The following is a 108,308-nucleotide window of genomic DNA, read 5'->3' as shown; positions in this document are numbered from 1 at the left end:
TGCAGCAGAAAGCACCAACCCTTGCAGCCCTCTCCATTCCTCACACATCCCTGCTCCCATGTGCCCTGCTGCGTTCCCTCTTTCTGCTGTTCATTTTGCACTTAGCAAAGAGAAGGTTTTCGTTTCACCAAACCTGCTATTTGTTCTCCAACTGATCATTTGAGGAGCACGAAGTCTGTGCGCAGAGTCTAAAGATAAGTTTATGGGTATGTGCCCAACACGTGCCCAGATCACACAGTGCAGCGAGAAATAACCATTGCGCTGCAATACCAGAGAGCTTACTGATGAATTGCAATTGTGAGCAATTCGTTGCACAACCATGTGTGCACAAGGGATGCACCAAACAGCTGCTCCCAGAGCTCAGCAATACCCAAATTCCCTTATGCTCATGCACAGAGCCTGCGCCAGCACGCTGGGAAACACGGAGGTGATGGCAGAGCCGCTGCAGCAACAACACAGCTCTGCAGAACAGCATTCAGCTCAAACTCAAACAGAGGTAATTGCATTTAGGCACACCGAGAGGAAAGGGAAGAGCAAAGCTCAGAAGCTGCTCGGTTCATTAGCAGGCACACGATGTTTTCAAACAGGCTGCAACTACAGCAGCTGGAATTCACTATCAGGATGGCATGTTTGGGTTTAATTCTATGGGAGGTGAACACTCAGGGGGACGAAACCGTTCTCTGCCTCATTCTTTCAGCTGGATCTGCACCCTCAGTGCTGCCTGGAGGTGCTCACAGCTCCCTTGCATGACAAGTGGCCAATTTGGCTCCTGCAAGAATTCCTGCCTTCAAACCCTAATTATCGCGCTGGCGCGGCGGAGCGGTTTCCTCCTTGTTTGTATTTACTCACAAAGTCCCTCCTGCATGGGGTGCTGTGATAAATATAATTCCACTCGTGGCTAATTTGGTGTTTTTGGGGAGAGAGGGGAGAAGGGAGGGTAATTTCATGGTAAACCATAATTACCAGTACAACGAGTCCCTTAATTACCAATCCAATCTGAGGGGGTTGCTGAGGCTCGAATCAGCCTAATTTGAATTCCGCTTGTTCGTAATAAATAAATAGTAATTGCTCTCTGGATCTAGCCTACATTGTTTTAAAATGGAAAACCATTGTGAAGTGGGAAGTTTTATGGCTGTTTGTGTTTCGTTTTGCCCACTTCCTAATCCTGTTACGCCGACAGCCCAGCACTGAACTGAGCTGAGCTGCCATCCACGTCCTGCATGGCTGCTGCTGCTCCTGGGGGCAGAGAGCTGGGCAGAATGGGGCACTCATGGGGAGCACCACCACCTTCTTTCACTCTAGAAACAGCAATAGTTGGCACTGGGAATATTAAGCTCTAACAGCCCTATATATCCCTTTCATGTTCTAATGCCCCTACATATCTCTACAATGCTCTAAGGCCACTAAATATCCTTATAAAGCTCTAACAGCCCTGTATATCTCTATTATGCTCTAACAGCCCTATATATCCTTATCGTGCTCTGAGAGCCCTATATATCCCTATTATGCTCCAACACCACTATATTTTCTTATCATGCTCTAACACTCCTAGAAATGCACTCTGGCTTCTAACCTGTACCTGTGTTCAGCTGACCTGACAGCTGCTTTATATTTTCAGTTCCCTAAAAACACTCAGGCAACATGGAAATTAGTGCAAACACCATTTTAGGGCAGCAGCTTGAAGTCTTGTAGCTCCTTCTAATGACTGAGAGCAATGCTGACTGCAAGAATGAGTGTGAAGAGACAAAAGCCGCTCCCCCAAATCCCATCCAGTAAGTCAGTCCTTCATATTGTCTGGAATCTTAATGTATGAACATATTTTCCCTTACAACAAAAGTGATTCCTCTGACTTCTAAGCATCCCAAATGTATGATAGGAGCAGGAAATCCTAGTGTTGGGGCACACAGCCCTGCTGGGAGCAGTGCACAGCCATAGTGCAGCTCGCGCACTTTGCAGTGCATGGATTGGTAGCTCCATTGAGCCCCATTTTTAGATTTTTTTTTTTTTTTTTTTTTTAGATAAGCTGTTCTCAGAGTTTCTGAGCAAATTCCTCCCCATTGCAAGAGGGCTCGGTGCCCTGGGAACCCAGCGAGGGGCATGCAGAGGAGCTGCTCATGCTCTTTCTTAGCGAGCTAAAAATCCCTCCTTCTATCAATCAAACCCTCCATGAGGCTCGCAGCCTCCTCACCTTCAGACATTATCCTGCTGCCACTGTCATGGCAACCACAGAGGCTGCTCCAGCAGAGAAATCCGCCTGGGAGTTTTAGGGGAGATTAGGGAAGAGCTCAGAGATGGGACAAAGCTGCACTAAGACTCAGCCCCCATCACCCAACCCAAGTGCTGCCCATGAGCCTCCAACCACTGCTGCTGGTGGTCCCTGCCATCATTCAGAGCATCCATCCATGACATTCAGAGCCCTGCACCACGTCCTCCCCACGCAGGTCCACAACCGTGTGGGGGATCAGGAACCACAGCCCTGGGAATCTCACACACCTCATCGGGCATTCAGCCAAAGCTCTGCTTCAGCCTGGGTTTTATCATGTTTATTATGATAGTTAAGGTGCTGATGGCTGGGCTTTGGTTCATTGGCCCCCAATACGTTTGCCATCTCTTGTGAAGCTCCTGAGAATCAAAGTTGGCCTTAGCCCATAGAAAATGGTTGGGGAGTTCTATGAGACAAACATCTGCAGGAGAAGAGAGAAATCCCACTTGGAGCACTACAGATGCCACCCGGCATTATTACTTCTGTCCTTGAGCCAAAAATAACTGCAAAGCAACTCATTAAGCAGCTCAGTTCCCCATAGAAAAAGCCTGTTGCATCTTCTGCAATGCATTCAGTGTATTTTCCTGTTCTTTGATTACAGAAAACAATTACGACAGCAGGCCAGCATCCACAACGTCTTATCATTTGCACTAGAGCTGATCAAAGAAAGCTTTATAATCCCAATGGAGAGCTACCTATTAGCAGGTCCTTTACATGAGATTTTTGTCCAAGCTGTACCATAACATCACATCCTACACACTTGGGCTCCTGCTGCCATCGCATCTCCATTTCCCTCACCTCATAATTCCCAAGGATGGGATTTGGAGGGCAGCTTCCCTCCTTTAGCCACTCACTCTTGCAATCGCTTCCCACTAAAAACAAACAAACAAAAAACCCTAAGGCAAACCCTGGGATCATTTGACAATTATTTGTTTCATAAGGGGAAGAGAAAAGAACAGGATGTCGTGCTGAAGAAAATGTGAAAATCGATTCTTTTTTTCCTGCATTAACCATAAGTGTTACATCCTGAATTACCGTGGTGCCGCGCTGTCTTCGAGCAATGAACCACAGCAGCGACCGTCGCGGTCACCTTCTAGCAAAGGATTTTTGTTCCTCAGACTTTTTTTTTTTTACTTTTTTTTTTTTTTTCCCACAATAGCAACAGCCCAGTGACAAGAAGGAAAATAGCTCCTTCGCTCGGTCCCAGACAGCAATCTGGCAAACACAGTTATAATTTGCTGCAGGGGCCTGAAGCGTCGACGCTATAAACGTAGAATAAAAACAAAGGAGGCTGCGGCCATGGGAAGAAGGATGGAGCTGGGGAGAGCAGAGCGTGAATTCAGCAGATCCAGACCCATGGCCATACAGGACACGGAGCTCAGAGCCCTCGTTTTCCTGTTGGGAAAACAAGCTGTGCCATTTTTCTTTGGAAAAGGCCATAAGGATGGTTTTGCCTCAAGCCGTGACTTCCCACTCCTTCCACATTGACCTGGAATGGTTGGCTTTACTCACTGAGCAAATTGGGGGGGTCATGAGCTGCTCCCCAGGCTCAGGGCTGTGCTTCACAGAATCACAGAATCACAGGGGTTGGACAGGACTTCAGGAGATCAGTGAGCCCACTCCCTTTGCTAAGCAGGTTCCCCTCAACAGGCTGCCAGGTGGGCATCCAGATGGCTCTTTACCTCCATAGAAGGAGACTCCACCACCCCTCTGGGCAATCTGTGCCAATGCTCTGTCATCCTTACTGTGATGAAGTTTTGTATGTCAGTATGGAACTTCCTACGTACAAGTTTTAGGCCATTGCCCCTTGTCTTATCCCTGTGCACCACCGAGAAAAGCAAGAGAAGAGCAAGTATTTCTTTCTTGCACGGCATTCTTCATCCCTTCCCTTTGCCCATTCCACCCCCAGGGCTGTGCTGTGGACTCAGGGGAACCCCTAGAAGTGCTCCTACCTTCACCATGAGTAGAGATTTGTCACACTGCAGACCCAAAGGGAACTCAGCCCCTGACCCAAGCTTGAGCAGCATCGTGCTGCGTGCTGGGCGTGGGGTGAAACCAAGGGATGGAGATGCAGCGTGTGATGCAAAGCTCAGCTGCAGCCTCACCGTTGTAATTGAGTGGCACCGAAGTGGACCTGCAGGCGGACACCTCCACCTCGTGGTGAGAAATCGAAGTATCTTAGGGAAAGAAAAGAAAAAAAAAAAAGAGAGAAAAAAGAGAAAGAAAAGAAAAAGGAAGGAAGGAAGGAAGGAAGGAAGGAAGGAAGGAAGGAAGGAAGGAAGGAAGGAAGGAAGGAAGGAAGGAAGGAAGGAAGGAAGGAAGGAAGGAAGGAAGGAAGGAAGGAAGGAAGGAAGGAAGGAAGGAAGGAAGGAAGGAAGGAAGGAAGGAAGGAAGGAAGGAAGGAAGGAAGGAAGGAAGGAAGGAAGGAAGGAAGGAAGGAAGGAAGGAAGGAAGGAAGGAAGGAAGGAAGGAAGGAAGGAAGGAAGGAAGGAAACCACACTCACTGGAATGCTCTTTTCTCCACCTTAAATTGACCTTTCTAATTGATTTTCCAAAGCAAACGGTGCTCGTTAGCATCGTTGTGAAAGATTAACCTCATCGATGTACAACAGTGCATCGTATGGCATTAAGATGCCACGCTGATCCCCCCTCCACGTGCAGAGATCTGCATCCTGCACAGCACAAATTGCTTTCTGATATCAGTTTTAAAGCATTTTCCTGTTTGTCCATTGAATTTATTTAACACTGAAGTGTTAACAAGCTAAGTACAACCTATAGAACCCCATTAAATGCAGTTTTGGAAGGCATATGGGTTTCTTGCAGTTGCAGACAACTCTCAGCATCCTATAATTAACTCAAGCCTGTCCATCAGCACCACAGATAGCATGGCCATCATTTTAATCAGAAAATTATACACACATATATATTTATTTAAGAGCCTTTAGAGAAAAGGATGGTTTGTATCTCCTCTTCTTCCAAACCTCCATTGACACAAAGTGTTTCTGTGCTGTCTGCTGTTTGTTTGCATCACTTCTGCTCGTTGCCTATGGGAAGGAGCTGGGAGGCTCTGCAGAGTGGAGGGGGATTTATCCAAACTGCTTTCATTCATTCTGGTGTCCTGGAATCCAATTCCTTCAGCCCAGAGCTCAGTCCTGCAGGGAAGGTGCTGCCCCACAGGCGGGCATTGCATGCTGCCATGGCAGACATCAAGTTCCACGACTGCATCTTTATTTAGCCCCAGTTTTCAGACTTCCAGATGATTTATCCCTCAGTCTGCAGGAAGCTATAAATCACTCCCTTATGAGCTAAAAAAGAAAAGAGAACCCTAAAAAAGTCAATTGCCATTTGACATTATACCTTACTATTACTGACTTCTTTCAACTGCAATAAAGCATCCATCTGCTTTTTAATTTACAGGCGATTAATAAGTCACCTTTTAAACAGTTCTTCTCATTTTCTGCTCCATAATTAAAAGGGGAAAAAAAAAAAAGAAAAGAGCCACTTTGTGGCACGGAGTTGACTGAAGGGATTTACCCATCGCTTTCCAGAAGCCATCAGGTGATGGACTCCATCAGCCTGCCTGTATTGCCCCCAATGTTCCAGTTCACACACAGACAGATGCACTGCTTCTCCTTTTTTGTTGTTGTTTTTGTTGGAAATGTGACATGAAAATCCTCCCGCAGTTACCGGAGCTTTTCACCCACATTTACAGTCGGGAAATTAAAAGGCAGATTTTCAACCCAACCCAATCATTGTCTTGGATCTGTCAGGTTCTCCCAATGTCCAAAAGATCTGAAAAGCCATTGACCCACAGAGAAGTGATTTTCAGAGCATCTCAGTGCACTCAGCATGGCAAACGCAGTAACAGTGCTGGGGTGAAGCAGCTTAAGGCAACGCAGGGCCGTCCTGATCCCTTCTTGTTCCATTTGCTACTTTTCATCGGAATAAAGCATGAAAGCATTTGCAATATTAATTGAAAAATTAGCTGGCTGAGGTTTTCACAGGAGCCACTTCTTAGTCATATTTAATTCTGTAGTAAAAAGCCTCCTGCTTTGCTCTGTGTGGTCTTGGCTTTGCACGCAAAAGGAATTCTTCCCCCAGCCGGACTCAGACTTATTTCACACCCCACGCATTAACACTTCTATTTCCACGTTTTCAGCCTCTGTCCCTTCCCTCACCTCCGTGCACCCACAGCGCCTTATTTTCTGTCCTGTACTTTGCCACCACGACCACCAAACCCATCGCGCTGCATTGACGCACGCAGCCAGCGGAGGGAGGTGCGGTGCCGCCAACGATTAATTAAGGAGGGAAAGGAGCATCAATTAGCAGCGCGGCTTGCCTCCCCTCCTCCCCAAGGTGTAAAACCCCAAAGGCAGCGGCTGCCATGTGCAAAGGCTGGGCTTTAATTGCTGTGCGGGATCCCATTGGACCCCTTTCACACAGAGCTCTGTTGCTCTCTTCCAAACTACGATCCCCACTCTGTGCCAACGTCCCAAAGAGCAAAAATTTAAACACACACACACATATATATACTTCTCCCTCCCCCAATTTTTTATTGTCTCATTTCAGTGCCATTTCAACATAGGGATGAATTTTGGTCCTTCCAGAAATCTTTTCCATAATTTGCCATTTAACTGCACAAATGGTTCTATAGAATGGAATCACAGAGCACAGCAGCAAAGCGCAGTCACAAGGAAAGCGGTGCCCAACTGCAGCACTGAAGAAAGAAATGTAAAAGCTCATCAGCTAGCAAACAACCCTCTGATATGGATTTACTGTTTGGATCTCCAGAAAGAGGATTCTTCCTACGAATGGAACGCTATTTGGATCTCCAGATTCTTCCTGTAGATGACAACGTTGCATTCTGTCCCACCTCAAAACACATGAACTGAAGAAGGAGGATAGAAAGAAGAAAGATAGATCTGTTGATCCGTGACCTCCCCCAAAAAATGCCTCCAAAAGGTTCAACGTCGTGCTCCTCTCAGCTCCTTGGGGATGCCATGGTTCCTGTTTCGTTAACGTGGTCTGATGAAAACAACAGATGAGCTTTGCGATCTGCCAAAAGCTGAGCTAATTTTTGTGTTTTTCAAAGAAAAAGAAAGAAATTCGGCTGTCAAAATCTTTAACTCTTCCTTCGCTGGCCTGAAACGTTGTTTGTGATTTCATAGAAAGCTTCTGGTGCTTTGGATGCCATTCAGAACAGTTGGCTCTTCTTGAAACAGCCACATGGTGGAAGGGCAAGGCTCTTTGGTAAAAAAAAGAATAGAAGGTGATTTATTCAAGTTCTTTTGGCAAATGGCCTTAAGAATTAAATGCTGGAGCTGAGACTCTGCTTGGTTTTATAGCTTTTCAGGGAAAGGAGATTCCTCATCTCTTCACAGGGTATCAAATCCAGAAGATTAATAAAAATGGAAGGGGAAAGGGGGAGGGGGAGGGGAAGGGGAAGGGGAAGGGGAAGGGGAAGGGGAAGGGGAAGGGGAAGAGGGAGAAGAGGGAAGGGAAGGGAAGGGAAGGGAAGGGAAGGGAAGGGAAGGGAAGGGAAGGGAAGGGAAGGGAAGGGAAGGGAAGGGAAGGGAAGGGAAGGGAAGGGAAGGGAAGGGAAGGGAAGGGAAGGGAAGGGAAGGGAAGGGAAGGGAAGGGAAGGGAAGGGAAGGGAAGGGAAGGGAAGGGAAGGGAAGGGAAGGGAAGGGAAGGGAAGGGAAGGGAAGGGAAGGGAAGGGAAGGGAAGGGAAGGGAAGGGAAGGGAAGGGAAGGGAAGGGAAGGGAAGGGAAGGGAAGGGAAGGGAAGGAATCCAGGAGCTGCAGTCTGCTCCCTTAGCACACTGCTTTGAAATCATGGAACACATTTTGCTCTGTGTTGTCGCCAAGTCTCAAGACAGAGATATGTATATTTGTATATGTGTATATGTACCCATTTTCATTCACACATTCCTGCAAATCTTATGAGTTTTTCTGCTCCCTCAATCCCATTGCCCGTAGCTCCCGTCACATTTCTAAAACCCAAACCTCCACACTGGAGCCATAAAAGTAGCAAACAAAATAGTGAGCTTTCAAACAGAAAGGTTACAAGCATCAGGCTATGTGCTGTGCAGTGTTATCAAGCAGTTTACAGACAGAATTTTTCCCCTCTAATATTATCCCAGCCCTGGAGTTGGCCACCTCTCTTCTGCTTTTTGTTTCTGCTGCTCTTTCTCCTCAAATAAATTATCACATAAATGTCTCTGAGCACATCTTGAGCTTCCTGTACCTGAAACAGGTTTTTTTTTTTCTTCTTTTTTTGCTCCTGTGAAGCCAGCAGGTTTAATTAATACCGGAAATATTGACTTAGTGCTAAGAGAAACATTATCATTAAATTAGAATCCTGGGGGTAGCGGTGCCAGCTGTGGGGTGAGAAAGACAGAGTGGGGAAGGGGAAAGGAAGGAGAATGGCAGGGAAAAGTCTTTGGGGTGAGCAACCAGGGCTGCAGCCCACGGAGCCACTGGGAATCCGTGTGCAGGGGGCAAAAACAGGGGCAAATTCAGGAAAAGCTGAAGAGAAAAAATGAAAAGGCAACGGTAGGATAGAAGGTGAAGATTGAAGGAAAGAGAGAAAAAGAGGGAAAGAAAGGAAGAGGAAAAAAAGAAGAGAAAAAAGGAAGAGGGGAAAAGAAGAGGAATAAAAAGAAGAGGAAAGAAGAAGAGGGAAAAAGATGAAGGAGAGAAAAGGAGAGACAAAAGAAGAGGAAAAAGGAAGGAGAGAAAAAAAGAAGATATAAAAGAAGAACTGGGGGAAAAAAAAGAAGGAAAAGAAGAAGGAGAAAAGAATAAGAAGAAAAGAAGATGGGGAAAAAGAAGCAGGGGGAAAAAAAGAAAGAGAAAAAAAAAAGAGAAAAGAAGGAGGAAAAAAAGGAGGAAAAAAAGGTGGGGGAAAATAAGGGGGAAGAAAGAAGAAATGGAAAATAATGAGAAAAAAGGAGGAAAAAAGAAGGAGAAAAAATAAGATGAAAAAAAGAGAAAAAAAAAGGAGAAAAGAAAGAGAAAGAGAAAAAAAAGAGAGAGAAAAGAGAGAGAAAAAAGAGAAGAAAAGAAAGAGAAGAGGAAAAAGGCATTTTAAGATACCAGACTTTGCATTGCCAGGTTCTTCATCATTTGAAGAGGTGAAAATTACGAGCTCTTCTGAAAAGTGCTTTATTCAGACTGAGCTTTTTATCACCTGTACTTCTTGTGTTTGTAGGAAATTGCATGGACTGAGAAGTGAGAAGTGTGCAAGTGCTTTGGAAGAAAGGAAAGGGCAAATGCAACAGATAGAAGATCTGCCAATCTCTTTAGAGGTATGAAAATGATGACTGCATGTAGTCAGATGCAGCTTGCGAATGGCTCAGCACAACTGAGGCCAAATAGGTAACAAATGTGATGCTGCTCTCACTGTTTCCATTGCTGGAGTCCCAAGGAAAGCAGTAGGAAGGAAGAGGAGACAGCAAAGTTTCCAAATGAACACAGTAACTGAGCTCCATCCTTTCTCCCTTCATTATTTTTTTTTAAGTCAACTGTTTGGAACAGACCAGCTGAAATAGGAGGTGGAGGATAAAAGCTTGAGTCATTAAATCAGTTGAAATATTGTCATAAGATTGCCCCTGAAATCACGCTTTTGAGAGCACCACAGCAGAGAGACAATCCAGATTAATTAATGTATCAATCATGAGATCACCCAGACTCAATGCTCCCTGCCATTGCACAGCCTGCGTTGGGCAGAAATGCAGCTCCAGCATCAATCTCTGGGATGGAAAGCTTCACAAATCCTAAGCTCATGCTTTGCTTAACAAAACACTGCTTGGATGTGTATGGCTCTCACTGCTCACTGTTCTCACCCTTGTGCTGGGTGAGGAAATGCTCATTCCACTGCTGCTCCCCTCCAGTCGCCTTTGTGTGCAGAAGCAACTGGGGGTGTTTGCCTCAAACCTCAGGGGATGCAATAGGAACCTGCTTTAACCTGCTTGCTGATATTGCAGCTGAAGCATGAGAATGATGTTAGGATGAAAATGAACAACAGATGATAGGATTGAGTATATACATATATATAATTTAAACTTCTTTTACTGTGCCTTTTGGACAAAATTCTTCCAGGCTTAAAGCATGAATGGCCATGTAACCCAGGGTAGGTATTTGACTTCAGCCTGAGAAGATGTTTGGGGCCTTTTCTCCAGCACAATTTCCCTAAAATCACATCATTGCTGCATGAGCTCTCCCTACAAACAGACAGCAATCCCATTCCTAGAAGTTTGGAGAGACAAATCTACCAAGCAGCTGATACCGCAGTGACAAACCGCTGCTTTTTTTGAGGTAACACAGCCTTTCTCTCTCCATTACCTCCCCCAAAACCATAAAAACCCTCACACTGGTTTCCTGCAAATCCAGGCCTTTTAAACCAGACTAATTTGCCATAGGGGATTACAGCAAAACGCAAGTTAATGTTTCCTGACGTTTTGTCCAATACCTAATGTCTTTTAATACAGCTCTTTAACCACACAGCTCTTTAGCTTTCATTTCAAGGAGATCATCTTTCCCTCCCAGGTTCACTGCCTCGATTAGCCCAAGCTTTACACTTTTTTCTGTTCTTTTATTCCTTCAGGATGCTGAGAAAACTATTAAATTGACAGATGGACCCAGAGAGCCCATCTCTGGGCTTGGCATTTCCTCTCCAGCTCAGCCCCAGCCCCTTGCAGGTGGAGTGCAGCCCTCCAGGACCCAGTTCCCCCTCCTTCCTGCTCATGCTCCATCTCTCTATGTGTGTTTACTCCTCTGCTTACCACTCATGTGCCCACTCTGGCATTTCTCCAGCCACCATCTTTATGCATGGTGGAGCAGACAACTTCACCCTCAATACCTGCAAACCAACAGCTGCAATAAATCGGGACAGCAGCTCTCAGTACACACCGTGGTTACCGTTCCTACAGACATATGGGTCTGATACTGAACCCAGATCTTCTTATGTAGATATATCCTTATGTAGATCTCTTGCATAGATCCCAACTCATCCCACCATGCTCACTACTGCATCCCTCAGTGCCACATCCTCATGGCTCTTGAACACCTCCAAGGACAGTGACTCCACCACCCCCCTGGGCAGCCGTGCCAATGGCTCACACAACTCTCTATGAGAAGAAATTGTTCCTAATATCCAACCTGAGCCCCCCCTGGTGCAACACAAAGCCATCACCTCCCATCCTATCTCTGTTACGTTGGAGCAGAGGCAGACCCCCCTCTCAATTCAGTCCCCTTTCAGGGCACTGTAGAGAGCCATGAGGTCTCCCCCTGAGCCTTCTCTTCTCCCAGCTGAACCATCCCAGTTCCTTCAGCCTCTCCTCATAAGATTTGTGCTCCAGACCCTTCACGGCTTCAATGTCCTTCTCTGGACACACTCCAGCACCTCAAAGCTTATTTCTGCCAGGCAAGAATAAGAACTGTGACCCAATAGCTACAAAATGCCTCTGAAAATGCACTTCAGAGCTTCTGGGTGCTAGGACCCAGTTCTGTAATCCTTTGACCCACCAAAACCACCCAGATAATGAGGCAAGGCTCAGGATAGGCCCAGCCTCTTGTTGGGAGCCCTTCTTCTCCCCATTCCCTGCACGTGGTGTTGCAGTTTTGCAGACTCACAAAAGCAGACATAAGAGAGCAAAGAATCAACAACAATCTTTCCTTGGAGTGCGATGTCTTCCGCGTGGCAGAGGATGACTTCCTAATGGAATATTGAACTGTCTCCAGGAGCATCTGCCGTGCCAACAAGCACAACCTCACATCAGCACCAGTGTATTTATTGTGGGTCTTTGCTGATACAGAAGCCTCAGCTGGCCCAGGTTTGTTTTTCACCTCTATTTCTGAGCTTCTTGCTGCAGTGGGTTTGAAGCCTATCGCACCCATCCATCCTGTATTTCCCGCCCAGCCTGGGGTCTGGCAGAAGAGATGTTGATTCTGCGGAGGTTAAAGGTGGCTGCCTCGTCCAACAAATGGGCTCTGGCAAGAGGGGAGGGCTGTTGTTTTTGCTTCCTGAAGTGTCAGGAAGATGTAGAGGGCAAACAAGCCCCCGCTGGGCCACTGAGTGACAGCAGCAGCTGCAGGGAGTGCTGGGGCAGTGAGGGACCGGGGGGTTCCCACATTTGGGGAGGGTCTGCCGTCTCCTTTTCCCACATCTGAAGTCAGAGGAACAACAACAGAGAGAGCTCTGTGGGGAAAATGGGGTCCGAGTGGTTGAACTGGGGGTGCAAAGCGATGTGCGAGAACCAAACCGTGCGTCACGGTCAGAGCCCTGCTGGGGTCCCATGGGAACCTGAACCTTCCCCTGGATAAAAGGAGCAATACATCGACTGATAATCCTCCCTTGCCTTCTATTTCCCTTAATATACGTGCACGGACATAAATGAGAAGTAGGTAGTTGTTTAATTAGCTGGAACTGGGAGCAGGGCTGAAAAACACAGACCTAGGCTTGAGCTCATGCAAATCTCTACTACCCAGCATGACTTCGGTGGGTGAACACAAATGAAATATTCTGCATTGGCAAAACCACTCTGGGCTCTGGCCTGGATCCTGCTGGTGCCCAAAATATCCACACATCCTTTGCCACCTGGCCTTCCAGACAGTGCAATCTGTGCTCTTTCCTCCTGCCAGGCAGTGGGAAACGTGTTTGAATGTTTGCTCTCTGAACAGGTTGAAATATGCAGGAGAGCCCTTCCTGGAGGATGAATTGTGTTTGGCATTTTGCAAGAAAGTCACATTAATGTGAAGGTAAAAGGTGATGTTCTTGATCAGAAAGATCTGGGCTAAGCCCACCTGATTGCTTGGAAAAGCCCAAGCTATAACCCAGCAGGGATTGGGATGAGCACACCTCTCCTTCCATTTGATTCCTCTAAATGTCACAGCGCTGAATTATACAGAAGCCAAATAAAAGTAGCACTTAAAGCCATGGGAAAAAAAGAAAAAGAAAAAAATGGAGGCTCTGTGCCCATCTGGTGAATCCCTCTGTGATTATGAGAGCATAAACCCAGCCCAAACGGTGGGAGAAGGGGGAAGAGATGGACCTATAGAGAGGCATAGCAAAGCAACGGAGAAGGTCGCGAGCAGATTACAGAAACACAGCACACGTGGCTGTGTAAATCACCCCTAAAAACACACAAACCATTGCAGTAACCCCACTGCAGCTCTGCAGTGATATTCGGGGTGTTCCCAGGTGCCACCTCTCCGTGTCAAAGGGATGGAGAGCAGATTCCCTGCTAACACCCACCCAGCAGCAGCAGATCTGGGGTCTGCGGATCTGCTTTCTGTTAAAAAGAACCATAAAACTTTCAACAAAAGATGAAAAACACGTCTCACATTGGCACAAAGGCAGATTTCCTTGTAAGAAGGAGTGGCATACAGAGAACTCCCTGGAAAGCAGGATAGAGAAAGAATAACTGCCACCGGCAGTAACCATCAGCAAAGACAAGTGTTACAAAGCTAAAAGAACAAAAATCACTCAAAACTGTGCACGTGCACACAAGTCACCTAAAAAATATATTACAGCCTGGCCTTAAATCATAAATAATCAGTGAAGCACTTTCTTACTTTTATTTCCCACTTTGCTTCTTGGATTCTGGCATCTGTTGAATTCCGTATTAAGGCTTTTTCCAACCCCAAGACTCGGGGAATTTTGTTAACAGTGCAATAAAAATAACTTCATAGTGTCACAGGGAAACATTAAAGCCTTTTTTTGTGTGTGTGTGCATGTGTGCTGCTCTTTACCCCCCTCATCCCCCCCCCCCCCCCACCCCAACCACCTTTTTTGGGGGGGGAAAAGAAAAAAATACAGACATTGTTTCTTTAAAAGTCTCCATCTGCAAATCCCATTAGATGTGCATATAAGGTTTCGGATGATTAATAGGTGCTGCTTTGCTTTGGTTGGAGGGAGCGGGTGTGTGTACGTTAACCCCTCCCTCCCCTCTCTCACATTTCACTTCACAAAGTTGTCACTCTCTCCCCAACACAGTATTTAAAAAGTGTTTCCCTCATGTCCAGCACTTCACAAGGACTCCAGCATCAGCCTCGGGACCCCGTTTGGGGCGATCTCCTCCTCCGTCCATTTGGGACAATGAAGATCTCGAGAAGAGTTTTCCAACTAACAAACCTCCAACCGCACAAAGCCCCCAGCCAAAGTGTCGCTTAGGGAGGAAATCTGGGCTGTCAAATTTGGAAACATTTCCCCTCCTCTCTTCTCCTGCTTGAGGAACCCAAGTGACGAGCGCGGGACAAGGATGGACCCCACCGGCGGCAGCTGCATGCGCAGCCCCCAACCTCCAGCCCCACTCTGGGGTTGCCTGCGAGGTGCCGACGTCCCTACAGCCCCAGGGTTGGGTCACTGCCCTCCGACCCCTTTTTCCTTCCACCCCAAGGCGGATTTTGCTGCTTATTCCGAATTCTCAGCCTCCTGCTTGCTGAGCGCTGCCCACTGCGTCCCAACCGAGGAGCAGCCCCCAGTCTTCCGTCCCCACTCTGAGTGGCAGCAAGCAACGACAGAGGCCCGGAGACTGCTGAGCCCAGGGCTGACTTTGGCCTCTGGGGACTCAGAGAGTCCCAACCTCGTGAGCACAGCAGCGGGTGTAAGAGAAGATTACGAGGTGCCGGTAAACAGCGCGATGGAGACGGAGAGAAAGGCATCCAAAAGGAAAAAGGAACACTCAGGTAGGTGGGGTGGAAGTGGGGGTGTGGGATGGGATGGGGAGAGCACCTCTAGGAGCAGGAGTAAAGCTACTGAAGAAAAATGGATGGATGGATGGATGGATGGATGGATGGATGGATGGATGGATGGACGGACGGACGGACGGATGGATGGATGGATGGATGGATGGATGGGGAAAATATTTTGTAATTCTTGACTGAGGAAAACGGTTCAGTATCTCAATGCAAATGAAGTTGCTTGTCCTTTGATGACCTTTGGCGTTTGGGTTTTGTTCCTTATTAGCTGAACCCGTCCCTTTAGGCAGCAGCAGGGTGCCAACTCAGTGCCATGCTGTGTTCAGAGACCTAGGATGGTAGTTCCACTCCACTGCTGCTGTCCAAGGGTGACAGAATGGGGATCAAAGGGCTAAGATCCCACCAGCTGCCCCTGTTAGCTGGGAATGCCACCCTGAGGTTTGGAACTGCCCACCAGCACAATGCCCAGCAAGGTGGAAAACAATCACAGTTTTCATTGTGCCATCCTTGCCAACAATCCACCTTCTTCCTGCAGTACAGCGTTCAAGAATTTCAGACAGATGACATCTGGTTTGTTACTATTTCGATTCTCCAGATATGTGAAAAATGCATAACAGTGCATTCTCCTAGAGAAGCTGTTAAGATTCAGATGCTTACATGCATATATTTGCTACAGTATTCATTTGCAAACTGCAGAATGTTGAGAAGTAGGGGGTATTTTCCAGCATCCCCACTCTACGGTTTGAGAGCCAAGACATGGAAACGTTTCTCAGACGTAGAAAAGATCAGAATGCTCTTAAATCCTTAAAACTTTCTTTGAAAGCACTGATAGATTCAGAGCAGCTGCAGAAAGGCTTCGCTTTGGGATAGCAATGGGGGTATCTGCTGTAAGACCTCACGTGTGAGCACACGCATCCCTTTCTCTTCCTCTACCAGCATCCATTATTTAGATGCCATTTTCAGCCCTGGTGTCCCAGGCACAGCAGTGAGCTGGAGATGTCAGTTGATTCTGGGGGAGCCTTGGGGGCCACAGCCATCAGTATTCACCCCTCTATTCGATGCTGCACAGTTTAGCAAACCATTTATAGAAAGCTCTTTGTAATTACAGCATTAAAGAGGCTGGAAGGTGTTGTAATGACTTTGGGTTTAATACATCTTTCATTTACTACCAAGTGAAGACCTAGCAACACCGCTCAAGCAGTAAGGAAACTCCAACCCACAACCCTAAATCAAATCAGCCTTTAGAACCATAAGATAAGCACTGAAGGTTTTGGGATGCCCACTGGGTGGAGGTTAAGCCTCAAGAAACACCTCCCTCCGATTTTACATTGAATGTTGTTGAGAATGGCCAACTTGAGATGGGCAGTTTGGATACCCCAACTTCATCCATACATATAGCTGAAGAATAAGGCATGAGCTGAAGGATAAGGCAGCAAGAAATAGAATAGAAATATGTAATTATATATAATAAAATAGCGATTCGGACAATTTTGCTCAGTCATGACATTGGATAAAGAGGGTGCTCCATGCTTGCAAGTCCCATTAACAGCCACAATGGCATAAACAGCAGCACATAAAGGCAGGTAGCAACTGAAAACCTGAGCAAGAAAAGCATAGGGAAGCCCCTCAGCAATTTAAAGTGATCTGGGGGCAGAGCTCCATCTGTCACCACCCCAAGTGCTCCACTCCATGAGGTGCCCACTGAAGTTACTTCTGGTTATTACTTTGTCGTTGGCTGCCAAACGAATCAGCTCCCCATGAAGTCACTTCACTTGGCCAACGTTCCCCAGAGCTTTCAGGATTTTACGCCCCGTGTGACGGCAAAATCCATCTTACTACTTGATTTGCAATAAATCTGCCCTCAAACTCTTTGCTACTGGGAGAAAGCAACGGTATGCAGATACTTCAGATTTTTATTATGCCTTCTGCTGAGGGAAAAGCTGCACTGACAGTGGTTTGCAGAATAGCAAACACCAGGTGCCTCCACCAGGCCTGTGGATCACTGCAGTGACCAAACATCCTGCGTTACTATTGGTGACCCCCATGCTTGAGCTTAAGCTGCTCTGAGGGATAGCAGCCCCCCTCTGCAATGCCCAAATCCTGCACTGTGTGGTCCTTGCATCTTCATTAAGGCAGTTTGCCAGCTAACTGTAAGCCTGTGTGCCACGCATCCCCTAACAACACCAAGTGGGGCACTGCCTGCTCTGTTCCCAGAGCCTATTTCAGATGATTCACATTGTTTGGAGATGAAGAGCAGTGACACCCTCAGTGCCACTTGCCCAATGGTTTCTGCTCAGCTTAGAAGCAGCTGAACGCCTTCAGGACTGAGTGCTGAGTCAGGGAATGCCACTTCCCCAGCATTGCTCATTTTCCCATGCTCTCCCCCCTCCCAATGTACCCAGGCTAAATGCTAGCCTAGGGTGCTCACTCAGCAGCCTTCCTTTCCCCCTGCACCATGCACTCATACTGCATCACAAAATGTGCTCACAGCAAAATGCTCCCTTTGCCTTCAGTTTGCAGCCAAAATCAGAGGAGCAGCAATGTGCATGCGTGGAGTGAAAGGCACAGGGAAGGAAAATATCAAGAGTGCTGGGTGGATGCAGTGAGAGCTTCCTTCCTCCTGCTGCTCACTTCGGCCCTTCCTCCTGCAGTTCAAGTGATGCACCCCATCCCAAATTCACCCCTCGAAGCAAAGGCTGACAGTGCTGAGCCCAAGGGGACACAACACGCTTTGACATCTCTGTAGGGCACACACTCACACAGGTCAGTGTAACTGCAAATTGCATGCCTGCTTGCCTCTTAGAAAGCCAGCCCTCCAGCAGCAAGGCAGAAGGCAGCAGCAGGTCACGGAAGGAGAGGACAGCATTCACCAAGGAGCAGCTGAGAGAGCTGGAGGCAGAATTTGCCCATCACAATTACCTGACAAGGCTCAGGAGATACGAGATCGCCGTGAACTTGGACCTCACTGAGAGACAGGTACTTAAACCCCATCCCCTGCTGTTTCTCCCTAACACTGTAATACTCCAGGCTGTGCTTCTGCAATGGCACAGAGGTCTGTCACTCTGCAGGATATTGTTTTGTGGGCATAGCAGTGTTGGGTTGGTTGGAATCGATGATCTTAGTGGTCTTTTCCAACCTCTTGATTCTCTGATTTCAACATGAAACCTTCACACTCTTTTAAAAGACATTTGCTAAAAATCTCTGTAAGCAGTTAATATCTGGAATTCTGCTTCTCTAAACAAACAAAAAAAGCCATCTGGGACACCTCCTGAGCCATTTGTACAAAGCTTATAGATAGAATCTGGATGCCACCAGCCTCCAGTTATCACGAGGTTATTGGAATGACACATTTGATACACGTGCTACTCCTGGGCCAGGCAGCTTTGTGTGGTGATGAGGGAAGAAAAAAACACTTTTATGGAGTTTTATGGGGGCAAAAATTTGTCCTCTCACTGTGACCTCATTCAGAGTTTCCTTATCAAAGTTCAGTGGGTAGAGTAGGAATTGCTCAGTTAAGTGAAGCCAATTAAACATCCTGACGGATCAGACTGGATGGAGTGGTTGTCAGATGGCATTTGGGTGCACTGTGCCTGTTGGATTGCCATGTACACCTGATGGATTCCAGGCAAAGCACTGTGCTGGTCTCTGAAAATCTGCCTGGAGCACCTTCACTGGATAGGGAGCACTTAAACCTGGGAGCTTCCTTCTGTTTTTTTTTTTTTCTCTAGAATTCCACAAAATACATCTATTGACACACAGGTATCAGCCTGCTGGAGGCAATAACTCATTATGTCCTTTTCATCCTCCAGGTCAAAGTGTGGTTCCAGAACAGAAGGATGAAGTGGAAACGCGTTAAGGGTGGGCAACCGGTGTCTCCCCCTGAGCCTGATGCAGAGGATGCTGATTCCACCACATCCCCCAGCTCTGAGTAGTGCCATAAAGAGATGCTTGGAGAGGGTGTGACACTGCAGAAGGACACTGCAGCCCCGTATGGTGGCCCTGTGGGGCACAGACTGAGAGGTGTGCAGTGCTGGAGCTGGCGGAGGAAAATGGAAAGCACAAAATAAGGCAATGGAGAGCAGGACTTTGAGCTTTGTGTGAATGGAACTCTCTTACTGCCATAGGGCTACCTTCACAAAAAGGAGCCCAAAAAGAAAAAGATAAAAACCACTGTTTGTATACCAGGAATAATATTGTTCAGGCTCCCAAATGCTCAGAAAATGTGAGTTATCAGCTAGAAAGAGGCCAGAGGGTGATTACACAGCTCTGTTCACCTCCAGCCTTTCCCTGGTCGCTTTTGCTCATCCTTCACTTGGACTTGGGCTCTGAGAATCACTGAGGTTGGAATAGACCTCTCAGATCCCCAGGTCCAACCCCAACCCATCCCTCCGTGCCCACTGACCGTGTCCCCAAGTGCCACATCCCCATATGGGGAGGAGCACCTCCAGGGATGGGAGCACCTCACCCCCTGGGCAGCTGTGCCAATAGCCAACCTCTCTTCCTGAGAACAATTTTCTCCTCACATCCACACTCAAAGCAGCCCTTACCAAACAGCCCATGCCTCATCTTTATCCTTCCATTCTGGTTTGCTTCCATATGTCATCATCTCCATCTCTGGAAGGGTCTGACTGAATCCCAGGACACTTTAAAGCCAATTTCAAAGCTTAAGAAGTGCATAAAAGCAGCTTTCTAGCATAGGATGACCACAGCAGCCAGACCTGAACACTCCTTCCCTTGCACACTGGTCCTCTTTCAACCCAAACCTGTAATATAGCTAATGATTATGTTTTAGGAAAGCATAGTGTCTGTTCCCTTATCTTCTGTCCTTTTGTTTAATGTATTCTAATGCAACTTTACCATATTTCAAACAGAACTCTACACTGGCATCACATAGAATGGCTATTAAACACAAGTTTCAGTATTCTCAGATACTTGAAAGGTAACCATTATTTGCAGCTATGGCATGTTTGGAACATCTTCGTTCCACCTCACTGCAATGCATTCTTGTTAGGTTTTAACCTGGTCTGCAGATATGCTGGATGCAAAACTGCATATCTGCATGATGAAACAAATTATCAAAGAGCTGTTTTAGTGGATGACTCCAATATTATCCCAACACCTGATCCATTCTGTGGGCACACAGGGCTGGAATTGAGTTCCTCTTTTCCTTATGAGCTCTTAATCCAATTTCATGCAACACCCATTGGGATCTGGAAGTTTGTGAGCTGCTTATTTGGGGATGAAAACTTGGAGGCTCTTGGTGACCAACAAACCAACAGCAGCTCCTGGTCCAGAAAGAGTCATTACTCAATAATAATAAATCTTCCCTTTCATGGTAGCTGCTAACAGAAGTGTATAGCAACCTAATTCTCACAGGAGTGACCCAGTGGGGTCTCTCTGGGTACTGACCCATAACTACAACCCAGATCTTGTGCTGTGTTGGGCAGCTCTCACCCCGAACCATCTGCTCATCTGCAACCCAGCTGCTTTGCAATGGGGCATCAAAGCCTCTGACCACCAAATCCTTTCAGGTCAAAATAGTGTCAGACATTACAGTTTTCCCAAGGAAATGATGCAGTGCACCATTCAACCAGGTGTGTCAGGGAAGCTTTACAAGAGTCACTGTTGTCATTAAGTAGATTTGCAGCTAGTAGTAATTAGCAGTCAGCAGAGCCGATCCTGGCTGTGCCCTGCAATGAGGTGACTGTGCTATCAAATGATGGTCTTCATAGCAGCTTTCGTGCTGGCATCAGCTGGTAACCCTCCAAGGGCTCTCAGAACTGAGCAATAAAGGTCATCTTTAAACACTCCAAATGCTTTGGCATTTGAGGCAGACAGAATAAACTCTCGCACGTTATCACCAGAAGCAGCAAAGCAGCAGCCAGGGAGTGACAGCATTGGTTATTTTTGTTTTGAATTGGAAAGAAAAGAAAGAAAAAAAAAAAAACACACAAAAAAAACCCCATTTCTATTGGTCACTGATGGATTGAAACAATTGCATTTTAAACAACGCCCTCCAAGCATTTTGCACACCCACCCAACAGCCCTCCAGCAGGCAGGACCCTAAGCAAGCTCCCATCCTTCCCACACATCCCAAAATCACTGCTGTGAGCTGAGCAGCTGCCCAAGAGTTAGAACCTTGGTGGGGAAATTCCTCCTGGTTTATCACATCCCTGTGAAGCCCTGTAGGGCATTGCAGCTAGATGTGAACTTGGTTGCATCCAAAGAGCAGCCCAGCCTCGGTGGAAACTCGACCAAGTGAAATGCTCTCAGAGTGCAAACAGTGGCATCAGCCTTTGGAAATCACTGCAGTACATGGAGCAGCTCTCCCTGCCCCACACCTCCCACTGCTGCAAATCTGGCTGCCTGGAAGGAGCCCTCCTCTGTGGGATTACAAGCTGGTGAAAGGCTGGAGGAGCGCAGACTTGCTCACAACTGCACTTTTCACCGAGGCCAGTCATAAAAGGCGGCCAATAAAAACACGACACTTCCTTTTCCATAAGGTATTACTTAAGTGGAGATGGCTGTATTTCATCATGGAGGCAGCAAAGTGAAAAATTGGAAGCAACAGCTCCGTTTCCCTTCAAACACTTTTGCAAGGCTATGACATATCCTTGCTAATGTTTTCTTAAACCACCTGCTTGGACTTCTCCCTGACAGCACAAAAGGCAAAAGATGTGGGGAGAAGAGGCGTGCAGCACAGCAGCAAAGGTGTTTGAATTGGCTGTTTGTCATGCAAAAAAGCTGTGATGTCTTCTCCAACTCCTCCAAGGGGCTCCTTGCAGGGGGTTTATATGACTTTATGTATATAGATGTATGGATGTGTAGTTGTAGAGCCATGTGAGAGCATCGCCCTGCAGCTCTCATAGTTAGCATCTCCTTCTTACCAATCACAACAGCAATTGCGTGGATTCTTTTGGATTTAGAAGCTCTTTCCTCCCACCCCTTGAGGCCAAGTCTTGAGTTCAGCTTCTTGCATTCATTTCATGTTTTTCACTTCTCTTACCATTTAAATCCCATTACTTCCTGGGTGTGGAGGAGTCACACCATGGCATTAACCTCTGCTGAGATGCTGCTGCACTGTACGAGCAACAATCTCCATCAATGTAATGTAAAAAGCCTAGCTTGCCATTTCTCTTTCTTCACTGGATACACCTTATCATATGACCAGCAAAGCCTAATGTTTTGCTAAGGAGTGCAAAGGTTAACACACACCAGATGGCAGAGAACCACGTTTCTGGGGAGGCTGCAGAAACACTCAGCTGGAAACGTCAGCATCAGGCCGGAGAGCTGGGACAGAAGCATCAGAGGTCTGAGCATTTAACACAGAAATAACTGGTCTGAACGCAAGCCCTGCAAGATCAACTACTTCTTATACATCTCTAGAGCTGCCCAGTCTCATGCAGCACAACATTTCCACAGTATAGAGTTGTTAAGGTTGGGAAAAACCACTGACATCATCAAGGCCAACCATCAACTCATTGCCACCACCATGCACACTGACCCATGTCCCTGAGTGCCACTGAGCATCTGAATGCGTTGGGCTGGTGGCATCTAAAGCCCTCACTTAGGCTGCGGGCACTGTGCTCACCTTCATGGGAAGAGCAATGGAAACAAAGATCTCACATTCAACAGCAAAGTGTTTTAAGGAGAAAATCACCATTATCAGCATGAAAGCAGAGGTCTTTGGAGTGGCCAGAGCTCCACCCAACCCCCTTTGCCACACTGCTATTGGCACCCAAAGCACTCTGTCCCCTCTCCCCACTCCTGCACTCCCAACAGCTTCCAGCAGTCCTTCACATCCCTGCCAGACCCCAAAAAGTGACTGACTGCCTCCCACTTGGGACACAGAGACTTCATGCTGACCCCAAACACACGTGGGATGCCCAGCAGCCGTGCAAGAATGGGATTCTCCTCCAGTTCCCCCCATCAGAGATGATGAGCAGAGCCCTTAAACCTCACCTCACAGCCCCTATGTGACTAAAAAACCAAAGCCTTTGTTTGCACTGTCTGGAAAACTCACAAATCATAATAGTAATCACTTTACAGTCAGAGACATTGAGTGGGTCATAATGTACATGAGCAAAGCTTCCAGATTCTGCATCCAGCCCAATTCCCTATGCAGGGAGCCCAGCACACACAGTGGATCAGGGCAGCTTATGGAGCAGACACACCATTTTTTCTGTCGTTCTGCATTCTTCCCCTCCTCTAGCAGTGCTCCTATTGAGTTTCATCAGCCACTATCTTGTATTTTGGGTAATCCCCTTCCCCTGGGGATGGTGCACTGCCCCTTCAAGAAATACTATATGTCTGTGTTAGAGACCGGATTGAACACTGGATCCATGCAGCACTTGTAAGCAGATAGACAGGAAATCCATTTTCTTTCAGTGATTACAGTAGAAGGGCTTCTGTCTGAGTGGAGCTCGCCTGGCGTGGCTGTAAAACAATCCCAGCACTGAGCTATTACCTTTCAGCCCATATTTGTGAATTACAACAGGGCAGTTTCCATTGCAGCTCTGTTTGGGGCAGGTGTCTGCAGAGCCCTCCTATCCCCATCCTTCCCCTGCACAATGCTGCATTGTTTTAATTTCTGCACAAAGGAAGGGTGTTCATCCACCACCAGACTTCTACCCCGCTGCTCCCTCCCTCTATACTGCAATTTTTATTATTATTATTATTGTTTTAATAACTTTTACACAGGGGTCAGCAGCTGGTTGCCCGGAAGCCCCGTTGGGAACAGATTGCAAAGAGATAATGGGAGTGAATAACAGAGAGAGTGGTGACTTCATACCACGGAGCATTGAGTCATGTTTCAATCTTTCCTTTTTAAAGAAAAAAAAGAAGTTTTTCCAGCCTCCTTCTGCAGCTTTTGGGTTATTGTAAGAAACAGAGAACACCTGAATTGGCACCGAGGCTGCCTGGCAGCTTTTAGGGTTTGATTCATTGGAAGACACCAGTGCCCCACAGTTGTACTGCCACACACACAGCATTTCCTCCTCGTGGCAGTTTGTCAGCAGCTGAGCATCAGCCCAACAGTGCTATACTGAAGCTGTAGATGGAAGAGACATCAGGAAAGCACCATTTCCTCCTTTCAGCTCTCCAAGTTAGCATAGACTCTAAGTCACAGGCCTGCATCCGTTTCAGTATTTCCTGACACATTTGTACAAACCCTATGCTCTATCTTGCACCTTCCACCATGAAAAATGACAAAACTTGTAAAATAAGGCCTCTCATTTAACAGAACCAACAAAACAGACTCGTATCAAGCCACTCCAACAGCCCCAATTTAACTGGATTGAGTTAAAGCTATAAAGTTCTATAAAGTTTCACCTTAAGAAACATGTTTTCAGAAGAGAACGAAAGAGCAAGATGAGAAATTATCTGTCTCACAGGAGAACACTTTAAACACATCTCTCCTCCTGTTTATTTGCAGAAGAGAAGACAGACAACTGGGGTATGTTTTACATTACACGACGTAAGGGGTTGAGGCATTCCTGTCTGCACTGAAGACATGTTTATACTGTTGGGTTCCATTACGAATCTGTTTAATATCCTGTGAATGCTCAGAGTCCTTTGCACACTCCAGGCAGGAAGTCTTTAATGCACACACTGAGAAGACATTTCCAACTGTTCCAAGGCTAGACAAGGAAGCATGGAAAAAGTTATTCTACTGCAAGAAGCAAAATCTTCCTGCTCTTGTGCTTCTGTAAGGTTTGTTGGAAAAAGCTGCCTGGTCCAAGTAGAGTGTTCATTAAGACAGAGACAGCCATCATGGAAACAAAGAGCAGAAAGCGTCCTGGTGGCACCCATTGTGTTTGGTGTTGTGGGTTTGGTGTTACCACAAGGCTTCATAGAATCATAGAATCACCAAGGTTGGAAAAGACCTCCAAGCTCATCCAGTCCAACCGTTCACCTATTCCCAACAGCTCCCACTAAACCACGTCCCTCAACACAACATCCAGCCTTTCCTTGAACACCCCCAGGCTTGGTGACTCCACCACCTCCCTGGGCATCCGTTCCAGTGCCTGACCACCCTTTCTGACAAGTAATACTTCCTCATGTCCAGCCTGAATCTCCCCTGCCGTAGCTTAACACCATTCTCTCTGGTCCTATCACTGATGACACGGGAGAAGAGGCCGACCCCCAGGTCACTACAGCCTCCCTTCAGGAAGTTATAGAGAGCAGTGAGGTCTCCCCTGAGCCTCCTCTTCTCCAGGGTGAGCTCCAGGTCTGCTTGGAACAAGGCTCCAACTTAAATAGATAACTTCAAGAATAGAGCAGTCCCCAGGTGCCACCCTCCAAATATGAGATGCTGGAAGAGCACTGGGAATGGAACCAGGGCTTCTGGAGACCCAACATGGTAGATCAGCAGCAGCATCCTTGTTAATGTGATGGCAAGCACAAGGAGCGACTCTACTTGTATTTGAGGTCAGCCTAACCCACGGCATCTCACTACTGATGGTACACAACCATTCCTTTCTGTTATTAATTATTATTGTGATAGCTTCCCCACGGCACAAGCAACAAGCAGAGAGAGCAGCAGGGCAGAAAATTGCACCTGAAGCTGAGGATGAAGCTGCAGGTATGGGGCACGGATTGTAAGGCACAAACTCATCCTTTGGAGATCAGCACTGTGGCACTGAGAAAAACAGCCACCCTTCCTTCACTGCTTTTTACATATCTGAAGAATATAACTCACCATTTGGAAAACACAAGGGTAATAATGTTGCATTTGGAATCTGTACACAGCTTCAAATGTGAAACTTGGCTGGAATTTTCACTTTCCTTTAGTTTTTTAGGGCTAGCTTGACTAGCATTATTTTTAGGAGAAAAATGACCTCTCTGATTACTGTCTTCTCTGCTGAAATTTCATTCTGTCTGTGCCAGAATCGAGATGAGGTGATGCCAAGAAATAGGATGAGCTCATCGCATTGAACGCTTCGAGTCTTCACAGATAAAAAATGATGTTACACCGTCCAGAAGTAGACAGTGGTACACAACAAGGCTAAATGGCAGGTCGTTCCCAATGGCAATTTCGAGCATCTCTTCCTCTTATCACACAAGCCTTTTAAGGAGAAGGCTTCTGAGGTTTCAAGGCAATTGTTCTTGCTGGTGGGCCATCAAGAAGGGAACCAATTGCCCTTCTGCAGGGATGGAATTTCCAACTGCTCGCCATCACTGCACCATTACTGGGCTTTTATGACAATAATAAACAAGCAAGATAAATGGCATTGATAAAAACAACAGTGAAAACACCGAGTTATAAGAAAATTCTCTGGAATTTCCTGCTGCACCATTGCTTGGGCACGTGCCACTGGATCATTCCATGCAAGATGGGTCACCTGGCTGCCTCGGATTCTCATTCAATCTGTTCCAAAATACAAATAAAACTTGGAGAAATGCTTTTCATCCATCCTCATTAAAGATATGTGTTATACATTTTAACTCTGTTGCCAGTCAGCCTGTGGCTCTTCTTTAGGAAGCAATGGGAGGAATATGGCCCGTTCCCTCTCACAACGGGATCGGGGTCCCCCATGACTTTGCCTGTGGTGTCGGCTGTGGTGTCTCACTGACACAATGACCTCATTTGTTATGACTACCAAGAGCTGAGAGCAATGAAATGCAGGGTCTGCAATTAATTGGGGTCAGGTGGAGATGATTTATGATCCGAGGAATGCGCTCACTCCTGACACTATCATACAAACAACAGTATCAACCGAGCTTCGGAATCAAATTCAAGTTGGGATTTCCAGAGAATGAGAAATAGCACAGAGAGACCTGAAAGAGGAGGCGGAACGGGGGCAGATGAGGCCAGATCTGGGCTGCAGAGCCTTCACCTTCTCTTCCCAGACTGTCAATCAGCCCACGGGTTCTGACTTATCACGATTCCGAGATGCTGCCAGCAGTGGGTCCACGCCAGGAAAATTTCATCTGTCTGGAATCCGACAGGAAAAAAGAGGTTTGGAAGTTTCAGAGGAAGGTGGGATTTGGGCTGGTTGCAGTGCCTCTGTTTGTGCTCCCCAGCTGGCTCCCGTTAGCAACAAGCTCCCAGAGCAGCCCTGTCAAATGTGTTTTCCATCACTCAGGAACCTTGAGCTTGATCCCAAGGTTGCTGTGCAGTGCAGCCCTCTCTTTAGGATCCTGCAGTGAGTTCCCCATGCTTCTGCTCCGCATCCTTAATCTACAGCCTTGTTTTCTCTGTGGGCCTGAGAGAAGGAGCACAGAAAAGCTGCCCTATTTTCAAACCCAAGGCACTCAGACTCCCTTCAGAGGTTAAACACGTATAACGAGATGATGAATTGATTCCACTTTATTCTGATTTCCCTTATATATATATATATATACATATATATATATAAATATATATGTATATATAGCACTGGTGTTTCCTTTCCAAGTTACACCTCTTTTCCATTCTTCCCTTCCTAACCCTGTGTTCCATTCTTCATTGCATGCAGTGCAGCCATTTGAGCCCAATGCAACCACTGACAAATGCAAACTGGGGACCTCCAATACCAAGAGATATCTCAACCAGCTTGGAAATCCCAGCTGGGAACTGGAGCCCCACAGCCAACCCTACAAGCACCTCATCTCAGCAAATACACCACACTGTCATTACAGCAGCTACCAATGGCAGTGATTTGACATTCTATGTGCAAGACTGCCAGCTACATGCATCCATTGTGCGGGTCTGTGCTCTCTATTGAGCATGAAACCATTGAGAACCACAGAGTTGGCCAGGGTTGGAAGGGACCTCAAGGATTATGAATCTCCAACTCCCTGCCACACGCAGGGCCACCAACCTCCCCATTTCACAGCAGCCCAGGCTGCCCAGGGCCCCATCCAACCTGGCCTTGAACACCTCCAGGGATGGACGGGGCATCACAGCCCTTCTGGGCAGCTGTTCCAGTACCAATCTGCTGGAGAGGAAGCCGTTGTCTCCTGATAGTGTGCTGCTCTGAGACCTAAGCACTATCACTACACACACCCTGAAGATTTGGGTTTGTTCCCTTTTCATTGCTTTGCTTTCCTTCTTCTTTATTTAATCTCCCTTTTTTTTTTCTTTCTGTTGTTGCTGGCATTCAGATGAAACAACACATGGGCAGTAAAAGCACTAACAGAGATTGAGACCAAACTTCCCTTCTGCTCCTTCCAGAGCACACATCTCATTCCTTTTGGCTGAGAGGTGTCACACAGACAGTCTTGTACTAATCTGGGGCAGTGGTGCTCTGTTAGGAAAAACCTAAAACCTTGTGGGATATGGAGCTGAGGTCTGGTGTTCCTTTAACCACCGTATTCATGGGGATACAGAAGAGCATCTGATTGAACCCAATCGTCCTCAGATATTGGCTAAGTGCAGAGTGTATTAACCCTTAACTCCCTCTGCCCTAATAGGGTTTTTTCTTACTGTCCCGTAGGATTATGAACTCAAAACCTGCAGAACTTCTTAGGCAAAATGGATTATCACTTCAGAGGGGTGCAAAACATTCTGGGTAAGAGCAAAAAATCACTGTAAGGGTCTGCACTGAGGGAGATACAGGGTGTGTTAGACCTTATCTAATCGCACTTGCTGGGAGAACAGAAGGGCATCCCATGCAGCCATCCCCCATCCCACACCCAGAGCACCCCAGCACAGGGAAGCTGGGAATGTCACTTCATCCCTATAAACCTTGCTGACCCTCTCTCATCTGTGGGATTGTTACTGGTTGCAGAGTGTGGCAATAAATACATTTGGCAGCGCTCTTGGCTACCTATAGTTTAACCCCCCAGCCAAGCAGCCCACAATAACATGGGGTATTTATTCAGCTGTGCCTCTCTGTGGATCCTGGGGAGGAAAGAGATGTTCTGATCCCATTAATCACTTCATTCTTTGCTGGAGTAAACAGGAGAAGCCACGGGGGGTTGTCTTTATGTAGGGGATCTGCAGTGCATGGGGTTTGCTGCACCTCCACAGAAAAGCATGAAGGTCTCTCTCTGTAATGAGGGGGAAATGAGTTGGGGTGACTCGTGCCTTACCATCTTAGAGATGGGAAATGGAGCACAGAACAGGAACGAGCAGCAGCCCAAGCAGTGCCTTTCTGTCCCTCCCAGCACAACATCTTTCCTGGTACACCACATGTTGTGCCCAGGGAGAAGGACTGGAAATGTTTCTTAGCACACAGGCATTGAAAAGAGCACAGTTCAGCTCCCTCTGCTCCTCCCTGGGGAGAGAGGGCACGTGTGGGCTGCTGGCACTCCTGGGATCCAGGGAATCACGCATGGATTTTGGAATTCCCTGCTCTAAAACTTCCACCTTCATCTACAAGACACCAAGACTGACTCTGAGATGAGGACATCACAGACACTTGGGTTTCACAGCCCACTCGTGCTTAAACACCACTTTTCAGACCATCACAGGTCCTGTAAGGCAGAAGAAAGCCAGAACAGCTCCAAGTCCTGGCTCTGCTGAGCTGAACATCTGAGATGTGCCCATGTTGGCATGCTCAAGGCCACTGCTGCTCCGTGAGAGGTGGCAGCATTTCTCAGGCACCACCAAACCCACACCCATCTTAAGTGAAATCCTCCTAAAGCCAAAAATATTGTTCCCCCCTCCTTTTCGTCTGAGCCTTCAAGAAGAATTTAACACCACTTACTGAATCAAAACAGCTTTGGAAAGGCAAATTTAAAACGAATTTCATATAAAGCACGTTGTATTTGTGTATATTTAGACTTGCAGTGCACCACATGCCAGTTTGGCTGGCAAAGAACAACGCAAGTCCCACAGGGCTCCATTCAGAAAACATGGAGTGCTGTAAGGGGATGACTCACTTCTTCCCCTCTCTGAGCACTGGAGTCTTGCTGGCAAGTAGGAAGCTTGGCCAAGCACCAGGACTAAACAGTTTATAAAGAAAACAAGGTAAAATCTGATAAAGTGGGAGCCTCTTTCAGAAAGTGGAGCTTTAATATCACTCTTACTGCAGGCAGACAGGAACCTCAGCTCCTGCAGCTCTACGACATCCCAGACCCAATGAAGCTGCTTTAGAAAATGTTTTCTCACATTGTAATTCTATGGATTTTCTTACCGCTTTGGAAAAGGTTTTCCACAGTCTCCTGGTGTGTAAAGGCCTTTATTTTGTATTAAACCCAAGCAGAAAGGAAGGAAAGTCAGAGGTACCAACTAAAGAGGCAACAAAAGGGCTGAGTGTGTGTGTGTGTGGGGGGGGGGGGGGGTTGGTAGATTTGCTATAGCACTTCCAATAGGTTTTAAATGAATCCATGGAAGCAGATCTGATACTTCTACTTCCACCTGGATGTGCTGGCTTCCTTACTGCTTATCATGGGCAAGAATCAAGTCTGAGAACTGATCACAGCCCTGGATAATGCATTTCCCCAACTTTGCATCACTGAATTTCTCATTTGTACATAGCAAATGGGGGTGGTGGATGATCTAAACCTTCCTGCAAAGTACTTTGCAGGTTCACTGAGCCAAATTAAGCTGAGCTGGAACTCAGTGCATGCCATAATCTGAATCATCAGGTTTTCAGGAGGTCTGTGTCTTTCAAGATGCGTTTCCCATTTTTGTTGTGATTTCACCATACCCTCACATCTGTTGGATCCCTGGTTACTTTCTGACATAAGAGTGCAGTTCCATGAGAAGGGGCAGTAGCAAGGTAGAGATTTTGCTTTCTGTCTTCCAGCCTTAACAAACAATCACTGCTGTCCACAGCCAGCCAAAGGAGAGAAGATTTTGGGACCAGAAGAAGACTTCAATGGGAAATCAAATATATACACATCTTTTTTTCGTGGGTCATGTTAAATTTAGGTGCAAAGGACCGTCTACTTTGTTATACTCTTTTAGCTCCACCACATTCATCCTCCTTACCCCCCCAGGCTGAGGATGCTGTGCTGATTGCTGGGCTGCCAACCAACGTCAGCACACAGAAACTGGCTGAGAGTTCCAGGTGTGCTGCAGATCACTGGGGAAAACGAGCTCAGAGCCCTGCAAGGAGAACCAAGCGTTGGGTCGGTGCTCACCAGCATCACTGCCCACACCGGTGGCCACTCTGCGGCATCTCACTGCAATCCGAATGGCTGACCCCACCGCCCGGTGCTTCCTCTGCATCCCTTCCATCATCCTACAGGCACTGCCCCACCAACGTGAGAGCATCTGGGAGCCGAGCTGTCTGTGTTGCCCTCTACTGGGCTGCAGCAGGACGGATGGCTCCTCTGCCACCGCAGGATCTGGAGGGTTAAAAGTCTGCTGCAAGTTTTGTGGCTTCTTTCCAAAAGGTTTCAGTTAACACCAAAGGTCTCCTGATAGCTCAGTCGCTTTAATAGATTTTTCCCATTGACTTCTCACTTTATAGACTATCATTTCCTTTTCTGCAGGGGAGCTATTTTCTGGGTCACTGATCCAACCAGCTTAAAAGGGATTTCATTGATTAGGTTTTATTGGTGGTTACTTCAGCTGTAATGGGGCGAGTTGCTGGTACCTGCTAACAGCTGTGTGTCTGCCGTGCTACCCCAGCTCTGTGCAGCCACCAGTGAAGTCTGTGCTCCTCTCCTGCCTTAATTGAGTGCTTGCTAATGACCAGCACCTCCTTTACCTCCTTACTAGCTCCATTGCTTTTGTCCTTACCCATTTCAGCTGCTGACAGTCTCCCACTTGCCACACATGGCTCTGTGCTCCAGCAGCTCCAGTCATCCCCCAGCAAACGAAACCAGCATCACCACCAGAGCTGCTAAAGCACCTTCTGTGCTTGCCTCATTTTGGGGGATTCAATTCTGAAGCATTTCTGCTTCCTGCATTGCTGTAAGAGGAGGGGCTGGTTTGCAGCACCTGGCCTTGGGAGCTGGAAAAGAGGACAAGGAAATCCTCTATTTCATTTCCCACAGGATACAAAGAGAAGGAATGGAGGGACACAGGCTGCTTGCTTCTCACTTTCCCCTTTCTCTACAGTCCTCCTCCATAGATCCTGAGCACAAGTTTCTCTATTTGCTGTCACAACTGCTCTGGTACATTATAGGGAGATGACAATCAATTAGCTGCCCACTCTATCACAATAAAGAAGCCACCCAACCTTATATAACTCTTTTTAATTGTTTTCTTACATTATAACATTTTGCTAAACTTATTCTGCCATAAGTTATATCATTTAATTTCTCAAAGTGCTAATAATTTAATTGCTTCCTTCCTGCAGACAAAGTGCCTGAGCTGTCTTCTCTCACTCTGAACATTATAAAAAGTAGCTGGCATGAATACTTAACAGGGACATTTTGTTCAGAAGACCTGATAGGAAAGTGCTGTCTCCAGCTTCTGAGCTGTGTGTGAAACCACCCCAAGACTGAAAGAAACCTGCCCAGATGCTTCCATGTGCATTGAGATGCTATAGAAGCCACCTAAATAAGTGAGGCATAGCGATGCTCCTAAGCAAAGCTCTACGACCAGTGGAATCCTCCTGCTGAAATGCTCCCATATAACACCATGAAATTGAGACCAGACGTTCAGATGAGCAAATAACTCTGCAGGTTGCAGGAAAACCAAACAAAGTCATCCTTGCGACTGAAACGTTTGTGCTGGAGAAAGAAAACTTCCCAGCAAGGAAGCACGCTGTGCACTTTGAACCTTGGTCAGTCACCTGTGTCTGCCAATCACCTCCACTCTTTTTCTAGGAATGCAGACCCGTTATGCCAGCTTTGCTTTTGGACTTCCTTCAGCACAGCCTTTATTTCATGTTCTGTCTCAGACTGAGTTATGATGGGGACGCTGCCAAGCATCCCTCTTGGAAATCAGGTGACATTATTCCTTGGATTCCTTCTAGCTCGTTTTTATGGTCCAGTTTGCAAAACAAAAGGACTCAGACTTCCATGACCAGAAGAGCAAAAGCAAAAGGCTGCAGGAACAGCAGCAATCCAGAGCTGGGAGCTTCATGAAGCTGATTTAGAATGACACAAAAACACTCAAAAGTGTTTCCTGGGTCAGGATCTGCATTCTCTCAGATATTGCATCAACTTAAGGCTAAAATCAACAGCTAAAGCATGGACTCAGCACCTTCCTCACAACCTCCCCACCCAGGGAACAACGTGGCACTGGAGAATGGCTGAACTCCATCCTGATGGTAGGAAACCTGAGCTCTTCACCCAGCTGTTTATTTTTATTAAACTGCAGGTCTGCTTATGCTGTGTTCTAAATGTGTCTCTGCACCTACAGATTTGACAGCAGTCAAGAAAGCTGGAAAGGTTATTTTTGTGTTATAGAGATGGGGAAGGGAGAAGACAACCATGCAGAGACACAAGGCCTCTGCCAGTTCTGTCACTGCCCGCTGGATGGGAAATTAGAAGATCATAAAGCAAACAAATCTAACAGTGGAAAATCCCATCCTGTTCAGAGCACAGCCATATGTTGAAATCAGATCTGAAATAACAAAGGTTCCATTATATCTTAACCAGGAAATGCAGCATTAATAACCAAGAGTCAAAAAGCTATTTTGCAGTGACCTGTATAGCAGAAAGTGCAAAGCAAAGCAGGGGTGTCTGGTGTCTCGTAGACTTTGCAGGACGCTTGAAGTATGAATTACTGAACAGCAATCTAACTGGGGGATGTATTCTCTTGCAGCTTTCCAACAGTTTAGATTGAGTTTAACTGCTTGAACAAACTGCTAAAGACACGCAAACAGAATCTAATTCAGCAAAACTGAAAAGTCAGAAGATGAACTCCTATGCTTCAGTGGCCTTCTCAAGCCAGAGGAAGTTAAATTCCTTGAGCTGCATTTAAGCACATATTTGTAATATCTGGGGATGTGGTAGAAGTTATCCTGTTCTTGTTTTGCTCCCATGAACAGGTTAAAACTACATTTTGGGGCTGTTTTCCTGACAGTGGGTTCCTGGTAACGCTGGAGCTGCCTTTTTTTTTTCCAGCAGAAAGATTAAAATACATTCAAACTAAATACTTTTCCATCATAAGCGTGTTGTGCTGATTGCATTGGCTGTAGAGAAAACAGGACAAAATGTACAGTTTCTATAGAGTGTTAACAGTAATCTGTGCTCTCGTCCCTTCCTGTGCAGCAAGGGTAAAACTGGTTTTGGTTGCTAAGGCTTTAATTATTCTAACTCCAGATGCACGAGTGAGATTTTTTTTTCCAAATCTTGTTGGAACTTGAAGAACTTCCCCGGAACGGGGCTGAAAATAACCTGAAGACTGTTAGAAAATGACTGCAGTGTGGGTGAGAACTGGCAGGCCCTGTCGTGTGCCGCTCTGGGTAGGAGGCTGAAAGTGCAGGCTGGACGTGCTCGGTCGGCGCGGTTCGAGCTCCTTTACAGCCTTTCATGAATGAACTTCCAGAGTTTTTTTTATGAATGGGCGCTCCGTCCTTGAATGAACACCAGAGCGCCGCGCTCTGATTGGTCCCGGCGGATAAAGCCACGCCTACTTTCCCCTCAACCAGCTGCGATTGGCGGACGCGCCCCAGCTCAGGGCTTCATTCACGAAGTCAATGAAACAAAGGAGCAGGGAGCTGAGCTCGTGAAGGCGGCGATGCGCCAATGGGAGGCCGCCCCCGGGCGCTCAACGGCCTGAACGGCCGCGCGGGCGGGGCTGCGCGGGGCTCCGCATGGGCCGGGAGCCGCCACCGGGTGAGACGCGGGGCCGGAGGGTCGGGGACTCGTCCTGGGACCAGGGGAGGCTCGTTCTTGGGCTCGGGGAGTTCTGTCCCGCTCGCTTACTTTAGTTCTAAAAGCGGCACGGAGCTTCCTTAGAGTCCTGGTTCTTCCAGCCCTCTCTCCGGTGGGGGGTGCCCCGCTTGTAGCCCCCGCCCTCGGTAGCTGTTGCCGGCCCGCTGGTAGCCCTCCTCTGTGCTTCCCCCAGGTGCGCTCCGAGAGCCGGCAGCTCCGCGGCCGCGGAGGTAGCGCCCGGGCGGCAGGATGAAGGGGTACGTGGACCAGCAGGTGCCGTTCACTTTCCCCCAGGTGAGTGGTGGCTCTACCGGGAGTGGGATGGGGCTCAGGGTCTGGGCGGCCCGCGCTGATCCGCTCCTCCCGCAGCCGCCGCCGGGCCATGCGGGCTCCGGGTGCCGGACTCCGACGAGCGCTGGGAAGAGCCCCATGGAGCCGGGCTTACTGCCGGCGCAGGATTCGGAAGGTAAGGGTGGGGGGGGCTGGCGGGGGAGGCTGGGGAAGGCTCTGGGCAGGGGCCGGGTCCTCCCCCTGTGCCTCCGCCCCCACCTCCCCGTCCCGCCCGGCGTCTCCCCGCTGGAGCATCCCGCTGTCCCTCCCCAGAGCTCCACTGAAGAAACCTCTCGCTTTTCGTGCAGACCTCTTCCAGGACTTGAGCCAGTTCCAGGAGACTTGGCTGACAGAAGGTAGGCTCCTTCCCCTCGCTCTGTTTTGGTTTCTTCGTCTTTCGCTTCTTTGTCTTTTTGGTGTTTGTACTGTTCCTTTGCTTTGTTTGCCCAGCTCCAAACATTGAGGATTTTTTTCAGGCTTGCCAACCTCTGCGCTGTGTAAATGAAGAAGCATGAATCACACCATTGTGCTGGGTATTTGCTTATGAATGGAACTTGGCTGCCAGCCCGTTTTCCTGGTTACAATTTTTGTTTCAGCCTCTACTTGTAACCGGTTTGATTTTATGCTAATTTGTCGCTGATCTTTGTTAGTTACCAAAACAATTCTATTTTCTTAAACAAACAATGAACTGTTATTTTAGTTTAGGAGCCGAGGTGCTTTTCCTAAGGCTTTTTCTTTTTGGAAGATAATTCTCTGCAAGTACCATCCTGGAGTTCATCTTTCTACATTAATATCTAAACTGTTTTCTCTCTTGGCTTCAAAGAAGAGAAAACCTCAAGTGCTGGGGAGTGCCGTTAATTCCGAGTGAAAATGGTTCTGAGCGATGTAGTGAATTTGTTCTAATTTCAGTGCTTCAAACGATCTGTTTTGTAGAGGAACTGAAAAGGTTTCCTTAAGGACCGACTCGTGGTCAATAGGAGAGCGCTCACTGTGATATCGGTTCTCAACAGTTAAACAGTAGTTAAGTAAAGGAACATCTTTGTGGTTCTTTTCAATTTGGAGTAGGCAGAATTCAGTGAGGATTTCAGGGTACAATAGGAATTAACTGAGGCTGTTCTGGGGTTGAAACACTGCTAATTTGGAGCAGGAATGTTGGTATTAATTACTGGCTGTATATTGGATCTATGGAGCTGCATGCTTGCTTGGGACTGATTTCTCCATTGAGATTTTTATATCAGTCAGACTGCAGCAGTCTTTCAATTTTGAGTTTTCTGATGCTTGATAACGTTCTCAAATATTAACCCAAAGAACTGGTGCCCATTTGTGTGAATTCATTCCCACTCTGCAGATGGTCAGCAGTCAGTGCCTCAGGTGGAAGGGAGGCTGCACTGAGGTCTCATAGCAGTGGATGGAAAAAGGGAACTGTCATTATGTTTCATTACCTATAATGCAAACCTTAGAGGAAAAGCAGCAGCACGATGTTATCATTGCTACTGAGTTCCTTCTGCTTGGAGGAAGAACTCTTTAATAGCTCTGAAGATGGAAGGAACTTTGGGTTGTGCTAACAGCTCCGCTCCTTGCGTCCTGCCAGATGAGATCCCCCCCTTCTCACTCTCTTTATAAGTCTGAATGCTCCACAGCTTTAAAATGCCCTTCGCTCCCATAACTTCAAACACTTTGCTGCTTTCTGTGAGTGATTCCTCACAATGCACTCAGCAATGATGTGCTGTGCTCTCCATCTTCTGGGTGCAGCTGAGTGGCAGAGCATCCCAACATCTTGTCAAGATCCCACAGCTGAGGATGGGGCTCTGGGTTTCCTATCCCTTAATTTTATGCTGCAGTCACAAGAAGTGCAGTGCCTGCAGCGCTCAGTGCCTCATAAAATGTAATGACTTTTATTTTTGATGGACACACAGACTATTCTTGAAATTACTAATGAATCTTCGGAGCTGAGAAGACAAGATTTTAACGGGGACAAAATGAAAGGAGAGGGTAGAGCCCAGAAATAAGAGCCATTAAAGGAAGGCTTTGGAGGTGGCTTTGTGCAGTGGATTATTTCTGAGAGGTGGCAGTAGAAGTGGAGAACAAAAATCTGTTGGAGGCTGTTTTGTTGCTGTCTGATAGCGAGCAGATCTTCCGTCCCCTTTATCCGTGTTATCAGATCAAACCTCCAGGCTGAACGCAAGAGAAACGCGTGTGAGAAAATGCCCTGTGATTACAAACTGCTGCATGCTTTCAGAAAAGAGGAAGGTTTTACACAGCTCATCTGCATCCAGAATCTGTCAGAATGTGCTGATGTGAGGCTGGCAGATGGTGACGGTGCAGATCTTGGAATGAAGCTGTCAGCAAAGCGACGCGCGCTGAGCTGAGAAACCCAACCTCAGCTCGGAGGGTGTGATGGCATTATTTCTTCTCAGTCACTTTCTGTAGGTGGTTCATGCCGGGAATTGGGCAGGTTTGATTCTGTTCCCCTCCTTTTGTGACTTATGGTCCCCATTAGCTGGCACATGGGTTATTTTAAGGAGCAGTGATTGCAGTGAGAAGAGCTCAGCTAGTTCCACTCTAATCTGCTGCCCGTTGTTAGCCTGGATTATTCCCTGAGGTTTATTTTTGGCATGTCTTGTCTATCTTGGCTTCACATGACCGAGATCAGTGGGCTTCCATTGCTCATCTCCCTTTACTCTCCCTGCATTGCTTTAGAGCTGAGTGCAGGCTTCTGTTCGTGCCGCAATATCCAGAGCAAGGTCTGCAGTGAACCAGCAGTATATTTTGTAAGTGGTTTTGTGACTTCAGCTGCAAACTTTCCTTTCCCTGCAGTTAAAGGGGCATAAAAGTAATAGCTGGAAGTTATAAAATATTATTGCCACAGGCGTCTGCTGTGGTGAAGGTTCTCCCCAAGATGATTCCTTGCTGTGCAGTGAGAGCTGTGGGATGTGGGCTGAGGGAAGCAGAGCAGACTCATCAGCAAGGATAGGACTCAGCAGTGTTTGTGCTTGGAACGTTGGAAGGAATTATTCCCTGTATGGATGCGCAAGGGTGAAGTTAGGAATGCTGCTCTTGGCAAATGGGAGATGCAGGAAGTGCAGGAGGACGTGTGGCTGACGGCTGTGAAATCACAAGAGCTGGTAACTACAACAAACAAAGCAGCACCACTTGGATATCCCAGCATTCTGGTGTCAAAACAGCCTACAGTAGCACTCTGGACTATGAAAGCATTTGGGTTTGTCTTTTTTTTAATGTTAATCTGCCAAAGGCCCGCTTGAGCACCTTGCAATCAAACTCCTTCCTCTATCATGCTGCTGACTTTTTGCCATGAGGCTCTTTGTTTCGGCTGAGGGAGACATTAAGTCTAGACTTTGTGCTGTTAGTGAGATGCTGGAGTTGTTCAGCAATATCTCCTTCCAGGTATTGTTGTTTTCCTCCTAAATGTTGTCTTCCTGCCCATCTACAAGTGATCTCCTATCCTGTTAGCAGCTATCCCCTGCTGCTGGAGCTGCTGAAAGGATCCTTCCTATACAAAGATGTAGGTGTTTCGTGCTCTCCTTGCTGCTTTGGCACAGCCTTTCCAAATCCACCAGCTGGTCAGAGCGTTTCCTTTGCTAAATGCTTTTTAAAAAGATCCCACGTTTGATGTTGGTTGGGAAAAGTGAATCTGGAGCTGGTAAACTTGCTGTCACCCTTTCTGCTCCCAAGGAAGGGGCAGGATGCTGAAGCATAGCTCTGTGGGCAGCAGAGCTGGATCCACGAATCCCAAAGGGAAGCAGCTCTGTGTGCACTGAAGTGCTCAGGTCTTTCCAGCATAGAATTATTTCTACCTTACTGTTAATTACACCATACAAAGTACCAAATCTAATTCTCCCCTCTCTTTCTCTCTCTTTCCCCCTCCCCCTGGCAGCTCAGGTTCCAGACAGCGATGAGCAATTTGTGCCTGACTTCCATTCAGAAAACCGTAAGTGGCGTGGGGTGGCTGTGCACCTCAAGGGAGAAGGGCTGGATGTGTTTCCATTTACCCCTCAAAGGACTCTGCAGATGTGACACAGATACGGAGGCTGAAGTGCTCTGCTCAGTCCTGCTCTGTTGTGACGGTGACAACGAAGCCCCAGTGTTCCCATTCACACCATGCAGGGATGTCCGTGTGCTCAGAGCTACCAAACCTTATGCTGAGCAGATTCAGTGGGTTTTGTTTTTAGGTGGTGCACGTGGGAACGATCAGGCATCCTGAAGAGCTTACAGAGGGCGTTAATATGATAATCAAAGGTAGAATTTGTGCTGTTGCTCATCCCAGATTGGAAGGAGTTAGGCTGTGTGTGGAATTCTGGGTGTTGCATGTCCTAGGGGGGAATGCTCTGGGGCTCTGCTCACCCACATGAGCTCATGCTGCCCTTAGGAACTGAAAACATGCTGAAAACAGCCCTGTTTGCACCAGAGTGTGCAGAGCACAGCATTTGCATCCATCCTGCAGAGCACCATGCAGGTCCCACATGGAGCTGGGAGCTTCTGCCCGTGGCTGTGCAGCAATTCCTGCTCCTCTCCTGCCCAAATGCCAATGGCACAGCAGTCACTCCACCCTCTGGGCAGTAAATGTTCATTGACAGCCAACTGCAGTCAGCTGTGCTGTTATCCCATCTCTGTTCCTCTCTGCTCAGGGCAAATCTCCCCATGAAAACCAAAACGAAACGCTCCTCTGAGCGGTTTTCTCCTCCTTCCTTCCCAGCTTGGCTCCAGGCGCGCTCTCTGAGTCATGCAGCTTGTTTCTTCCTTTCTTTGACCTAGAACTGAGAGGAGGGCTGATCCCATGTTCCTATCTCAATGAATGAGCCAGTTGTAATGCGATCTCCTGTTCCAACTAGCAGGGGCCAGAAGGAGTGGGCTGCTCCCAGCACATTTTACTGCTTGAGGTTTCGATGGAGCTCAGTGTACTGGGCAGAGTATTTCTATTTGTGTTGGTTTTTGTTGTTTGTTTTTTTTCCCTGCAGGCTCAGCCAACACATCAGTGTTTTTAGATGGGTTCTGCCTGTCCCTTTACATTGTGCATTGGGGCTCACGGGTGCCCACGGGAGCCAAAAGCAGTTTGAGGCTCTGCTCTCTGATGGATGTATTTATTTATTCTGATTCTGTCAGGCTGCTTGGATCCCTCTGGGAGCTGGCATGGTGCAGAGGGTGAAGACAGGCTTTCCTGGAGTGAGCTGAATCCCAAAGTGGGCAAACAGATCCAGACTAGTGGGCTATTTTTCCCCCTCCTCTTGCAGAGATCTAATTCTGGAGCAGGGTGGGGAAGTGCTAGCAGTAAGAAGTGGTCAGAATGTTGTGTACTGAGGGAAAGAAGCAGCAGCCCCTTCCCCAACCCTCTTGTTAGCAGCTTGCTGGGGTGCTTAGGAACTGCCAGGCTTGCAGTGAGGCACAGCTGGTGCTCCCATGGCACAGGTTAGTGCAGAAACAAACCCAGCAAAATGAGTTATTTGTGGCTCAGGATGTGATCTTCCACCCTTCAAACTGTAATCACAGCTCTGGACATCCCACTGCTCGCAAGCAGGGTTGTGTCACCTCAAAGAGGTGGGAGGAAACTGGCAAAGGGACTGCAGCAAGCCTTGGGAAGGGCTCAGCCCTCATTTGGGAGACTGATCTCTCCCTTGTATAAACAGAGCTTGGCATTTCTTTGGGGTTACTCTTCCTTCCCCTCTAAGTGCCATAGCCTCCTACCAGCAGCAGCAGCAGAGCCCATAGGCAGAAGATGCTCACCAACCCTGGTGAGATTTCCAGAGGAATGGGTGAAGGAAGTTGAGTTCCCTGCTGGATTTAATTAAGCACAAGAAGTAACGCTACCCACATCCTGACGCTGAGAACTGCAACCCACGTTTGTTATTCATGAAACCTTAACCAGCCCAGAAATATTCCTCCTATTACAGCCTAGGAGGGAGGCTGCAGAGAGGACCTGCAAGCTGCTCTTCCAGCTTGGAGGTGGGTTTGGTGAAAACAGGGACCTGAAGTCGGGTTCTGTGTGAGCACTGATGAGGCTCTTCTAGAACAGGACCTCCAGTTCTGAGTTGGTTGTGCTTCTGGAAATGCTTTTTGTGTGAGTTTGCCTGGTGACTGCCAGTAATAGGATGCAATGTATGTAATAGGATGCAATCTATAATAGTATTTTCCCAGGGAAAGCTCTCAGCTCATTGTCTACAGAAGCCTCACACTTATTTTCATGCAGGACAAACCATACAATCAGGAAATCCTCAGTGTGGCATCGTATGATTGCATTATAACTTAATGCAGTGTGACATGGTAATGCTACCCATAAGACATGTTTAACAAGTATGCCAACAGAAGAGAGTTTTGCCTGGTGATGCAAACCAGAGCTTTGCTTTCATGTGTTGAAAAATAGGATTCCTGCATGCAACCCTTCGGGACTTTCTCTGTAAATGAGAGAAGTTTCAGCTTGATTTTCCCACCTCTCCCCCTCAGTAGCTTTTCACAGCCCTCCTGCAAAGATTAAAAAGGAGCCACAAAGTCCCTCCTCGGACCCCACGCTGTCCTGCAACCACAAGCAGCCATTCCAATACCACAATGGAGAGCAGTGCCTTTACGCCAGGTAACACAGGGAGGGATGGGGGCTGTTGGGAAATGGGGTGCTGCAGTGTTATCTGATGAGCTCTTGTAGCCACGACCTGACCTGGGGGAGGGCAGCGTGGTATGGATCTGCAGCATGGATAACACAGGGGGTTGATATTTCCAATGCATGGCATAGCTCAGGGCCAGCATCTTTTTTCCTCCCTAGTGCTGATGAGTGCAATACTGAGTGCATCATAACCATAGGATTGTAATGCTCCAATATGTTTGACTCCCCCAGTGCCTATGATCAACCCAGACCAGTTGGGATCAAGTCCCCCGACCCAGGAACCCCAATCCAGTCACAGCTCCAGCAGTTCCCCAGACAGGACAGGAACTTCCTGACTCCTTCAGGGCCACCCCACCCCACGTCCAGCTGTGGATACCTCATTGAAAACAGGTGAACTGTGGCAGCCATTGGTTGGGTCTGTCTGTTTGGGTTTGGGAAGGAGAGATGGCTGCATCAGCAGGGCAGGGAGGGGACTGTGCCCCTCTGCTCTGCCCTTGTGAGACCCCCAGAGCAACAAAGATGTGGGGTGGGTCCAGAGGAGGCCACAAGGATGCTCAGAGCCTACAGCACCTCTGCTATGGAGAAAGGCTGAGGGAGAAGAGGGGGCTCTGGGGGAGACCTCATTGCGGCTACCTTGTACTTGAGAGGAGCTTATAAACAGGAGGAGAATGCCCTTAAACTAAAAAAAAAGGGGAGATGTGAGTGAGATGGGAGGAGAAAATTCTTTACCCAGAGGGTGGTGAGGTGCTGGAGGTGCCCTTCCCTGGAGGTGTCCGTGGCCATGGATGAGCCCTGGGCTGCCAGAGCTGCTGGGGGGTACCCAGCCCATGGCAGGAGGAGTGGAACCAGATACTTCCAGGATCCTTCCAGTACAACCAAATTCTATGATCCAACCCCAAGTGCTCACTTCCAGCAATCCCCCCCAGCCTAAAGCACCTCGAATCCACAGCTGCTGCCAGGGGTTTGAAGGGAAGTCTGACGTGAAGCTCACTGTTGCAAACGATGGGCTGTGTTGTTGTTGTTGTCATTGCAAATACCCACTGTAGGGTCGACTCCCTGCCCCACCTCTGTGTGCAGCTCCTCCAGCCCATGCAGCAAGCAGCACGAGGCCCTTTGTCCCCTTGAGCAGCCCAACACCAGCTCAAAAGGCCAGGAAATCATCCCATGCCCTCTCTTCTCTTGCAGCTCTGCCTACCAGCCACCTGTGGAGATGTGCCGCTCCTTCCCCTCCTCCCAGGGCATGGCCCGGGATGCTCCCATCACCTACCAGCGCCCCATATCTGAGCAATGCCTCCAGTTCCCCCCACAGGGCTTCAAGCAGGAGTTCCACGACCCTCGGTACGAGCAGGCAGGCAGCAGCTGTCAGTACCCAGCAGCCGTGGTCGTCAAGCAGGAGCAGGTGGACTACATGTATGACTCAGGTGGGCAAAGGGAGCTCCTTCTGACAGTGGCATTGGTTTGGGTGAGCCAAGTCCATGGGTGAACATCCATCGTTGTTGGATTCTGGCCTTTCCAATTGTGCTTGGTTGCATCTTCAGGAGCTGGGAAGGTGGCTGTGTACTGGGGAATGTAAGCAGTTCTGCTTGGGGTGCTAAAGGGGAGGTTGGGGCATTTGCTTTCTGTAAGGTGTTATAGGAAGGAATTTCTGGTAGGCTGAAAACTAGATATAGGAGCTCGAAGGTGAAGATAACCCCACTCAGACTAGATTTAAGGCATGCACCTTGTTGTTTTACAAGAGAATAAGCAGCCTTTGGAGGAGGCTTTGCAATTCCTTGATTAACCTAGAAAAGCTTGGCTTATTCCTAAGCCTGTTTTGGCAGCCCTGGAGGTCAAACGTTCTTCCTTGTCTCATGCTGAAGTTGAATGCCTTTGGACAACAGCTGATTTTTGACAGGATGAGAAACCCGTTCTGACTGGAAAAGTGTTTTCCTGCCCACTCCTTTCTGGTGAAGCTGCTCCAGAAACTGCAAGGTTGTGCTCATTGTTACATCCTGTGCTTTGTGGTGAGGTCTGAACCAGATTTCAATTCCCCCCCCCTCCCCGCAGCCTTTCCAGAGCAATGTGGGCATGTGGGATCGCATTCATCAAAACCTGAATCTGTAAAGCATGAGAAAGGAGCCCTGTGTTTGTAGGTAATTAAAAACCTGGGAAATGGTCATGCAATGCCATACCTCATTTCAGCCAGACTGGATCACTGCATTAATAAACACCACTGATTTCATTTGCATTAATGGAACCAAAACCGGCTTCTTGGCCACAGTCTCTGAAAACCATTTGGGTCGTTGCCCAGCCCAGTGCATTTAGGAGGTTTGGACAAGAATCTTGCATTCTTAGATATATTTTTATCTGGTCAGGTAATGCTGATCATTCTGGTTGGATTCCAAGGGCGAGTCCCTGAAGGCAGAAGCTTGGCTCTGCCAAAGGATTGGCAGAGAAACTGGAGTTGGAGCTTGTCTCCCTGCTTCATTTTCTGCTCTACAAGCTTCTCTTGTATCTTGGTAGCAATGCATTGCCACTGCCATAGAACAAGAAATGATGCAAATGGAAGCATACAGCCAAGGGACCTGTTTGCCCCAATGCCAAGGGAACATAGGAGCTGCTTCTCTGTGCCACCCAGGTCTGTGATCTGGGTTACACATCTGTGCAAAGGTGCAAACAGTTGCAACAACAGACACAAGCAGATAAACTTCCTTTTAGCTCCTTGCAGCTGGAGGATGATGTGCACTGTGTTAAAAGGACCTTTTTTCCTTCCCTGTAGCTCTTTGTCTTTGTCTATCTGCTTGGTAATAAGAGGCATCAGAAACAGGATCTTCTTCAAGACTTCTGCTATTCACTTCCTTCAGAAGGCATTTGGAGACCATAGCAGTGCCTACATAGAAGACCCTAACCAGATGAATTAATATGTTGGAGAGCCCTGTGCAGGGAACTCAACACTGGGTGCTGAAGTTTCCCATTGAAGGCATTAGAAATGGAGGAGAGGGAAAAGATGTTCCCAGCTTCAAGGGGAGTTTCCCTCTTGAGGGGGATGTGGAAGCTGGCAGGAAGCAGAGAGGGAGAGATATGAGATCAGCGTGGATGGAATTATACCAAAAACCTTCTACCATTAACAGCAGAAAGGAAGGCATCCAATATCTCAGAGCCAGTACAGAACATCCACGTCAGGTCTTTGCAGCAGAGGTGACCCTGAGCTGCTCGGGATGCAGGGTTTGCATTGTACTATAAGGTGATGCTATGGGGCAGTTGTTTGGGGTAGTGCTATGAGGTGACCCTATGGGATAGTGCTATGGGGTGGCATTATGGGGTCACACTCTGTGCCCTCCTGGCCCCGTTCCTCTGCTCTGAATGGAGGCAGAGGGATTTCATTCACAAAATGGAGGTGCTGGGATCACCTTTCACTTCTGCCTCGTACCCACAGCTGCTGCTGGAAACCTGAGTGCTGCTCCCTGCAGCAAAACCCTGTGCTGTGTGAGATAAACCTGTTGATGAGCAGAGCTAAAAGCTTGCCACTAAAGCAGGTTGGCTGCCCCCAAGCTGGCCTGTCCCATGGCCATAGCACAGAGCTCCAGTGCAGATCTCTCTGTCAGTGTCAGCCTCCACCTGCTTCTTCCCATAGGAGCAGGGCAAGGCAGAGCAAACAGCAGAGATCTCAGAGGGTCACCAACAGAAATCAAGTTCATGGTTCTGCAAATAGCTCTCTATGTGCCAGAGCAATTGGATAATTCTCATTTTCCACAAGGGGAAAATCTTATTTGTTTCTGTCTGAAGATGTGCTGCCCTGACAGTGCTCATCCCACATGCTGTTCTAGAGGGAATATTCCTTCTGCTTTCCTGTGTTTTAATGGAGGTTTTGAATTAATTCCTTTTTAGCAGACAAAAATCCATCACCCAAACTCATGTGGGAGCAGGGAATGCTGTGCCCCTGCTGATACCATGCCTTCACTGGGCCTTGCTGGGCAGATGGGGGAGAAAATGGGCAAACCCAGGAAACCTCTTCTTTGAGAGTGGTTTATGATTGTAATAATGCAGAGTCTGTCAGCTCAAACACCCTTCTGCCCTCAGCATCAGCAAAATATCTGTGGGCACTGATGGCTTTACATGGGAGTATGAAGGACATGGGCTGCGTTCACCCACAGCTCCCAATTACAGCTTCCCATCCAGAGGGTGTTTGATAGAGAAAATGCAAGAAACAAGATAGAGAGGATATAAATTATGGCACCAGGCAACAATATGTGCTGCACAGAGATCTGAAGGAGTCTTTCTGCTTGATTTTTGGGCTCTGATTGTTTTTTGCCTTCATGTTGGCTCTATTTCAATGGGAAGATGCTGTGTATCAGCACCTGAATGTTGGCTGCTCTCTGTTAAGATCTTCATAGTGCCCCTAAAACAAACCATAATGCCTCCTCACCTGTGAAAACAGCACCAGAGTGCATGGTTATCTTATACTAAGCTTCAGATAAGAGAGAGATGTGCAAACTGAGCCTGTTGCCCCAGACCTGATGGGAAGGGCTGTTCTGGAGGAAGCCAGGTAGCGCCATGGAGATCAACTGGTTCAATCCATGGTACAAAATGTGGTGAAGATAAAGTTGTAGTGGGGTGGCTGGGCTGTAGGAAAGGGTCTGTCTGTCACCTGAGAGCTGTGCTTGTGCTGCCCTGTCTGCTTCTGACTCCTTTGTGCCTTCCTTCCCCTTCCAGGCTGCAGCTATGACAAGCAGATGAGGCCCTTTGCTGATGATGTCTGCGTTGTTCCAGAGAAATTTGAAGGTTAGAGGAAGAGTAACTTCTTTTAAATGGGCTTATCCAGCCTCTGTGCTCATGGCTTGGCCACTGCCTGTGCTGCTCATAGTGCATTCACTGTGATTCATGAGCAGCTCTTTGGCACCCCATTTCCTGAGCATCTTTAGCAGCACGTTCTAACGATTGTATCTTAATTGGGAAGTGCATCAGAGCTTCTAGAAGAGCTGCTGGTGAATTTGCCACTTTGGCTAACATGAACTGAAATATTCTGGGTAAGCTTTTATGGGATGTGCTCTCTTTGCAGCTGTGTTTTACCCTCAGAAGCACTTTGTTTGTCCCTCTCAGCAGGTGACATCAAGCAGGAGGTTGGAGGGTACCGGGAGGGCCCCCCCTACCAGCGGAGGGGATCTCTCCAGCTTTGGCAGTTCCTTGTGGCTCTATTGGATGATCCCACCAACTCCCACTTCATTGCCTGGACTGGAAGAGGGATGGAGTTCAAGCTGATTGAGCCAGAAGAGGTGAAGCCCTCATGTTTCTCTGCATGCTCAGGGGGAGCAGCTGCTGACCTCCAAGACCCCCAGGTCCAACCTCAGCCCACCCCCACTGTGCCCACCAGCCATATCTCAGTGCCACATTTTCACTGTTCTTAATGTCCTGCAGGCAATTGGAACTGCTGAGCCTGTGCTACTGTTTGAGCCTCATCCTTAAGTGCTGTAAATGTTTCTATATGGACTGTGGTCCCCTTTATCCAAAGTTGATCAGCTGAATGATGTTCTCTGTTCACAGCTGCTCACGTGCTCTGTGGCTTCATCCTGCAGGTAGCCAGGCTGTGGGGCATCCAGAAGAACCGGCCAGCCATGAACTACGACAAGCTGAGCCGCTCTCTTCGCTACTATTATGAGAAAGGCATCATGCAGAAGGTGAGTTTCCAAAGAGAATCATAGAATGGCCTGGGTTGAAAAAGACCACAGTGCTCATCTGGTTTCAACCCCCTGCTATGTGCAGGGTCACCAACCAGCAGCCCAGGCTGCCCAGAGCCACATCCAGCCTGGCCTTGAATGCCTGCAGGCATGGGGCATCCACAGCCTCCTTGGGCAACCTGTTCCAGTGCCTCACCAGCCTCTGTGTGGAAAAGCTTCCTCCTCATATCCAACCTCAACCTCCCCTGTCTCAGTTTAAAACCATTCTCCCTTTTCCTGGTCACTATCCAACCCCATAAACAGAGCTGGAGCTTTTGTGCCACTTGTGATGGTCCTTTTGAGAGAGCCAGGAAGCCTTGCAGGTGCACCATCTCCTTGGGCTCGCTGATTTATTCACTCCTTATCTACTCTCTGCAGCAGCTAAATGAGGATGGTGCAAAGGAGCTGAAGCTGGGAACAAAGACATTATGGGACACAGAGAAATTATGGCTCCTCTTTGTATTATTTTCCTGCATACCAGTAGTAAGAAGAGCTTGAATTTAGGCAGCTGCAAAGGTGAATGATGAGAGAGCCACTGCCTGCGCCTTGGCCCCGCATGGTGGATGTTCTCTTCCAGATCCAGGACCCTGGAGGGGATAACTGTGTGTGTGACACCGTGCTGGGCAGTGAGGTGGTTGGCAGCATCCTCTGCTCTCTCTCTCCCTACAGGTGGCAGGGGAGCGCTATGTCTACAAGTTTGTGTGTGAGCCTGAGGCTCTGTTCTCTCTGGCCTTCCCTGACAACCAGAGGCCGGCCCTGAAGGCAGAGCTGGAGCGGCAGATCAGTGAGGAGGACACGGTGCCTCTGTCCCACCTGGATGAGAGCACTGCTTACCTGCCTGACCTTGGGAGCCTCCCCCCACAGCTCTACGGCAAAGGCTACACCTACTAGAGCTGCTGGAGCTGTGTGCCACCCTGTTTGTGTATATAAGGAGATGTCTGGTTAGTATCCAAGCTGTATAGGTGTTTTCCCAGGCCAGCCTGGGGCTGCATGGAACTATGATACCTGCTGTGGGCAGGAGAAGGGTTCAGGTTGATGTGTGGATGGATAACCAGCAGGAGGTTAATGGGGCTGCTGGGTGCTGGTGGTGCCAACCCCATATCTGGCAGGATGGGACCACTCCTCAGTGTGAAGTCATCACCTGAGCAGGGCAGTTGTGGCTTCCCAGCATCACAGGTGGTCGCTGCCTCCAGCAGGAGCCCACCTACAACATCCCTCCCCTTGGCAGAGGTGATGCCATCCTGTTCAGCTTCTTCTCACAGCTGGGGATGCCACAGCTGCTGCTGGCTGTGTTCCTCCAGTGCTGATTCCCTGGGTATTCCGCCCTCAGCCAGAAGCAGCCCAGACCTGTGCAGATTCACCTCCTCAGGGCCAACCTTCCCTTCTGCCCAGGAGAACTGTGCCATGTGGCTGCAGACCAAATGCCTCCTCCTGAACTGCTTTGTTGGCACTGAAAAGTACCCATCTTGTACGTGCATGCTCCTGCATTGCCACCTCCTTGCCTGCAGCACCTCATGCCAGGGTTGCTACGTATTTCTGAGCTGGGCAGCTGAAGATAAGAGGCCACACTCTCAATGTGCATGGCCCTGAAACCAGCACAGGGCAACCACAGAGCTGCCTGATGTGCTGTGCTGGGTGTGAATCAAATCAATGTTGTTGCCTCTGCCACCTGTGCAGCAGTGTAGTGTGGCTGTTTCAGCCTAGAAAGGGCTAGGACCATCTCTAGGATCTTTGGAGGCTCATGGGCTTGGCTAGAAAATCATCTGAGGTGTGAAAAGTACCTGAGAGGGAGGGGGAAGGGATTATGAAAATGCTCTGCGGAGTAACTTAAATCAGAGCTCTTATCATCTGAAGTTAGACCTAACCTCTGCATGCATTTACCTCTTTGAAGGAAAGTCTGAAGTGGTGGAAAGGCAGATGTAGCTGCAGCCCAAAGCAGCACTTTAACTGTTTTTCCACTAAATTCACAGTGAGCACCGCATCCCCAGGGAGAGGTGCTGCACTTCTTAATTAATAATTCCAATCCAGTGCCCATTTGGGTGAGGAGCAGCGTGGTGAATCTGTACCAAAAGAGACTGAAAGACCCATTCCCTCTGTGCTTCAGCCCTGCAGGGCTGACAGCAGCCCCTCCTGGGGGGGGGCATAGGAGCAGCCCCCTCTGCTGCTGCCTTCCTATGCTCAGCCCTGGGCTCCCAGCCCTGCTGCCTCATCCCACTCTACCAGTGCCTCCTCTGTCCCAAAGTGATGGCAAAGGGGGACCCTGCTGTTGGTATAATCTGCCTTTACTATTTATGAGTGTAAAAAAATACTATAATTAATAAATTGGTCTATGTCTTTGGTTGCTGCCCCTTCCTTTTAGCCCCTAGCTGTTCCACTTGCTTGCTTTGGCTCCATGCCTTAAAGCTGCAGGATGCCTGAAGCAATTTGTTTTCTGGAGTTCTTTGGGCTACCCTTGAGCCCATTCCCTTCCAGAAAGGAGGAGGGAGCTGATTATCAGTCGGGTGATATTGCAGCCCCATCTTTCACTCAGGGTTGTCAGTGCACGGATCAATGCTGCACGGAGCAGTTCTGGGAATCAGCAAGATCAGGTTCTCATAATTGAGGGGGGGGTGACCTCCAAAGGGCAGAGATTTATAATACCCACAGCAGAGAGTGGGAGCTAATGAATGCACTCTGCAGTCCCAGTTCAGCCAGGCCAAGGCTGCTGGGGTGCCAAGCACTCTTTGTGCTGCTCCTGGAGGTGCCAACTCCATCCCACCCTGCATGGGAGTTTCCAGCACTCAGAAACCCAAATGCCTGCAGTTGCAGCCAGCAGTGCTGCTTTTCTCCAAGCTGGATCCTTGTGGCACATCTATGGGTGCAAAGGGTTGTGCAGACACTGCTCCTGCACAACACTGTCCCTTCCCCCCCTACATTTCCAGACCAGCTCTTCTCCATGCTAAATGTAGAACAGGGAGGAAGGACACAGCTCACACCATTGCTCTTCATGGGAAAACCCCCAGGGGCAATTTCTGCTCATGACAACGCTCTGCCACCTGGATGCAAGTACACCTGATATTCTCACACTTTTTACTATTGTTTCCTCACCCTATTTAAGATTTAATCCCACTGGCTTATTCCTCAGGATACGATGGTGCTTTGGGAGCAGCAGGAAATAAACCCTCAGCACTCATTTCTTTCCAATTTTACCTTTTTTCTAGCATTCCTTTTGGGTTGCTCCTTTTGCCCCACAGCCTTACTGTCCCTCTGTCTCCAGTAACAGCCCAGAGCCCAGCAGGATGTGCTGTAAATCTCTCACACAGAACACAATGCAAAGTTCCTTTCTGGTCATAGTAAATAATTAACGTGCAACATTACAGCATGTCCCAGATGTACCCTTAAGTGTGTGCTGTCTGGGACAAAGGAATGAGCCCTAACAGGTTGCCAAGTGGAGCTGAACTCTCTTGAGCCCACATCTATAGGATTTTCTGAATGGAGGTCGGCGCAGGAAATATTCTACCCCTGGATTCCATAAGGCTGAATGGTGATAATGAAGAAAAGCAACAGCAAATCTCACCTGACCAGGAGGGGGATCAGTGACACAATGCAAACATCTCTCCCTGATCCAGCACAGAGTGCAGCAGGCACTGCTCCACTGCTTTGGTGCTGGTCTTGTCCCAGGAGCACCAGCCAGAATGCTGAGCAGTGCATGCCACACCATCACACACCATGGATGAGCACAACCCCATGGGCACTGACAGCAGGACAACCAAACCCCTGCAGTGTTTTATGGAGGACACAGGCATCGAGCTTGCAGATACGCTCAAGAGATTTGCTCTGCTAAATTCCTCAGCCCCATAATGCCACCTCTGCACATCTCCCCCTCCTCCTCGAATCACAGGAACAAATGTCATCCCCAATAGCAGCTCGTTAGCAGGAGCAGTTAATGGCACCTGAAGTGCCTCTCATCTTCTGGCTCAGCCCCATGGCACCTGTTTCCATTTCTCTGAGTGAGCTCCATGTGAGTTTGGGGTGCACTGCTGCCCTTTCTGCTTTCATTCTATCAGGCAGAGACAGACAGAGCCCCCAGGGTCAGGCAGGCACATCCCAGCAGCTGACAGCCCCAACCAAACTGATTTTTGCCTATCCAAAACCCTGGCGTAGTTCAAGGATCCCAGTACAAATGAATTAAAGGCGAGTTATTAAAGAGGGAACAACAACAACAAAAAGCAAAACCAAAAAGACCAACCACATAAACAGCCCAGCAGGCACAGCAGTTTTGAAGTATGTGCATTAATGCACAACAGGAACATAGAAATTACGAACATTATGAAAGAAAGCAGTGCAAGGATGCACAGCTGAGCACAGGTGAGCAGTGCCTGCATTCACCACTGGTGCTGCAGGGGCTCTGGATGCTCTCCCCAGCTCTGATCCTGGATTTGTAGTGGAGTTCACACCTCTGTGCTCACAGGCAGCTCACTGCAGGAGGATCCAGGGCTCCAGCAGACACCCAGAGGGCAGAGCTTGGCAGCTGTGGCCCTCAGCACTGCTCAGTATCACCTGAGTCACCCAGCAGCTCCTCCTCCCCTTGCTGGCTCTGCTCAGGTGCACCAGTCTGACAACGGATTTGCATCATCAGAGTTTTCAGGCACTGACAGATCTTGGTAGCAGAAATGAATGGCAACGCTTCCAAAATAGCCAGGAGCCACCAGGATCCAATTCATTTCCACCTCTTTGCTTCTATTCTGGCCAAAGGGAACTGTTTCAAAAAGAGAAACTTCTCTGCACTCAAGGATTCCCTCCTTTCCCTCCTGAACACAGACTGCTGGCCAAGCAGCTCCACGAGCAGCAGCACCATTTTCAGCCCAGACCAAGCAGCACAACCAATGCAGCTCCAGCACCTGCAGCACAGAGCCACCAGCCCAAGGATTTATGCAGGTGACAGAAAATGCACACGCAAAACACGTGGGCTGAAAATGGGGGCTCACTGTATTCCCAGCTGGCTTGAAGAGAACAATACATTCATAAATGAAAAATTCCACACAAGTGCTAATGGCTCGACATCACAGCCCTCTGCAATTGTCACAGAAAGCTCATGGAAACTGAATTACTACAAACAAAGCCCCTGTTGTATAAGGAGCACTTTGCTGTCACACTGGCTCTGGTAACAAGCCCATTAATGAGGCTAAAGTAGTTACTATAGCAGATGGAGCACGTGTGAGGGCGGCCGTAAAAATCACATTTATCTTTCTTGCATGAAGGGCAAAAGGTTGGGCTTTCAGGAAGAAATAAGACAGACAAAAATAAGATATAAAAACATACACATATATATATAAGCCAACCACAGCTTGATGCAGCTCACTAGCACAAGCTGGAGGCAAATAACAGTCTGCCTGCCAACCATTGGGGAATGGCACTCATTGCAACCCTTCAGTTTCATCATGCCCAGTTATTCACTCCCTGTCTCCTTTCCCCCTTTACTTGTAGCTAATTCACTGCTAAGCTTGTTCTCTGCCAGCAGGCAGAAGGGAAATGGCTCAGAAGAGGATTCAATAGGACAACTGTATCTGCACAGTGACACAAGGAAAATAAACAGCCTCCAAACGTACAAAGTTTCTAATTCTATTTAGCTCTGTAAAGACGTAACAGCAGGGAAGAGCTCAGGGTATTTATATAACACAATAAAACAGTATATACAACATCCCTGTCCACTTTTGTACATAAATACAGCGTATCTCCTTTGCAGATTGAAGCATATTTCTTGGTAGCTAGGTAGAGAACAACCAGCCAAGTTCTTTCTACTCACTTAAACAACTTCAGCAAACAAAAAAAGTTGGAGATCTCCATCTATGGCACCAAATAAGTTTCATCTGTTTGCAACAGAAAAAGAAAACCCAACAATTTCCAGATACCTCCAGCATGACACAGTGCACACAGGACAGTCAGATCTGCTCTCAAACAGGGAACTGTTACACTGTGTTTTACAGACGTTTCAGCTGTAAGAGAATATCCTCTTGAAAAACCAACGGTTGTGATGTCACCAAGCACTGGAAGTGGAAATAAAACACATGACACATTGTAGAGAAAGTCCAAACATCTGCAACCACTTATGCTCATAGACAGAGCCGTGCTACAGAGTGGATGTGGTTAATTACCATTTGATATACTAGCCTTCAGCACATAGGAGATGGTGAGGAAGGATAAGACTTGCAGTCTGACCTGTGCCATTATCCAAGTATAACAGACATTCTAGCTGAGTTTCAAGGGATCTCTCCTGCATTATTCCAAAGCCATAGATACTAAACAGCTCATTGCAGAAGGAATAGTTAAAGTGAACAGGAAAAATGCAGAATAAGCAGCTCCCTCAAAACAGCCACTGTCTGAGAGAGTAAGTTGAAATAAGCCCCTTAGCAGAGTAAAGAAATAAACCTGGTCATTCCAAACAGTCGGGTTGGTCAGCAGCTATTTCTTAACCACTGCCTTTTTATTGTTGTTGTCCTGCTCAGATTTCTGAGCCTCAAGGTTTCATCTCTAAAAAGAAAAAAGGGGAACGACTCAAAGTGTTTCAAGGGCCGTTTCTGAAGTGATGCAATACAGAGGACATTTGTCACACTGCTGTAGAAACGTGAAGAGCAGCTGACAAAAGCAAGCACCGCCCCCTTGTGCTTTTTCTCTGAAAACACCTCTTTTCTGTCAACTTTGTAAGTAAACTCCAATTGCAAGCGTCCTAAAAGAAGGGACACTTGCTTTTAGATTTGCTTTTGGACACAGCAGTCCAAAAGTCACCCAGAAAAGCAGTCTGTGGGAGGAGGGCAGGGTGCTTATCGGCGTCGGAACGCGCGTGATATTCTCCAGGCGTTGGGCTCCTCGTAGCGGTTGTACAGAGGTTCCAGCCTCTGCTGCTTCTTCTGTTTGCTCAGTTTGGTTGGATCCGAAACCTTGAAGAATGCTGGTGCAAATTCCACCAGCCAGCGGGGATCAATGGTTGTCACTTCACGCATGTATTCCTTGGTGGTCAGCACCAGTTCGTGATACACCACCCTGTGAAGAGAGGCAGCAAGGTGGGATATTGGCATCTCCAAGGAAAAAGAAATACAAAAGAGGCATGTCAAGGGCTGATTCTTCCCTCTGATTCACTCTGATTCTTCCCCTGTTCAGCAGAACACTCCAAAAGAACCCTCCAGAATCATAGAATCATAGAATCACCAAGGTTGGAAAAGACCTCAAAGCTCATCCAGTCCAACTGTTCACCTATTCCCAACAGCTCCCACTAAACCATGTCCCTCAACACAACATCCAGCCTTTCCTTGAACACCCCCAGGCTCGGTGACTCCACCACCTCCCTGTGCATCCATTCCAGTGCCTGACCACCCTTTCTGAACAGTAATACTTCCTCATGTCCAGCCTGAATCTCCCCTGCCGTAGCTTGAAGCCGTTCCCTCTGCTCCTATCACTGATGACACAAGAGAAGAGGCCGACCCCCAGCTCACTACAGCCTCCCTTCAGGAAGTTATAGAGAGCAGTGAGGTCTCCCCTGAGCCTCCTCTTCTCCAGGCTGAACATTCCCAGCTCCTTCAGCCTCTCCTCATATGGCCTGTGTTCCAGACCCCTCACCAGCTTTGTTGCCCTCCTTTGAACACGTTCCAGGGCCTCAATATCTTTCTTGCAGGAGAAAGAAGCAGCAAGTTGGGATATTGAGATCTCCAAAGAAAAAGAAATACAAAAGAGGCACGTCAAGGGCTGATTCTTCCCTCTGATTCTTCCCCTGTTCAGCAGAACACTCCAAAAGAATCCTCCAGAAGAACCACCTTCTCTTTCCTCTACCTCTTCAGCATAGAAAGTTCCGTTCAGCCCAAAACGACTCATTCTCTTACTCAACACTCCACAAATCTCAATCCCACAAAGCAGAAACACAGAACTGCCACGAATTCAGTCCCAGCTTTGGTTCTAAACGAAAGTCTCATGTCTGCAGAGGCACACATTCCAGCAGTAGAAAGAGCCAAAAGCAGATTTGAAACTTCTCTTACTCCACTCACTGCAGAAATCAGAAGCCTACACCTCGATCTGTGTACTACAAATAGTGCATATGACAGGCTTTTAAGTTGTGGAGTTTGAATTGAAATAGGAAATTACATGATATCCCTTTCCTTACATCAATTAGACAACAAAAAAACCATAAAACCATGACAGCTCACCATTCTGGCTGCCTGTTGAAGAGAGCACTGGATGGGTGAATATAGACAACTTGTTGATCGATGAGCGTTCGATAACCCTCCTGAGGATCCTTCTTTGCTGCATTTCGGAAGAAACCACTGCAAATGGCCTTCTGGACTCGAACTGTTGCTTTGCCACAGGACACCACATCCAGTTTGTGCCTGCCAGAAAAGAGCGAGGGAGAAAAAAGAAAAAAGAAATAAAGAAATCCGAGTTCTCCATAGCCAAGTGGAGCCACTCTCATCAGATTAATACGTTTTATTCAGTTCCTGTAGTATAAGAACAGCACAAAGTTCCTCTGGAGATGCTCACCTGTCCATAATGCCCAACATCTGCTTGCGGATGTCCTGCGCCCTGCGTAAGGAGCGGGCTTGGATAAAGTTTTCATAGCACCAAGGATTGGAAAACTTGTTGTTCTTCCAGGAATTGTACACAGCCAGCAGAGTGAGGTGGTCACCTTCTGTCTGATGGAACTTGGCTTTCTTCTGATCAGCAAGGGCTTGTTTATCCTAACACATAAAGTATGCATCCATCACTTACATCTAACCAGAGCTGCTGAAGCTTTGACCCTGCTGCTCTTCCAACCCCCTCCCCACTTATCCAATCTGCTCATAAGTCATTAATTAGACACTATTGCATAGTCTGTTAACTTCAATTTTGGTCTAAGTTGCAGCAGGCCATCCTAACAAAGGACCAATGGTTTCAAGAGCAGTCTGATGCAAAGGAATCCTACCACAGCACAGCCTGCTGCTTGCTGACTTAAAAGCAATCATCAGTGGTTTGTCCTGAAGAAATACATTCCATATACATGAAAATGACAAAGCCATTCTGACCTGCAGAGCTAAAGCTGACTTGGTTTAGGATTATACGTATTTACTGGGAAAAGAAAAAGACTTGTAACTTCCATCTTCCCACCTGCAAAGAAACTACTAGCATCCCCCCAGCTACAGAGTGTCCAAAAAAGGTGGCAGATATGCAATGCATGAACCAACAGGTTTGTTTTGGCAGATATGCTCACTCCCTAAGACCTAAGGCAGTCAACACAAAACACACTCATGCTGTAACAGTGCTTCCTCTCAGCAGCATTCCTTACCTTCGGCCTGTAGAACACATTCTGAACAGACAGCATGGAGACTATTGTCAGCATTTCCTCGCTGCATCCCAGATGTACAGACATGATCAACATTTTACACAACATGGGTTCCAAGGGGAATTCTGCCATCTGCAAAAGAATTGTTTCAGAGTACCTTGAAAAGCCTCAAAAAACCTTCAGTTCTCTCAGTGGAATAGAGAAAAGCTCTTTCTCCTATGCTTTCTCATCAAAACTGTGTGTATTATCCAGGATAATTATATTCAACATTAAATTATTTGTCTATACACACACTCACAAGGAAATCTCAACACTTAGAGGAGATTATTGCAGATATTCATATAAGTAACCTTACGAACAAGCAAAAATAACAGCTGATCCTTAAAAAGCAGAAAATACAAAACAACTGCTCCATGCCACCCTCTGAATGGCAATCCAGACAGCACCAAGAAGTGTTTTCTTTAGCCTACCCTGCGCCCAAGTCGAGTCAGTAATCCCTCATCATCCAGAGCTCCCAGAGTGTACAGCTGCTCCATGGCAGTGATGAGAGTTTCCATTGGGGGAGCATCCATAAAGTCGAAGGACAGCAGATCATTGATGCCCATTGCCTGAGCAGAGGGAGTGGAGAGGCAAGTTAAAACACAGAGGAGAAGGAAGACACCAAACTCCAGCCAGTGATACATAAGCATCAAAACAAATCATCAACTGACTGAACCTGCATGGAAAGGCTTGAAGCAGAGCCTAATTCACTGAGAAGTTTATGATCAGGCTGACTTGCTGAAAGCCAGAGAAATACCCACCTTCAGGGAGAGCACTGTGCTGGCTAAATTTGTTCTCTGGATTTCAGGCACGTTGGTTGTTAGCATTTCATCTCGATAAGCACGCTCTGTGTACAGCCTATAGCATTTCCCAGGTCCTGTTCTCCCAGCTCTTCCTGCTCGCTGCTTTGCTTGAGCCTAGAGGCAAAAAAAGGCATGGCAGTGAACAGGTGTAAACAGGTACCATTAAAAAACGTGACATAAAATAATCATTCACCATTTTATTTGTTGTGATAGAGAAAAAGGATTTCCAACACATCCCAGGAAAGTTACATTACATGGTTTAGTGGGAGCTATTGGGCATAGGTGAACGGTTGGACTGGATGATCTTTTAGGTCTTTTCCAACCTTGGTGATTCTATGATTCTATGATTTTCCTTAGCATGGCCACAAAAAAATCTCAAAGAGTTTTCACAAATGCAGTTTTATCATTGCTTTACTTTGTGCTTGGATCCCACACCATTTCAATGCATGTTAACAGCAGGAAATAAGAGCACTGAGTACAGAATGCCTACCTGTGAGATTGGTGTAACCACCAGCTGGTCAATCCCAGTCTTGGAGTTGTACACCTTCTGCTTCACAAAGCCAGGATCGACTACATAATATATTCCATCAATGGTAAGCGATGTCTCAGCAATGTTAGTGGCAATAACAACCTACAAACAACAGCTTGCTTCAGTCACCACTTTCTATAGGCATAGATGCAACCAAAAACATTCTCCATGCTATGGAAGAGCCACCTTTTCTCCAAAAGTACTTCCCTTTGTTTGAAATAGTAACTACAAGGATGGGAAACGCTAAAAGAAGTGTGATCAGCACTGTTAAATACCCAACTATTAAAGTATACCAGGAGAAAATGAAGTCACACTTAGCTGAAATTACCTTTCTGCTTCCTGGTGGGGCTGGGTCGAAGATCCTGGTTTGCATTTCACTGGGTAAGGCTGAATATACTGGGAGGATAATCAGCTCTGGAACATCAGGTCCCAGAGATTTCATCCTTTCATAAAGGATCTCACAGGCTGTGTCAATCTCCTCCTGGCCAGTCAGAAACACCAAAATATCACCTACAAAGGAAGTGAAATATGCATAGGATCAACTATGCTTAGTACAGCTCCTGTATTACCAGATTTCCATGTGACACCTTTCCATTTGAAGCAGAGAGCCCCACTTCTGTTGGCCCTTCAGCCAGAAGCAATTCACTTTGCCTTTCACCCAGCATCTTTAGCATTTTATTGACTGTATTTGCAAACAACAGACAGCAGTGCCAAGGGCTCTGTTCTGCTCCTGTTACCAACTACATTCCATGAGTCAGAAAGACACTGCTCATAGCTTACAGTCCCCCAGTTACCTATCACCCAGACTCACCACCCACAAATCATGACTCTCCACTCACCTGGAGGTTCAGTTAAGTGGATCTGCATTACTGTAATCAGACTAGCATCCAAATAGTCTGTCTCTGGCTCTTTTGTGTACAGAATTTCGACTGGGTACGTTCTGCCAGGAATTGTGAAGATTGGAGCCTCATAGAAATACTGAGAGAACTTGACAGCATCCAGTGTTGCCGACGTCACTATCAGCTTCATATCCTGCCTTTTCTGCACTGTCTGTGGCAGGAAAGAAAGTTCTCAGGTCATTTATTGTCTCTGGGACGACTAAAACATGGCAATTGACTTCAGTCAAAGAAATATTTAGTATTTAAGAAAGAAACGTGACCAGCTGTCTCAGGTCATTTGACAAATAATTGGGTGACTCAATCCAGCATTGGGAAGTTTAAATAATGAGCCACTGAGGTCACATTTCAAACCTTCCTTAGCAGCACCCATCACAGAAAGCTTTGGGCAGAGAAGGAAGAGCAACGCAACAGCATTCCTCTGCTCACCCAACATTAAAAGCACTTTGGAAAGCTAAAGCTTTTTGTTTCTGTTGAATTTTGCTTGCTTCATCTTCACACAGAGAAAAACATGGACATTATCAGGAAATAGCTTTGCTTCTTAAGAAACTCAGTACTGAAATGAACTTGACCTGTGTGGCCTTGCCTTTCCCAGTGGGCTCCTACCTGTGTACAGCACACAGGGGACATCAGAGCAACAGAAATCAGATATGACATTACCTTCTTCAGGAGTCCAAAGAGCACATCAGTGTGAATTGTCCTCTCGTGGGCTTCATCCAGCATAATAATGGCATACTGGGTCAGATCAGGGTCTATCAAGCATTCTCTCAGTAACATCCCATCTGTCATGTACTTGATGACAGTTTCAGGGCTAGTGCAGTCTTCAAATCGAATGGTGTAGCCAACCTAAAAGGAAGAGTTGAATAGAAAACACACCATTTGTACACTGAAACTGCATCTGCACCCAAAAGAGAGAATTAATCACAGAATCACAGAATTGTAGGGGTTGGAAGGGACCTCCAGAGATCATCGTGTCCAACCCCCTGCCGAAGCATGTGATAATTAACACCATTAATTCCTAGTTTGATTACTCTGCCAGCCAATTTTCCAGCTTACAAGGGAACACACACATGTACATTAGCAAAAAAAAAACCAACAGAACAGCTCCACTATTGATTTCCTCTGCTTTTCTTCACAATTATTCTGGTACATCATTCAACTCTGAAATTCACCTCTTGTCCCAAACAGCAACCGAATTCTTCTGACACTCTCTTGGCAACAGACATTGCAGCCACTCTGCGAGGCTGAGTGCATCCAATCTTTCCTCTTGATGTGTACCCTGCCTCAGCCAGGTACTGAGTAATCTGTGTCGTTTTCCCAGATCCTGTCTCTCCAATAACAATCAGAATCTGGTTGTCGTGCACAGCCTAGAAAAGATCATTAAAAATACATATATTCACAGTTTCAAAAATGAGAAGAAGCAAAAACAGATGTAGTATGGTTAGGTCTAACTGAAAACCTACTTCTCTTGCTGCAGCTGACCCAGACCAAAAGGGATGTACTCTTACTGAAAGAGTCTGCAAACTTCTCAACCACACTGCTGACAAATCTCTTTGGCCACGTGATTCTAGTTTTAATTTTGATTTACTAACATCTATATTTGTAAGTAAAAATAATTACTCTGAGCTATAGCTATGCTCTTATCAAGTGGTTATTCACCTGCTAACAAGCTAAAACAACATTTATATTAAATGACTGCTGGTTCAAACATAATTTCAAGAGTCTTACTTGTATCAGCTGCTCCTTCAGTCTGAAGATTGGGAGACTCTCTCTCTGCTCAATGATAGAAAGCTGTGTCTTCTTACCATAAGAGGCTTTGTTGCCACCAAATGCATGTTTCTTCCACTCTGGGATATCATTGGGCATCATCCCAATACCTCGCATATTTGCAGCTATTTGTCTTCCATCCACTAGAAAAGAATCAATTTCATCATCACATTTAAGTTCACGCAGCACAGATCCCAATAATCCTGCTCCTATCACTCCATCATCCACCCCTTCTATATTTTTCTTGTGCATTTATGCATTTTCAAAGTTCCTATATAAATACCCCCCCTCTATTACATTAATTTCCAGCCTAAAAGCAAAATAAAATTGTTTCACCTTCCATCTTGCTATTTAGTAATGCATCCTCAGCTGCCACAAAAAAATGCACAGTTCACATTTGGATGTGTGCAGGCATACCATCAGGGAGAGGATCCACCCAATGTGTGTTGAGCCCCATGGGGATAGAATCCATCTCTGCTTCTCTTTGGGCTTGTTTAAGTTCCCTTCTTTCTTTAGCTAAAGCACTCTGCATCATTGCAGCCTGGGACAACGAACCATCTGGATTCTGAAAAGCAAGAAAAAAAAACATTAAAATTTCAAGTGCTCCCAATTAAATCAATTAAATAAAGCATCCTGTCTTTAATCCTAAAAATCTCTTCTTACCTTTACTATTTTTATAGGACTCATATCCATGCTCTGTTTAGTATGACCTCGAAGGAATGGTGGCTCCTCTTCAACTAACTCAATCTCGAGATCTTCATCTAAATTCAACAAGTGGTAATTTTAATAGAGAGTTCCAAATGCTTAAGAAAACTGTGATAGGTTTCACATTCATTTCACAGCAGAAATGTGATTTCTCATGTCCAGAAACATAAGGAATTAAGAGCCATAGGAGTACTTAGAAACACTACCTTCTTCATCATCAACTTTAGGAAGAATCCCAGTCTCCTCATCAAAGTCAGGAAACTCCTCCTTAGAAAGCACATTGGCAGCAATCATCTGGTAAGAGAATGAATAAAACATGAATTTATCCCCATGAACAAACACAGCTTGCACCCATGAGGTCTCAGTTCTAATGATACCATCAGACTTGCAAGCCAGGAATAAAGGAATGTTCTGATTTCAAAACAAAGCACCATTCCTTCATTGAGGACATTCTGGACACATCTCCCCACATCATCCAGCCTCACAACAGTCTTTCTGTTATTCTGCATAACATAAGCATGAGACAGCTGGCCAAAAAGCCCCACAAGAAAGCAGCAGGCTCTATACTTAGAGTCAAAGCATAAATTAAACTACGCACTGTATTTTAGACCACAAAACTTAGCAGGTTTACTGAGTGACACCCTACTCCCCTCAAGACAAAACACACCTGCTTTATTTCCCATTTCTCTGGGTCTGAAATTCGGGTGAGCCGTTTCCGTTCCAAGGTATCATCCTCCACCTCTGGGGCATTCACCAGGGACAGGTGACTGGGTCTGTCTGGGTTTCTCATTGAAGTTTCTTCATTGGTTTCTCCAACCAAGTTTCTCCTCCGGTTTGGATTCAAGTCTTCCCCAGTGTCTTGATCAACATCCTACATCAGATAGATGAATTAGTCAGCTCTACTTACGCTGCATCTAGATAAGCACAGCAACAGCTTGAAGCTTCATTAGTCTCTCAGGTGAGCGTCAAATCAAAACAACTGTTCAGACCATTACATCAGAAACACACAGAACTACAGAAAATGAATAGGAGACAACAGGTCACTTAAAAAACGAGTTACAGTTGTATCTCTGACTTGAAGAATTACGTGTTAGCATTCACTAACGAGACAACAAAAAGAAATGCAATCTTTAAACATCTCAGCATCCCATAACTTCTACACTGAGCACCACAGAATGGATTCCACATCCAGGGGGATGGGACAGTTCCATACCTTCATGCTCAGGCTGGTTTTGGATCCAGTAAAGGATAACACTTTGACCTTCACTCTTTGACCTTTGCTCACAACATCAGCAACGTTGGCAACACGTCCTTCTCTTCGAAGCTCTGAGATGTGGACCAAGCCCTCCCAACGCTTCCTGTAGGTGAAACAGAACCACGTGAGACGTTGAACATGATTACTGAGACGGTCCTTCAGATCATGCAGAGTCTGGATTAAAACATTTTGTTGTCAACTAGTTGTCTGTGTATGTTCATAAACTGCTTTTTGGTAAAAACAGTTCACGTTCTCCTCTGTCTACCTTATTTTCTGAAACAGAACTTTATTTTAGCAACAAAACTCAGCGTACCGTTTTGTAGCACTGTAATCTCTTTAAGACACCAGCAGAAAAAAGCAGAGACAGAACAGTACCAGATTTGTTGTAATTATTCTAACATACCTCAGACCTTCCAGCTGCACAAAGCACCCAAACTGCATTATACTGGTGACTTTGCCATTGTAAATGTCTCCAATGGAAGGCTCCTCAGGCGGTGGACGGTCCACATGCTTGTCTCTCCATCTCTCACTGCTCTTCTCAACATACTTGTCTCGATCCCTACGGTCCCTACTTGGACTCCTGCTCCTTGAGTGGTATCTGGATTTACCCCTGTTCCTATCCCAAGTCCTGGAACGAGACCTAGAACGAGATCTGTGCCTTCGTTTCCTGTCCCTGCTCCGGCTTCGGCTCCTCCTCTTTTTCTTTGCCCTTAACAAACAAAAGGAAATATATTCACACTGAAATTCCACAGAGCAAGCAGACAATATTAACTGCCAATATCCATTCCCTTAAAGATGAATTAAAAACACACCGGTGCTCACTGTTCCTTTGTTTGCTTTGCCTGTCTGCACTAGGCATCAGAGCTTCAAGTTCTTTAAGTGCATCCGCTGCCACTTTCACATCATCTTCATCCAGCATGTTCTACAAGAACAGAGAATCATTCTATAAGCCAGCTGAGAAAAGAATCCATCACCAAAAATTCACCTACAGAAAAAATTATCTTGTGCATTTCTAGTCAGAAAGAATACAAGTTTAAAAAAAAAAAAAAGATGAGGCAGAATATATGATAAGAACAAATGAAAAGTGTAACAAAGCTACTTTATTTTGCCACAATAGTGAGCCAATCTGCTTCTATGTGAAAGACAGCTTCATCCCAAACCTCCAACCAAATTACCGAGTTACAAAATGTAAGTTTGTACAAGCAACTGTTTGTAACAGCTATTCTTGATGACTACATCCAATAATATCAGCCTTCGGGCTCTTATGTTTTATTTCTCAGTCTGCTTCTATTCATGCTTTGGCTGGAGATACAAATGCTAAGAAGAAAAACTTGAAGCAAACAGAGACATCAAAAAAGCCACAATCTGCATTTTTGCACACTCTTGAAAGAAAACTGAAATCATAACCTTACCCTAACGCTGGGATTGTCTGGCCTGCAAAGGGCTGGAAATAATTCCTTCAACCTTTCCTTTTCCGACTTGGGTTTGACAACAGCCTCTGATTAATAAAGATTAATAAAACAAACAAGAAAATTTTGAAGAGTCAAAATGATTTCTGCTCAACCTATCTGAAATTAAATACAAAGTTTCAGCCAAATACAAAGGTTAATACTGATCTCATAGGTTTTAGAATACTAACATATATTGCTCTGTATAAATACAAATATATATTGTCTCTATAAATACAAACAAAAACTGCAAAGGACGTGAGAGTACAGTTTTGTTATTTTTGTTTCTTTTTAGCTGAACTGATGAAAGGGCAAAGACTTCATTCACCTTTACTCGTAGATGGTTTTGATGGAGGCCGCATTGTCTGTATGAGACGCAGCAAGTTACTAATGAGGGAATCCTGAAAAGGAAATGGAAGGCTTAGATCTAAGAAGTGATAGCATCACTTTTGTTTATTATTACAAAGCACAACAGAGGGGTAAACAACAGGGCAAAGAAAACTGAAAAGCTGAATATTGCATAGCTGTGCAGCTGAAAAAAATCAGCAGCCAATCCCCACAACTCTCCTTGATAATTCAGGTCAAAGGAACACACAAAAAGCATTCAGATCTCACTCACAGTGAACTCAGCCCCATTCTTTTGGAGAACAGCTTTAAACGTGTCAAACGTGGTGTTTTTCTCGGCGAGATTGATCACAAATTCGGCTACAAAGAAAGAGCACAAAGTCAATCAAACGAGGGCAATGCCTAGCTAGATCCATCTACCTACAAGGCAGCGGCTTCCCTTTCTGGGAGCTCACATCAAATTTCGCCACAGTGTTTCTTCGGAAGGCTTTTTTTAATTTTCTCTGAGTTCCAAAAACCCTTCGTTAAAGGCTTTGCGGCCGCCAGGCCCGGCTACAACCGCCCTCCCCCCGCAGCTGCCGCCCCGCCTCGCTCACCCAGGTCCTTGTCGTTGATGCCCAGGTGGTTGTCGAGCTCGGTGCAGACCTTGGAAACCAGCGACAAATATTCAAGCTTGGCGAGCTCCTCTAAAGCTGCCAGGTCCGCCATAGCTTCCCCCCGCATACCCGGAGCCACTTCCGTATCCGAGAGGCACCGGAAGTCATTCTGATCATAGAGAGGATGTGGGTGTGCTAGAGCGGCTCGCTCCAGAGCCAATCAGCACAGGCGGTGGGCGCTCGGGGCGCAGGAAGTGCCCGTTGCTAGGCGACGCGTGCAGCCGCCATGTCGGCCTTCCACTGGGAGGCGAGGCGCAGACAGGCGGCGCTGGAGCGGCGCAGGGCCGCGTTTCTACGGGTGCGTGGAGGGCCGGGGCGGGGCCGGAGGCGCGGCGACGGGGTGGCTTTTATCGCCCCGTCCGCATTTTGCAGGCAACTGGTGGCTCCAGGATGGATGCCAGGCACGGCGCCGATAACGGTACGACGCAGGCCTTGCCGCCCGGTGAGCAGAAAGCGACCCCGCGGTCCCGGGGTGGAAGGAGGGGCTGAGAGCCGGCCCCAGCCCGACTCAGGGCTGCTTCGTTCCTGTCACAGAGCCTCAGCCCAGCCGCTGCTGCTGCCCGTGTCATCGTGTCTCAAACCCCAGTGCCAAACTGCCCAACCGCTTCTCGGTAAGGAGCTCCTGAAAAAGCTGGAACGCATGTGAGAGCCACGCAGGACACGTTTAGATTTGTGGCGTTCCTGTTTTGTTTTGTGCTTAGATCGTTGAGGAAGAGGTTGGTAATTTCCTGTAGGCTTAGTGTGAATCGTGCAAAATGACTCCTCGAGCATTTCACACGTATGGGAAACAAAGCAGAACATCATGCAGCACTGTGGGACAGAAGAGACAAAGTAATTTCCCTTTGCATCTTTAGGCTGTAGAGTACATGCAACAATGGTGAGGACCAAGAGACTCCCAGACCTCCACCAGCAGAACGAACCCAGCACCGCCTGTGTACAACGCAAAGGCCGTTTCACCAATGTCAGCAGCAAAAGCTAACAGCTAAATAAAACAGCATTGCGCCTCAAAGGGAAGAGTCTCTCTTAAGCAGTGAGCGCTCTCCCAAATCCTTATTCACTCTGCTTGTCATGCCCTATCCTCTCCCTGGGGCTGCCAGGCTTCAGGATTGTTGGCTGAGAGCTCCCCCAGGGAGGAAGCTTCACTATTTCTGCATGATCCCAACAGATGACACAGTGAGGGACAATGCTTCACACTCACAGCCCTGTGTTTGTTGCTGGTTCAGGAAGCGTGTTTTGAAGAAGGGTTCAGAGGTTTTCTTCAGCTGTTCTGATGCTTTGGTGCTCCCCTTAAATGGGACAGAGGTAAGAAAAAGCTCAGCTCCTGAGTAAAAATTTCTGCTATTTTACCATCTAGAATGCATCAGGCAGCATCTAAACTAGAACTCAAAGCATCCGTTTAATACACCTGTCACATAGGTGGTGTTACTGCAGTCAGACAGAAGGCTGACAGGAATGGTCCTCCTGTAAAAAAATTTTTCTCTCTCTTTAAAAAGACCACGAGAAATTAAATGTTGAGAGTCCTTGGTGCCTCTAGGGCACCCTGGAACACACTGAGGAGCTTAGGGAGGCTTCTGGTGTGCTCTTGGTTTCAGTGGGTTGCCCTTGAAGTCCTCTAGAACACCCTAGAGCACACTGAGGAACTCTAGGAAGCCTCGAGTGCATCAGAGCACGTCGGGTAGCCCTGGAGGCCTCGAGGGTCCCCCATCACTTTCAGCGGCCCCGCTCCCTCAGGCCGCAGTGCCTCATTTCTGTCAGCGAGCGGCAGTAGCGGGCAGCGGGAGAAACAGCCAATGACAAGCGGTCTTACTCAGCAAGCGGGCCGCCGCGGAGCACGCCGGGAATTGTGTCCCGCCCGACAGCTGAAAAGGCAAAGAAAAACTACAAGTCCCACAATGTCGCGAAGAAGCATGGACCAATGGGGAGCGGGCGTCTTGACGTAGCACGCAGGCGCGGTAGGGCGGGCGGCCGCGGATTCATGTGGAGGTCAGGGGCGCTGCGGAAGGAGAGCGGGGTGGGAGGTGGCGGAGGGTCTCGGGCCGCTGGGAGCTGCGCTGCGGTCTGCGGGTAGGAGCGGGACCTCCGCCCACCAGGCCTTTGTCCTGGGAGTCAGCGGCCTCGAGGAGCGTGGATGGGAGGAGGGCGGCGGGGAGAACGGGGACGTGAGAGGAGCTTAAAGTGGGTTCGGGGTGTGGGGGTCCTCGAGGGGGGTGGGGGAAGCTGGGGCAGGGAGAGCTGCGGGGCCTTGGGCTCAGAGCTCAGGGAGAAGCAGCGTGGTGGTTGCTGGGGGGTGGGGAGGGGGAAAGGAAGCCTGTGTGGCTGCTGAGGGGGAGAGAAAGAGCTGCTCTGTTAATGTTCCTACTGCAGGGCGGGTTCCTTGGAGGAGGGTTACTTCTTTACTTCCCAGGTCTGTAGGTGCACACGTGCAGGGCTGCCTGGCTTTCTCGTTTCGCATAGTTTTACAGAAGTCGTGGATTTTTGCAGGAGGTGTTTGTTAAAGGGGCTAGAACTCGTGTGAAATGGCTGCCAAGGTGTTTGAAAGCATTGGGAAGTTCGGCCTGGGGTTGGCTGTTGCAGGTGGAGTCGTCAATTCTGCTCTATACAATGGTGAGTGGGACAGGCTGAGTGCTTCCAGTTCTCTTTGTATCCTTTTTGCCAGGCTCTTGTTTGCTCTGTACTTTTGTTGCTAATGGCGTCTGGGGAAAACAGCCGTGAAGCCTTTCAGGGCTGTTTTGTACCTTGTGCATTGCGTAAGGAGGAGGACTGCAGACTTTTCTCAAGAAAACTGTCTCTTGTGAGCAAGCTGAGAGGTCAAGGGTTATGGATGAGTATGGATGAGATTCTCTTTTGATTTGTTGCTCCTAAGAATGTAAATATTTTCACCAGTTTCACAGTGCAAAAGGCCTTAACTAACTCCCAGACTGTTTCCGTGGAGGTTTTGGTGCTGTGCAGGTATAACTTGTGACAATACTGAAACAATGTTGTTTTATTTTCCAGTTGATGCAGGACACAGAGCTGTTATCTTTGATCGATTCCGTGGGGTCCAGGACACAGTGGTAGGAGAAGGCACTCACTTTCTCATCCCCTGGGTACAGAAACCAATCATTTTTGACTGCCGTTCTCGCCCACGTAACATACCTGTCATCACTGGCAGTAAAGGTGAGCTTTTGGACTGGGCAGCTCTACAAGATCTGGGCTCTCTGATGAGCCGTGTGTGTCTCTTTTGCTGCTTTGCAGCTGGGTGAACAGATGCATGAGAAAAAGCTTTCCCACAGTCAAGACCTTTATTATATATTAACCTGCTGAAGAGGACTACAGGCACGAGGGTTTTCTTTTCTGAACGTGGAGATTTTGTGTGTATAGAGTCCAGTTTAGCAGTCAGAAATAGTTTGATACTTGTCCCTTAAATAAAAAACTTCTATGTTTGCAGTAGGGTCAGTAATTCCCTGAGTTACAAACAAACTGAAGCTTAAATTTAATCTGTAAGGAGGATTTGGATCCCTAGATGAAAAGCAGTCCTTGGTAAAAGAAAAACTGAAAACCTTTCCTTTCTTAGAAATCTGAATGTTTATTTTGTCTTATTTTGCTTTCCTTTGGAGAGGACAACTTCGGGATATCTCCTCCCCTGCTGCTAAATCTGTGACTGTTTCTGCAGATCTACAGAATGTGAACATCACGCTGCGTATCCTGTTCAGACCCGTGACCGCGCAGTTACCCCGCATTTTCACAAGTATTGGAGAGGACTACGATGAGCGAGTGCTGCCCTCCATCACAACTGAAATCCTCAAGTCTGTTGTGGTAAGAACAGTGTGAATGCTGCTGGGTTCCACCCACCACCTTTTGTTTTAGCGCTTATGGGACCTGCTGGATTGTGGAAAATGTAAAGCTCCAAAGTGAGATTTCTCTTTCTACCCCTTGGCTCTAACGGGCAACCCAGAGGAGTTAAAACTGTAGCTGTGCTAATTGCTTCTCTGTCATTCTAACTCCTTGGCTTTACTTCCATCAAGTTGAGTGACAAGCAGAGCATTCCTCTCACTGTTGTCCATTCCGACTTCAGGCTCGCTTTGATGCTGGAGAATTGATCACCCAAAGAGAACTGGTCTCCAGGCAAGTGAGTGAAGACCTCACAGAAAGAGCAGCAACTTTTGGCCTCATTCTGGATGATGTATCCTTGGTAAGAGTTCTCTTTCAGTTCTTCTCTCTGCACAGACAAGAGCAGTAGGGAAGAAAATTGGTAGAGGATCAGAGAAGGGGTGTGAAAGTTTGTGTATGTGGACCATGTTTGTCTGCAGTTGCACATGATGCAGTGGCTACAGTTCAAAGCAGTTGGTTGTGTCATTGGCCTCCTATGTCCTTGAGCAAGTTCTTGCACTAGCTTATCAACAGAGTCCATAATTAAAGGGCTTGTGTAGTTAAAATGAGAAGCAAATGATTTTGTGGATGATGGATCAGTCTGCAGATTGCTATAGAGAAGCCTGCTGTTCCACAAATACCCTGAGACACAGCATTTTTTTTTTTGTGGTGTCTTTTAAAACTATTCAGGGAGTGAGCACTCCCCTCCTTCCTCCCTAGAAGCTTTGTAAATTAAATCTTTGGCAGACTGATCTATGCATGCATCTCCCTCTTCTGGGATTTCCTTCCAAAATCCTGCCTAGAGAAAAGGGAAACAAGCGTTTTCATCTGGCTTTGAACACACAGGAAGCGTTTGCAGGAATGTGGCTTTGTGATTGTTTTTTGAGTCTCTTTTTCTGAATACACTACTTAAGGAAACTCACACTTCCCTTGGAGCATCCCAGTAGTCTGTATGTGTACAGAACAGCTCAGGGAGGGCACAACAGTGCATAGTTGAGCATGAAGAGAAAAGAAATGGTAGGAGAGCATATTATGTCTCTCAAGATATTTGTGTTGACTGACCTGCTGGATTGAAATTGTGTTTATGGTGTCTTCCTTGACTTTTTTTTTTTTTTTTAAGGAAGGGGAAAGTTTGCTAGGCTTAGCTTCTGTTACATTGCATTCTTAATTTTTGTTTAGTGATACTGGCTTTCCATCTTCTCTGATAAAGGCAGGATGCCTCCTGCCTTAGAGGTGTGCTGTTGATAGCAGTGTCGCTGTAAATGCTGTTGTGAACTGTGATTTCTGCCCTGCAGACCCACCTGACCTTTGGCAAGGAATTCACTGAAGCAGTTGAAATGAAGCAAGTGGCCCAGCAAGAAGCAGAGCGAGCCAGGTTCATTGTGGAAAAGGTGCTTTATCCTTCTGAGAAACTTTGGCTTGAAAACAGTCTCTGGTATCTCTGTAATTCATTGTGAATGTTTCATTCACTTGGTTTCACTCAGAACCATAATGCTAATATAGTTCACAGTTCTCAAATCTTCTAAGACAGCTATCCACCAAGAGTGCCCTTAGGTGAGTTGCTCTTCCAGGAGGTTAAGATAAGACAATTTCAAGACTTTTAAACCTCTCCTCCATAATAGGCAAAAAAATGTGTGTGTATATACACAGTTTTAAGATACAACCACCTGTTCTAGCTCTCTTAAGTCTTCTGGAGGAAAGAACAGTAGGCTGGTGAAGGGGAAATTTGTACTTTAAACTTGACAGTAGCATCGTCCTTCTGTTTCCTGTTCTGCTCACTTTTCTTCTCATCTGTTCCTTTGCAGGCTGAGCAGCAGAAGAAAGCAGCTGTCATCTCAGCTGAGGGAGACTCCAAAGCAGCTGAGCTGATTGCCAACTCACTAGCCACTGCAGGTGATGGCTTAATTGAGCTACGCAAGCTGGAGGCAGCTGAAGATATTGCTTACCAGCTCTCAAGGTCTCGCAATATTACCTACTTGCCTTCTGGACAGTCTGTACTCCTCCAGTTGCCACAGTGAACCTGGCTCTGCAGCCACAGCTACCCTGATCACCTTTACCTGCCAGATCAGCTCTTTGCAGAAAAATCCTTGCATTTTCCTGATTGGGTAAAGCAGAGATAATGAAAATTCAACTGAGACAGGATTCTTAAATAAAACTGAACAAGCTTCAGAACAGACCTGTGTGCCTCCCATATATTGTCAGAGTAATGGCTTCATTGACCATTAATTAAGCTAGGTTTGAGAATGCCAACTTCTCAGGGAGCTTGAGTAAAGGAGTTTTCTTCTGTTCATTTCTGGGCACAATTAAGTGGCCCAGTGGCACTCAGAACACCACAGTGTTTGTATCAATGTGTTGCTGCAATGTTCAGTGCCTTTAGGCTGACTACACGTGGGCTGTTACAAAGTTGCAGGTCCTTGCACTGTGGAATAGAAGCTGAGAACTTGCTGGTCAGTAAAGCCAGTGTTTTCTCAGGTGTTAGCAAAGAGCAAGGGGACACCTGGGCTGTGTAGTGGCTTTGCTATTTGTGAATCATGCCAGTGAGAGCTGGAAAGACAGTGGATTGAGTCTGGGGGTGACAAAGCAGAGGTTCACTTAATGTGGTGGGTGGATTTCAGGCATGGAGGAAAAGATGATTCTGCAGGAAGAACTTTTTACATGCATGCTGGGCATTGCCTTTGCTGCATCCTGATTTATTCCCTGCCACTTCTCCTGTTGTGTAGCTTTAGTTCTTTCACAGGATCAGTGGATGTGACAGTCACACTCTAAAAAAGAGTGCTCAGAAGGGCACGTGAGCTTAACTTTTTCAGAAAGCAAAACGAATGCAAACTGAAGGCTTGGGGCGGCAGCTATGCTGCTCTCCCACCAGATGGTGGCAGCAGCTAATCTGCTATCTGCACGCGGAGGGTGGTGGGGACCAAGCTGTGCTTCGGCCTGCCCGGAGAGAAGGTTCCCCCTGGCCTGGGCAGAGGATGCATAGAGCAGAGCTGGACAAGGGCACACACAGTGGCACTCACAGTAGCACACTGCCCAAACAAACAAAAAAAAAGCTGGTATAAAAGCTGTCTGATGGGCAGTGCTGTTCTGGAAAGCAGGTAAAAGTATTCCCTGTGTCACGCTGTGCTAGTAAAACTGATGACCATACGACCATATGGAGCATCTCTGGTCCCATCTCCAGGTTTTATCCCCTTTAAACTACAGAAAATACTGAACAAATGCCTGTCATCTTGGTCCCAAGGTGGTTTTGCTTTGTTGTGTGTCTCCTTGCAGCCCTTCAACTGTTCCTCCTGTGCTCCTTTTGATCCTGAAGGCTCTCCCTAGCTTAGTACTAACAGGGTGGGCAGAAGTAACAAAGTCATCTAGGCATGACTTCAGGGTTGAAGTTGTATAGCTTGACATTAGGAAATAGAATTGAGATTCTGGATCCAGACAACTAGTATTTCCAATTCTTACTGGAAGTAAGAATTACCCAGTGTTGGTAAAAGATTGGCATTTTTTCAATCTAAAGCCCCATAGTTACTTGGCACCATAGCAATTACAGTAACGGCAGCACAGACTTATCACTGGCAATTATCTGAAAGCAGCCCAAAAACTAAGCTGTGGGGACTGATAGCTTTGGGTAAGGTCTGCTGTTTGTGAGCAACATGAGAGACCTGCTGGGGCTGCTGCAGGGCCCTGTATGCAACCTTCTGTGCTGGCAGAGGTGCCAGAACGCATCTCCTGCTTTAGACCAAAGAGCAGCATTTGGTTGCTACCTTCACACATCAAAGCCTTACAATCCACAGTGAAATCTCCCAGCCCACCCTGCTCTGCCTTGTCTGCAAAGTTCCAAAGAAGTGGGGGGGGGGAAGATTCTTCTCTCCCATCCCCTGGAGACTTGGCTTTACTACTTCCTTTCATGCTATGGAAGAGCTCAGCTTTGCACTAACCACAGCAGCTGGGCTAGCCCGCTAGCAACATACAGACCAGCCAAACAAGCTTTTGTTCATGATAAACAAACAGGAAACTGTTTGATTTCCTCTGTTCACCCCCTCTCTTCCTATTTAACAGATAACCAGCTTACCTGAGTTGAGAGGAGAGCAAAAGAAACCACACAGACAGGTGCTCTGGAGCAGCTGTACTTTGCAGAATGGTTGTTGCAGAGGAATGGGCATCTACTCTGATAGTTGCTAGTATACCAAAACTGCTGAAACCTCTCTAGGTAAGGGAGCTCCCTGAGTTTATGATAATTTGTACCCTGCAGCAAACTGGCAGCAGGTCTGAAGTGGTTAGAACAAGGAATAGGGAGGAGTTTCCTTATTGCTTCTTTTGTACTGCAGATCAAGCAGAAAAAGCCTATCCCAAAATGCAGAGAATGGGGGGAAGCTCTTGTGGAAGTAGGTAGGAAGTGAATAATTGCCTAATCCAAGCTGGAGCTCAGCTAGTTTAATTATTCTTTGCATGACAGTAGGCAGCACAGGGGGCAGAGGGTCCCCTCTGAGGCTTAGCTCTATTACTGCTGTGAAAACAGCATTTGAGATTCCTATGCTAAATCTGCATACAGTACTGATCTGGACTGCATCAGAAACTTGCAGTGAGTTACCCCTGATCTCTGACAGGCCATCACTGTGCCTAAGGCTGGGACAGTGCATCCCAGCTGCTGGAGGGCAGGGCAGAAAGTTAACAGTGTGAGATGCCAGCTGCAAGAGTGACATGCTCCTGTCCCCCAAGCTGGTAGACAAAGTGGGGCAGGAAGGGCAGGAGGAGGCTAGGGAAGAATGTGTGCAGGATGCTTCAGAAGCAGTAGGTTAAAAATACACAGCAGATGCAAGGACAGGAAGGAAGCAAAGGTTAAGCCTGAATAAGGTAAGCCCACCCCAGAGACATTAACGCAACATGACTTTCGTAGGGGTGAGTCTCACTGTGCCCCCTCTGCAAAGCCAGTAAATATTGCTCTATTGAGGCAATTGCTTCCTCTCAAACACAGCTTTTAGTGGGTGATTTTCAAACCCATAGAGGTGTTTTCACACATCAAGCTGGGCTATAATATTGGATGGGAGTGGAAAGGAGCAAGTTTAGCCACTTTTTTCCTCACTAGCCAACATATAATGGACCTGCACTCATATAACTCTGGTAGGAAGTTGATGCTGATCAGAGTAGAGGTGTTCTTAACAAAAGAACATGTCTCCACAGCCTGCTATGGTGATACTCACACTTAATTACTTCATCACAAGTCTTAAAGCTTACGTAACAGTCATAGCACCAAGTGTCTGGACAGCAAGCTTAGACATATGGTTTAATTTTCAGGTAGTGCTGTGTGGAGTCAGGAGTTTACTCGATCTCTGTATGGCCACTCCACCTGCATCCTGCTGCTCTCAAGGTCTAACCAAGGGTATGAAGAGAGATGCTGGTGGTGTTAACTCTGCATTATTTGGAGACAGATAATCTTTAACTGTGGCCTCACACTGAGCTAGCAAAAGAGAAGGGAGAGTGGGAACAGGAATTTCCTCTGTCTGATCTTCTCTGTGCTGATACAGTGTCAAAGCCCAACACTCAAGGGGGTAGTTCCCTTGGAGCATAGGGCTTCCTGTGACAAGAGCTGGCAGGAAAAGCCCTTTGTTTCCCTTTTGCTTCCTTTCCCATTGCTTGAGAGGATCCTGAATCCTGCAAGACGTAGCACAATACCTAAAGTATTAGTAGTCCAAAAAGCAAGTGGTTGGGTTACAGCAAGACATCAGTGCTCCTGTCCATGCTTAAGTTTCGCTTCTCCCTCAGGGCCCGTTCACTGCAGCATCCTTGAGCAACCCTGAAGGCGTTTCCCCTTTGGGGAAGGAAAAAGAATCCTACTTGCAACTGCATTCTCACCAGGCCCTCAATGCTGAGTTCAGGCTTTTCCCAAAGCAGAACTGTTATGACGTGAAGGCTTCAGTCAAACAGCACCTTGCTATGCTTGGTGCCAGCCCAGAAACAGCACAAGCCATGAAGATTCACCTGTGGGAACAGTGAGTAGGACAAAAGGAAGGCAGCCCACCTCCCTGATGGCTGTAGGAAGAAAGAACACTGGGAGGGCTGTTTCACTGGCTGCTGAGAGTTTCCCAAGAAATTATCATAGCACAAGTCCAGGTGATGCAGAGAGCTATTGCTGCTTGGGTAGAATAGAGAACCCTCACCAACGGAGCCACATCCCATAGCAGCACAGCTTAAATGGGACTGCAGGCCCTGGACCGGACAGACATCTCCTTTACCAGAGCACTCCAGCACTGGTTTACTACCTGGAAGACATAAAATAACCAGACCAATCAGCTCAGAGATTGCCCAAGAGCACCAAGCTGTGCAAACCCAACAAGCTGGCCAATGCCACAAGAAAATTAATTGCTGATAAAGGCAGGAACTAAGCTCTGTTTGATTTTTCTCCTTCCCACACTATTCTGCACCTGGCACCAGCAGTCATCTCCAAAGAGCTGCATCTCAACAACATTCTTATCCATTAGATTTGCTTTCTCAGCAATTCTAGAACACCCATTCCTATAGGAAAAAAAACACAGGTGTGTGATACTGTGTTCTGGTGCATCTAATTTGAATTCGCATAATATTTAGTCTTTTTAACTCCGAAAGATCCTAAGCTACTTAGCAATGAAGGATCTGGTTTCCACAAAGGAATTCACCTATAGTTGCATTGCTGCTACTTCTGGAGTGAGCTGCAAACAGCTGCTTGCTGAAACACTGCAGCAGTTGAAGGCAGGAAATGAAGATCTGTATCACCTGTTCCTGGCACTGCATGAAGTGAGGAGGATGTGTGAGGGCATTTCCCATACTAGCTGTACTATAGATAGAAGGGAAATACCAGAGAAAGTAGGCAAACGTGCCACAGCATCTTACTGAGCAGTGAACAAGATGCACATATATGCCTCTAGAAGTTAAACAACAGCATGAAGGGAAGACAGAGATGATAGCAAGGAAATCAGAGGGCTGATAAGGATCTGTGGCTGTAAGGCAGGCGTGTGCTAGGGAGCAGATCATGTGCAAGCAGAGATGTGGGACTGTTCCTGCATTTTGTTTGTTTCCCTTTACCTGGCTGACATGTCTTTTCATGTCAAAAGATAGATCAAAGAGAGGGATGTAAATAGCTGAAGGGAGCCCTTTGTGGGAAAAGGGCTGTGTTACAGCCAATGACTCAGACAGATCCCTCCCTGGGAGCCAGCATGAGGATGTCAACTTCCATTAATAAAACAGCCAGGGAAGAAAGTGTGCAACTGCAGGGTGCCCTGGGCATTCAGGAGCCAAATCACACAGCAAGGCTTAGAAGAGTCAGTCTCCTCTGCAGCAGCCTCTTCCCCAACACAGATGCAGAAGTGACAAAGCAGAGAGATAAGGACAAGTGCTTTGTTGTCATGTTGGAAATCTGACAGTCCAAGAATACTTGCACTCAGTACCTTATCTTTTTAAGTCCTTCCTCTGCAGAGTCCTAGGTGTCTGCTGAGAAAGAGGGACTTAACATTTCCTTTTAACCTCTGTACAACTTGTTTTTGGGGAGAGCAAAATCACTGTGTGAAACTGAAGTAGAAAAGCATCTTTTACAGGAAAGCCTCTGCAATCTTCCAGTACCTATTTTAAGGTAAGGGGACTTCATGCCATTGGTTCAGAGTAAAGAAGCCAGGCTAGAAAACCACAGACACAGCATCAGGGAAGGTGGGTACAGCAAAACAAATTGAGAGACTAGGTGTTCTCCCCACACATTGGAGAAAAAACTTATCAAGGCACTTGCCTGCTCTTGTCCCACAGTCAGACATTAGCAGTGGCTGTGCCTTTATACAGAAATGGAAATGGTGGCTTCACTCCTCACCTGCACTCCTTTGGACACAGGTATCCCTCTGACAGAATTTCACATTTGAAATAGCATCTCTACAACCCACTGCTTTCTTGTTCATCCATCTGACAAGAAAAAAAGTCTTCAGAGCCTTCTTCTTCCTGCTCTTTTCAAGGTTTGAAATTTAATTATTCAAGGTTTGAAATTTAATTACATGGCCTCTCTTTATGGAGAGCTGCATAGCACAGAGGTGTGGGGCTGAGCAGGGGCAACAACATGCTCTCAAAACCTGGGTCTCCCTTAGCTACCCTCTCCCCTGCCAGCTATACACAGTCCCTGCAGAGATGAGAACAGCCTGGGATCTGCTCTGAACTGAGTCTGCCAGTAATAGCTCCAACAGGGCTGGCCTGAGCAACGCATGTTGTGCTTTACTCCTTTCCCATGCCCACACAGCAGGAGTTGCTGGGGCAAAGAAGAAAGCTGGCAAGCAGTTGGAACTAGATGATCTTTAAGGTCCTTCCCAACCCAAGCCAATCTGCGCCTCTATAAACACCATTCTGATCTTACTGTGGTGCTTCCCAAGCATACGCTGTCCTTTTGTTTGATTGTGAACTTTGAGAGTCCCAATCCCTGCTCTCCACAGGGAGCTCAAATCTGGGTTTTATGTGCAGTAATAAAATATTCCAGCAGGTAGCATTTCAGTAGGCGAAAAGACTTTTTGTTCCCCCCAAAAAAACTCAAATTAGATTCCTACACCATTTGGGGACCGTTTACAGCAAACAAGGAAACAAACCACAGGTAGAGGAAGGAACTAAATGATTTTAGAAGGGGGCTATGGAAGGGATACAGGTCTGAAATCAGACAGGAGAGAGTCAAAGCTACACAGCACAAAATTCCTCAAGTCCTAGGATGCAGCTAACACCACCAAAAAGGCTGTGCCCTGCCCCTTTTTCCTGTTTCTGCTACTCTTGCCCGTCCTTTTGCTGCCGCCAAACCTAAACCACAGCAGCGCTCTCCCCTCCTACACTGCACTCAGAAGTGGTTTTTAGGGCTACGGAGGAGGCACTGCTGCTTCCTGGGAAAGGTGGGACTGCTGCTCAGCACTGTGGACCCCAACCCAGCCCCACGCTGGACCCCAACCCAGCCCCACGCTGGACCCCAACCCAGCCCCACGCTGGACCCCAACCCAGCCCCACGCTGGACCCCAGCCCCACGCTGGACCCCAGCCCCACAGAATCACAGAATCATAGAATGGCCAGGATTGGAAGGGACCTTGGATCATGAATCTCCAACCCCCCTGCCACACACAGGGCCACCAACTTCCACATTTAATACCAGACCAGGCTGCCCAGGGCCGCATCCAACCTGGCCTTGAACACCTCCAGGGACGGGGCAAACACGCTGGACCCCATCCCCACAGCCCTTCATGAGCCCCATACCTGCCCCAAGCTGCCGATTCCACCAGCAAAATCCATTTCTCATCACATCTCTCCCTCACACATCACACAGGCCCTGCAGGTGGGTGCAATCAAGAAACCACAGGCCAGAATTAAGTGGTTATTAACGTTTTAAAGCAAGAGAAGGTGTGGAACAAGAGGAAACCGGGCTTTGGTCTAACAGAATGACAGGATCCTCGGTCCGGTTGGTTTTCTCTCCACGAAGCTTTACCTGAGGGGCGGCCCTCAGAGACCCGCCCGGCCCCTTCCAGCCGCTCGGCGAAGTGTTACCTCCATCCCTCCCGTCTTCAGCAGAGCCACGGAGGTACCCGAGGGAAGGAGGCGTGGACCGGAGCGAAGCCGCAACTCGCCCAGCTCAGCTGACTGCAATTAGGGCGGCCTCTTTTATTACCTCAGCGGAGTAACGGTCGGTCCGGCCGGGGGCAGCCGCCGCCGCTCGGCCCCTCCTGCCGCCGCGCGCGCGCCTCACCTGAACCCCGCCGGGCGCCGCGCATGCGCACAGCTCCCCCCAACGTGCGCTCACCTGCGCTCCGCGTCCCCTCCGCCGCCTAAGCTGAATAGAGAGAAAAGGGGGGGGAAGAGAGGCAGCCGCGCATGCGCCGCCGCGCGCCTCGCGCCGCTCGCCCTCCCCTCAGCCTATGGGTGTCTCCCCCCCGCGCGCGCCCGCGGCAACCACCTCCTCGGCGCGTGCCCGCGCGTGCGCGCGGCGGAGTCGCGAGACTGGCTGCGGGCGGCCACGTAGCGCTGCGGCGGCGGCGGAGGAGAGGAACGCTGAGCCGCCGAGTCCGAGCGGGAATCGCGTCCGTTGGCGTGAACCCGAACCCTCGGCCCGAAGGCGGCGGTCGTTCGGAACGTCTCGGAGGCGGCTGAGGGGGCCGAGCGGAGGGAGGGAAGGAGGGAAGGAGGGGAGGGAGGGCCCCGGCCGCCCTGCCCTCCGCCCTCCCGCCTCGCCTCGCCTCGCCTCCTCCACCCGCCCTCCGCCGCCTCGCCCGTGCCCCCCCTCCTCCTCTCGCCGCCCGGCATGGAAGGCGGCGGGGGCGGCCCTGAGGGGATCGGCCTGGGTGAGTGAGTGTGTGTGTGAGTGAGTGAATGCGGGCCGCCCGACCGGCCCGGCTCCCCTTCCCCCCTCTCCCAGGCCTGGCGGTAGCGCTAGGCCCGATCGCGGGTGGGGGGCGGAGGGAGCGGGGCTGAACGGCCTGAGGGGCCGCTGAGGGGCGGGGGGGGGAGGGGGAAGGGGTAAAGAATTGGGGGGGGGGGGGTTGGGGGGCTGCCACCTGCTGGGAGCAGCGAGGGGGGGTGGGGTGGGGAGATGGCAGCCCCCAAAGCCGGCTTTGTGTGCCCCCCACCGCGGCCGAGGTGAGGGCTGTGATTCCAATCGCGATTAAACGCGCTCCTTCCTGGAGGTGTCAGGTGAGGAGGCGGCTCCTGCGGAAGCCCGCTGTCGTGTAGGTGCAGGTAGGGAGAAAACGGACGGTCTTCCTCTCCCTCAGCTCCTTGCTGCGGTGTTTTCCTCTCCCCGCTGCCCTCGGGATGTCGGTTGTAGGATGCATGTCGCCGCGTTTTCGGTTTGCTTTTTAGCTCGCAAGTGCAGAGAACGGATTCTTTGAGGCGCGTTTCTCTTTTAATGGTGTGTTCTGTGGTCGTCGCTGAGTTTTGTCACGCTGTGCTGTGGAAGTGATGGAAGGGAAAGAGGAGGAAGTGCTGTACACACAAAACATGTGAGGAACGTGAGATTTGTCTTTCCAGGGGAGCTGCATATTGTTCTGGGAATGGCAACTGGCACACGCTGTGTTGGCGGTGGTGGATGCGGTGTGAATCGAGAGAACGGTGGTGGGAATGAGTGTGGACTGAATGCAGGAGCTGTGGTGCCAGCAGCGATTTGTGGAGGTGCTCTGTCTCTGCGCTGGCTGCAGCTTCACCTGCAGAAGTTGTGCCCTCCTTCTGTTGGAATTGCTGGACAACGTGCATGCTATGGTTGCAGAACTCTGTGCAACTTATGTGGCTAAAAACACCAGTTTTAAAATCTCAGATAGAAAGGAACTATTGCATGTAATTTATTTCCTTTATGTGGATTTGCTGCTATCGTTGGTATCTCTTCTCTCTCTTTCCACCTGGATTTTTTTTGCTCAATAGAGATGAATCCAGCGCTTGCTGTATGGTTTGGGTGCTGTATGAACTCAGTCCTTGCCCCAGGCAGCCAACATTCAAACGTAGATACTGATAATAAAGCTGAGATATAAACTCACAGTGTAAATTTATAGTTGAAGGATAGAGATTTTGAAAGCGCTTTCAGTGCATTTGTGTTTGAAAGAGGAATGCCAAATCATGAAGGCTTTTTGTTTTTCTAACCAAGCAATTATATGTAATAATCTGAGACTGAAGGTTTTATTTATAACGCTATCCAGTGTTTGGTAAGTTTAGCATTCATGGGAACTTCAGCATCTAGTTGCAGTAATAGATCAGATACTTGGTAAGATAAAATATTTTGTGGCTTAGCATTCGTATTACTTTATGAAGAAACAAACTTCCACGTATTTACATGATCAAAGAGATTTTGTCATTAGAGATTTATTCATTTGTCTTAAAGGACATCGTTGATCATCTTATTTCTTAATGCTGTTCCAGAAAACCTTTGGCTGATATTTTTTGGAGCCTCATTTCTCTAGCAGTTTGGTATGAATATTTAGTTGTATACAGGAGCTAAATGTAAAGAGCTGCGAGGTTCTCCTGTGAGCGCAGGGTACCTGGGATGTTGTGGTTTTGCTCTCATTGCTAAAATAATACAACGTGAAGATTTCAGCCTGAGAGGTGCAATTTCATCTAAAGATAAGAAGTTGTTGTGTGCACAAAGATCTGTTTAGAGGTTGGAAGTTGTCTCATGCAGTCCCACCTAGAGCATAAGGTATCCCTGTAGGAACTACTTAGGAAGAGTCCTTTGAGTGTTGACAACTGCATTATATCCATATTTTCAGTAAACAAGATTGCATCTGCCAGTCTTGATACCATGGGCTGTATTTCTCAGTGCCTAATGGCAGAGTGGTGTACCAACAGCATATCTGAGATGCACATATGCATATTTACAGTGATTACAAAACTACGTGTCATCTGTGACCTATTTCTGTGGCACAGCATAACATGCCTTATCAAAGAATAAACTTCTTTCTAACTCCATAAACAAAAAGACAATTGGAAGAAAGTGCCAACCCACTGAGAAGATTGATGTGTTCTCCTCAGCCTGATGCTGTGGATTATTGTTGTATTAAGATGTTTTATAACCCTCTCTTTGTTGGTTAAATTCCTGCAGTATGTAACGGCTGATCTTTGAATGTATTCTGCAGTAAAACAGCCCCCTCAGCAAGATTTTGCCTTCTAAATGGAAGATTAAACAAATTTTAAGAGCACGCAGTTCCTTCAAGCATTCTTTCTGTATGTTTTGCTTTGTCTTTGCTATGTGTCTCTTCAGAATCTCATAGTACAGGGAAGGATGGGACCCCCGCAGCAAGCAGAAAAACCATGGATTCTTATGTGGAGGTCATTTTATTATCATCCACTTTCAGTATTAATGCAAATCAGCATAGCAGATGCTGTCTGCAGTTGACATTGCCCTATAATATTTTGAGCTTCTTCAAGCTGAGGAAGCGTGGCTGAATTATTTCAGTGTTTCCCATCAGGATTTGTAGATTTAACCTGTTGTTCATGTGGATTGAAAAGCCCAACTTCACTATCTCCACTGCAAATGCTAGGCTTACAAATTTAAAAACTGCAGCATTTCCTTTATTGTATCCAAGGAACTGTTATTGCCTGTTACCTTATAGGGGTGTTTTGGGTAGAAGTTACCATTTGATGCCTTTCAGAACATTTTAATGAAAGGTGTGATTTGGCCTTGGAGTTACAGACTGCTTGAACACCCTTAGAATAAAAAAACGTGTGAATAAAATCATATCCTCTCTCAGGTCTTTGAAGGATCTTCGTTTCAGAAAGTGGGTGCACTTTTCTTACAGCTCTGAATTAAAGCTGATGGAGGTCCAGTAACTATTAGAAGCACAAGGGACAGACCTTCCGAGTTCACTTGGAACATGCCTATAACCTAAACTTCCAGTACCTCATTTCCCAATTACTTTTGCAAATTCTTAGTTTGTGAGTGAATTTAAATTGATGATTTTTGTTTTTTTTTAATTGCTCCTCCCTCCTGCAAAACAATTGCATGGGGAGTGAAACTCTGGCAGTAGCTCTGGTGCCAGCAGCTTAAACTCATTAAGGCAAGCAGCTTGCATGAGTTTCCTTGACACTTTAAGACACCCTTCCCTGAGGAGGTTTCAGACTGGTAGTTTTCACTCAAGAGAAACATTTTGCTATGCTAAGCAGCTCCCAGCACTTATGTGCCCTCGCTTGTATACATCTAAAGTTTTGAAACCTGATTCTTTTCATGGATAAGTGATTTTAGAAATGCAATGTGGAAATAGAGAGCTGGCCTGCTGGCTGGTAGATCACTGCTGGGATCCATATCGAGACATTTGAGACAAAACCTGTTAAGCCAATCCCATCCTTTCTCAGGTACTAAATATTAGCAAGCAGAAAGCTTTTCAGCTGGAATTTTGGATATATATTGGTGGTGCCACTGCACAATCAGATGGCCTGGTAGGGTAGTGGAGAAGTAAATCTTGTGAAGCTTTCCTAATTTTATTTATTTTTACAAGCAGAAAGCTTTACAGTTTGGAATTTACAGACAAGCATCCATTGATCGATGTGCATTCTTTGATGGGAATTCGGTACACAGAAAGTTGCAAATATTTGAGTTGGAGCACAGCTGAATCTTGCAGGTGCAGAATGTGGACCAGAACTGCTTTTCCTGTGGCTGACCAGTCTGATGGAGGTCTGACAATCTGTTCTCAGCTTTACAGTTCTTTGGAAGTCATGACAACTTTGTTAGTCCTAATGGGATGGAAGGGGATTTATAGAATATTTCTTAACTCTGCTGTGTGTATACAAGTTACACGTGCTGATAAGTGTGTACTTTGGTGTAGAAGGCAGCTATTTCTAACTGAAGGCCTGGTTGCTGGTATCTGATGATCAGAGGGCTGGAGCACCTCTTCAGTGAGAAAAGGTTGAGGGAACTGGGCTTGTTCAGCTTGGAGAAGAGAAAGCTCCAGGGAGACCTCATGGTGGCCTTCAGTGCTTGAAGGGAGCGTATAAACAGGAGGGGAACGGCTGTTTGTGAGGGTGGATGGTGACAAGACAAGGGGGAATGGTTTTAAAGTGAGACAGGAGAGGTTGAGGTCAGATATTAGGAGAAAGTTTTTCAGCCAGAGGGTGGTGAGGCACTGGAACAGGTTGCCCAAGGAGGCTGTGGATGCCCCATCCCTGCAGGCATTCAAGGCCAGGCTGGATGTGGCTCTGGGCAGCCTGAGCTGCTGGTTGATGACCTGCACATAGCAGGGGTTGGAACCAGATGAGCACTGTGGTCCTTTTCAACCCAGGCCATTCTGTGATGGCAGGGATGAGGCTTCTCCTAATGTGTAGTAGGTATTGGCAGTAATGTTTTTGGACCCTGGCTGAGCAGTGTTTATGATTTCTGAGTGATGGAGATCTTGTTAGCTGTATATGTTTTAAAGAAGCAGCTCTCCTACTCACACTTGTGTAGGTTTTCTGGTTCTGTCCTTTCTACTGTACTGTTTCATACAGCGATGGAGCTCTTTTCTTCATTCTCATAATTTTTCATTATTTTTTTCCCTACAAGTTATGATACAGAGATGTGATTTCAGAAGGCTTCAGCAGGGACAGAAATGTGTCCTCATGCATCTTTATCACCCAGGTCATGTAGTAGTAAAAATGTTTGCTGGGGAGCTCTAGTTAGCTTTATTGTAATGTCTGTATCTTGAATCATTCATTTCACACTTCCTAACTGCAGGGTAAAATCTATTGGAGTGCCATGGCACTCTGCAGTTTGAAAGTCTGAGAAAACTTAAGCACTGAATGTAATGGCAGCTTTTCTCCTGGCAGTTTTAAGGCATACCTTGTTGCACTTTGCTTCTGGTTGTATCATTCTAAACTCGCTCTGTATCTTCTGTGCCCATGTTTGGTGTCTGCTCTCCTTGCTTTTTCTTTACTGTGGTGTTTTCTGCTGCCCCTTCTGACTGTTCTCACCCTGAAACTTGTTAGCTCCTGTAAAGGCAGCGTCTCTGCTGGTGAACATATCATCACTAGGCCTTGGAATTCATTTTTAAGTGGGAATTTGAGCTATGCAAGGGCTGAAGTCATTGGAAAGGAGAAATCCTGTTTGCCACAGGCTCTTGAAAAAGCATTATTTTCTCAGCTTAAATTATTAAGCATCATCCTCAGATTGTTGTGGTGCCTCTGGTTTTCTTACTTTGCTTTTTATGGGCACTGAAAGCCAGATCACACCTATAGAACAAACGGGTGGTTTCAGGAAGCAAAATCTTGCAGTGGATGGTAGCATTCACATGTGTGCAGAGTGAGCTGGTTCACTGGTCCAGCTGAAAACAAATCCCAAGGAATGATGATGTTTTGGACTCATTTCCCAAGACATCTCTGTGTGCAGCCATAAAAATGCCACTGCTGGCACAGAACTGCAAAAAGAGTGCGCTGCCTCCTCTGGCCGTCACACAGACTTAGATCAGATTAAAAGAACCAAGCAACTTTGACCTTAACTTGATTATTGTTTTCACTTCACCCAGAAGGAAATTTATCACAGAGTGCAGATAAGGTGTAGGTGGCTGAAGGAGGAACTAGAGGAAGAACTGGGAATCAACGCTGCTGTATCAGTGGAGGAGTACTTATGTTTGAGAGCTGCACCTGCCAAATGTGAAGCTTGAAATGGAGTGCTCCATGGTGCACCGTGTGTTTCCATCACACCTTCAGGTGAAAGTAGACTTGCTGAAGGCTTTCTATCTCCATGTCTAGCTCTGGTAATTTTAGCACTTAATGTCATTTCTGCTTGCAAAGGTAGAGCTTATGCAAGTAGGAATTTCTGTCCCTCAGTTAGCATTTGTTGAACGCTGATAAAACTGTGTGTTGCTAAATGTACTTGAAGTAACATAAATATTTTAAAAGCAAGACTGTATGTTTTTCCAAACATTTACATTGTGCATCTAAAACAGTGCACCATGTTTCGGAAGATTCAGTAGCCCAAAACAAGTCAGTAATTGGTAATATAAGATACAGTATCAAACAGTTATTCAGTGTTTAGAGGAACACTGTGACATTGTGCAAGGAGAAGCACATACAGTGGTATAGTTCTAACACTGACATATTTTTTTTGTCTACCCTAGCTTGTCTAAATGTCACAGCAATCATTCCAGGACGGCAGTTCTGGTCGTTGTGCTTGCATGAACACACTTTCTGCATGAAGCATGAGATCAAATAGAGTAAGTTCGAGTAGCGTTTGGCAATTCAGTAGTTAAAATGCTGCTGGAAGTTATAAAAAGGGAACACAGAGGATTTAAATCTTTCTTTTATGTTTTGTTGGTGTGAGAAGAACAACCTTTAGTTTAAACAAATTCACGCTTTCACAAAGCCAAAGGTTTTGCTGTTGAAACCTTGATTCCCCATCACGTAGCACTCAGCCAGAAATATTTAGCAGATTTTTGTTGGACTGCAAGTGACGCTTTTCTTCTTTTTCTTTTTTTCTTTTTTATTTCAATAAATGTAAATTAAACAGGGATTCTGTAAAGTGTGCGTTGTAACATCACGCTTTCAGCTGAGGTTGAATCATTTTAAACATTCCCCTGAAAGAGAAATGATGCAGGAGGACGTGATGTGCTGCGATGTGCAGCACGGACAGATGAACAGAAAACGTGTTGGCAAACAGCAGTGTTAGTGAACCTGTCTGTGAGCTTTCACGTGCTTCGTACAGAGCAGTTCCGTTCCAGGCGGATGGCCTTCTCCATTCTGCACACTGCAAATGTCTCCTGTAGGGCTCGCTGAGCTATGAGTTACAGCTGTTCTGGGTTTAATTCTGAGTGCAGGTATCCCTTAAGGTTTATTATTTCTCACCAAGTTATTGCTGTTAGTTTAAACTGAGGAAGAACACCTTTCCCCTGGAATAGATGTCCAGATGGAAGATATACTTATCAACTTTGCTTTGTGGACAGACTGTTTACTGTTATATTTTTTGAAGTTCACTCCACTGATCTCCATTGAAAGGCACAGCCGCACATCTACTGCCACTTCTGTCACTCCTCACCCTCTGGGAGGAAAAATGTTCACTTAGGGAAACAAAAGTACAGATCTTGAGGATTAGATTTTGTATGCCAGCCCGTGTAGCCTATATTGTTAGGGCAATTATTTGCAGTCTTGTCGGTGTTGTTTAATAAGTAATATCATCACTGGGCATCTATGAAAATAAATGAACAGTTTAAAACGTTCGTGGAGTTTTTATTAGGTTTCAAGATATGCAAACAGATAATGAGGAAGGGAGAGTTTCTGAAGCAGAAAGGAATCTTGCTACTGAACAAGAAGAAAACCAGGCCAAAAACCGAGTGGTTTGGAACAAAGGACAGACTAATGGCTGAAACAATTGCCTTTCAGTATCATGGCAGTTCTGGGGATTTGGGCACATACTTTGAGGAATATACACATTCAAAAGGACAGATAATCTTTCCATAATTACAGTTATTACGGAAAAGTGATTAGCATGAAAGCTAGGCATGTATATGTGAATGGCTATGGTTAAGTAACTACCTGGCTTTGTTTTTATCTCGCTGTTTTTTGCATTGAAAGAAATAAAACTGCTCAGAATAGATTTGAATACAAGGAAGTTCCTAACCAAAAGTGTTTAATTTTGATATATTAAAGACAGCAGGAAGTGTTAAGACTTTTAATTTTAACATAGGTTGTGCTTTACAGAACATCTTCCAGGATAACAACATTGAGATCCATGGTTATTTATTTCAAAGTAGTTCCTTCCCAGCAGAAAGCCTTCAGCTTGTGGCAAAATCTGGGGGATTATAATGCTGCTGAGTTCTGAAATGGCAAATTCTTCAACTATTTTCTGTGCAGATAATGCTTGAAAATCTTCTAGATTGTGAAAATTGCTGGTTTTGAAAGCTTTTGTCCTCCAGAGCAGATTTCTAGACACAGCCAAAGTATTTCATCTTCAGAAACAGAAAAATTCTGGAGGTTTTTTTATCCTCTCTGTTGTGTTTGAACTGTGGGATATTACAGAATTATAGGAGGCATTTCCCTCAGATTGGAAAGACGCTCTGCCTCTTTTTGTCCATTAGGTTGTTAAATATTGAGAGGCAAAAAGACAGCTCCACACAGTGAAAATACGCTGCCTGCTGAGTTAGCGAGGTACCTATCACAGATTATGTTAGAAACAGTTGGGGAAAAGGAAACAAAAAGTGGGAGATGAGACTGTTTGAATGTTGTATTTCATCTCAGCCTTTCATATACCATCCTGCCAAGCATACTTCTGCCCAACCTCTGCTTGGAGAGCTGGGCACTATTTACTCACTCTTCAGTCTTTTGTTTCCTTGCCAAGACTCCCTGCAATATTTCCAGTTACTGCCAGCACTGTTGTGTTTCATTGGATTCTTTTTTTTTTTTTTTTAATGGTGTCTGAACAGCTTTAATTTCACCAAAATGCAAACCACGGTGCTGCACATGTTTTGTATCTCAGCTTCCATATGAGTTGATGGGAAAATCTGCTTCAAGTGAAGAGAGTTATGATTTTTGTTTTCACAGCACAGCCTCAGCAGTTCCTTTTTGGACGCTGCTTCCTAACATCCTCTCTCCACGTTAACCCACAGATCCCAAAGTGCAAATTTCACATTCTGATTCAGCAGAAAGGATTGCTCATCTCTGCTTGCCTTTGTAGCTTTTCCTCCGAGTCGAACCTGCTGGCAGGTGCCACCTTTTAGGTGGGTATTACTGATGGTGCAACACACAGTTGCATTTCTTCTTTTATTCTGAATTCAGGTGGGCAAAGGCAGTGTGGAAACAGCAGCACTGTGCTGTCTTGAGAGAGGATTTACAAGTAAAGAACGTTTCCTTTTTTTTTTTGCATTTGAAGCAGCTGAGATGCACAAGAAAGGAGCGATTGTACGGCGATGTAAATAATTCCCTCTTGTCCTATAGTCCTGATTACCCTCTGCTGACACGATGTAACTTGTACCAGATGTGTTTTACCATTAACTGGGAATTGCTGTGCCTGTGCACTGCTCTGTTTCGTGCACCTGTTCTTCAAACTGTGTGGCTGTATTGCAGCTTTTTTCTCGTGTGCTCTGAGATATTGCTGATGTATTGAAATGTGCAAGGAGCATTTTACTCAAAGCTTTGACTTCAGCATTGCATCCGTAGTCATTTCTTGTTAATGTGCTACTCAGAATTCAGAGAGAAACTCATTTTGCTGATGCGTTCTCTTGCATCTCTGTCTTGCCATCTGATGAAATTTGTGACATTAAATTGATTAATGGGTAACACTGATTACTACAAATATTTACAGAAGCTGAGCAAAAAATCACCTTTGCTTTACTTCCACATTTACACTTACCTTTCAAACTGAACACAATTAATGCTGCCTTAGAACAATCCTCATACTTCTTCTACACCCAAATGAGGTCGTTAATAGGTGTGGAAGTGTTCTTACTTAAAATCGTGCTATTTTGAGAGGGTTGAGCTATCCTGCTGTATTCTGAATTCAGCTTTTAGCTGTCCTGGGCATTCCTACCTGTTGAATTAACACACAGCCATTAGAAGCAGAGAAGCAGATTCTCCAGCTTCAATTAGAAATTTGGGTGGTGGTCAGCCTGTGGCGCGTCCCCAGCATGGCATAATGTTGGGGCTGTGTTCATTTAACCCCCCCAACCTGCTATTGACTCCAAGAGCAGTTTCTTCAACAAATACTTGACTAGTTTGAAATTGGCACGTTATCTTGTATAATATAAGTGATTTATTTTATACACATGGTTGTTTCAGTGCTTGCAGACTGTGTGCAGCATTGGCTGCCCCAGGCTGCAGTGGAGCTGCTGGATTGTAGCTTCCAACCAAAAGACATCCAGGATCTTTAACGCCTTCAGACTGCTAATGCAGACACAGAATGGTGATGGTTTGTAAATTGAAGGATGGATTTTTATCTTTTGAAGTGATTTTTTGGCCCTTACAGCAATCTGGGAAGAGTGGGGAAACCTCCAGATGTTAACTAAGTAATAAATCAATGCAGTGCTATCTTCACATGTATATGCATCACTCCATGTGCCTGCATTACTTCTCCTAGACTTGCCAACCTACAGCAAAACAAATTAGACCAATGTCTGCCAGTTCTCAGATGTCATACTGATAACTTGGTGGCAGCTGTGAAACTGGTACTTAAAAGGAGGGTGGATTGTCGCTGGTTGTGGGGAGCTTTTCCATTCCCCTTCAGGGAGCCAGCAGAAACTGTGCAGGCAGAAAGAATGAGCAGTTCAGTGTACATCTGTGGAGCTGGCAGCCTATTTCTGACCTGAGGCAAACAGCTGTAGGCCACGCAGGGGTCAGGAGCTTCCAGGGAGCCTTGATATGCAAGACTGACTGTGCTACCACTTCATGTACTTAGAAAGGGTGGGTAAGCAGTATTTCTCTTTATATCAGTGTCTGCTTTTGGTGGATGCTTGCCAGCACACAAATCACACAACCTGAATGCGCGTCGGACTACAATCTGAGATAGCCAGACTTCAAACTGGCCGCTTTCAGAGGCCTCCCTCTGCCCTAAAGGACGTGTAATTTAAATTCATTAACCCCTCTGAATATTGGACTTGGTCTGTACTGATTTCGAGGCATCAGCTGAGTCAAAGTTGAGGCAGGCAGTGTTCTGTGTTAGAAACTGTTCTATTTTTAGTCCAGAAAGCACAAAGAAATGTGTTTTTCTTCAAGAAGCAGCAAAAGCGTTATGTGAAGTGTTGTTCCCACATATACAACGCTTCCTCCACCCGTGTATGTGTGTATATATATATGTGTGTGTGTGTGTGTGTGTGTGTGTGTGTACTTTCTTTCTGGGTGTGAGCTTTGATGTTGGTAGGCTTGCAATCATTTCTCATGCAATCTTCGATTACCAAACACTGCATGCGCCTCCTAAGTTCGTTCTGTGCTCATTAATGGTCATTCCTTGTTTGTTTTTGTATTGAATCTCCAAAAACCAACTTTGAAGCTTTAGATTGAGGGTGGTGAGGCACTGGAACAGGTTGCCCAAGGAGGCTGTGGATGCCCCATCCCTGCAGGCATTCAAGGCCAGGCTGGATGTGGCTCTGGGCAGCCTGGGCTGCTGGTTGGTGACCCTGCACACAGCAGGGAGTTGGAACCAGATGAGCACTGTGGTCCTTTTCGACCCAGGCCATTCTATGATTCTGTGATCCCATCTATGTTTTAATGAGAACGTTCGTTGCTCTCATTTGTAGTATGGCTGAAATTCGTTCTTTCATTTCAAAGCTGTTGAGCAGCTTTAAAAAAGAAATGGATTCCCCCTATAAGATTTCTTATGTCTGAGATTAGAGGAAAAACAAACAAGTTCTGTTGCAAGATTTTTTCACGGTGTTTGAACTCAGAACTGTCAGCCACCCAATCGTGCATTGTTTGTGTTTGATGTATGAGGAGGGCTTTGCTTTACCAGCTGTTTGGCTGCTAAATAGTTTTGTTCGAAAGTTGTGGGTCCCTCGAGGGTGGCAAGCAGTGCACTGAAAGCGAAAGTAGGTTACGGTGCCTGCAGGCTGAAGTGGTTTTCAGACCCAGAAGCTTTGATAGCTCGTAATCTGCCCTTCTTTAAAAACTGTTTTTTGAAGTGGTAACGTGTTCGTACAAAGTGGTGTGTTGTATTGGATGTGCCGTAAACGGGCACAGATGAAATGATGGCAGAAAGAATGTTTCAGCATTAATGGTTAAAAAGTTAAAGCTTCCTTCTCACAATGAGATTTTGCTTTTTCTGGCTGTGTAGCAGCAGAATTCTGGTAGCCTTCCTGAACTCCTCCTGCAGTTTGTGAGAAATGCTTAATGTGCCCAGGAAGTAATCAGGTGTGGTTTTCTATGCAACATAGTGATTTTTTGGGAGCAGCTGAATAATTTATGAAATGTTGTCAGAGAAAAACTGAACGGTGGATTGCATCGTGCCCATTGCTTTTAAGCTCCTTCCTGGGTATAGGATTGTTAATTCTGGCTTGCAATCACAGCCAGCTTATTTGGTTATTTACTAGCATTTCCATCCGAACGTTACTTGTGATCACAAGCCAATGTTAACAGCCCCATCTCCACGTATTTCCTGGCCCAGCTGGGCTTGGCTCTCCTCCTCCTCCTTCACCTCTGCAGCTGGGAAGCTGCAACTGGGAGCCTGCTGGGCTGGGGAGAGCAGGAGCAGCAGGAGCAGACCGTGCTGCTGGGGTGCTTGTGAGTCTGCCTGCAGGGTTCTTGTTGAGTGCATTTGGAAATTGCAAGAGCTGTTCAAGAGTCTTTTTAACTAACTGCAGGCTTGTAATCAAGCAACTGCTTGTTGGTAAGTCACTTTCCCCAGTGTGTTATTTCAGAAAGATTAGGGCAAGGTTCAATCGTTTTTATTATTCAAACAACTGAGACCATTGGTAGGTTTATTTCCTGTTCAGTTAAATTCATTTGGAAGGGGGAAATTTCTATTGGAACAGTAAGCTTGAAACTGCAATATATAAAACATTGTATGAAAACATGTTTGGAAGGAAGTTACTGCATTTGTTGTGTGGAAAGTAACTCAGAATGAAGTGGAAGGAAATTTCTGATAAAAAGCCCTGTCTGTGTTACTGCTTCAGATTGGTTGTTTTTCATTACTGCACCAAGAATAATAATAAAAATCAGAGTATGAGTCCACAAGTGTAAATGTTTTATTCCTGTCTGCTGCCTGAGGTTTCTAACATGAAACTCAATGAGATTTTCAGGCCCTGGTAACGGGACTTCTGTTTTCTTCATACTTAGAGAAGGTCCCTAAAAGCAAACATGAGTGATGATCTCCTCGTGGGATCTCTCCCAGTCTCTCCTTCATTAACCTCTGCATCCTGTAGTTTCAAGTGCTGTTTGCGTGAGCAGCTCTGATGTATTTCTGACTTGATCCACACAACCAACAATCTTGGCTTGGTATTGTTAATGCTGTGCTACTAAAATGTAATTGTCCTAGTAAAAAATAAATGAGAGGGCTTGATTACTTGTATTCATTAGGGATCACGTGATAATTTTTGCAAGAGGAAGTAATGGTGTCCTGGTCAAATTCCAACTTGGATAACATAACTGAAATTTAGATGGGCAAATGTAATATCACTTGGCTACTGCAGCGAGGAACTAATAGCTGGGGGAAGGGAGAGTGAGACAAAAGAATAAGGTATCTTAAATCAAGAGGCTCTGAGGGATTTCTGAGGTGGAAACAAGCAGGGGACACGCTGTTCTTAACCTGAGTCAGGGCTGCCAGTTGAAAATGTTTCCATTGAAATTCTTCATGCGTATCTACACTAATGGAATGTTGTTTGGTATAAAAACTTAACGTGCCCACTTTCTGGGTAAGAATGGGCTCTCCAGTGGAGGTTCTGATGGAGAAGAGCTGTTTCTATGTAGGCGTACACCTCTTTTGATGGAGAGGCATGTAGAGTCATTGTCTGGGGACCATCAGTCCTCCAGAGTGTCCAGCAGAAACACGGATCAGCACACTGACTCAGCTTTGAGGCAGTGATAGTTGGTCTTTGGCGGGTGGGGAGCATTCATCTGGAAATTAATACTGTGCTTTGATTTCAGATCCTCACAAGTCTACTTCTAGCTCACATAAAGGTGCATGAATTTGTGCCTGACTCCCACATTTGTTTGAGATAATGCTGTAGGGCAGTCCCCCCCTGCAGGAGATGCAGCTCATAGATGGTATACACTGGGCTTTACCTCAGTTGTACAAACTCAAAAGAATTTGGTGAATATTTTAGTGATTTTTTTTTTTTTTTTAATTGACCTTATGTTCTCTGTTGTCTTTTATAGATAAAATGTTCAACAGTTCGTTGGCAACTTTCTTCAGAAGAATAATTTCTACTGCTCTGCTCTTGCCATAATATCAGAGTTCTGTGACCTACACATCCGTGCTAAACATCAGCTGAGAATCCTGGTTTGTTCCTTCTGTGTAGATGGAACAGGCATCGGTCATGAGAACCCAACCTGATTTAAAGCTGCTTGCTTGGTTTTCTGGGATTAAAGGTGCTTAATGAATCAGGCCCCCCCAGATGAGTCAAACAGCCAATTCTTGCCAACAGTTGGTTGAAAACTGTGCTGTGCATGTAGCAGGTATGGCGCAAGAGGACAGTCGCCGTGGTCAAGTGCCACCCACATTTTATCATGGTGCCAGCCAGGAACTCGATCTGTCCACCAAAGTATACAAGAGAGAGTCAGGAAGTCCTTACCCAGTGTTGGTGGACAGCAAAATGAGCAAACCACATCTCCATGAAAGAGAGGAGCAGCCGTATTTCAGGGAGAACAGATCAGTAGGAGAAGTCCGGGCTGTGAAAGAAGATAGAGAAAACTCTGACGACTCTGAGGAGGAGGAAGAGGAGGAAGATGAAGTGACTTACAAAAGGGAGCAGATTATAGTAGAGGTAAACCTTAACAACCAAACATTAAATGTATCAAAAGGGGAGAAGGGTGTCCCCTCCCAGTCCAAAGAGACTGCTGTTCTTAAGACCAGCAGTGAGGAAGAGGAGGGTGACAGTGGGGAAGAGGCCACTGAAGACAGTAATGATTATGAGGAAAATGAGAGGCAGAAGAAAAAAGAGAAAAGAGTGGAAAAAGTTAGTGTTGCACAAAGGAGAACAAGGAGAGCTGCATCTGCTGCAGCAGCCACAACTTCCCCATCACCCAGAACTACAAGGGGTCGTAGAAAGAGTGTGGAGCCCCCCAAGCGTAAGAAGAAAGCTGCAAAGGAGCCCAAGGCACCTGTGCAGAAATCAAAGTGTGAAGAGAAGGAGACTTTAACCTGTGAGAAGTGCCCCAGGGTGTTTAACACACGCTGGTACCTGGAGAAGCACATGAACGTCACTCACAGGCGCATGCAGATCTGCGACAAATGTGGGAAGAAATTTGTTCTAGAAAGTGAGCTGTCCCTTCACCAGCAAACAGACTGTGAAAAAAATATCCAGGTAGGTTTGCTCACCTGCTTGCCAGATTTCCATACCTTCTGTCGTGCCCTGGATACAGCTAGCGGACACTTCAGAGGGGGAAATCTTTTGTGCAGACCAGGTTCTGACCAAGGCCTTGTCTCTGCTTATCAACACCTGGTGTCTTCCAAAAGAAGTAAATGGTAGGGAACAAAGTGTGCAAGCGTCGTCTGATTTAGCAGAGTTACTCTAGTATTTAACTGTATGTTGGGGAAAATGCAAAGCCACTTTAACAAATGTCAAACTCTAGAGTAACTGGCCTGGAAACAAGTGCATTTGGCAGAGTAGAGCCAAATTCTTCAGGTGCTGAGCACCTGCAGCTATCACTAGCTTTCAAGTTCAGAAGCTAAGGTTTCAGGGGAGAATGAAATTATATAAGTGGTATCATAAGCAGAAAACTTTACAGAACTGGAGAGGCAAGCAGGTGAGAAAGAAACTAGCCAAGTCAGGATTTGGAGTTGTGTTAAGATGTAACTTCTTTAAATCCTACTGAGATAATCATATATAAGTAACGCAGCATTGCATGTAGCTCATGTGTTCACAGGGAAACGCATGAATTCAGTGAGTAAGCCTGCTCATGAGCCTGCCCTGTTCTCAGTGCAAGTAAATCTTACTGATAATACAGAGATGTCTGGTCTCACTCACCAGAAGATTTCCAGTGTATAATTTTATACAACAATGGAAGCCTGTGTTGTAATAGAACCATTTTAAAGTTAAAGCTGTGGAAAGAGTTTTAGTTTCTTATTCATCTGTGGTTTGTACTTTGCTCATAGGCATCTGTGTTCTCATGTAACGGGGGGCAATGTTGTTTTATCTGGCGATTTGAACGTGCTTTTTTGCCTTGTTAAACTTGGCGTGGTGTTGCCTAGTTGAAATTCTTCCACTGCCAGGGTGAAGCAGCTCGGGTTCAGTTTCTTTGCAGCTGAAATGTCTGGAGTTTGTAGGGCAACAAGGTTTTGTTTGTCTGTCCAGTGAGTTTTACCAAAAACGTTTTTAGTTTGTTTATTTGCTGAAGTGCTGAACTGAATTGTTATTCAGTCCCCACTGTGTGGGAGACGGTTGAAATATTTGTTGCAATTTGCTACACGACTCAAATGCAGATCTGTATAACGCTATGCTGTTTTTCCTTATGTTTCAGCTCATAGGAGGAAGACTGAAGGAAGGAATGTATAATATGATGAGTCTTGAGCATAGCTTCTAAAATGCATAGATAACTCATAGATATTTCTTTGAATTTTTGAAATAAACTGTTGCACAGTTTTGTGGCAGAGGGCACTTAAGGTGCAGGAATACTCTTATCATCCAGGTGGCTCATTCACAGCATAAAATCTTTTGATTTTAAACAAGAATTCACAAGTAGTTTGTGTAGTATAGAACAGAGAAGCATCCCATAATCCATGCAACCATGGGCCTTTGAGGGGTTGCATTCCTTTGTCCAAAGGAATAGAAAAAGAAGTTGTAGAAATTGTTTTATATCCAGTGCCAGAAGAATCAGCTCCAGGAAGCTTCCCAGTTATTCCTAGTGGTGGAGGCACTGCTGCACATCTTCACATTTTTGCTATAAGTATATATTCAGCAGTTATTTTTGTTAGGCTTAACATTTGGAATGCATTTCACAGCTGCCTGCAAATTTGTTTTTATTACACTTGGCAAAAGGAGTAAAGGGATGTGAAAGTGTTACATTAATGTAGGGTTTAATGTGTCAAGGGAGACACAATTATCTAAACACAAATGGCTCCATTATGTAAGAGGTGATAAATATGACTGATCATTCTCTGCATTTTTCATCTAAGTGATGGAATATATCTTTTTTTTTTTCCAGATAATTTCTGGTTTTATCCTTTCAAAATGAGCACCTTCCCAGAATTGTCATTGTCATCTTAGAGTCTGTGTAGTAGATGTCAATGTTAGAGGTCTGAATTGCTTGCAGTGGTCATCAGCGAAATTGTAGATTGACAGCTTCAAGGACTCATTTAACCTTAAAGGACTTTTCATCATTTCTTAGCATTGCTTTGCTCTCTAGGGTCCCGTTCCATTCTGTGTTCTCCCCCCAGCTCCCCTGCACTGCAGTTTGTTCCTGACATGCCTCCAAGTAGATACTTTCTGAGGTAAAGGACCTCCTTGCAGTCAGCATGGTGAGTGTTGTACCAGATTCTCCAGGCCTGCAGAGATTCAAGTACTGTGGAAGCAGCATTACTTGCTTTATGCAGAGAAGAAACAACTCAAGCTGACAGAAGGCATGATATTTGTTAGTTCTTCAGTGCAGAGCATACAGCTGTTCCAGCTTTGGGGGAGCAGGGTAACTGATGTACTGGAAACCCCGAACACCCCAACAGCCATCAGAACCAACAACCTACAGTTCCTTCCCTCTTCACTTGAAAGATGAAATTGACTTGGTATCCTCATATGTATGGCTGCTGTCAAGTTTCAAAACTGAGATTATTATGGAATTTGCAGAATTGTGCAAGGATTTTTATGAAGTCTTTAGCAAGAACCGTTGGGAAGAAAACACATATAAAAGCCTGCTCATCCTGCTCATCACTGACTTAATGGATGTCTCACAGTAGTTGTGGGAAGAGATTTAAAATACTGTCTGCATGTAGTCATTTTAGACCTTCAGCACTACTGATGTGTCTAAGTGAAGAGTTAGAATGTAACACATGGCAATGACAACATGCTGTACCAACTGTGTGCCAGGTTCTTTGCATGATCAATAATTGCAAGATGGAAGCTGTCTTCTGTACAGAGCTAAAAGACTGAGAGTGCTTTGACTAGTTCAAGGGTTAGGAGACCTGCAATCTCAGGAGTCACAGTGCTCCCAAAGCCAGGTTAGGTGGACAGAAAGGCTTAACAGCTAGATGGTGGTAGGCCCCTTCACCTTTGTTGGCTTCTTCCCATGCTGGGCTTTAGATTACCAGCAGCATCAGAGCCTGTGAAGTTGTAGTCTCTGTTAGGGCTTGCAGCTTTGTTCCCTGGAGGCTGCATCCAGCTATGTATGTGTTTTGGAAATAAGCACAGAGGCTGTCATCCTCTTTGGCTAGCACCAAAATGCAGTGTGTTAACACCCTCTCTAATCCTGCTTAATTAAAATTGCAGCCTTTTCTTAGTGCATTTGTTTCAGCTGTGAAACAGTGAAAGTATTCTGAAGTGCAGTCTGAGACAGTACACAGCATTTTGCCCTCTTTGGGGTTTCCTTTTGCAACATGAGAGGAAGACACACGGTTTAACTCTGTGAGGTTGAATCTTTCTAATGTAAACTTCCTTGTATTTATCCTATTCATTCAGTGTGTTTCCTGTAATAAGTCTTTCAAGAAACTCTGGTCCCTCCATGAGCATATCAAGATTGTCCATGGATACGCAGAAAAGAAATTCTCTTGTGAGATATGTGAAAAGAAGTTCTACACCATGGCCCATGTGCGGAAACATATGGTTGGTGAGTTATTGATCAGTGTTTCTGTTGGTTCTACCCCAAAACGTCTTCGTTTTTTGTCACTCCGAATTGTTTGGGGGAGACAAAAAATAAGGCAGATTCAGTTGTCCAAGCATTATCCATAGCTAAAAGGTCAAGTCTGTAACATTAACAACAATCAAAAAATATATATGTGTGTACGTAGCATACGTATATGGACTTGTAAGCTGTGTAACACTGATCATCTTCCTGCTCAGTGCTGGAGAAGAAATTTGATTCAAGAACTGTTTGCATTTTAGTGACTGTCTGTAACATGCTGTTGTGTTGCAGCACACACAAAGGACATGCCTTTCACATGTGAAACCTGTGGGAAATCATTCAAACGCAGTATGTCTCTCAAGGTACATTCCCTACAGCATTCTGGAGAGAAGCCTTTCAGATGTGAGGTGAGCCTGTAAATATGAGTATTTTTAGATGTGGTAGCTTAAGACATAAGATTAATAACGCTGTCAGTAGGTGAAAGTAGAACTGACTGACTGTATACAAGGTGCAGTTTCACAAGAATCTGGGGAAAGTTATTCTCCATTTGGAGAGCAGGCAGAGCACATCTAACAGTAATTCAAACTGAGAGGCTTTTGGTTTGCTTTTAAGGTTGGCTGTCATGTTTTTCTCAACAAGAACGCTACAGAAATACTTCAGCAGGATTTGAACACCAGTTGGAAGTAGGGAGGATCTCAGTAATGCCTTCATGTGTATTTGTGATTTGTAGTTCCTTCCCTGACCCCACGAAGGAGGTCTGTATGGGATAGACTTAGCCAGTCATGTGTCTAGTGCAGATAATGTCTCGATCATGTGATGGGGATGCTTGTGGATATCACATGATGGAGGCAGGCCCTGGTGCAGAGCACTTCCTGCTTCCAGGTCAGTCCAGTGCCTCGCCTTGTCCACAAAGTGGAGAAAAACTCCAGCAGCCTGTGAAATAGTAATGGCAGTACTGCAGCCACACAGAGCTTGTAGGAAAACAAATTACTTCATGCCAATAAATAATGGCTGGGAAACGGATCTGTCTTTCTGAAATGCAAGCCTTGGTGTGCTGCTTTTGGTTTTGCTGTGTGAGCAGAGTCCTCTAGTGGAGGCATGCTGTAGTCCAACAGCTACAGCTGGCAAAGCTGCAGAATCTCCACCTGGCACATTAAGTGAACAGAAGTACTTTTCTGTTGCCATAACTGTGCCATAACTATGTCTCTCCCAGAGTTTTACCAACAGCTATGTCAAATAAAGGCTGCAAGCATTCTGTACTCCTTGCTAAGACTACTGTGGCAGCAGACCTTTTAGTACAGGCCAGTTTCTTCTGTCATTAAGTAACTTAAGTCCTGCAATGTAGGACATGAGGGTATGTATTTGTGCTAATCGATGAATTCTTTCCTCCTTCACTTAATATGTTTGAGTGCTATCCTATGATTGCCTTGCTTCCTGGTGTGTGATGCCTGAATATCACGGTTGCTGTCCTTCTGTTGCAGAACTGTGATGAGAGGTTTCAGTACAAGTATCAGCTGCGTTCCCACATGAGCATCCACATCGGGCACAAGCAGTTCATGTGCCAGTGGTGTGGCAAAGACTTCAATATGAAACAGTACTTTGATGAGCACATGAAGACACACACTGGTAAGAACTTAGCAGAGAAAAGTACAGGTACCTACAGCACAGAGACATTCCTACTCTTTTGCCTGTATTCCCTCCCTTGGAACTTGGGATCAAAGCTGTTACCCAACAGAAAATCAGAAAGGAGAACGTAATAGGATAACTTCCTGTTAAATGAAAAGAAGTTTATAGACCTGTGATTCATTCACTGCCCGGGGAACTGAGAGGTTAGAACTTATGGAAGATTTTCTTGGGCCATCATAATCCTAAGGTGAGAGAGGATATCATAAAGACTGGGGGCTTCTGTGAAACAGATGAATCTGTTTGCTGAAGGTAGCAGCCAGAATAGCTTTTGTAGTCTACAATTTGTATATGCATGCTGAAGTAAGTGTTAGCAAACGTTCAGTGTCTAACCAACTGCCATATCCATATTTATCAGGAGAGAAGCCCTTTATCTGTGAAATCTGTGGGAAAAGCTTCACCAGCCGCCCAAACATGAAGAGACATCGCCGAACTCACACAGGGGAGAAGCCCTACCCATGTGATGTTTGTGGCCAGCGATTTCGCTTCTCCAACATGCTCAAGGCACACAAAGAGAAGTGCTTCCGTGTTACCAGCCCTGTTAACGTGTCATCTGCTGTCCAGATCCCACTGTCCACAACTTCTGCCTCCACAGTTCCTGCTGTAGTGAACGCACCCACCGCCCCAACCCCACCAATCAACCTGAACCCAGTGAGCACGCTTCCTCCACGCCCCATTCCCCATCCGTATTCACATCTTCACCTACATCCTCATCCTCACCATCCACATCATCTTCCAGTTCCCCCCGTTCCCCATTTACCCCCTCCTCCTGCTCTTTTTAAGAGTGAGCCTTTAAATCACAGGGGTCAGAGTGAGGACAGCTTTTTGCGACACCTGGCAGAAAAAAACAGTTCAGCACAGCACCACTAACATCTTTGCTTCCTGCCAGCTATTTTCCCACTTTATGCACATGGAAACATGCCCTCATGGAAGTGCAGAGGGTTAGTTGATGAGGACTTTCGTCTCTCTCGTAGCCCCAGCAGATGGTCCCGATTTTTCCTTTGAATCATTTAGCAAACAAGGAAATCCTGTTTTGGATCAGCAGTGCTCATTTGAACCTGGGAACCAACAGGACTTAACCCCGATTTGCTTGTGTTTTCCTGGTGACTTTTATAAATTTCGGATACTGAGACTTGTGGAATTTTATAATTTCATATCAGCTGATGAGGTATGCTTGCTTTTATATCCTGGACTTCTCCTCAAAGAGGAGAGAGGCCTGGTTTTCTTTGTACTAATCGGAAAGGCTGTGAGATTAATACAGAGCATTAATTGTATCACTGTGTATCGTAATGGATTCTTTTCAGCTTTTGGTGCCGGCTATGGAGTGAGCCAGCCACGTATCACGGTATATTTGAGCATTATAAAGAAAGACAAAAAAATTTCTTGTTTGTGTAGCTCTCCTAACACACTCTTTATTTTACTACAGAAATTATTTTAGAGTTTTTTGTATAGACCTATTTAGTAGTCAGTTTCTAAAATGAAATGTATTTCAATAAGCGGTGTAATTTTTTCAGTGTAGCTGGACCTATGTTGTATAATAGATAAATTTTTATAATCATCAAAATGTGATTCTTAAAAGATGCATATAGCTTCTATAGTTAAAGTTATTCTTACAACCGTACAACTTAAAACAACAAAAGGTGCTTCAGAGAAGAAAGGAATCCAAGAGGTCTCTGGAAAGGTTGCCTCAAAAGTGATGTTGATTTCAGAACTTTATGTAATTTATTTTAGTAGGTTGGTGGGGTTGTTTTGTTTTGTTTTGTTTTTCTACCTTTTCCCTTTCCACAGTTTCTGTTAAGAGTTTATGGAGAAGGATGTTGAGATACTGTATTCTCCCTCCTCAAATTTCATCAAATTCAACTGGAGTCAGCTGTGAAATGGGCTGGAAAGGGAGTATTTCAAGTCAACCAAGCATCTTCATGTAGGAGAGCCTGTTTTAATGGCTTTTCATGGTATGATTTTAAGCTGGGGATCCTCTCAAATGCTGCTCTTCAGATTGCTTTTTGGAATTCCTGGAGTTAGGAGAGGGTAATTAAGTGAAATCATAAATGCAGTGTTTCTGACTGGTTGATTGTAAGAGTGAGCAGTTTGGATGAGACAACGGTGTTTCAGTTGCATTGTTAAGAAAACACTGACAGCAGTGTATGTGCCATGGGAAGCTCCATCCCATAAATATACTGTGCATGAAATTATGGGATGATTTCTAGGAGTTGTAGTCATATGTTTGGCAAATCTAAGTTCTACAGTTGTAGGATAGGAAGCTTTGAATTGTAGGCATGTCACTGTTCCGTAATCCTGGGAGGCAATGAGGAGGAAATTGACAAGTAGTGCAGGGATGGTGGGCTGGAATGCCAAAAGTGTATGTTTTAACCATCAAGTAGCTATTAATTTTTTCAGGTTTGTATTTCTCTTCAACTAAAACTAAGTATAGCAGCATTATGCAATCTAGCAGATTGTTGCCACCTTCAATGAAGACAGATGCTCAAGGCAATGCACTGCAAGTTCTCATTTCTTTCAAATTTGTACTCTTCTGAGCTGCTTTTTAAATTAAATCCCACCAAACTGTAGATCCAGAGATCCTCTAGACAGATGTCTACCATACATACCTTTCTGCTTACTAACAAACTGGGGTTTTGTGGCTGATGGGAGTAAATTTTTTCAGTCTCCAAGATAGCAGAAATGGTGGGAGTTCCTCTTCCTGTTACTTCCTCAAAGTTAACGCTTTTAAGCACTGTGTTTTGGAACACTATGTCCTCTGTCTGTCAAGAATTAGTTCCTTAGTTGATGTTTCTCACGATTTCCTACCATCTAATCATTAATATTTTTTTCATAACATGCATAGCAAACTGTAGGAACCAGGAAGGGCAGTTTTGGCCCAACAAACCTATGCGTTTTTGACTGAGCTGAAACCCCTTCCAGCATTTCTGAAAAATAAAACAAGGTGTTTTTTCAATGTTTTCTCTACAGTATTTATATACACTCTCTTATCTTCTAGGCCAAAAAAAAAAGCCAACAAAAGTGAATTTACACTCGTGATGACAACTGTTGTATTTACTGTGGCTGGTCCGCCCCAGAGGTTCTATGCATTCCATGTCACGTTTGCACCCTCCATTTCTGTTGTGCCACTATTTTACGGTCAGGCCCATTATTAAATGATTTTTAAATGCTAAAAATCAGTTGTATTCCGTTTTTGCAAAATGACCTTCTCAATAAATTTACCACATTAGGCTGCTATTCAGAATTCTGAAATTTGGAACACAGTTTTTTCTTGTTTAGTTCATAGCAATGATCCCTTCTGTTTCTCTTCCAAGACTTAACAAACTTAGGAATCCCTTCCTGTGGAAGAAGATTAAACTTTCTAACCAGTTTCACAGTCTGTCATGTCAACAGATTCTCCTCATTGTCTGGGACAGACGTAGTGAAAGCTGACAGACTGGTCTAGGAGTGTTGCAATGTGGGATGTTATGAAGTACATCTTTTACCGAAAAAGGAAAGTGGGTGTTACAAAAGTCTGGAAATTAAAGGGTAAGGTTTGCTGAGGCTTTTCACTCCTGCTTTGATTTGCATAAGTATGCACACCTACAGAATTTGTGCAACACTAAGGAATGTATTCAAGTGCGTTTACTACTTTTTGCATGTTAACAAGCTAGGAATAATATTTTGTATGAGCTTTATTACATTTGGTTAGCACATAAGCTTGGTTTGTGTTACTGAAGTGCTTTCTTCGAGAAGAGCAAGGACAAGTAACCCCAACTTCAGGTTTGATTTGAATGTTTATGGAAGGTGAGACTGGCTTCTCCATTAGTTTTCCAAAGCATCCTACAGCCTAAGGGGAACTTTTACTTCATTTTTGAAATGACATTTTTAAGGGGAAGAATTCAACAGAACTAATATTGCAATCTGGACATGGGGCTGTTTAAAGGACTGTCTTTTCTAAAAGCTGCTAGTCCTGCAGACAGTGCCTTTTCCTTACTAAGGGCACTGGCTGTGTGGGCTTGTTTATTCAGTGTGCTATCTCAGGCTCATTTACCTTCCTAGGTGAAGGTGTGGTGATTATCAGTTTTGTATTGACTTGCCTGTCTGAGTTATTGGCTCTCCTACGTACACAGCGTGGATGCTTGGTAGATGATCTAATTTGTATTGCTGTGCACATCAAAAGTTACTGTCACCCACCTTGTGTTCCCAACCACATCTCAAAGTATGGGCTTTTAAAAGAGTGCTTTGAGCTGAATGTGGGCTCTTATCACTGGGAGATTAGTTGTATCTCAGCACTGCAATCCCTTTGGATATTTTTGCCTTTGCCCCTTACATCTCTTGAGCATGTAATAGCAATTTTCAGTGTATTGGAGAGAAGGCAAAACTCACAAGTATGCAGTTTAAAGACAGTGCTTCCCTTTGATACTTTCAGTCTGTTTTAAACAGGTTAACTGAAAGATTTCTCCCTGAGCTGAAAAGACTGCTATTTTTGTAATTTATTTACTGACTGCCTGTTTCTTTGCACTATAGTGGCCTACGGTGTGACCATTATGGGGCTGAGTACCATTTTGTTAGGAGGTGGAGAGTCTCTTGTGCAGAGCTGTTTCTATTCTTGCAAAGGTAGTGTTGCATTGACACATTCTGGTTTGATTATGAATTGCAGAGTACATAGGCCTTTGAGAAAACAATAAAAGAAGAAGCAATGTGCAAATACAGCGCTGGAAAACACTAAATAATGTCAAACTTCTTTTTTCTTTTCTCTTGGGACTTGACCTCAGGGTTGTAAAATGTTTCAGTCATTGTTTTATGCTTTCGTATTTCTATTAACTAGCAGTATTAAAAAGGAAAACCCACCACCATGATGTGTGACTCAAGAGGATTTTTTTTACCTGCTACCGAGGAACATCTCACTTGTAAATAACCATCGTTAGCTACAAGCTCATCAGTCCAAAACAGATAAATCCCATTCCTCTCTACACCACATAGTAAATCTTCAGTATTTCCAAAGTAGAAAAAAAGTACTGTGAAAATTAATGACTTTTAAGTGGTGTCATTCTTCTTCAGTTCAGCTTTGAAAGCAGAAGTGTCACCGTGCGACTTTTGACGTGCATGGTAAGGTTTAAGCAGCCCTCTGTGGCTCGTCACTTTCCAGCTTCCATCAGATAAATCTGCCTTGTACCATAATGGCTGTTCTGCTTGTACCTGAAACAGTTTTGTACCTTTGTGACCATTTGGTTTTTGTTTTGTTTGAACAAGTGCTCTTTGCTATCAACTCAAAGGATCTGTTCTTTAAATGGCGCAGGTAGGGAAGAAGGATCATTTGTTTTCAGAGTTTGTGTCAACGTGGATGAAATGCGATCATTTTGGGTGGAAATTTTGGATTTTCATAACTGGAATTTAAATCAACTTTAGTAACAGATAGAGAGGGAAACTTGAAGTAACCTGGCACTAATCAGTACCGCCTTGCTGACCAAAGAAGGGATAAATTAGTTAATGTTTGGATTTAAGCTGAGAACAAACACTGCTGTATACTGTAGGTGTATTGGAGGCATGGCAGAAAAATTAAAACCCACTGCTAAAGGAAAGAGACATTCAATGGGAAGGCAAGCACTTGCAGTTTGTGTAGATACCAAAGTCTACCTTAGCATTCACGTGTTGGCAATAAAAGCTGGTTATCCTAGCAGCAGCAGGAGAATGGTGCAGCTTTTCAGCTTCTAATATAAATCTGAGTGAGGGATGAGAGTTGGGTTAGTGGTGCCATGATTCTAATTTCACTTTCACTCAGCAGCTCTCCACGATAATTTCAGCCTGAGTTGACGTGCTCCCATTAACTGCAGTGCAGAAGTTCCCTGTGGATCACAGAGGGCGCCCTCTGCCCTCAGAAATTCAGGCAAAGCTGTGCCTTTTTCAAACGAGGATAAAGATTTGAAGGCTTTCTTTTCCTTTCTCCATTCTAAAAATTGCCCTGTCCTCCTTTTTTCTTGCAAATCAATCCTCCTGCTGCCTTCATCCGTTGCTGCTTTTGCAGATTGGAGCCAACAAATGCATCTTCTGATGAAATTTCTCTGGATATTGGGAATTGCCTTTGTGCTCAGTCATGGCCCATGTGTGTACAAAGTGCATTCTTTCAGTGCAGGCCTCTGTGTACTGAGAATTTACGTACACAAACACTGTAGTCAAATGGAGCTCAGCAGTGGGTGTTGGTGTTCACTGTCTGTTTCGTCATCTTGCTAAACAGTTCTTTCATCCTTTTCATTTGGCATAAGGCAGATCTGGGTGGTACATGCTTGAACTCCCATTTTTCACACTGTTCCCCTACTCCAGCAGAACAGCCTTATGGTATGAACTTCAAACACACCTGAAATGGAGAAACGATAGAATATTTTGCATCAGAAAGGAAATGCTGCTTTGGTTTGGATTCTGTTTGAATTCCCTGCCTTGAAAAACCTGCCCAGGTGGAGGCAGAGCAGAAATCCCTCGCTGAAGTTGATCTGTTAACGTTAATTATTATCTTTTGCTTGGAGAACTCTGCACACTGTTGTTACTTTTTCTTTTTAATCAACCCATATGACAACAGCATGGCTCTGATATTTTTTATCTCGATTCTGCACAAAGGTGACGTTTGTAACCACGCTGGCAGTAATCAGTAGAGGATGTCTTTTCAATAAACTGCACATCTACATTTTCCTGAGCTAGGTGTCTGGTTTCCTACAGGGTCATTGAAGCCTTTCAAGCTCCATTGACCGGCTACAGAACCCAGACATAAAGGCTGGTGGGAAAACACCCCTCCAGTTCTCATGGACTGGTGAGGTCGGTTGATTTTCTGATATGCTGCTGAATTAATGCCTTAGGAGAGGCATCAAGGGCAAGAGCTGAAGTCTAATGTGCAGTTTAAAGACACACACGTGCATCGTCTCTTCAGATTTAACTTTGTTTGGATGATTACCTCTAAAGACAATCTTGCTGGACACACTGAGTTCATTAGAAGTACTGGGATAAATTGTGTCATTGAGTAATGCAGCTGGTTTCTCACTTTGGGGGAGACTTTTCCATTCTTGTTATAAATTGCAGGAGCATCATGATTTGACAGGAATTGTTGGTAAGAAAGCAGAAGGTTCTTTGGGTAAGCAGCAGGTGAACTGCATTTTCTCATGTCTTAGATTGGAAGGTATAGAAAGGAATCCACTGTAAGAACAAAGGTTTTGTGTCCCCTTGAGGTTTGCCATAGCTCAGCTGGACCAAACAGCAGGCAGTGTTTCCAAAGGCATTTGAGCTTTTCCGAACAGAAGCAGCCTGTCTCAGTTTTTCTCTCCCCTAAAACAATTGAAGCTTGAAAAATGAAACTTAATTTGTGACTGTATTTTTGCAAAAAGTCTGATTTAATTTTTTTCAGCTGCCATTGGTAACGTATTATTTGATGCTCTCAGTAGGCACAGCAGCTGGTTTGGTGCTGATGTCAGTTGAGGTTGCAGCCCATGTGGCAAGAGGGGCTTAGTGATGTAGCACCTTTCATTCTTCAACCTTCAGTTCCAGGTTCAGTTGTCAGATGATGTTGGAGAGCTTGGTGTGTGTTTGAAAGCAGCAATGGTACAATGTCTTGATGGGAGGGTTATGAAGAAGGGTTGTTGCTCTGCTCCAAAGCTGCAGCTGTAGAAAAGCACAGTAATGAGTTTTCCCCACCTGAAAAGTTATTTAACATATTAAAAGAAGAGAGATGAGCATGTATGAACCTAAAGTGTTCTGACTCTGCTTCTCCTGAACCCCTGTTACAGTTCCTGCATTGAGATTTCAAGTGATAGCTGATGCTAGCAAAAGGAGTGTAAGAGGCCCACAGAGTGAAGTCAGGAGAATGCTGCAGCATGGCCACCAAACGACTGACAGCCCTGCAGTGACCTTGACCTGACAAACAGTAAGGATAATTGTTGGTTACACCACACTTCTTGCTTATGCAGCCCGAACGTAACTGAGTGTGCTGTGACTAAGTGCTGCTTATGTTTACCATCTTAATTTTGCAATTTCGTCTTCAGATTGCCTTAGCTCTGTTTTGCCTGCTGTCTGACAGTAACGATCAAGGGGCAGCTGGCAGTGACCTCAGTGTGATGGGCATTCTTTCACATGTGCTGCACATTGGAGTGGGATCCGGGAGTTAAAATTCAAGGATGCTGTGTTCTCGTCTGAATTGTGAGCTGCAAAATAAGTCTGCAACTGTGTGTTGGCATATCTGAGAGCTTGCAAAATGAAAGAGTGAGAAAGCATGTTACAAAATAGCTGCCAGTTTTGCTCTCAAACAGGAATCCAGCCTGCAATGCCAGGCAATGAGCGGTTGTCTTCTTGCTTTCCATAGAAAATACTGGGGTGCTTTCATCTCGATGCTTAAAACTCAGCCTCCCTTCTGCACACTGTAAGAATTTCTTAATACCTTTACCAGGAAGATGACTTTTTCCATCAGATGTTTTAAAATTAGGGAGTGTATTAAAAGGGAATTGTTGCAAAACGGAACCATTTACCTAAAGCTTTCCTTTGGTGTTTACTTGAGCAGCCTGTGTGCATAAATGTAGTGTATGATGAGTAAATATCCGTGTTCTGCAGATGTGAAACTGAGAGACTGACATTATGTAAGCAAATGACAGCTGGGGACAGAGTTCTGAGTTATTTCTGATCCAGACTATTGCCCTTAACCACAGGATCACCATTTCCCTTTTCAGTTCTTTTTAGATTTTCTGCATAATTTCCTCCACGAGGTTTTTCAGTCAGTAGATGGAGTACATTACAATAAAGGAGATAAGAGCCAGCTCCTTTGCGGTTGTACGGTAGCTACTGTGTCAACAGGAAAAACAGCAGCTCAGGAATCTGACCCATCTCACAATGTGGAACACATTGATTGCTTAAGGTAAAGCGTGGAACAGAGCACAGCCTGTATTTCAGTGGGCAATGTCTCAGAGTAACGATAAACAAAATTAGTTCAGACTGAAAATTGATACTTTCCAAGAGCGTGAAGATATCAGGTT

At 46.1% G+C, this 108,308-nt stretch overlaps 5 protein-coding genes across 10 annotated transcripts; 4 read left to right on the top strand and 1 right to left on the bottom strand.

Annotated features, from left to right (window-relative positions):
* The first annotated feature begins 14,526 nt into the window (after positions 1 to 14,526).
* MEOX1 (mesenchyme homeobox 1) lies at positions 14,527 to 18,897 on the top strand. Its single transcript, XM_048926901.1, has 3 exons — positions 14,527 to 14,953; positions 17,769 to 17,941; positions 18,775 to 18,897. Exons 1-3 carry the CDS (start codon positions 14,527 to 14,529, stop codon positions 18,895 to 18,897), a joined length of 723 nt encoding a protein of 240 aa, XP_048782858.1.
* Positions 18,898 to 34,464: 15,567 nt separating this feature from the next.
* ETV4 (ETS variant transcription factor 4) lies at positions 34,465 to 49,585 on the top strand. Of its 5 annotated transcripts, none has more exons than XM_048927093.1 (12): positions 34,465 to 34,576; positions 34,809 to 34,909; positions 34,985 to 35,081; positions 35,254 to 35,301; positions 38,841 to 38,894; positions 41,405 to 41,528; positions 41,787 to 41,945; positions 42,741 to 42,976; positions 46,248 to 46,316; positions 46,638 to 46,807; positions 47,108 to 47,209; positions 47,918 to 49,585. In XM_048927093.1, the coding sequence occupies exons 2-12, from the start codon at positions 34,865 to 34,867 to the stop codon at positions 48,137 to 48,139; spliced, it is 1,326 nt and encodes a 441-aa protein (XP_048783050.1). In that variant the 5' UTR covers positions 34,465 to 34,576; positions 34,809 to 34,864; the 3' UTR covers positions 48,140 to 49,585. The 5 variants fall into 5 exon arrangements, with proteins under 5 accessions (XP_048783050.1, XP_048783047.1, XP_048783046.1 ...); XM_048927090.1 differs by having other exon boundaries at positions 46,635 to 46,807; XM_048927089.1 differs by having other exon boundaries at positions 41,402 to 41,528.
* A 3,248-nt stretch (positions 49,586 to 52,833) lies between these two features.
* DHX8 (DEAH-box helicase 8) lies at positions 52,834 to 65,157 on the bottom strand. The gene is made up of 23 exons (XM_048926581.1): positions 64,915 to 65,157; positions 64,593 to 64,678; positions 64,302 to 64,374; positions 63,938 to 64,023; positions 63,338 to 63,447; positions 62,929 to 63,234; positions 62,484 to 62,628; positions 61,938 to 62,141; positions 61,477 to 61,564; positions 61,229 to 61,326; positions 60,983 to 61,130; positions 60,527 to 60,708; positions 59,971 to 60,165; positions 59,459 to 59,644; positions 58,742 to 58,952; positions 58,231 to 58,412; positions 57,864 to 58,004; positions 57,332 to 57,487; positions 57,002 to 57,139; positions 56,535 to 56,663; positions 55,754 to 55,950; positions 55,423 to 55,602; positions 52,834 to 54,268 (listed from the first exon to the last, which is right to left on the bottom strand). The coding sequence occupies exons 1-23, from the start codon at positions 65,039 to 65,041 to the stop codon at positions 54,049 to 54,051; spliced, it is 3,588 nt and encodes a 1,195-aa protein (XP_048782538.1). The 5' UTR covers positions 65,042 to 65,157; the 3' UTR covers positions 52,834 to 54,048.
* Positions 65,158 to 66,829: 1,672 nt separating this feature from the next.
* Positions 66,830 to 70,997, top strand: PHB1 (prohibitin 1). 2 transcript variants are annotated; one of them, XM_048926584.1, is made up of 7 exons: positions 66,830 to 66,957; positions 67,456 to 67,578; positions 67,969 to 68,130; positions 68,627 to 68,769; positions 69,029 to 69,145; positions 70,119 to 70,214; positions 70,629 to 70,997. In XM_048926584.1, exons 2-7 carry the CDS (start codon positions 67,491 to 67,493, stop codon positions 70,839 to 70,841), a joined length of 819 nt encoding a protein of 272 aa, XP_048782541.1. In that variant the 5' UTR covers positions 66,830 to 66,957; positions 67,456 to 67,490; the 3' UTR covers positions 70,842 to 70,997. The 2 variants fall into 2 exon arrangements, with proteins under 2 accessions (XP_048782541.1, XP_048782542.1); XM_048926585.1 differs by having other exon boundaries at positions 66,920 to 67,038.
* A 7,785-nt stretch (positions 70,998 to 78,782) lies between these two features.
* ZNF652 (zinc finger protein 652) lies at positions 78,783 to 104,162 on the top strand. Its single transcript, XM_048926583.1, has 6 exons — positions 78,783 to 79,124; positions 93,028 to 94,175; positions 97,479 to 97,626; positions 97,933 to 98,048; positions 99,123 to 99,267; positions 99,683 to 104,162. The coding sequence occupies exons 2-6, from the start codon at positions 93,267 to 93,269 to the stop codon at positions 100,192 to 100,194; spliced, it is 1,830 nt and encodes a 609-aa protein (XP_048782540.1). The 5' UTR covers positions 78,783 to 79,124; positions 93,028 to 93,266; the 3' UTR covers positions 100,195 to 104,162.
* The last annotated feature ends 4,146 nt before the right edge of the window (positions 104,163 to 108,308 follow it).

The sequence above is a fragment of the Lagopus muta genome, chromosome 25 (genome assembly GCF_023343835.1).
Source record: "Lagopus muta isolate bLagMut1 chromosome 25, bLagMut1 primary, whole genome shotgun sequence".
In the NCBI taxonomy this organism is placed as follows: Eukaryota; Metazoa; Chordata; class Aves; order Galliformes; family Phasianidae; genus Lagopus; species Lagopus muta.
The sequence above is the reverse complement of the archived record's forward strand: the minus strand, read 5'-3'. Positions and strand labels throughout refer to the sequence as shown.

Bases quoted from the DNA above. Each gene is read 5' to 3' on its own strand.
- ETV4 (XM_048927088.1), top strand. From the start codon at position 34,865: ATGAAGGGGTACGTGGACCAGCAGGTGCCGTTCACTTTCCCCCAG. The intron at 34,910-34,984 runs GTGAGTGGTGGC...CTCCTCCCGCAG, and splicing joins TGCCGTTCACTTTCCCCCAG to CCGCCGCCGGGCCATGCGGG. The intron at 41,946-42,740 runs GTGAACTGTGGC...CTTCTCTTGCAG, and splicing joins GGATACCTCATTGAAAACAG to CTCTGCCTACCAGCCACCTG.
- MEOX1 (XM_048926901.1), top strand. From the start codon at position 14,527: ATGGACCCCACCGGCGGCAGCTGCATGCGCAGCCCCCAACCTCCAGCC. The intron at 14,954-17,768 runs GTAGGTGGGGTG...CTTGCCTCTTAG, and splicing joins AAGGAAAAAGGAACACTCAG to AAAGCCAGCCCTCCAGCAGC. The intron at 17,942-18,774 runs GTACTTAAACCC...TTCATCCTCCAG, and splicing joins TGGACCTCACTGAGAGACAG to GTCAAAGTGTGGTTCCAGAA.
- ZNF652 (XM_048926583.1), top strand. From the start codon at position 93,267: ATGAGTCAAACAGCCAATTCTTGCCAACAGTTGGTTGAAAACTGTGCT. The intron at 98,049-99,122 runs GTGAGCCTGTAA...CTTCTGTTGCAG, and splicing joins AGAAGCCTTTCAGATGTGAG to AACTGTGATGAGAGGTTTCA. The intron at 99,268-99,682 runs GTAAGAACTTAG...CATATTTATCAG, and splicing joins GCACATGAAGACACACACTG to GAGAGAAGCCCTTTATCTGT.
- PHB1 (XM_048926584.1), top strand. From the start codon at position 67,491: ATGGCTGCCAAGGTGTTTGAAAGCATTGGGAAGTTCGGCCTGGGGTTG. The intron at 68,770-69,028 runs GTAAGAACAGTG...TTCCGACTTCAG, and splicing joins AAATCCTCAAGTCTGTTGTG to GCTCGCTTTGATGCTGGAGA. The intron at 69,146-70,118 runs GTAAGAGTTCTC...TCTGCCCTGCAG, and splicing joins TTCTGGATGATGTATCCTTG to ACCCACCTGACCTTTGGCAA.
- DHX8 (XM_048926581.1), bottom strand. From the start codon at position 65,041: ATGCGGGGGGAAGCTATGGCGGACCTGGCAGCTTTAGAGGAGCTCGCC. The intron at 62,629-62,928 runs GTATGTTAGAAT...TTTCACCTACAG, and splicing joins GTGCAGCTGGAAGGTCTGAG to GAAGCGTTGGGAGGGCTTGG. The intron at 56,664-57,001 runs GTAGGCTAAAGA...ATTCTTTTGCAG, and splicing joins TGACTCGACTTGGGCGCAGG to ATGGCAGAATTCCCCTTGGA.